The sequence below is a fragment of the Phodopus roborovskii genome, unplaced genomic scaffold, assembly GCF_943737965.1.
Source record: "Phodopus roborovskii unplaced genomic scaffold, PHOROB, whole genome shotgun sequence".
In the NCBI taxonomy this organism is placed as follows: domain Eukaryota; kingdom Metazoa; phylum Chordata; class Mammalia; order Rodentia; family Cricetidae; genus Phodopus; species Phodopus roborovskii.
In genome coordinates, this window is record NW_026125295.1 from 18,730,442 (window position 1) to 18,874,620 (window position 144,179).

At 43.1% G+C, this 144,179-nt stretch overlaps 2 protein-coding genes across 2 annotated transcripts; one reads left to right on the forward strand and one right to left on the reverse strand.

Moving 5' to 3' along the window:
• Positions 1-40,752: 40,752 nt before the first annotated feature.
• On the reverse strand, positions 40,753-116,419 carry Ryk (receptor like tyrosine kinase). The gene is made up of 15 exons (XM_051206149.1): positions 116,221-116,419; positions 89,906-90,027; positions 84,028-84,127; positions 81,574-81,708; positions 79,532-79,585; positions 74,395-74,539; positions 68,035-68,135; positions 63,861-63,986; positions 61,703-61,789; positions 58,556-58,625; positions 53,457-53,589; positions 52,202-52,311; positions 51,886-52,045; positions 42,956-43,092; positions 40,753-41,849 (listed from the first exon to the last, which is right to left on the reverse strand). Exons 1-15 carry the CDS (start codon positions 116,402-116,404, stop codon positions 41,738-41,740), a joined length of 1,776 nt encoding a protein of 591 aa, XP_051062106.1. The 5' UTR covers positions 116,405-116,419; the 3' UTR covers positions 40,753-41,737.
• Positions 116,420-135,427: 19,008 nt separating this feature from the next.
• LOC127234197 (uncharacterized) lies at positions 135,428-137,413 on the forward strand. Its single transcript, XM_051201035.1, has 3 exons — positions 135,428-135,434; positions 136,388-137,299; positions 137,397-137,413. Exons 1-3 carry the CDS (start codon positions 135,428-135,430, stop codon positions 137,411-137,413), a joined length of 936 nt encoding a protein of 311 aa, XP_051056992.1.
• The last annotated feature ends 6,766 nt before the right edge of the window (positions 137,414-144,179 follow it).

Consider the following 144,179-nt stretch of genomic DNA (forward strand, 5'->3'; position numbering starts at 1 on the left):
TGTGTGTGTGTGTGTATGCTTGTAAGTATGTGTGTGTGCTTATAAGTACATGTGTGTGCATATGGAGGTCAGTTGTCTTAGGGTTCCTACTGCTAAGAAGAGACACCATGACCATGGCAACTCTTATAAAGGAAAACATTTCACTGTGGTGGTTTACAGTTCAGAGGTTCAGTTCACTATCATCATGGCAGGGAGCATGATGGTGTGCAGGCAGACATGGTGCTGGAGAAGTAGCTGAGAGTCCTACATCTTGCAGGAACAGGAAGTGGTCTCAGACACTGGGTGTGGCTTGAGCATATAGGAGACCTCAAAGCCCACCTCCACAGAGACACACTTCCTTCAAGAAGACCACGCTTACTCCAGCAAGGCCACGCTGCCTAATAGTGCCGCTCCCTATGAGATGATGGGAACCAATTTCATTCAAGCCTCCACACCAGTGGCCAACCTTGGTTGCCATTCCTCAGGAACCAACCACTTTGTTAAAAATATGGGAAAGATGAGCTGGAGAGATGGCTCAATGGTTAAGAACACTGTCTGCTCACCCAGACGACCCATGTTTGAGTCCTAGCACCCACATGGCAGCTCACAACCATCTGTGACTCCATTTCCAAATGACCCAATGCTCTCTTCTGACCGCCATGGTCATGCACGTGATGCAGACATACATGAAGGCACAACACCTACAGACATAAAGCAATTCATCTTTTTAAATGGAGTTCACCATGAATTTGCATGCTATCTTTTCACAACAACTATGCTAATCACTATGCCATTCCAGTGTTCATATATGTGCACCAAATGTAGTGTATATACAACACACACAAACACACACACATATACAACACATATGTGTGTGTGTGTGTGTGTGTGTGTGTGTGTGTGTATCAATCACACCCTTCTCTAAAGCCACTGAGAAAGGGGGCACTGGTCAGCTAACTGCAGGCTCAAGACCAAGCCTACACAAGACATTACAAAGCCCCTGCACTCTGGCCCTTAGGACATTAGCGACAGAGAAACTTCACACAGCTGACTGCTCCTCTCTCTGCATGTGATGAGGACACAGCCACGTGCGCAATCCTGGCTTCTGCTTCCTGCCCTCCTCTTCCTGGCATTTTGAGGCCAGCTCCTGGAGAAGGCATGCAGTCTCTCCCTGCAGCTGCCTCATGGGCAGGGCTTGGGTGGGGGTGCTGCCTGGAGCACCTGGGGAGCCTAGCAGGCAGGGCCAAAGGCTCCTGAGTCTGCTAATCTCCAGGAACGTCTGCCATTCTTCAAGTGGCTAGATAATAGCAGGACTTCCCCTTAGCTTTCACTGCTGTCCCAACATCAGAGTCCTTAGACTTCGCTTTTGCTTTATAAACACCCAGAGATGGCTTGTTGCTCCACAAGGTCAGGGACTGGTGACCCTGCGGTATGCTTCCAGCTGACCACATTCCTGGGAGGCAGAAGGATCCAGGGCTGGGGAAGTCACGGAGTTTACCTAGCTGCATTTCCCAAGTATCATGTAGGGATTACAGAAAAGATAGAACGAGGAAGCTTCTGCTCTCAAACAGACACTGAAGCCTGAGCAGAGGACAGGAAGATTTTACTTGCAGCTCATGGAAGAAAACTGTCATGCGCGTGAGTGGTCATGTGGAGGGTTCTACAGCATTTGCAGGCTTTCTCACTTCCCAGCCAGTGCATCAATGGTGGCTTAAACGCCTAACAGCCACAAAGAGTCGATGTGACTAAGTTTGCAATGGGAAATTCCTTTCTGTGGTCAGTTGGTCAAGCATGTTCAGATGCTGGAACAAAGAGCAGAGCATTCTCTTTGCAGAGGACAACCATAGGCATCTGCTTCAAAATTCCTCTCTGCCAGACAGGATAATTGCAGGCAGCTGTTTTTACCAGATACCCACCATGTTGCTCAAGAAGGATTTTACTGTAAAATATTTCCTTTTTATTCTTAATTTTATCTTTTACAGGAGATCGTCCTGGGCAGGGTGATTTGCTGGCCCAGGCATTACATGTGTGTGCTATCGCATGCATAGGGTCAGAGGACCACTTGTAGAAGTCAGTTCTCTCTCTCCTTCTATCATGTGGGTCTCAGGAATTGAACTCAGGCCATTGGTGGCGAGCACTTTCCCCTTGAGCCATCTCACAGGCCTATGCGTGTGCCTCTTTTTATGAGCATGTTCTATTGAGGTCAAGTTTTCCATCTACTGATGACATATACAGAAGTTTCCCTCTTACCTCCACATGCCCACTGTGGCATGCATGTGCACACAAAAATAAATGGAAGTTTTTAAGCGAAATTAAAAAAAAAAAATAAGTTCCTCTCAAACAAACAAACAAGCATAGAAACAGCCTTATCTGACAAACAGCTGACCTTTCTACCTCATCTGACCTTTCAACCCTTTCTTCCTTCCTTTCTTTCTTTCTTTGTATTTTTGGAGGGGGGGGGGGCTTCTTTGACATCAGTCATATCTTCTTCATCATCAATGTGCGAGTAACATATTGCAGATTACACCATACAGATAAGATTCACCTAGTCTACTTTAAAGTAAATGTGTAGCATTTCACATGAAACGAGGGACTTACAGCCATGTATTTTGCACACACACACACACACACACACACACACACACGGAGGTGGAGGCACAAAATTCTCTTTTAGAGGTTGGGGAGATGGCTCACTTGTGGCAGAAGCATGAGGGGCTGAGTTCAGTCCCCAGAACCCACATGACAAGGTAGGTGCAGTGACATACATGTGTTAGCAGTCCCAGCACTCAGGAGGCAGGCACAGGAGGGCCACTGGGGCTCAGCAGCTAGCCAGCCTAAACTGAGCGGTGAACCCCAGGACCCTGTGAGGGACCTGTCTCAACAACAAAGCGGATGGACTCTTTTAGACAGGAAAGGAGGAGGGGAACTCTTACGTCATCATACAAAGTCGTGGGTTTCCTTATGATATTCCACACGTACTCAGTGTCCTTCTCTGCTGCCCTCCCGAGTCTCTCTGCCCACACCTTCTACCCCACCCCCAGCAGTTCCCCTTCCCACTTCCGCGTCACAAGCCTCCTGTTAGCCTTCAGGCCCCCTCCCTTAAACCCTCTTCTCCCTCTCACGCTCCTTCTCGTTTCATGGCCTATATCCACACTCACCCGCACATAAATACACACAGCATAACAATTAGAAGCTGGGATCTGCGTCTGAGAGAGGACATGTGGTATTTGTCTTTCTGTCTCCACCTCAGCTCATATAACAGCTTCCAGACCCACCTATGTGCCATGAAATTTTCATAATTTCATTTTTCTTTATGACTTCACAAAATTCCATTGCATATATATACCACATGTCCATTACCCAATCATCTGTTGATGACCATCTAGGTTATTTCCATGTCCTTGCCATTGTGAGTAGAGTAGCAAGCATCTCTGTGGTAGCATATAAAGCCGCCCTTGGGATACATATCCAGAAATGGTATGAAATTATAAGGTTTTTTTTTTATTTATCTATTTTGAGAATTCCACACACACTGTTTCCCACAGTGGCTGCACAAGTTTGCGCTACCACCAGCAGTGAGTGGATAAGGTTTCTCTTTCCACACATCCTTATTTGCCAGCATTTGCTGTTTGTTTTCCTGATGATGGTTGTCCTTACTGTGGTGAGATAGAACCCTAAAGTCATTTGAATTTGCGTTGGAATGATGACTAAGAGACAGGCTGTGCCCACCAGTGCAATAGTGGTGTGGTGGCTATTGGGGTAACCACCCCTCTTCTGATTGGATTCTGAGACCTTCTCCACAGAAGGGGTTCCCCGCGCAGCACTATATATCTGGTCAAAAGCCTGTGAGTGTGGAGCTCATAGGTCCTACAGAGGGACCACTGGTGGTGTTTTGGAAAGTGGTCATGTTGTTAAAGTATCTTCTCAATATTTATGTTTATGCATGCAAATTTGTGACGCTCCCAGCTTTGGTCAGAGAAGCTTATTTTTGCAGTGAGTGCTAGCTAATGCAGAGATGGCTAACTGGTCAAGGTGTTGAGAGTCAGCGACTGTGAGTGCTCAGCCACAGCAGTCTGAGAGAGTCGTAGTCAGTCATATCAACCCCCTCCCCACCCCACCCTCAATCCAAGTCTCAGGAAACTCAAAAAAGGAGGGTGGAAAGAATGTAAGAGCCAGAGAATGGAAAGGAAAGCTATGAAAGGCAGATGTGAGCTTCAATTCAGAGCAGCGTGGCTGTCTGTACAAGTCCTACACAACATCAAGCCACTCAAAATTCCAGCATGAAGGAGGGAGGAGCAGCTATTGGTATTTGATGGTTGCTTAGGGAGGGAAAGTTACTTTTCTTCAGGGATGTATTCCCTGGGAGGCTGCCCATGCCCCATTGATGCATGGCTGTATACATATGGTCAGCTAATTCAACTAAGGGGGCTATTAATAATTACTATTTTTAAAAAAAAAAGACATGAAATTGGGGGGAGACAGGTTGGTTGGTCCTTGGGGAAGTTGAAGGAGAGGGTGCTGAGTAAGATCAAAATATATACATGTATAAAAAATTTCAAAGTAAATTTAAAATGTTATTTTAAAAAGAAAAGACAATGTTGCTAAGGATATTGAAAACCTTTTAAAGTGTGTATTGGGTATTTGTATTCCTAGATGGTGAGCTACTAAGGAACAGAGAGGCAGAAGTGGGAGGGAATGGGGTGACTATGATTAAAGTAGCTATATTACAGCCCCGGAACGGAAACTCATCATTTTCCACAATTAAAAATGCTAATCTTTTTAATGAAACAAGCTCCTCTCAAAGGGATTAATGAACCCAAAAGCTTATGCTTAGCACATGGTTGCTCCAACATTCTCCATTCCCTTGTGCAAACCCACACTCCTAACTGTCTTCAAAGATTTCTTCCATCTTTCTTACAGTAAAGTCTGCACTTGGCGATGACTTCTTTGGGGACTTTTATACCTGAAAAGATTATTTCACTGTTACTGGAAGACATTTTTACAAGGTTAAACAAACAAACAAACAAACAAAAACAAAAAAAGAAAAAACACTCATCTCTATTTTCAAAACGTTGCTCTGGCTTATGACAATTCCAACAAGAAAGGCATCTGCTGTTTTTCTTCTCACAGGCTGTGGCTCAGACTTTGTCTTGTCATTTTGGGAGCATTTAATCGTGAGGTGCTTGGTGTGGTTTCCATAGTCAGTAGTTCACAGAAGAATTACTTTTGTCCCCTCTCTCTGGGAACTCCAGTGACATGCGCATTGGGGAGTTCCTTGTTGCCTTCAGAACTCACTGTGGGTTTTTGCTTGTTTGTTTGTTTTTGTTTTGTTTTGTTTTGTTTTTCAGTTTTTGGAGTGTTTTTCCTTTGTGTTTCCGGGTGGGTTTTTATCACTCTGTCTTCAGTTCCCTTCAGTTCTCTCTGTGATATCAACCCACCATTTCCAATACCAGATAACCCTGCACATCTGTAAAGCCAGTCAGCTCTTACTCTTTAGTGTATTCAGTCACTCTCTATCTCCCCCGAGATGTGGTGAAGCCAAGAAGTGTGAGGGTCTTGGCCTACTGAGTCATTTACGTAGGTTCTGGGTTAGTTCTTATCAGTAACATTCTCTCTTCATCGTGCACCATATCTCTCTGCATCTTCTCATATCTATAATATTTGAGTACATGCTAGCATGTCAGTATTACCTTGTTGGGTACTAGATGTTTTGGTAATCCTATAAGCATGCTTGAACTTCGTTATGAGGCATATTTAAGTCACTTAAAGAATGATTCTTATCAAAACATTATTTCTAGCTGAATGTATGTTTGTGTGTGTTTATATGTGGGTGTGTGGACATGAGTGCAGGTACCCAGAGAGGCCATAAAAAGGCACTGGAGCCCCTGGAGCTAGAGTTATGGGGTGGTGGAGGGTGCTGGGATGCCTAGTGTGAATGCTGGAAGTGAACTTGGGTCCTCTGCAAGAGCCACCTGTCCAACCCTAAGAGTAATTCTTTTAAGACTCACTTTTAAATTTGATTACATTAAATCAGAGGAACATTTAGTCCTCTAATTGTTCTGGTCTGGGCTAATTTTTTCTGGTCGCTGAAGCAGGCACTATGCAATCTAACCGACTACAACAGTTTCCATTCTGGATGACACAGCCAGAACGCTTTCTTCCCTTGAACTACACAGATTTTCCCCCTTTGGTCCTTTTGGGGGTACATTCCCCCTGCTTTGGATGACCTTTTCTCTTGCCCTCTACATACTTGAAGGACCCTCTGTGTGTTTCTAGAGTTTTCTTCTCACAGCTTCTCTTTGCGAATGAGACGCTTCTTCTGCAAAGCCAAGCCTTTTTAACCTCTAGTTCTATCTTCTCACTTTAGGGAGATTCCTTCAGCCCTCCCTAGTTTACCCTTCTGGAGCCAGCTGGGGCATGGTGGGGTGCACCTCAGTTGCTTCTCTTGCATTCGGGGTTGGAGTTCCTTATTGCTTAATGTCTAATGCGTTAAGAGAGGTTGTGTCATATTTGTCAAGAAGTTTTTGGCTGTTTCGGGTGGAAGTAAACCTGGCCCGTTAATCCCTCTTGTTCAGAACTGGGAGTCTCGAATATCCATCTTTTGTCAGATAAGCCTGAAGTCTCTGTTACTCATCCAAGCTGTGATGTATATCCTGAGACCTTATGAGTCAAAGGTTGGGGGGAGGCAACTCGTTCAGTCCCCTGGGAATAGCCTGTTTTCTTGGAACTTGCTGTGAACACCTTGGCAGCTGACAGATAAGAGAAGGTCGCAAAACGTTCTGTGCTTGGAGGAGTGTGTAGCCCAGGCTCATTCCCACCACCACCACCATCTGATGACTGTCTTGTCTTGAACAGACAGCCATTTCTGTTGAGACGCTGTTGAGGCTTGTGGTAGATTATGAGCTGCAATTCCTTCAAGCGCTTACTCAATTGCTGATTTCTCTGTGTTAAGTTCCGGGTATTAATCACAACACATTCTTTCTCCTCATGTTCTCAAAGCTTAACATCGGCTTTCTCACGCCCACCACTCGCTATCTCTCATCTTGAGGGAAAAAGGCAAATTAAAATTTTTGCCATGAGCATTTATTGAACTGGTGTTATCGAAACTTCGTTGCTCAGAGCTTTTGAAAAAAAAAATCTCATTTTATTCCTTCTTAGAGCTTCAAAATACTCTTTCTTGTCTCTCCAATACCTTCCTATTTTAGAATGTCTGGATTTTATTGTATTTCTACTTACATGATAGCTACTTACATGATTTATTTGTTTATTTATTTATTGCTGAGTGTTTAACATTTCCTGCAATGCCAACCTACCCAATAACATCTGTGCCCAGTATCCGAGACTCTGCTCAACTTATCCCTTCCTGATCATGAGGTTCTGACAGTGTATACGCCCTTTCTCTCCCTCTTGTCAAAGCACTGATTCTACCAAACAACTGCCCTCTGACAACACCGGCCCTTCTCCAGATCCAGTACCAACTCCCTCTCTCTTATAACTAAGCCAGCAGCATATATTTGGGGATTTTTATCCCAACAAACTCGCTGACTTTAATCATCTTTTTACAAGTCAGGGGGCTAGTACAATATAGTCTTTTTCCTACTCTAACACAGGAGTCTTTCTGGTTGAGTGGTCACTCCTAGCTTGTGGCTTCTCTGTCACCTCAGCTAGGTCCTCTTGTATTCAGAAAGTTGAAAGGCAATAAGCAGATGAAGAGCTCACGAGGTGACCAGGCACACACCTTTAATCACAGCAGGGACAGAGGCAGGAGGAGCCCCGTGTGCTGGAGGACAGCCTGGTCTATGTAGCAAGTTCCTCGACAGCCAGATATATAACAGAAAGTCCCTGTCTCAAAGCAACAAGAGTTCATGGGGGACCTAGGCACTAGGCCGAGAAGTAACATTGCATTGGCCAGAAGTAGTCACATGGTCTTGAAAGAAGAACAGAAATAAAAAAAAAAAAATGACTTGTCCTAGGTTTTGGCACCAGATGAATGAAAAGAAGGAGGAAGAGGAGAAGGAGAGGAGAGGGGAGGGGAGGGGAGGGGAAGGGAGGGGAAAGGGGAGGGGAAAGGGGAGGGGAGTGGGGGGGAGGGGAGAAGGGAGAGAAGGGGAGAGGGGAGGGGAGTGGGGGGAGGGGAGAGGAGAGGGAACAGGAGGGGAGGGGAGTGGAGGGGAGAGGGGAAGGGAGTAGGGGGAGGGAAGGGGACTGGAGGGGAGTGGAGGGGAGAGGGGAGGGGGGAGAGGGGAGGGGAATGGAGAGGGGAGGGGAGGGAAGTGGAGAGGGGAGGGGAGGGAAGAGGGGAGGTGAGAGGGGGGAGGGAAGTGGAGGGGAGGGGAATGGAGAGGGGAGGGGAGAGGGGAGGGGAGTGGGGGGAGGGGGTATCTGAGGAGTCCAGAGGAAGTATGACCAGACTGAGGTAGGCCACATGAGGAGAGGAGGAGGGAGAGGAAGGAAGAGAGGAGACAGGGGAATGAGGTACAGCATCCAGGAGGCCAAAGGTACAAAGGGGCCAAGAAACCACAATGCCTGGTTATACAGGAGAGAGCCTCTGGGGGAAGGACAGCCCAGCCCCTTGTACAGAGTTCTGGGTAGAGGGCAGAGTATGCCAGACATATCCAGGCAGGGAGTAGGGGATGCTTGGAGAAGCTGGAGGCCAGATTCACTTTGATATGTTAAAACTTAACAGGTTTGAAACTTAACAGGCCCTATCCAGAAACAGGGAACACTGGGAAATGCAGACATCTGACATGGAATTTACTCTGAAAGACAAAGAAAATTGTTTGGTGATTTCACAGCACTGTCTATGTGCCCACCTTCACATCTGCCCACTTCTGTACCTTTCCCCACAATAGACAGCATCTTCAGAGAGGCAGAAGCAACAGCCTAAACTCAGACATAAGGAAAGAGAGTTATTATGAGAGACTGGCTCATGCAGTTACCCAAAGTTGAGATGTCCTGTGATCTTTGACCTGCAAACTGAAGAGCAAGGAATGCTGATATACTTTGAAGTTATAAAACCTGAGAACCTGTAGCCAATTGTATATTTCTTAGTCCGAATCCAAAGACAAGAATCAAGAGAGCTCACATCTGAGGAGAGGACCATTTCCTAGGACTTTTTGTCCTATTCTGGTTCTCAATGCATTGGAAGATGTACACTCCTATTGGCCAGGGTGATTTTCTTTAAATAGTCTCCAGTGCAAATGCTTCTTCTAGAGACATTCTTATAGACACACCAGGAATAATGTGTAACAATTTATCTGGACATCCCTTAGCCTAGTCAAGTTGAAACAGAAAATTAAGCACCCTACCCTCCTCTCTGTGACGATTCAACAACTTCTGAGCACTGACCACTTCAGAGGCTGGGGCAGGTGGTAGCCAAGTGTTGCTTGAGTGTGTCCTTCCAAAACGCCTGGGCTGGAACCTTCAATTCTTAGTTGGCAGTGTTGGGAGTTGATGTCTAGGGGCAAGGAGGTTGGTGTCAGATCCTTCTGGCACTCTTTCCTGTGTCTCGTTCCACACTCTTGCCCTCGGCTCCTCATAACTATGAATACACCTTTTTCTTAGTCCATGGGGGGATGGACAGAACCTAGGCCCATGTACTCAGACTGCACCTGGGACACATCAGGCCTGCTTGCCCATCAGCACCGCATCACGCCATGTACTGGCAGAATGAGGTTCCAGCTGTGTCTCTGCAGAACTGGGTGGAGACACAGCTGGCTTAAGGAATGCATCCAGGTGCAGGCAGAGTTCTAAAGAGACACTGGCTCCCCTCCCCAGACCATTCAGATAATGGATTCCAGGAAATTGGAATCTCTCCAGGAGACTCATCTGGAAGAGGGGGAAAGCCGGAGCATTGGTGCCAGCCAACCAGGGAAGAAACTTCACAGTTTTGGCAACTTGCTGGACCACCTTGCAGAAGAGAACGGGCCCATGACAATGGCTCCTCCATGATGGGAAGGACCATACCTTTCCTGAACTGCCTAGTTACACGTGTCTCTTGCCCTCTGTTTAAGCCTCAACTTCACACTGGGAACCCAAAGATGGACTTGAGGGCAGGATCATTGGGTGTCTTTACCTGTTCCGATTCCTAGTGTGACCACATGTAATAAATCCTGCCTGTCACTATTACTTGGTTAATTGGCTTATTGAGAGCAATAGCCCAGACCACTTTGGTATGGCTGCCAGGGCCAAGGCTCTGACCCCATCAATGCCAGGAACAAAGACAGGAAGCTGCTGGGTAGCCCAGGTGAAAATGTGTTGTCCTGGGGGTGCATTCCCCAAGCCTCCCTGCCTCCTCATCTACATTTACACATATAAGATGACACATTCCTAGACCCTGAGAGTGCTTGACAGCTCCACAGGAAAACCCTTCAGAGGCGGACTCTTCTCTCTGGTTTTCAAAAGTCAGGCCAAGCTGCCACCACAGTCAGTGTTAGATCCACAGGCGCTAAACTTAAGAAAGGGTCCCAACATATCCCTTGATGCCATGCTTGGAGCTTTCTGGAAACTTACTGCTAAGGTTTTAGTACAACACTCCAAGTATTCACAAGAACCACCAACACTGTCGGGTTGTTGATCTAGGGGTACCTGGTACCTCCCATCTGGTTTTAACAGCTGCAGTGGGAGAAGGCATTTTCTTTTCCAATAAAAAAACATCTTTACGTGTGTGAATGTCTTACCTGCATGTATGTAAGTCTGTGTACCGCTTACATGCTTAGGGCCCTCAGAGGCCAGACGAAGTCACTGGATCCCCTGAAACTGGAGTTACAGATAGTTGTGAGCTATGATATGAGTGCTGGGAATCAAACCATGGGTCCTCTGGAAGAGCAGCCAGAGCTGTTAAGCACTGAGCCGTCTCTCCAGCTTTTGTCAGGCAGCTGGCCTTGTGCTTTGGGTTCCCCGAAGGGAAAGAAGGGCTCTCCACAGCATCCCTGCTGCGCTAGCACAGGATAGTGGCCATATCTCTGGAACTGTTTTAGCCTTCTCCTTCTCCTGTATTACACATGTCCTGGCTGACAGGTTAAACATGCAGAGAGGATGAAGATACTTCAGGAGAAGACAAGACCCTGTGTGGAGAGAAGAACCCCCACTAGGGACTCTTCACTGAGTGACGGGGACGGCTCACCCCTGCGGAGTGGGTGAGCACAGGGAGCTGGCTTCACCCCTCTAGCTCCGGAGACCATAGCTCTTTTGTAATTGTCTTCCAGCTGCCCCCCTCCTCAGCCTCATTCTGGTAAAAGAATCAGCTGTTGCTACCCTCTCTGAAGGTATACAGGGTAGACTGGCTAGCTGTAAGCAGGGTGAGAAAAGACTCCTATGAGGAGGTGTAAGCTTAAAAGAAAAAAGACACAGAACCTGTGCACTCTAGCAACATCCCAAGTCCTCCAAGGCCATGCATCTGAATTTTGATGAGCAGGTAAATCAGCTGAGGAGCTAGTTAAAGTTCAGGTTTACAAGTTATGGGGAGGGGGCTGCAGAGGTCACTCAGGGGTTAAGAGCACTGGCTGCTCTTCCAAAGGAACTGGGTTCAATTCCTAGCACCCACATGGCAGATCATAAATGACTGTAACTCCAGTTCCAGAGGACCTGACACCCTCACACAGACATACATGCAGGTAAAACATCAATCTACATAAAACCTTAAAAAAAAAAGTTATGTCCAGATGGCAATGCACCAGGCTGTGGAGAACCCACTGAGCCTAAAGAACAGCTAAGAAGGCAGCTGGGAGCCCTGTAGGGCATGGTCCTCAACCTTCCTATGCCCTGACCCTTTACTACAGTTCCTCATGTTGTGGTAATCCCCAACCATAGAATTATTTTCATTGCTACTTCGTAACTGTAATTTTGCTATTGTTATGAACTGTAATGTAAGTTATCTGCTGTGACCCCCCCCCCAGAGGGGCTGAGACCCACAGGTTGAGAACCACTACTATGGGGCTTCCCTCCAAAGAGATGATGGCACAGGGCCCTTCCTTGAGCTTGGCTGATGCTGCAGGTGGCAAACACCCAGGCAAAGGGGCCACAGGTCCCATGCGAACAGGAGCTCCCTGGGGGAACTTAGTACACCAATACTCCCTACCCTCTTCCATTCCCGTCTCTTCTAGTTTCTGGTGGGACATGTTTTCTGTCCCATGTTTCTACTCTGCTTCCCCTTCCTGATAATTGGCTCATCAGAAACGGTGACAGGTTTACCAGTGTGATGGTTAGAACATAGACTTTGTCAGCCTCTCAGATCCATGTTTCTTGCATATCCTCTTGCAAACCTGGGTGTTTCTTTCCTACTTAGAGTGGTCTTGTGACACTTCTCCATTTCAGGGTGGTAAATTGACTGGGACTTGGAGGGAAAGTCTCCTCTAACCATCTTCTCTCACACTGATGACTACAGTGTCTTGGCTATGTAACTATTGCAATGATAAAACACCATGGCCAATGTCCTAGCTATGTAACTATTGCAATGATAAAAGCACTATGGCCAGTGTCTTAGCTAGGCAATTACTGCAAAGATAAAATATCGTGACCAGAATCAACTTGAGGAGTAAAAGGTATGTTTCATCGTACAGTTTATAGTCCATCACCCAGGGAAGTCAGGCAGGAACCTAAAGGCAGTCACTAAAGCTGAAGCCACGGAGGAGCACTATACTGACTTGCTCCCCAAGGTTTGCTCATCCTGCATTTTTATGCAGCCCGGGACCACCAACCCAACAGTCACGCCGCCCATAATGAATTGAGCCCTCCTAACATCAACCTTAAGAAATTTCTCCATAGGCTTGTCCACAGGCCAATCTTATGAAAGCTTTTTTTCTCAGTCAAGATTTCTTCTTCTCAAGTGACCTTAGCTTATGTCAGGTTGGCACAAAAACTCGCTGGAACAGGCATGCACTTGTCTGGTAATCAAGACTTTAAGTTGTAAGTGACAAAAACAAATTAACAAATGAGATGAGCTCTGTTGCAAAGTGCTTGCCTGACACCAATAAGGCCCCAGGTTGGATCCCAGCACAGAACAGACAGATGTGACTTAGATGCCTTCCTCCCTTTTAAAACAGTACTTCCAAGTTCTTTTTTGTTTTTGTTTTTCTTTCAGTGTGCTGGGGACCAAGCCTTACGATGACTAGGCCAGTAACCTACCACTGAGCTACATCCCACCCTGGCTTACATGTCCTGAGAGAACTTACTTATTGACAAACTAAAATGTCTAGAGATAGACTGGAGCTGTCAGCTAGGTCAGAGTGCCAGGACTGGGGGGAAGGAGCACAGAAAAGAGGCCTGGGTGCTGCTGATGTGGCCAAGGGCACACCGGGAGTCTGCTCACCGTTAGATCACAGAGACCCCGGACATCATAGCGCAGCGAAGGCACACTAGCCAGGGGCATGAAGCTAGACTGCAGTTGCAGTACAGTACTCACTGTATAGTAGTCATTATTATGTCTGGCTTGACTGTTTAATGGTCCCCACATCCACATTGCTTTCTGGTCCGAGGCTGCAATGCATCTCTCCCCAGTCTCCATTCCTTGACAGTTTGACTTTTCGATGACCCCACATGCGACTGTCATTCCAAGGATCCGTAAGTAAAGACACTAGGTCTGTGGCGTGAGGCCGCCAGCTATAAAAGGGAGTGGGACTAGAAAAGAAAGTACAAACTGTGTCTCCTCGGTCCTAATTATCCACACACATCAGACCCAAGCAGTAAGAGTGTGACGAGGGTCATGCTGCCACAGGATCGTCAAATATGAAGGACAACTGAGATGGGACACAGTGCTTGTTGTCATTGTTCTTCATTGCCTTTTTAGGAAAAGCCCCGAGAGCTTTGCTTAGCCAGACTTCTAACCATCATTCTCTCTCCCATCCCTCCATTCCCAAGCTCACTGCGCAGCAGCCATTGTTCTGACTGGTATAATCTGGCTTGACTACATGCGAAAGAGTCAAGCCAAGTTGTGGGGGTAACAATGGGGGTAACAGAGACAGGGAGGCAGAAACTGAGAGTTGTGGGAGCAAGAGACAAAGGCATGGAAGCAGAGGTGCAACGTGTCATACGGAGCCGTTGAAAGCTAACACCCAGAGTCATCGCAAGCTAACACACCCAGAGTCATCGCAAGCTGGTACTCAGCGCAGAGTCATCGCTGAGACAGAGTAGCACGGGAGAAAAGCAGGGAGCCAACGCTTTTCACTGCGCTGGTGCTTGCAAGTCAAAGAGCACTCTGGACAAATTCTAGTTGAACAGGTCTCTGTTGCGACAAGGGAAACCACACCCCATGGGGAACTTAGGGTGCTACCCCTGCCTCCACTGTAGTAACAACAAACTAAATTTCACCTAAGTGTGTTCCTAGTGGTCTTTGGCTCAGTCATCAATAACTGAGATGAAGTTGACTGTGATAGTGGATCTGGGATGATTTGCCTGTTGTGGTTTCGAGACAGGGTTTCTCTGCGTAGCTCTGGCTGTCCTGGAACTTGCTCTGTAGTCCAGGCTGGCCTTTGAACTCAACTCAGAGATCTGCCTGCCTCTGCCTCCTGAGTGCTGGGATTAAAGGCGTGCACCGCCGCCATCCAGCTGAGTTGCCTATTTTTTAAAGGCTTTCAGATTATATTTGAAAAAGTGAAAAATATACTGTTTTATTTTTCACGAGTATAACACAGTAAGCAATAGGAGAAGTTTTAAATTGAAAGGATAGGTAAAGATATAGCAGTCAATGCTAACAAAAAGAAATCAAGTGAACAAGATCAAAGTGTGTTATATATGTGTGTGCATATTTATATGTGCCACCACTCTAGAGCTGGGAGAAAGGAGCCTATGAACGAGGTGGACTAAGTCTCATGTAACAGCCAACTTTACTCAGGGCCCCAGACCCTTTATACTCCCAGAGTCAAGAATGGTACCCTGCTGAGGTCACAGGAGAGACAAAGCTATCCCCACACCCCTTGTCCATCAATGTGGTGGCAAGTGTAGCATGATAAGTAAAAACCCAGAGATAAATATTGGGGTTCAAACTTCAAGCTGAAGATTAGAAAAACAAAAGAACCGCCCACTAGCTCTCACCTCTACCTGAGACTGAAAGGTGATCCTGGCTCCACCAACCCTCAGACTTCGGTCCTCTCCTCAGCGTGGCTGGAGAATCCTGGGACTTCAGTGTCTTCCTACCCTCAGTGTGGCTGGAGAATGAATGCCTGATACTGAGACTGTCTTATATACCTCCCTAGTGCTGGGATTAAAGGCATGAGCTCTGTTACTCTTCACTCTTGTGTAGGGTGGCCTTGAACTAACAGAGATTGGTCTACCTCTTAACCCTGAGTCCTAGGATTAAAGGTGTGTATCACCACTGCCTGATCTCTATAGCTTGAGGCTGACTTTGCTTTCCGAATCCTCAGGCAAGCTTTAATAAATCATTACTAGATCACCACAGGCAAGGGTGAGTGAAAGATGCTCTCTCCCCTTGCCATCTGTGGTGGACAAGAGAGCTGGCTCTGCCCCTCACAGGTGGCAGCACTTGGGAGAGCAGGCCCTGCATCTCGTCTTGGCAACACAGTAGAGCTGGCCCTGCCGAAGGGTCTTGGGTGAACCAGCCTTGGGAACATAAGCACGAGAGATCTGGCGCCGCCCTTTATCTGTCATGTGGTAGGTAGTGAGAGTGAGGGAGAGATGCCCTCCCCATTCCCCCATCCTGCGCCACAGGTTTCAGGTAGGAGAGCTGGCCCTGCAGTCATGAGAACTGGTAAACTGGCCTAACGCCTCACCAGCTGCAACACTCAGCAGACCCTGCACCACACTTAGGCATCGCAGTAGAGCTGGTCCTGCTTGCGGTGGGGGGGGGGGAATGGGTGAGCCTGCCCTGAGGGCATGAGCACGGGAGAGCTGGTCCCACTCTGTCATGCATGGGTTGGGAGAGATGCCTCCCCTTACCCCTCTCCCCTTGCTGTCTGTGGCAGGTGGGAGAGCTGGCCTTGCCCCTCACCTGGACAACAATAGAGCTGGCCCTGTTGATGGGGCCCTGGTGAGTTGGGCCTCAAGAAGGTGAGAGAGCTGGCTCTGCCTCTCACCAGCTGCAGCACTCAGCAGAGTGGCCTCTACACCTCTTCTGGACAGCAGAACACAGGAGAGCTGGCCCTGGTAATGTAGGTGTGGGCCAGCGGGCCCCAAGGACATCAGAGCAGGAGAACCGGCTCCGCCCCTTGCTGCTCATTACAGAGTGTGCTAGCCAGGACAGTGCTGGAGAGCTCACCCCAGTGTTGAGGATGAGGGGGAACTAGCAGGTTGAACAACCCAGCAAACACCGAGTCCTAGACCCAGGGCTATGAGTTGGCCCATCCCAGCATCCACTCCATTTAGGAGAACATGAAGGGGCCAGTTCTGCAGACCCAAAGTTGCAGGATCTCCATGACACAGGACAACAACAGGATATCCCAGAGGAGCTCCAGTGAGGGCCCAGTATCCCCAGTATCGATGGTAAAACAGAAACCAGAGGCCTCCAACCAGACCAGTGACTCATTGCAATGAACACTTGCAAGTAAAGACGTATGGACTAAAGGGTAAAGCATGTGACTCACCAGGACACACTACAGCTTCCTTGATGAGATTTTTCCTTTCTCGCTTATTTTATTTTGTTTCATCCTGGGGGGGTGGGGGGAGGTCATGAGGGTAGAGGGAGGATGGGAAAGGACGGGGAGATGAGTGAGATCGAGATGCATGATGTGAAATCCACAGAGAATCAATAAAAATTTAAATGGGGGAAAAAAGAGAAAGGTAACTGGAAAAAAAATAGATAAATAAATAATAAAAAGGTCACCTGTATGCAAACACAAGGACAAGCCACACATGGCAAGAACATGCTTTTGCATAGAGGCACACAAAGGGTGCTTTAAACATTTATTGAGTAACAGCAGCAAGCAATAATGAATAATCTGAAGTAAACTCACTCCTATCCACTACACCTGGGAGGATCAAGAAAACACATGGCAAGAACAATTTGGTGTTAGGGACAAACAAGATTCTTGTCTTGTTTCCTTGGAGTCTTCTCACAAGCACTCACAATTCTCCTCATGCAATTCCATTCTTGCATGGTGTTCTGACATGTATGTGTGCATATGTGCACATGTGTGTATGTATATGTGCATGTATATGTGTCTGTGTAGATATGTGTGTATGTGTATATGTGTCTCTATGTATATGTACATGTGTGTGCATGTGTGTGTATGTGCGTGTGTGTGTGTGTGTGTGAGAGAGAGAGAGAGAGAGAGAACTCTGGCCTCTGCAAGCATCCTCATTCTCATGCACACATCCATACACTGGTATACATGCATATACATAACTAAAAATAACAAAATAAATATTTTTAAAATGTGTGTGAAATCATGAATGAAAAGTTAGAAATAAATAAAAAGAAAAACCAGGTACACCAATGAAAGAAAAAGTTAACATAGAAAGTTACAAACCATGAAGTAGAACAAAGAAGGATGTCTAATAGGAAGCATAATAAGATGTTAAATAACACACATAATCAAAAGATTATACTCCTCATTAACAAGAAAGCACAGCAATTATGTCTTTACACCCAAACATGTTTCACACTATGTGAAATTAAGATCACAGATATGCATCAAAATCGCACACCTATTAGCATAGAAACATGACTTCAATAAATACCCATCAGCTTCCCTCAAATTTCTCTGGGGGACGACAAGACCGTGAAGTTTACTGTAAGAAGTAATGGTTCAGAAAAAGTTAAAAAGCAAAGGTAAGGAGGGTAAACAAGATTAAGTTGGGACATTTTACTCAAAACAAAATGAATGAGTATTTTTAAAAACCTGGGGTAATCACAGAACTTACCATTATAGCAAGGCTTTTAAAAATAAATCATGACCCCAGCTGCTGTCGCACAACAAATTGTGGGGGTTGTGAAAAATGTGGCAAAGATTAAAGATTTCTGAATGCGCAAGGGCTAAAAATGAATCCAAAACCAAAGATGTGAATCCAAGCTGCTACCAGCCAGGCTCACCCAGGTTGCACACAGCAACTTTCCTGCAGCTTTGTTCTAGCACATAATATGTGCAAGCCACACACGACGGCAAGCTCTAACTGAGACCCCTTGGCTCACGACTGACACTACTGTACTTTCTGCTCTCTCAGAAACACGTCGGTTCGATTATGTAAAAAAGACCCATTTTCCACTGTCAGTCTTTGGTGGGTATCTAACTAGTTTAGTGTATCTCCAGACTGGACTGTATTAGACAAATAGACACATTCATCTCATTAGTATAATTTTGTCTTTAATAAATGTAAAAGTATATGCATGCCAAAAATTGTCTTAAAATAATCTTCCTTATGATTTATTATTGATAAACGCTTGATTTATGTATCTGTTCCTATAAAATGATAGCAAGGCACAAGCAGATGGAAAAAAATAACCTTCTGTTTTCTAAGTTAATTTTAGGTTACAAAAAAGGAAAAACTCCACCAAACTCATGTCTAAAATTATTTTAAAACTATTTGAACTAGTTGAAAACTATGAGGCAAGTGACACCAGCAAGATGTACAACTAGGAGGCTGTGTCCACAGCCACAGTCATGGCCACAGTTACTAACAAGATTGGATGGATCAGAATGTCTCTAAGGAGAACACCAGTGGACAATGAGAGGCTACAGCACACAGGCTGTTAGAAAACTAAAACCACATTCCAATGAAAACAGTAGGGACATTTTCAGAGATGGATGGAGCTAACCATGCCCCTCCCTCTCCGCAGCACAGCACGGATTACCCAGGCAGACACTCCCCACTAAGGTAGGGCCCTCCCCGAGAAGGACAGCAAAAGGACAGACATTACACTCACTGCCAAGGATTCAAGGTCTGGTTAAAAGGACTAACAAGCCAAAGGCAGAGTCTGGGAACCACTGAGCAGAGGTGAGCATCATGCAGTTCTTCAGACAGACAACAGAGACAGCAAGAGATCAGGAAGATCTCTGTGGCCCTAAAACCTTTAAGCTGGGCTCATCAACTCAACATACTGGAAGGGGCGGTTGTCTTTTGTTTAACCCCCAAATACCAGCTAAATAAATAAATATTATAAAATACAAAAGCATATAAAGAAACAGAAGACATGGTCCAACCAAGGCCTATGATAAGAGACATGGTTGGAAAAAGTTGGCACTGTTAGGGTTTGAGAACTGCCCTAGAAAATCTTCAAACAGGGTGAAGAAGCAATATGTCTGTCTAGACTGCATAAACAGTTATCTGTTATTGTTATCAATAAAATCATGTACATTGGAAAGCCCCATAAAACATGACACAAGATTTTGGAATTATAATGGAAAAATCAATATTCTAGTTTTGAAAATTCTATAAAACTTCTAATATTTAGAATTGCTGAAGCCCTCTCTATATAGACTGTACATTTTTAAGCCCTTTATATGTAAAGTAGACTGTAAATTTGTGGAGGACATGGGCTAGCAAGACGGCTTGGTGGGTAAAAAGCCTTTGCCATGTAACCTTGGCAACTTAAGTCCATCTCCAGGACCCAGGAGGGAGAAACTCCTTCAAGTTGTCCTTTGACCATGCATGTGACATAATACTGCATGTGTGTGTGAGACACACACTATAATAAAGATAAAAATAATTTGGTGTATATAAAAAGTGATTTGTTATAATGGACATACACTGTGACACTGAATAGGATGACCCTATATGTCACCATGTTAATTCTCTAAAATGTCCCTGCAATGTTCCTTCAGTATCCACTGAGACTTGGCTCCAGGATTCTCTCCTCCACCCTAGAAGCTCAAATCCTTCCCATAGAATGGATGGGTATTTGTATATAGTTCACACACACTGTCCCATGTTATTTAAGCCGTCTCTAGATTACTTACTATGCCCAACACAAAGTAAACACTATGTAAGTAGATGCTATAATGTCTTTTTATGGGATAATGGCAAGAAGAAAGTCTGTCCATATTCAGTACACGTGCATTTTTGTTTTTGTTTTTCAAGACAGAGTTTCTCTGTGTAACAGCTCTAGCTGTCCTGGAACTAGCTCTGTAGATCAGGCTGGCCTCGAACTCACAGAGATCCGCCTGTCTCTGCTTCCTGAGTGCTGGAATTAAAGGCATGCACCACCACCACCTAGAACACATGGTTTTCCTTTAACATAATACTTTTTTTTGATTATTTGTGAATTTCACATAATGCATCCCAGTCACCCTTACTTCCCAGTCCTCCTAGGTCTGACCCCCACCTTTGTGCACCTCTCAAAAAAAAAAAATAGATAAAGGAAAATCCAATTTGTGTTGTCCACACAGTCACACATCAAACTCCTTAAAGAAAAGCAAGTCCTGGCCTCAGATTCAAGATCTTTCTGCCTCAGTCTCCCAAGAACTGGTATGGCAGGTGCCTTTCATCACACCTAATGCAGATGAGTTTCTGAAGGATGGACTATTTGACCAGTGCTTTGGGGACAGCTGGCTGTTACTGCAGAAGGGAAAGACAGAATAAACTCACCTTATCCCCTCTACAAATACAAACTCTTGGAGAAGCTAAGAACTAAATGTAAAATCTATAAAGATACCCAGAGAAAATTTTAGTGTAATGCATTATAATTTGAAGATAAAACAGTTAATTCTTGGGGGCTGGGCATACAGTTCTTTTGGCAAAGCACTTGTCCAGTATGCACAAAGCCCTGGGTACAATCCATAACATCACAAAACTTGGCATGGTGCTGCCTGCCTCTAGTCTGGAAACTGGGGGGGGGGGAGTTCAAGGTCATTCTCAGCTGTAGAAGTGTTTGAGGCCAGCCTATGCTACCTAAGACACTCTGTCAGTGTTGAATGTGTCCCCTCCTCAATCATGCCCTATTTTTCTGAACAGAACTTTCATTGATTTAGCCAGCCTCCAGTAATCTGCTAATAATAATAATAGTAGTAGTAGTGGTAGTAGTAGTAGTAGAAATCAGACATTACTTTGAATAGCAATGAAAATGATGAACAGCAAAGTCATGAGATTCAACTGAAGCAACATGTGGCAGAAAAGATGGGCAATAAATATATTATAAAAGAAAAATAGGGCTGGAGAGATGGCTCAAAGGTTAAAAGCACTGGCTGCTCTTCGAGAGGTCCTGAGTTTAATTCCCAGCAACCACATGGTGGCTCACAACTATTTACAATGAGATCTGGTGGCCTCTTCTGGTCTGCAGGCATACATGCAGGCAGAATTCTGTATACATAATAAATAAATCTTTATAAAAAGAAATATGTGTTGACCAATAAAATAGGTACCTTTAAAAAAAGAAAAAAAATACTAAATGTAAGCATTTTGGATAAGGAAAGATATAAAATTTATTCAATGAAATACAAACAAATAGAAAAAAGATCCAATAGGAAGCACAAAATAAATAAATAAACAAAAATAACCTAGTTTATTATTTGGTAGAATTTTTTTAAAAAACTGATCAATTTGTCAAGACCCATTAATTAAGACTAGAATGTTAAAAAAATACAATAAAATGATGAAGAAGGATGAAATAACTATTTATGCCATGGATATTAAATTGTAATAAATATTAAAATGATATGACTTTGAAGTTCTTAGAGAAAAATAAAGCTAGCAAGAAGAAATAGAATGCTATATAGTAGTCCTACATTCCCTGAGAAATCAATCAGTAGTCAGAGGGCTTAGAAAATTCTAGATCTAAGTTACTAACTAATCTACAAATAAACAATCCCAATATTATTTGACTTCTTCTAGAGAAATAAAAACAAGTAATTGCTAATATGCCACAAGTTTTTAAATAAATCCATCCTTCTCTTCCCTCTTCCATTCTTTCTTTGTCATTAAAAAGTTCCCACTTTTGAGTAAGTGAAACAACCTTTAGTTGTTTACTCAGAAAATTTAGCCCAGGCTTTATCTTTGGCGTGGGTATAACTTTTTTTCCTCTGGAACAAAGAAAATATTCTGAAACAAGATTATAGCAATGGCTGCACCAGTCTGCAAGTATATCCAAACCACTGAGTCATATATTGTCTAGAAAAAATGACAAAGCTATGTTTAGAGAATTTCAAAAGGCCTAAAAAGAAAATTCATGTTTGATATCTACAAGGGCTTTTTATATGTGTGTGTCGTGCTTGCATGTACTATGTGAACCATATGTGTGCCTGACGCCAGGGAGGCCAAAAGTGGGCATTAATTCCCTGGGACTGGAGTGATGATGGCTGTGAGCCACCACATGGCTAGTGAGTCAAACCTGCGTCCTCTGCAAGAGTTGCAAGTGTTCCTAATCTAACCAAATGCTAAGCCATCTCTCCAACCTTGTGAAAAGTTCTGGTTATGACTTCTGGTCAGACATAAAGATCTTGGAGGTTCCTCTCATCTTCACACAAACTGAGCAACCTGATAATCAACCACTCTTCTTAGATCCACTGTAGAACTGAAGTGGTAGAACAAATGTAATACCTTAAATTAATCTGTAAGCCCACCTTCCCAAGGACCAGATAACTCCCTGGAATGCTGGGAGTTGTAGTTCTTGGAAAATAACAACAAAGTCATAAGAGAAAGTATGGGTTTTCCTTAAATAGCTCTGTGACATATGTTTAAGGGCCACTCAGCTGGAAAATTCCGGGGGATGGTCCTGACCAAAATCCATCTAGGTCAGCATTTAATATCTAAACAAAGCCTTCTACAAATGGTGGAATTGTTTTTTGTTTTGTTTTGGTTTTTTCCCCCTCTAGCAAATTATAGGATTAACATTTGGAGGCCTCAGCGAGATAATTTCACCACAAATTCTGAAGTTAGGTTCTTCACTCCAGCTCTGGGGTACCTCCCCCTGTTCAGTGACTGGCTATGCTCAGAAAAATTTATGGAGGCCTCCTTTTTGCTAAGTCACAGAAGCCTTCCTAATAATAATAATAATAGTAGTAGTAGTAGTAGTAATTTTCTAGCGTTAATTTCTAATTTATTTATTTTTATTTTATGGACATGGTGTTTTACAATGTGTGTTGGGTCCTCTGGAACTGGAGTTACAGACAGCTGTGGGTGCTTGGAATTGAACTCTAGTCCTCTGGAAGAGCAGTTGGTGCTCTTAACCACTGAGCAATCTCTCCAGTTCCCCTGCCCCACCCCACCCCACTCAACCCCACCCCTATTGCCTTAACCTCGCTTCCTATATCCTTTTCCTGCTCAGGTTCTGGATTCTTTTTTTGGGTGCCCTATGTGATGAATAAGGAGGACCTGGTGAGGTTTGTGTTCCCTATGTTCAGGGCATGGGGAGATATCTCACAGCCTACTGGTTATTTCTGGCTGATTGGGGAGTTCAGCCTGAGTCACCAGATTCGTTTTCCTGGCCTTTGCATTCTGAGGAACCCCTGGTGAGACCAGGAGACAAAATATGAAATACACTCAGAGAGACCTGGCACTTTGGTGGTCAAAAGAGCTAGGAACTATAGGGACATTCCACAAGACTGAGGATGTGGATAGGTCCAGCATGGATTTGGGGACTGGAGAAATCTGGAGAGGCCCAGCATTTGATGAGTTCCTAGTGTTTACAGTTTACAAAAAGGACTTCTGCAGCAGAGGACTCCAGTTTTTAAATGTCCCGTGAGTTTCATTGTAGGCTCTATTTTTCCCATTGTCACTCTGGCTCTATGTCATATCTTGTGCTATGACTTGGGATGGGCAGTGTGGGGCTGTAGTTGTGGGACTCAGGGCAAATGAATGGATGAACAAGAGCACCCGGAGGCTTCTTAAGATGCCTGCAGCTGCTGTCACAGTGAGACTGGACACACTCTGAAATAAAACTTCACATCTAAGAGCACCAGGTGTGGTGGAACTTTTGGAGTGTGGGATTCAATGGCAGTGTGTGTCAGGTGCAGAGTGTGGTGCTTGGGGCCAATGGAAGGCATTCAAAGATCCAGAGCCTCCATTAAGTCAGTGACCATTCCCACTATAGCACCACAGGAATTGGATTCTGCAGTACACCCTCCCCTCTCCTTGAAATTACAGCTGGAGAAGATAAGGAACATTTTGTGTTTTAAATGTATGAATGCATGGTAGCCACTACCTGTTTGTTTCTGACTGATTTTGAATGTGTGGATTTACTTGTTCTCAATTTCTTGGTTATAAGCTCAGCTGTTACTGTTGAAGCCTGCTACCTCTGGATGTTCTGGCCTCTGGATCAAATGTAACATGCAGTCAAATACCATTTGTGTATGATTAAAAATCTGCAATATCTGTAACAAAAAGTTAACTTAAAAACTCATAACATGGGGTTGATAATTAAAAGTCTGTGCATGGGTAACCTCACAGGAACCATGTGGCATGGTTCTGTTCTGGGAGATAAACAACATGTAGCTTGTTGCCATCTTGGGAAGCCATGTGGCTGGTTGCCATCTTGGCTAAGGTTGGAGAAGACAGATGTTATGTGGCTTCACCACCATCTTGACTAAGAGCAACAACATAGTATGGATTGACCCAGGGGACAACAGATCACCAAAGATGTTTTTAAATTGGGGTAAGATTTTTGTATAATTCTTGTCTTATCTTTAAAAACAAGGTTTATAAAAGGCAGGATTTTAAACAATGCTTGTTTAATGAGGTATTAAAACTGCACCTCCATGCATTCACATACAAGAATGTATCTTGCTGACAGCCATACTTTGTAATATAAGAGTAATGTACTTTGGTATTGACTTTAGAGATGTTGGATTGTTTGTACTGTTGGAGCTTGGGTTCACCTTCCACAGATTATGTTGTATCCTGTCACTCTTGAAATAAAAAGAAGTTGAGGGAGAGAGGGAGGGAGGGATAGGGAACTGGGATCGATATGTAAAATGAGAAAAAAATTAAAAAATAAAGTTATTGCAAGGACACAGTTAAAAAATGTTTAAGTTTCTTGTAAAAAAAATTTCAGAGTTTTACAACTTTTTTTAAAAAACTGGATATTTTAAAGGAATAGCTTTATAAAATATTTAAATTTATAAGACTATGGGACATTTTAAAGTTTAAGATATTGTACTATAATGTCTTTATTAATATGTGATTTTGACAAATAGGTAACAGGACTAAGAGTTGGTAGAAATGATAGTGGTAGATGGTTAATGGTGATAATACACCATTATCTTATTTGAGACAACAGCTGGATGATAAGGTTGATGATGTCAATGCTAGGAGATAATGAGGAAAATAGCCCTAAGAAATAGTCTAGCTCCCTGGGGCCTACATATGGGACTCTCCAGGCTCAACATGAAGATGCTTAGAAGAATACTGGCCTGTGGGGATGTCCAATCAGTTTCATAATCTCCAACTGTTTTCCTGTCAGGCCCTGCAGTGGTTAGGTTGTTGTTGGTGGTGGTAGCAAATGGTGGTGATGAGGGAAAGAATGTGGCTGTAGCCGTCAAAGCCACAAAAACTGAGCCAAAGAAACTCAGAGACTTCCACCACCTTTCTAGAGCCAGGGAACTAAGCCTAGGATTCCAAACAGATGGACAGGGTGTGCACTGTATAGTGAATGATGTTGCTAAGGTCTCAGAAAAGCACGGAAAATAGAATTCCATGCACAGTACATTTAAGATTGCTGTGAAATCCACCAACAACAGTGGATTTGTAAAACAGTTTCCATCACTGACCTTCCCTCCTTCTGTGGATACCTCCAACTCATGGTATCGAGAGCCATCTCATTCAGGCTGTGTTGGTTTGGCTCCAGTTAGCATCTGTTTCTTAAAGGTGCTTCTCCCTGCACAGTCCATTTCTCTTCAGTCTACAGTTTCCCACAGCCAAGACGATGTAAATAAGATCTGGTGAGGTAGGAAGGCACTGTATGCTGGCTCCTTAGGCACTTGCCTCAGGAATAAGCAAGCATATCAGGAATCTCTTAGTTGTCCCAGTCACAGACTTCAACAGCCCCCAGTACCTTAGAGAAAGCCAGTCTGCAATTGTGAGACCCGTGAGGAGTGTCCACAGAAGTAAAGAAACCCTCTCTGAAGCCCAATTCCCTTCTGGGCAATCTTGCTATCGGACCATATGGTTCCTGTGGTGGTTTAAAAGAAAATGGTTCCCAAAAGTAGTGACATTATTAGGAGGTGTGGTTTGTTGGAGTAGATAGATATGGCTTTGTTGGAGGAAGCACAAAGTAGGCTCTGAGCTTCACTCAGTATGCTCAAGCTTCACTCAGTGTGATGCACAGTCCACTTCCTGTTGCCTTCTGATCAAGATGTAGCCAGCACCATGTCTGCCTGCATGCTTCCATGCTCCTAGCCATGATGATAATGGAATATACGGAACTTTAAGTTGCCACCCCTAATTGAACATCTTCCTTTGTAAGAGTTGTTATAGTCATTGCATCTCTTCACAGCAATAGAAACCCTAACTAAGGCAATTCCTATGAACCAAGCTCAACCCTCCTGGACCCCATGGAGTCAGGCTATCTTAACCACAAGATGCAGAGGAAAGCAACAGTACGGCTTTCATTCCAGGGCTGAGGGGTAGTATGTGTGACAGCCTTCTCTTCACTGACCTCACAGACCTTGCCTCATGAGGCTACTCTGCAAAGGCTGAGGTTCCTGAGAGGAACACTGCTCCATACTTCAAGGTCAGGCCACACTGTCTCAAGAAGCCTCACTGACCCGCCCATCTGAGTACCTTCTACCTCTCAGGCTGAGGCATAGCCTGTCCTGTTTTTTGAACTGTAACAATAAGCCAGCCAGCAATATGTGCATGGTGCTGTATTCAAGGTCCTTCCATTACTCAGCTTCCTGCCCTGGACTGCTCATACACCAGGGATCTTCCCAGAGGACTGTTTATTTGTCTAAAGATTTGGGATGGAGGCTACGTCTATGAATATTACATTTTGTATGTTCAGCACAGATTTACTCCACAGTAAGAAAAAGTAAGCTTGACATCCCCATCCTCAGAGTTCATCCCACTAGGTTCTCCAGCTACTCACAGGGAAAAGTTTTGGAGTACTGTCTGCCATACCATCACACTGAATCCAATAAATAACCCAGATGATTAGTGGCACCATTCTTCCAATAAGGACACTTTGCGTGGTCACAGGCTTTGATCACAATTTCAGAGCCCTAGGGAGAGGAAGAGAAGTCATGATCCCATGGCCTTTCCTCTCAGGCCTTAAGCTGGTCTCCAGAAAAGCAGGTTGTCATCACCACAGCCATGGCCGAGTCCTGTGGCCAGCATGGGAGCTGGCTAGCTCACAAGCCTGATATCATCAGGCTATGGTTGGGCCATAGCTAGGAAGCACTGAGCCCTCTACTTCCACAGTGTCCCTACCTATCCCGAATAAAGATCATTAGTGACAATAACTCTTTCCACACTGTTATGGAAAGTGGGGATCAAGCACCTTTAGAATATTTGGCTATTTTTCTAAGCTTGTGGACCCAAAAGAACAGCGTGCTCTCTGCAAGCCAGACCTCTGGGTCTCTTCCACCCACAATGCCGCCCAGACGTTCTGACGCTGGTATGGGTCAGTTCACTCATTTTTCAACCTCAGAGCACTGTGTTCTTCTCAGTGATGTTTATTACTTGTGATCAATTTACCCCTTACAGTGAACAAGTGTCAGTGCAGAGTATACGCAGTAAATACTCTTATTCCCACTCTCAGATGCACTCTCCGGCAGGCTCCCTGGCTTTCCAATCATTCCTGAATAATAATCATTATTCGCTTCTCCAATCACTTCTAGTTTTAAGAATCTTATAATGGTGACAACCAAGCCAGTGCAATCACCAGAACTCCAAAATCTGTGACCAGTGACATCTCCCTCTGTGCCCCGCCCCAACCCACTAACAGCTTCTCTCTTCTGAGTTGTCGTGTTTCCGGAAGTGTTTGGGGAAAGAGCCCTCTGAGCCTCAGTTTCCTAATCAGCAGAACAGCACAAGCTCCATTGCATACCGTTTTATCTCACTAGCTTCTCTTCCAGATAAACGTTAGATCTTGCTTGCCAAGCCCATGTTGTAACTGCACAGCCTGCGTTAGCAAACTTGGGAAGAAGAGATGTGTTTATGATCTTGGATCTCTGCATCAGAAACACAGTCAACACCATGCAATCAGAGCTGTTTTCAGTTTGCTGTCTCCATATGTGTGTCTCACATTTGTTGACTTGTTTATTCCGTATTTGTATCAGTTGTTTTAAAAGCTATTTACTCAATTCTTCTAAAAATGGTTACTCTGTTTATTACTAGCTTTGGAAAGTAAGACACTTAAGTCCTCTTTACTAGGTCTCTTGATTATTAGTATTTTAAACTTATTCAAATAAATGATTGGCTGTCTTTCATTTTCTGGGTTCATTACAAAATCACCTACAGATCACCTCCCCCACCCCACATCATTACTTCTTGTCCATGTCTCACTGTCGGGATGAATGTGCAGACTAGTTTTATGTCAACTTGATACAAGTTAGAGTCCTTTGGGAAGAGGAAACTGAGCAAATGGCCCCACCAAACTGGCCTATGAGCAAGCCTGTGGGGTGTTCTCCTGACAGATGATTGATGTGGAAGGGACCAGCTCATTAGAGGTGGTGACATTCCTGGGAAAGTTGTCCTGGGTGCTCAGGAAGTCAGTAAGCAGCACTCCCCCATAGCTTCCGTTTCAGCTCCTGCCTCCAGGTTTCTGCTTGAGTTCCTGCTCTGACTCCCCCATCCCCACCCCCACCCCCCACCCCCACCCCCGAGATGGTGTGTGCCTGGAGAGTTGTAAGAAAAAAATAAAGCTTTTTGTGGCCCAGTTGCTTTTGGTCATGTTTTACGACAGCAATAGAAAGCCTAGGACAGTGAGCAATAATGTAACAAGAGCGGCAAAGTGGGACGCTGCATCCATGCCATAACTTGCTGCTATAATCATGTATGTAAAACGCCCCTCCCATCTCTATGTGTGGTGTGTCTAAGTGTGTAAGTGAGCGTGCATGTGGAGGCAGAGGAGCCCGGATGTTCTCTATCACTCTCCATTTGTTCTCTTAAGACAGGGACTCTCACTGAACTGGAGTTCAGCTAGTGGCCAGAGAGCCCCAGCGATCTTCCCATCTCTGCCCTCCTTAGCACTGGGGTTGTAGGCAGGTGCGCGGCCATGCCCAGCTATTACATGGGTACTGGGATCTGAACTCAGGTCTCCGTGCTTATAGAACAAGTGCTCTTACCCACTGAGCCACCTCTCCAACGACCGCATGTGGTGTTGTATTAGTTAAGTGCTTTCTGATTTTAGTTCTTTAAGAATTCTTTTTGTGAATAGGTGAATTATCCAATGCTGTCTTTAGAGTTTACTGAGGCAACATTATTTTTTCCATTAGTCGAAAACACAGTATTAATTAATAAATGTTTTGTGTTTACCCAACATTAACTTTTCTCAATTGATTATATTCATGTTCCCCAAGAGTCAGATTTTGGTTGCACTGATCTTACCTATCATGTTCCTATTTCTACTTTTTACTGGTTTCTATCCAAATTGTATTATTCTTCTGTTACTTTCATCATGCTAAGCTACTTACTTTTTTCTATAGTTTCCAAATTGATAAATTTAGGTTATTAGTTTAAAGATTTTCCAGCATATGCAATCAACACTATACATTTCCCTCTAAGCACACTACCTTAACTGTATCTCAACAATTGGTAATGTTATTTCGTACATGTTTGATATGTGTGGATGTATGTATTAAACTTTCCAACTAATCTAATTCTGTATCTGAACTAAGAACTTTATTAGAATTGTTACTGGTGGGATAGAAAAATGGCTCCATGAGTAGAAGCGATTGCCACAAAAGCCTGATGGCTGAGTTTGATCCCTGACACCCCAATGATAGGAGAGAACCAACTACTGAGAGTTGTCCTCTGACCTCATACATGTATCATGGAACATACATGCCTTTACACACTTGTGCATTGTGTGTGTGTTGTGTGTGTGTGTCTCATGCTCTCATAAGCAAAACTTGAAGAAAAATAATTATTGGTTATCAAGCTTGGCTACACTTAGAATTATATAAGGAACATAAAAAAATGCTGATGCCTAAATTCTAATTTAATTGTTCTAGGTTGTAGCCAGGATATCTTGGGTGAGTTTCTTCTAATTCTCTCAAACTTTAAAATGAAGTAACAGCTCACTCCAAGTCCAATCACTTCAACACAGTTCAGTTGTAGACAAGGAGGAGTGATGAGCAAAGGGGTTAAGACCATGCTGGGGAAACCCACAGCAACAGCTGACCTGAGCAAGTGGGAGCTCACAGAACCCAGTCTGACAGCTGGGAAACCAGCATAAGACTGAACCAGGACCCCTGAATGTGAGTGTCAGTTGGGGGCCTGGGCAGTATACAGGGTCTCTGGCAGTGGAACCAGTATCTATCCCTAGTGCATGAATGGGCTTTGGGAGCCCATTCCCTATGGATGGATAATCTCTTAGTCTAGATGTATGGGGGAGGGCCTAGGTCCTGCCCCAAATGATGTGACAGACTTTGATGATCCCTCATGGGAGGCTTCACTCTCCCTGAGGAGTGGATGGGGGTTGATGGGGAGAATGGGAGGGCAGGAGGGAGAGAAAACTGGGATTGGTATGTAAAATGAGATTGTTTTTAATTTAAATAAAAATTAATTTAAAAAGTAAGCTAAAATGGAGTAAAAGCTGATAACCACTGGACTATGGTCACTGACGACCGAGATCTCCAGACAAAGAGAGGCAGCAGGAGAAGCCTGGAACTGCTAAACGGCAAGCTCCTCCAGGACTAAGGCGAGGCTAGGGCCACAGACAGAGAAAACACAGAGCCTGAGAAGGCGAGAGGGAGCAAGGCACAGACTGCAGACGACACTGGCCTCTCTCAGGCTGGGATGCTTCCCCACCCTAGAGGGAAAGGCAGAGGTGAAAGCAGGTGCTGATGGGTCCATACATCTGGCAGGTGGTGAACAAACATGCACCTTCTGGTCTCCAACACTGTCCATACAGAGGTGAGGTTCAAAGTGAAGACGGGAGCCAAGCATGCTGGCTCACTTGGGAGGTTTTGAGGTCAGCCTGGGTAACACTGAAAGTTTAGGACAGCTTGAGCTACAGAATGAGACCTTGTCTCAAAAAAAGGAAAGGAGGGAGGGAGGAAAGAGAGGGGAAGCAGAAGGAGAAAGGAGTGGTTGTAACTATGGAAAGACATAAAATATGACAGAATAGTAAAAGGAGGAATGACTTACTTCAGCTCAGTTTCTGAAATTTCAGCCCACACTGGGCCGAAGGTGTTGCTGTAAAGATTTCACTAGATCCAAGATATATGATAAACGGGTGTTTATTGGGGAATACACAGAAAAGTAGAAAGAATCGAGGGAGTGTTCCTCTGCCCTTCCTACTCTTCCTACCGGATTGGCTGACACATGAGCATTAAAACAGAAGCCTCGCCACCGCCACCGTTACAGGTTCACAGATAAGAAGCCTACACTGGGCTCCTTCCTTCATCTCTTCGATGTGAGCCTGAGGCACAGGAAAACAGACCATCAGGGAGCATACTGCAGAGAAAAAGCAGCTCCTCTCATGGGGGGAGGTGGGGCGCACGTTCAGGACGTGATATAGTCCCGAGGACATGCCCAGTGACATTCCTCTTCCAGTCAGACACCACTTCCTCAAGTTTCTGAACCTTCCCAAGTAGCACCGCCAGCCAGGAACCAAACGTTCAATATATGAACCCTTTGTGGGAGACAGCCCACATGTTAACCACAGCAAGGATGCTGTTGGGAAGGCTGCTCACTGCCACGTGAAGTTTGAGGTCTTCATTCAAAAGGGAAACTCATAGCCTAGGTCCTTCATTCCCAGGACTATTCCAAGTGGTTTATCTCTTCCCTTGAACTAACATTTGCCCCGTTTTGTGCTTTCTTTGTTTTGGTGAGACAAGAAACTTCCATGTAGCTCAGGCTGGCCTCCATTAATTCTAATGGAATTCAGGAGTATAGCAATGTGTAACTATGCCTGGCTTTTGAAGCAAGATGCAGACTCCAAGCACCTGACCTAAAATGACCTCAAGAACCTGACCTGGCAGGACCAGGAAGGACTCTGACTGGTAGAATTGATTAAACACATGAAAACAGCCTTCATGGATCTAAATTACCAGTGGGGCATGACTGATGGAGGGTGGCTCGTGCCTTAGTTTCTTCAGCTGCTGTCATAAAACACTCTAGACAAAAGCAACTTATGGCTCAAATTTGATGACATGAGCTTGATCACTTGGTCCCATACAGTAGAAAGGGGAGAACCAGTTCCCATATTATCTTCTGACTGCCACACGGCTTAACATGGATGCACACACCACCACATATAAAATAAACTGTGAAAAACATAAAGCATCTTGAAGGAGAAAGGGTTCATTCTAGCCCATGGTGAAAAGTCTGGACTGGAAGCAGAGAAGGATAAATGTGCGTTGCTGCTACACCTTTATTCCTTTTACATACAACTCAGGATCCCACCCAAGGAATGATGTCATCCACATTGGGAACATCTTTCTGCCCTAACTAACATAATCAAGATAACCTCCCACAGGCATACCCAGAGGCTTTCTCCCAGGCAATGTTAATAATTAACAGTAGCTGTCACAGTTTGCATACCTCTAAGCAGCAGAAGCCACCCATGATCCTGTAAGAGAGACACAGCCACTACAGCACATACTCTACATTGATTCCATCCCTTTAGGCACAAAAAGAATTTTGGGTGACCTGGGTGAGTGAGAATAATAAAGGGTTCCCACTATCATTCTCTACTTCAGGGCTTAGAGTTTGTTTATGTACACAGCCAGTAGTACATTGTAAAGCCACAGCGTCTACAAGTTTCAGACCTAGACATGTTCACTGACAGTTGTATACATAGAAGAGCCAGGTCATCAGAAGCTAGATCACTACCTGGTAAAGGGGTGAAAGGTAACACTTCATCTTCATCCTGGGTTCTGAGTGGGCAAGAAAAAGTGGGCCCCCATCCCCGAGGAATGAACGATCCCAGGCTGGTAACTGCATGTGGCTGAACTACAGCAACCACATGGTCATGGCCTAGATAAGCTATCAGTTGACCAGTTAGTATTAGAAGCAACCAGTGAACTAAATCACTAGGAGTCATCACAACAAATGAGGTATGTGCTTGATGCAGAGCCTATGGATTTTGACAAACAAGGAATAGGGTCAGAGAAACCATACCTGGAAAGGAGCCACCATAGACAGTAAAAGCATATACAGCTTACGAGAGCTTTAAAAATGGTAATAATATGGTTTTGTTTTGTGTTTTGTTTTTAAGAAAACAGAGAACCAGGAGTAGTGGTGTCCAATTTGTTCTCAAAAACCAAACATTCAAATCATCACACAGGTAAAAAGGAAATTTTAAGAAATGCCAAGCATATTGGTGCACGTCTCTAATCTCAGCATTAGGGAGGCAGAGACAGGTGGACCTCTGAGTTCAAGGCCAGCCTGGTCTACAGAGTGAGTTTCAGAACAGTCAGGCCTACACAAAAACAAAAACAATATGGCATCTAAGTGCCATATTGGAAATGGATAAATACAGAGCTAAAGCAGACAGTGGGTTACAGTCCCTCTGAGTGCAGAATTAACATGAGGGGCAATATTTTAAAATATCCCTAAAACAGGGTTGCTGGAATAGGGAGAGGCCATAAAAGCCTTCAAAACTACTTTTTCTTCTTATTGTTGACTTTATTAACCCAGCCATAAATCCAGAGCCTATAGTCAGCATTTGATAGTTTCTCCCAAATGCATACTGTAGCATACACAAGGCTGCAGAAATCTACATTTCAGCAGAACTTCGAAAAGCAGTTTCAAAGCAGATTTCTAGTAACCTGGCCTGGTAAGGAAGTGTATTTGTAACTTTGTAGCAAGATACTGTGCCCTGATATGACTACAAAAAACTGTTTCAAGGAACCCAATTTCCCAGGGAGAGAGGAGTCAGGCTACATGTTGCAAAGTAATCCTGAAGGCCCAGTGCCTCCCCCAGACAATGGTGTCAACTCTGCTGAGCAGCATTCTAGCTGATGTTCCTGTGAGAGAACCGATAAAGCAGGACATGGCTGACATAGGTCACAGACCATTTCCTCAGTGGCTCACAGTCACAGGTTGCAGCCCAACTCCAGCAGGCGCCCTGTGGTCTCAGGCCTGGATGCAGAGGTCAGGGTCATGGTGCTTAAGTTTCTACTTCTACTAGGAAAGCAACTTCAGGACTAGCTGGATAAGGAAGGCTGAGTAATTATGGGCCAGTGTGTGAGCAATACCACAGAGACAGGCTGTGCGGAAAGTCCTCTACCTGTAAGGTTTCCATAAAAAACAAAACCCTAGGCATGGCTCCCTCTGTAGGTCAACATTGAGGTTAAGTCCATCTCTCCATTTTGGGGGGAGGAAGGGTTGCTAGCCCTGTCTCTAGATACCTTCCTCTAAGCCTTTTGAATATATTCAGTATTTTTTTTCCTTACCAATAAAAACCTTTAGAATAATGAATTCCATAAATGTATTTTCTCAGTGAGAAAGTAGGATTACTTTTACTTAGTAAAATTACTGATTCCAAGAAGTAATGTTTAATAAATGCTAATCTAAAGGAAGTTGCAGGGAGGAGGTAAACTTACAACACACACACACACACACACACACACTTTGTTCATATGATTCTATGTATCACTGAACACTACTTCCTGTAACTTTTTTTTTTTTTTTTAGAGCCTAAGGGATCATCAAAACAAATAATCAAAAACCTCTTGTAACTAACCAACGTGACACCTGGGGGAAAGGGAGGAGAAGCTGCCTGGGGCAATGGAGTCTGGGGAAGACTCCCAAATGACTGGGAAGAACTGCAGAGCAGTAAGGTGGCATCCCTGGTGACCCTGTGGAGGACATAGAAGAGACTGAGTTCAGTGTTGGTGTTGAGGGATGCCAGATGGTCCCCCAGAGGTGCTAAGCAGACAAGGCCACTGAAATAGGAATCACAGGAATCCAAAACTCTTGGAGACGGGAAGGCAGACGCCTGAGAACAACAGCTAAGTGTGGGCTGAAGGCATTTCAAGCAGGATGATGTGCTGACAAATAAGTGAGGAAGAGTGTCAATGACTCTGGCACCTATGGAGTCTGGGGCCTTGGGAGGGAGCCCCGGCCACGGGGAGTGACACTGAGTGGAGTGGAGGAGACTCACTGAGAGGTGGCAACTCAACATTCTTCAACATTCTACTCACAGGAAGGCAGAGAAGGGTGATGGAAGGTGAGGAAGTCATTGGTAAAAACCATACACATCACAAGGTCTGAGGGGCTCAGGAAGAGCACAGGAGGCAAATATGAAGCTCTTCTGATCAAGAAGATATCTTGGCAAGAGAGGAGCTGCTGACTAGAGCTCAGTCCAAGTGAAGCTGGGCAGAGAGCAGAGGAAGATGATGACCCAGCTGGGATGCCAACTGCACAGTACCCATGTGGTCAGGAGAGTCTCTAGCATGGCTGGCTGCTCAAAACACACCCAAGGTTACATCAGGCTCAGTCTCTCACGTAATCTAAATGTGAAATGTCCTCCATAGACTCATGTGCTCATGTGGCACTTATGTTCTAAGTTAGAAAGAACCATTGGGGTAGAAGCATGGACAACTTGATGGCAGCCAGACTGAAAGCGGAGACTTGGAGAGGCTAAAGATCCAGAAGAAGCTCGAGGGGTGGGTTTTATAGAACAAAAGCTTCATCTAGACTATAGTAGGTGTGGAACAACATTACACAGATGAGATTACATGTAAAGGCAAGAGGTGTGTGTGTGTGTGTGTGTGTGTGTGTGTGTGTGTGTGTGTGTGTAAGAGGGAGAGCAAGAAACTGATTCAGTGTGACAAGCAGAAAAGAAACCACATGTGAAGTAGAGGGTCAGGGACCAGAAGATGGTGCAATTTGGGCCAATGTCCTCACAAAGGTCCCTTTGTTAAAGCTTGGTCCCCATTCAAGGCGTTATGAGGGGGTAGAGCCTTTAAGACGTGGGGCCTATTTAGAGGCCTTCCATCCAAAAGGGGGTAATGCCTTTAAAATGAATCCTGGGACCCTGGCATTTCCTTTCTCTCTGGTTTCCAGCTGCCATCAAACAACCACTTAGTCCACCATATGCAACCTGTCATGCCATACTGCCTTGCCACAAGCTCAAAAAGCAAGAGGGTTGGTGCCATGCGAACCAAAACCTCTACAGGCTGAACATGAGCTCTCCTATTCCCTCCTACAGCCTGGGTATTGTAGGAGCAAGCTAACAGAGAGTAGAAGGTTCTGTATACAAGGATGCCACTGCTGACCATGGCCATGCTGTGACTCTTCCATCCCAATCCCTCTACCTCCCAAACTAGGGCTGGAGGGATCTTATCTTCCAGAACTAACATACTTTGGGCTCAAATCCCGAGTCTACTGTAGCCACAAACTGCCAACTCTCATTCGTCTACTCTCTGCCTTAGTCCCACATTTGCTCTGCAAACTCTTAGACTCATGGTATTCAGATCTCCAGGATCTCAGTCCAGATACTTTACCCAACTTAAGAGCATGATCAGGTAACCGCCTTTAGCCATCAGCCTCAACTCTGGAGGGCTGGTAGCCTTACAGCTGTTCCAGAAATATCCAGTTCTTGACTAACTCCTCTGTCAGCCCTTCTCTTCTTTGGTAGACTATTTCCAAACCCATCCTCGCCCAGCCAGCTGCCTAGTTAAGACTCTTCCTACATGATGTCCTTGCAGCAGGTTCTCAAGTCTTTCCCGACAGATCAGAAGTGATGTGGGTAGCTTTTCTATCACTTGTAAGATGACTTTTCACTTCTGCTTGTACCCTCTTCTGGGAGTTGCAGTGATGACATTGCAGCCTAGCAATGGCCACACAGTTACATTAAAACGGCCTGTGATATGGAAGGACAGGAGGGAAGATGCCCGAGATGGGTCCTTGGGCACCTTCCTCCCTTTGGGCGACAATGTAAGAAGCACACATTTACTTTACTGTTTGTTACAGCAGATTCCACTATAACCAGAACTCTGAAGAAAAATGTGATGATCAACCAGGGCAGTACCAACATGAGTTACCTTAGCTCTGGCTCCCTTTCTAATTTCCTTCTGTAATGACTTCAAGCTCCTACAAGGACTGCACTCCCAATCAATAATACTTACTGCCTCTCACATCATTACCAATGTTGAGACCAGCAAGCAGGGTCTCCTAAGATGTTCTGTCACCCTTGCAAATCATTTCCTCTCATCTCAATGGCATACTGTTTTGGCCAGACTCCCTGGATTACACAGCACTGCTTAGGCAGCTGAGCTCAACTTTCATTTCCTGGGTTGTAAAATGGAAAAAAGAAGCCCACTCCACAGGACTATAGGTGATAAGTACCATACCTGATGTACAGTGGCAACAGCTGCCTGCCACTAACACTATTAAAACAGTGACTTTAACACTATCTGATGTGGGCCTTTTATTGAGTTTCTATTGCCTCCAGACCAAAGTCTAAACTTCTTGATGTTAGACCCTCATGACACACCTGCCCACTTACCTCCAAACCGTCCCTCCTGGCAACCTTATTGTTAACCATGCTGTCCATGGGCCCAGAAAACCAAATATACGAATCTGTACTCATTTGATAGATGTTTATTAAAATGACTACTAATGGAGTGGAGGTCAGCATCCTGTCAAATTAATTTCCTTTCCTGGAAAAGCATGCCCACCTCCTATAATACACCAATGCAAGAGACAGCCTGTTATACATCTTACGTCTACAAGCAATAGTGAGTTCCATTTCCTTCATTTGTAAATTAAGGGAGCTAGGTTATCAGCTTCCCATCTCTAAAACACAGCTCTATGCTGAGGCAGTGATGGGAAAATCCAGTATTTATAGCCACTTCCAGATCTTATATTGTTTTAATGCACCTAAGGGCCACATCCTGTGGAAAGAGAGCAGTTTCAAGAGGGCAATGCAGAGCATGAGCCAGAGGGTGAGGCCAACAACAAAGGGTGCCTAAAGCGTGCAGAGACCTGAAGGGTCAGAGAAGATAGGGTGGGGAGCTTCCCACCAAGTCCAGCAGGCCAGGCTCCTGTCTCGTCCGTTTCCTGCCTTCCCAGAAGAGCTGGGGAGGATCCTATGGGAGCACTTACCACAAAATAAGAATCTGTTTAGGTAACCAGAATGAATGTCAGGTCAAATACACCACCCTCTCCTTCAGCTAAGGCATCTGTGGGTCTTGAGGGAAAAAAGAGAAGTAAAGGCCAGAGGGACATTGCCTAGAGATTCCAACACAAAACTCAAAATACATATACCCTGCACTGCACTTCCTGGCCTGGTCAGGCCAAGGCCATTCTGGCTCCAGATGAGATGGAGCTAAAGGATCTTTACTTATAATAGTAACTCTGGTATTCCGTGAAGCCAGAAACTGTGACGAATGCCTCCTCGAGCCTGACAATCTCTGAAGATAAATCCTAAAGTGTTCTTTAGACACATATACTTCTGTGACTACTTAGTGCTAGTTTAAGTTGACAGGCCTCTAGGGGCTGGGGAGATGGCTTAGTCAGCAAAGCACCTGTCACAGAAGCACAAGAATCTGAGTTCAATCCCCAACACACATACACACACACACACACACACACACACACACACACACACACACACACACATTAAATTAAATGTCTAGCTGGCACACCTATAATCTCACTGCCCAAGACAGGGCTCAAGAGTTCTAGGCTACACAGTGAGATTTGGTCTCCAAAAGTAAATGTTAACAAACTTCTTGTACATATAAATATAAAGACATAAGACATAGTCCAAGATTTATGTGTCAACAGGTAAAGGCTTAAGCTCTTTGACTGTAAATTGTTGTATAGGCATATAGCCAATTTCTGGATTATCTCCAGAGGCCAAAGGTCCTAGTTATATCACAGAGCCAGAACAAAGACACCTTGAGGTAGATTGTACAATACCAAGTACAGCGAACATACTTACCTTTGCATGCCCTAATACAGATTGGCACAAGAAGAGGAAGGCCAGAAGTCAAGTAGCAGGAGCCATGATGGACTGGTAGGGCTTCCTGAACCAAGAAGTAAAAGTTAAAAGCTTAGGCTGTGATTCTTACCAGTCTTTCTCCTCAAGCAGTGCTGGTCCTGGCTAACTTGAATCCAAGTGAGCAGAGCATGCCTTAGATTCACCCTGCCTCCCTTCACATCTGACAGCTCCTGAGATGCAAAACTCCATGCCTGGAGAAAGCCAGGTAGGAGCCCATCTCCACACAGTGGCTGACCCATCGAAAGCCTCTTCCGTCCTGGTGAGGGTGTGATTAAACAAAAACTCAATTTCCCCAAGTGTTTGCCAACTGATGTTGTTGCATATCCTTACATGGGAATAGTTTTCAGCAGAATAAAGTATCTGCTGGCCATGCTGTAGCATGAAGAACTCTGAAAACCAAGTGCTAAGTAAAAGATGTCAGACACAAAAGACCACTTACTATATGACTCCACGGAATGTTCAGTTCAGGACAGAGGTAAGGAGATTAGTAACTGCCCAGAGCTAAGAACAGGAAAGGAATGTGAGGGACTGTAAATGGGTATTGGGTTTCTTTAAAGGGCAGTAAGTATGAACTGGAGAACTAGGCACAGTAGTACCCCACCCCCTTTCCTCAGCAACTGTGAAGTTGAAGCAGGAGGAATGCACAGCCAGCCTGGGCCAGTCTGAGAACCTCCTAGGCTACACTGTGAGGTCCTATCTCAAACAAACAAACAAGCAATAACTAAAATAAACTGAATTAGACTGTGGTTGATGCCCATTCAATAATGAACATATCAAAACCCTACTTTGAATGGTGAGATATCAATATATCTCAGTATATCTACTTTTTAAAAACCCAACAAAATACAACTTCTGGGCTGAAGAGATAGTTCAGTGGTTAGAGCACTCACTGCTCCAGCAGAGAAGCCCGGTTCCATTCCCAGCACACACACGGTGACACACGACCATCTGTAACTCAGGTTCCAGGGCTTCTGACACCCTCCTCTGGCCTCTACAGGTACCAGGCACACACATGGTACACATATGTACATGTAGGCAAACACACACATAAAATAAAGATAACCCCAGAAACGTTTTTCCTAGAGTACTTAAAGGCCGTGTGTACCCATGGGCTACAGTTCCAGCAAGATGTTGGCAGAAACATCCTACAAGAATGTTAGTAGCTCCACACAGAATAACCCAGGTAACTGGTGTTCTCACTTTCCTATTACAGCACATGGCGCTGGGAAGACAGCTCAGGTGGTAAAGTGCTTGCCTTGCAATCACAGAGTCCTGAGTTGTCATATCTTCTTCATGACAATTACCTGTCCGTGCTCACACACATGCATGCCACAACACACAGTGGAGTCAGAGGACAACTTGCAAGAGTCAGTTTTCCCCTTCCACCACAAGGGTCCTAGGAACTGAACTCCAGGCATCAGGTTTGATGGAAAGCACTGCCTGCGGGCCACTGAGGAGCTTGTGCTGTGGGAGCTATCTTTTCAGATATTCTGCTTATTCATGAGGCATTTTTAATAAAAACAGACCCATGTTCTCTCTTGTAGCCCTGAGAGGATGGACACAGAAGCAGGTGCTACAGGCCCAGTCAGTTCACAAGGCCACTTGACTCTCAACTGAGTCTGTGCACAGCTACATACTTACATTTACAGGTTCTGGAGAGATGTCTCCAGATTCACAAATTCACATGCCACAGAGGCCAGAGTCAGCTGCCCTTCTGCTAGGGTATTGGAACCTGAGGCACACTCTCAGGGGATAAAACATGACCATCCAGTGCTTACATGTTCTTTCCAGACACAACCACCAATCACACATTATGAACAGTGTTTGAATATCATCATATAAAATGAATCCTTTAATTTTTTCAAGTGTTTTAAAAAACAAATTTATACTTAAGCCAGCCTTGAAGATAAGCATTAAAAATTAACCATTTTAAACTAAAAACAGAACAACCCAAACCCACAACAACTCCAGCTCTGCACAGCACAACCCCAAGTGCACACAGAGGGAACCATGGGCATAGAGAGATTCACTTTCTGGAACTGTGCCATCTCCTTGCCCAGAGAGCAAAAAATAAATAAGGTCACCACCGCTTCCTACGAATCTGCCCCCAGCCTTCTTCTAGGTCATAGGAAAGCTGAGATGGGATGAACTCAGCCACTGCCTCCCAAACAAGAAAGCAGAGCCATGTTCACTAAACAAGCAATGTTCCATGCAGGGGCACTATGGTTTTTGTTGTTGCTGCTGTTTTTAAATTTCTTTTTCTCTTCACCTTTTCTTCAATTTTCCTTCTGCTAACATACCGTCTTTCCTTGTATAAGGCAAGTCCGACACCTTGTTATGCTGTTTTTCCAGAGAAAAGTACCGTATCTTGAAGACAAAGCATTCCCAAAGGCAGTGACAGAACATTAAAATAGCTTTAAAGGTGAGTCACCTAGATTATCTCAATGAAGTGAAACATAAAAATAAAAGCAGTTGGCACTAAGACAGCTATTCCAAATATCTGTGTCTAAACAATTTTTAAAACTGTTTATTTTATTTTTATTTTTTTTTTTAAGAATGCACCCCCCTAGTCCAAAGTAACTATATTTTAAAAAATTTTTGGCCAAAAAAATTTACAAAACCCCTTTTTGGTTCGACCTAATAAAAGTGGTATCTAGAAAATACTCCACATTAAGTCTGTCTTTTGAAGTTCAGGTTTGAAAGCATTCCTAAGGCACGGTGTTCTGGGAGACAAATGTGCTTCTGCAGGCACTGTGCTGCATGCAAACATCTGCAATAGGCACTTGCTTCAGAGCTGTGGGGCTGGGAGAGAAGTCAGACGTAGGCTCCCAGGGCGGCATGGAACTCTGTGAGGCACTGGACCAGCTGCTGAAACTTAGGCCTCTCCTCTGGGTCCAAGGCCCAGCAACAGGCCATCACAGCAAACCTGCAGAGTGACACAGAAATGTGACTAGCAACGGCCTTTCAGTCAATTCTGTGTCAGTTACATTTTCTGTTTGAATGCGGTTGTGGAGAAGATAGCCTAATTAACAAGCTTATTCTGACTATGTGTTAGCAGTTTTAGAACTGAAAAGAAGCTGAGTTATTTGGATCACACACATGGATTTCGGTTCTTCATGAGAATGCAAAATACCGAGCAAGTGCAGAGCTTCCTGTAAATATACAGAACACAGTCAAAATAGCAGCCTGTGTCGTCCTGGATGTTGGGAACTCAGAGGAAATGTTATCTGGGATATACAGCAAAGCCACTGCCTAAAACTGACAGAGAAACCTTCTGGAGTCTCTGTAGACAGCATTCATTTCTGTACCCACTTCCCTAACCAGACCCTGTGCACGCCACAGCCGTGATGGAGGCAGGAAGCTGGAAGTATCTGTTACTTGCTAGCCCACAGCATTACTGGTGCCTGGCAAGGCAAGATCATAAAGAGAAAGGTATCTGTCTCTGCCTCTGATCTCATGTGGTATGTGTATATGTCTGTGTGGTTGTATGCATGTGTATGGAATGCACGTGTGTTGAGGCCAAGTCAACAGTGAGTACTGTCTCTACTGTTTTCTTTCCTCAGACAGGTTATCTTACTGAACCCGGAGTTCATAGATGCAGCTGGGATGGCTAGCCAATGAGCTTCAAGGATCTGTTTGTCTCCACCCACCCTGTGGTACAGTCAGAGACAGACATGACCACATATGAATTTTCAGTGGGTGCTAGGCATCCAAATTTAGACCCATGAGGCCTTTCTAAGTACTGTATCTTACTAAACATTTTTGTTTAAACAAAACTGACAGAATATCCTATCAGTTTCCTCACTATTAGTTTAGCTTCTCAGGCCAACTTTTAGTATGTATGATTACACAGCACTGATATAGGAAGCCAAGTACAGTAAACAGCACCTGTGGTTTTCATCAAGGTCTCATCATATCTAAAGACTCATCATTCTCAAAGGGGAAGGAAGGCTCTGTGTGAATGTAGGAACTTGTTCCTATAATAATACAGTAAATGCATCAAAGCTCATGTCCGAGATCCAAAACACTCACAGTTCATCAGGGCAGTTGATTGGCTGGGCTATTCGGTAACCATCTTTCAGGTAAGCAGCCATCTCAAAGGGGTCGATGTCCACGTAGGGCGTCTGGCCCAGAGTCATGAGCTCCCACAGTGTCACTCCAAAGGCCCACTAGGAAAGGAACAGCAGCATAATGAAGGGGCATTTCAAAACTGGATGCTGGTGACTATAGTAAACTACAGGCCAAAAACAGCAGCTGAACAAACTCTTTAAGAGAATACTGTGCATAAAAAGAAACCTATCATACTGGTTAATTTCTCTACCTGGGATAAGAAAGAACACTGTAATGAATTCATTCTTTAATGTGAACATTAGTGTTACTTGTTCTGAGTAATTAGGTCTGTCGGAAGAAACCTTCCGACATTTTTTTTTTTTGTTTTTTTTTTAACCACTGGCTACCCCTAAATTAATTAATTCATTACACTGGGAAATGGAAAACAACCTAAATGGACAGAGCAGCCTCAATAAGTGAAATATGTAGACTATATAAAATATAAGAAGTTGTGAGTTTCTGATTTGCTTATTTTCAGAGCTAGGGAGGGAACTTGGGTATTGTTCACACAAAGCAGTTGTTCGGCCACTGGGTGCATCATGAACTCCATATTTACAACTTTTGGTTAGCAGATACCCTGAAAAAGTACAATCTTCCTGCTGAGTAAAAGATCAGACTTAAAAATCAGCAGGTAAATGGCCAGTAAGAACAGACCCTAAGCAGAGGCACTCGGGGGCTGACCAGGCCTTCCCTTCTCAGCTCAGTCCTGGCTGCACAGTAGTTCCTAGAGGATGTGCTGAGGTTCTAAGTGCACTCAAAGCTACTGCTATGCTGCTGGGATGGGCTTGGGTGGGGACAATCTCCAGCCTGCTGTCACCTGCAAACCCTGAGCTCACAACAACTGAAGCCAGGGAGAGAGGATAATGCCTGAGTGCCAAGAGCTCAAGAATTCCCACAGTATTTTGCAATGAAGCTCCAATCACATTCAGTTTTCACAACAAAACTCTCCAGAGGCTCACACTGGTAGCTTAGGTTTATAAGGGGAGGAAACAGGTAAAGTTCGTGGCTTGCCCAGCCACACAGTTCTCAATGAGTTAAAGAACAGAACTGGAGGTTGGGGCACACAAGGCAAATACAAAGTCTCTGTAAAATCCAAACACAGTGCACTGAGCTTTAGGTTACTGCTTTTCAGTATGAACACAATCTGGAAACAGTGGGTAACATACATGCTTGTTTGTTTTTTCAGTCTTTGACAGGCTGGACATCCCTAATCCAAAATACTCCAAAACCCAAGTTACAGACCTGACAAGGAAGAAATTTCTGTACCATGAAACAACTGTTGCATGCACAAAATCATTGAAAATATTATAATAAATAGAACTATACTTGCACTTGAGTCCCATAATACACACACACACACACACACACACACACACACACACACACACACTCACACACACAAGCATTCAAGTCTAGAAAAAAAATCTAGGCATTTGGATGAAGGATACTCAACTTTATTAGTAAACAACAGCCATATTTCTTAACAGAGTCTATAAAAATAACTATGGAATGACATTAAAAACTAATCTAAAGATTTATCCCCTTCCTTCCTAGTTCTAACTTCTACGGTCACCAGCAGTCCTTGGTATTTCATGAAGTCACATTCCTAGTTACGGGGAATAAGATTCCCAATACACCCTTTGGAGAATGGGTGTGCAGAGACGATACAATTCAATACCCTATACAATGCTTCACAAACTCTTAATATCAAAGCCAAACTCTTCAGCTTTTCAGAATCTGCTGTACCCCCATGCAGTTAGCACCACAGCCACCTGCCCGAGGCTGCTCTGGTAGAAGAACATGTAAATAACAGGTGCAGATGAATGTTATTCTCTATTTTGAGGGTGGGTCTCCCCACCACCACCACCACCACCACTACTGAATGATCAAACTTCTGTGTGACTGATTGCTCTGCAAACTTAAAATGCCAGGCTGGCTCTTAGGAAGAAATGGAAGCAACCTACTAGATGAAAGATATGAATTAGGAGGCCCAGTAGCAGAACATGGTGGACTTGCTGTGTGTGAGCCTCTAACACACATGTTGAACTCTTGACCCCAGTGTGATGGAATTAGCAGGTGGGCTTTGGGAGGAGTTCACATCATGAGGGTGGAGATCTCAGGAATGAGACTGGTGCCTTAGAAAGATCTCAGCAAATCCTACTCTTCCATGTTCCATGTGAAGGCACAGCAGGAAGGGCACTTGGGGTCCATATCTCAAACTCAACTTCCCAGGTTTCAGAGCTATGAGAAATGCAGCCTGTGTCTTAAGCTACTTAGTCTCTGTTATATCAGCCTTAATCTACTCAGACACCACTTAACCTCAAAAACCAGCAGCTGTGGCTGCAACTATGACTAGTCCTTAGATACCTGCAAACCTACACACAAGTTGCTCTTCACATCACATTCTCCACAAACAGATACACATGGCTTCATCAGAACATTAGGGTCTTCTAAGGGAGCATGAAGCAGAGAGTAAGAATAAGTCTCCAAAGCAATCAGGAGAAGAGATGCTCAGAGACTCATGGGACCCTGAAAGGCAGCAGCTACAATGCCATGCAAGGGACTCACTCTGTAGACCAGGCTGGCTTCAACCACACAGAGATCTGCCTGTCTCTGACTCCCAGGTGCTGCGATTAGGTGTCTGCCACCACCACCACCTGGCACAAGAACGGTTCTTAAAGTAATTCATGTTTCTCATTCTTAGGAAATATCAAGACAACTAGAGTATCTTAACATCGATAATATTAAATCTTAAATCTCTATTTTCTAAACAGAAGTCTGAACTCATCCTTTCATTTCTATATTGTTCTTTATGATTCTGTGTTAATTCCCTTAATGTGACTTTGATACCTAAATAATAGGTTCAAGATTGCTGATGTGTAAAATCTGCAACCATGAGGGAAACAAATAACTATTGGGAATTCTAAGCACTACTCTAAGCTTAGTAATGGAAAATAGAGAACAGTACTCTATACTTTTAAAAATAATAAGCATCTTCCAGTAACTCTAGCTTTCACTTAGATACCAACAGAGTTCCAAAGACTGCTCTCAGAGAAAATGTCAACTCCCTAGCACATCTGCTCAGTACATAGCAATGGCCTATAGAACACCAGGCAAACAGGAATAAGATGAAGAAACACACTGCAGATGCAAGCTCTGCATAACTATAGATTTTGCTCCTAGGAAAATGTTCACTAATGTCTGCAAAGAAACAGCAAGGCACATGGGGCACATCTGATTTGTCCTGTGGCCTAAAAGCTGTTCAAATGCCTTAAAAAGGATCCTGACTGCTATAAATCATGCTGATAAGATTAGCATGGAAGTCATTTCCTTGATTTGTTTTTCCCAAGAAAATGCTTTTTAAACACAATGTAAGACCATAAACACAAGAAAACTAACATGAAACAGTCAACCGTGTTTTCCTGATTGCATTCACCCCTCAATCGGAGGCAAAGTCTTGACAGCTCAACTATGTTTGCTACTATAATTATCTAAATAATTCAAAGGAGGCATCAATCAAAAAAAATTTTTTTTCAAATAAAGGAAAAGAAAGTCAATAGAATTCTGTGGTTGGGCCTACATTTGACAAAAATATAGAACAAGAACAATACCCAGACAGCCTTCAGAGGGCCTATGTGAGGTCACATAAGAATAATGAGACATTCATAACGAGCTGGTTGTGTGTGTTTCCTAAACTGATAGTTAAAAGCTGACGTTAACACCATTAGAATCTTAATGTACCAAAATATTGGAAGTTTCTGATTAGAATTACAAAAACAAAACCCAAAGTTACAATGCATTACTTTTATGACAAAAGAAAACAAAAACAAAAAATGATGTGTTTCTAAGCAAATCATGAAGAACTACAGAACTGTTAAGGTTCTTTCAAGAAAAGGGTCCTTACTCCTACAAGTGTGCATTTTACACAGCTACAAGTGTACATTTTATACACCTACAAGTGTGCATTTTACACGTGCAGACTCCAATGGGGGTAAGGTTAATTTACTCAGTACATGATGGCAAAAACTGTTCAGCACACCCTAAAAAAAGATAGTAAGTACAACTTTGACACCCTACCTCCTAAACTGGACATGTATGGAACATGCCTTTAATACCAGCACTTAAGAGGCAGAGGCAGGTGGATCCCTAAGTTCAAGGTCAGCCTGGTCTATATAGCAATTCCAGGACACCCAGGGCTACACAAAGAAATGGAAGGAGGGAAGGAAGGAAGACAGATCAACCAACTGACCTCCACCCATAAGGGCAAACAAAATCAGTCTGTGTTCATGGAGATGTTAGCATTTTCAGCCCCAACAGTGGAATGTAACATTTAATAATCCTTAAAACAATATTCAATGCCCCAAACTGAAAGGCAGCAGTTTTACACTAATAGGCAACCATAGTCACAGGAAAAGACATAACTATTCAGTCCCAATTATTCAAGGCAAAAGACACTTATAGGAGGTATCCATGCATGAGATGAATCTGTAAGAATTTGAAAGAAAAATATGAATATTTTTAAGCACTAGCCACATTAAGGCTGGGCGATGGATGGTGGCTTACACCTTTAATCCCAGCACTCAGGAAGCAGAGACAGGTGGAACTCTGTGAATTCAAGGCCAGCATGGTCTACAGAGCAAGTTCCAGGACAACCACAACACATAGAGGAACCCTGTCTCTGGGAGAAACCAAGGGGCATTCTTATAATGACATACTAAGCCCAACTCAAAATAATTTTGAATAAGACAAAAATATAATACTTAAATCATGATGGCACATGCGTGTAATCCTAGCACTTAGGAGGCTAAAGCAAGATTTCATGTTCAAAACCAGCCTGGGATATAAGAGTAAAAACCTTGTTGAAATTTACTGATATTGTGAGTTTAGAGAATTGTTAAGATGTCCATTACTGAACTCACAGCAATTAAAACAAAATAAAGCTAGGCCATTTCACGGGTCATATGGAAGCCTACTACAATAGAAGTTTCTTATATATATGAAAGACACCTAAATGGAGTCCCCAAATAATAGAGGAGAGGATGCCCCAACTAGATCAATCACCATCAAGTGAAACCTCCAGCGACAGGAATGGGTTACATCTCGTTTGAACTGCTGCCAAAAGGGGCCCCATGGGAACCCTCAAACAACTCATGTCATTGCCAAAGTTACTGGTTGTTCTTCACAAGGTGATGCCAAAGATAAGCCTACAGTAATTCACTGAACATGGAGAAGTTGCATCGGTGTCTAACTAGAGTTAGAGTCTTCACGGCACATCACCAGAGGAGAAAGGTAACCATCAACCCATTTACAAACCCTGAAATCTACAACGGTGACCTGCCTCATGATAGCAGGTGACACAAACGTTGTGGGAGTAACCAACCACTATGTGACTGGATGTAAGACCATGAGACAGAACCCATGTCTGACACTGGTTGGGAGGCCAAGAACCTGAGATCAGATAGACCACAGTCCTATAAGAAAACCAAATGCTATACTGTTATGCTAAAGGAGTTTAACAACAAAATGACTCCTAATGACATTGAGCCTATACCTATATATCACAGTGTCTTGCCCAGTCATCATCAGAGAAGCTTTCTCCTGCAGTTAATGGGATGTCTCCATTAACCCCTCCCCTCAGAGCTCAAGAAACTAAGCAAAAAAAAAAAAAAAGAAAGAAAGAAAGGAGGCAGAAAGATTATGAGAGTCAGAAGGGATGGAAAACACCCAGGAAAAAGTACTTTCAGACACAATAGGACTGACGTACATATGAACTCACAAAGAATGTGGCAGCATGCATAGGGCCTGCACAGGTCCAAGACAGACGGTGCTTATGGACTGAGAGGGAAAAGTAGACACAGTCCCTAACCCAGAAGCCATTTCCAATTGTTAACTGCTTACCAAAGGAAAGATTAGATCTCTCCAATGGATCTCATTGAATATGTAAACAGTTAGGGGCAGATCCTATACTCAGCAATAGAAGGACAACACAAAACAAACTCAGTGATATTTTTAGTCTCATATTGCTTTGTTTGGGCTTTTCCTTTCTTTCTTTCTTTTTTTTTTTAATCTTTCTGGTCTTTTGTTTGTATGTTATGATTTCTGACTTTGTATTTTTATGGGTTTTGTTTTGAGTGTGTATGTGTGTGTGCACGTACGTGTGCGCACACACATGTGCATGTGTGTTTCTTATGCTTTTACATTGTTTTTGTTTTATTTGTTAAAATTCTGGTCTGTTTACATTTATTTGTTTTCTAACGAGAGAAAGAAGGCATGAAGTTGGGTGGATGAGAGGGATAAAACCTAGCTGAATATATTGTATATGAAAAAATTTATTTTCAATTAAAAAGTAAAAATAAAAAAAACTTGAAATAATATAAAATAAAGCTGCCAAAAAATAGAAATGAAGTTTTGGTATAATGGCATTCTGATTAAGGTAACTTATTAGACAAATATGAATGCTTATGGGTTTTATAAAATACCATGACTATAAAGATAATTGTAAGTATGAGTTTGAGATTTTTTTTTTTTTTTTTTTTTTTTTTTTTTAAGCACAATGTTCCAGTGACCCACAGCAGTGAATTTGGTAATTCAGCATTCAGGCATTATATTCTAGCTAACATAATGCATGCCTAAACGGTGTCTGAAGAGGCACTATCTGTACTGTTTATATATGTCTCTCTCACTCAGTTTGCCTATACCATTTAGACATGCATGGCATTAACTTGAATCCCATCCATTCAGTTTACTTTTGTCCTAAGAGTCCTAGAAAGTGTGTGATCATAAGTGTGACTTAAAAATTCCACTGCTGGGGCTGTAGAGACAGCTCAGTAGTTAAAAGCTGCTCTTCTAGAAGACCCAGGTTCAATTCCCAGCTCCCACACAGCAGTTCACATCCGTCTCTGACTCCAGTTCCAGAGGATCCACACATATATGCAGGCAAAATACCCATACACGTGTGAGCAACATGAGACAGGTTCCTTCTGTGTCAGCCCCACAGCTCCTCCCTAGGTCAGGTACCACCCATTCTTATAACCATGTACACTTACTCTGTACATTTCAAATGACAGGGTTGGGCTTTTTATTTTTTCAAGAATAGCTAATTTTAAATAAGAAAAAAAGGATTTTGATAATAATACACACACACATAAATATATAAAACCTTAATGAACAGGAAAAGTTTTAAGAACTCAGGAAATTGTTCATTCACATCAAGTGAACAAATTTTATCATAATAGTACATAAAAGGAGAAATATACCAAACAGCACTCAGTTTATGAAAGAGGAAAATATCAATTAGATCATAATTAATGAGAGGTTTTTCTCTCCTTCTCAATTCATTCTGTTTTCAAGGGTTACAAATTAGAGTTGTTTTCCCATAAGGAAATCTTAGATAATTTCAATTACCGAGTACGGTGAACTGAATGGCAGCCCCAAAGATCCATTTCCTAACCCCTAAAACCTATAAATATTACCTTCCATGGAGAACAGTGTGACTAAGGACTTTGACAGGAGAAGCTTATTCTGCACTGTGTAGGGATCAATGTGTCACTCCAGCCTTGTGAGAGAGGAGCAGAGTTCTGAAAAGCATCCAAAAGAGCCTGCATATGAATGTGGGCCAGAGATGGACTGTCACCAACCACCTCATGACTGTGGGAAGAGCATGGCCCTGCCAACACCTTCATTTCAAACACCTGGCCTCTAGAACTGACATGACAGTAAGAGAATAAACCCACTGTTTTAAATCACTGAGGTTGCATGAATTTGTTATAGAAACCAGCAAAAACTAATACACTGAGTGTATGATGAAGCGTGTACACTAATCAATGTAAATAATGAAAACTAGTGTCAGTAATACACTATTAAAAGAAAAATGTGTAAAGGAGTCAAACTGAAATAAACAGACAACTCTGAATAATAAATAAAATATACCAGGATACAAACACAGAAAGCCCAGCTCTTCAGTGTTGAAACATAAGATCAAATCCCAATTATTTTACAAGCAATGCAGTATTATTGAGTGACAGACTTAGGGACCTTAGCAGCAAAACTTTTTACCACATCTCCAAATACCCAGCTACAATATGTAATAGACAAGAGATAGAAAAACACATTAGTTTTTTTTTTTTTTTTTTTTCCCAAGACAAGGGTTTTTCGGGTAGCCCTGGCTGCCCTGGAATTCGCTGGCCTCACAGTGATCTACCTGCCTCTCAAGTGCTGGAATTAAAGGCATGCACCACCACACCTGGCTTAGTTTTTCATTCTTTCTTGAGATAAGTCACTATGTACCTACCCTAGGTGGGTCTGGAACTTATGATTCCCCCTCTTGCTCTGCCTTCCAAGAGCTGGGAATTATAGACATGTGTCACCATGACTGGCCCAATTATCATCTAAACTAGAATAAAAAGACAAGCAATGGGATGGAAAACTATTTCAACAGATGAGTACATGTGACTTCTGGAACAACGTCACTGAATAGGAGGGCCCAACTGTGTGCTCTGGATGAGGAGACAGAACAACAAAAACAGTGTCAGGACTACAGACGAGAGAGGCTGTTCAACTGGGAAGAGACCATTTGCAGAAAGCAGTACACTCTGTGCTTCGGTAGCCACTTGGTCATCTGAGACTTGTACAAGGGAGACAGTGAGCTGCTGTCAGCTCCCTAAACCTCAGCACACTGCTCGTAACACTGGGACACCAGTGCCCGCCAAGGTGTCAGCTTGTGTGAACAGGGAGAACACAGCAGCAGCCCAGGATCTGAGGGTCAAGAGGGAGCTAACTACACATGCTGTCTGGATGAAAGTGTCAAGGAATAGTAAGGAGATTTCCTCAACACCTGGGCTTCCGGTACTTACCACATCACCAGCACTAGAGAACTCATTGTTAACCAGGCTTTCCAGAGCCATCCATCGCACTGGTCTGTTCTCATTGTCCCCTAGACAGTGGTAGTCCATGGGAAACAAGTCTCTGGAAAGGGCATTGTCTGTGATTTTCACTTGAAGAGTGTCGTCAATGCTAAGAAGTAAAAACATGAACATGACAGGCATCAGGGTGTCAAGAACACCCACTGTTCCCCATAAACAGTCTGAGTCCCACAACGACTCCCAACAGAACCCCCAAATCCAGGAAGCACTACCCATCTAGTGATGGCAGCAAGCCCTTGACACCTACACACAGTTCCTAGCAGCCAGGTCTTTATGGATCACTTCCCTTCTTGCCAGGTAGCTCATTCCACAGGCAATCTGAATAGCCATGTGTACCAAATCTTGCTGGGAAATTGCCTGTCATAACAGAAAAAAAAAAAAAAAAAAAAAAAAAAAATGACAGTTTGCTGACAGTACAAAGCTAGTTTTGGATCTACCTACATCCATGGTCCAACCCTAAAACACTTCCTTGAACCTATTTATTGAGTTTTTTTCTTTTTTTTTTTTTAAACCTATTTCTCAACCAAGATGTGATCTGGGAGCAATGTAAATTGCTCGCCTATTATAAGGCCTCTGTTCTGTAATGGGTGCCATCTAACTTTATCTGTGACTTATCTCATCTTTTGCATTCTCTCTAAAATAAGCATTACAGAACAGCAGCTCAGTGATTCCTGCTCCATTTCAACAGTGTATGCAGCAAAGACTTGCTCTTTTCTTTTGCAGAGTAGGTTTGATCAGAATACCCCCTGGAGGTCATTGCACTAAACAAGTCTGTAGCTCTCTCTGCTGACATGCTCCTCTAGGTGCATACCAGCACTGCAGGTTAGGGAAGGAAGCTCCTCCCCATGGTGATGCTCATGAGCCAGAGCCTCCAACTACATGGTTCACACCACAGCTTTTTCCTTTTAGCTTAAACAACGTATCATATATATTAAGCCAAATACTTCATGCAGATCTGAGTCCATTTTTCTTATTAACTACAATAAGTGTGCTATTATAAATCTCAAAACCAACTTAACAAAACCACAAAACACAGCAGAGAGCAAAACACTATCATAACATGTCTGGAATCTTAGAGTAGTGACAAGAAAGAAACTCTTAAATGATGGCATCTTACAGCCAACCACAATAAAAATATCCCAATTATTCCCACATTCCAGGCCTCTAATCATCACCACTGTTGTGGTCAGACAGACCTGTAACGGCTTCCTTTCCTAGAAGGGAATCCTGGACACACATCTCCAGAAGCTATCCTACAAAGGACTGAGATGCTGTCACTATGCATGGGAGGTGACTATGAACACACAGTGAACCGAGCAAAACAGCCAAGTTTGCTCCAGGAGGAACCATAAGCCAACCTTATTTTCCTCTAAATCAACAGTTTATAAATATTGCCTGGTTCACTCTGACTTTCTTTGCAGGCCTTTAAAACGCGTATACAGTTACTCATTCCTACTTCAAAAGACATCAGAAACCAGTGGTATTTGGAGACATTTTCTCACCTGAGGATTATTGGCTTCTACTAATTTGCACTGCCGCAGAAACAATTTAAGATTCCCCCAGTTCATGTACGGTAATATCACCATGGGCTTTTCCCCTTCTTCTATGCACACATGAGTAATAGGAAGAAGGTTTCTATAAAATAATAAAAGATTGGGAAAAACACAAATGAAATCTAAAACTTTATGGGTTTATATTAAATTAAAAGTAATAAAGATAATCTAAAGCAAAACAAAAATCCCCAAAATACATTTTAAAAGATAATCATTAAAACTTTTATTTACAAATGTTCTACTTTTTGAACCATATATACAATACAGTCTCTGTATATATGAGCTTACTTTGTAACATAAAAATTACTAACACAGAACGGATCCCTTTGTACTTGATTTGCTGCATGCTATCACAGACAGCTGGGTTATGAGTACATCATGATGCTACCCCACTAATTTCACCATCACACTTACAATAAAAAGGCCCAATCTAGACTGTGGATAAAAATGTGGTCATCAAAAAGATCTTTAACTGTCACAGAAGAGCACTTGTGGTCACACAAAATTTGGAATCCAACTTTTGAAAGAAAAATCCAGTATCTAGGTAACTGTGTGTGTGTGTGTGTGTGTGTGTGTGTGTGTGTGTGTGTATACATGTGTGCCATCCCGCCATACCTCCTTGGCCTTAGCTTTCTATATGTAATATGCGGATTTCACCAACCGCAAACAGTTTTAGATGCAAAATAAACCAAGCATGTGATGAACAATCTTATTCACACACATAACCCATTCTCCTGTGGATATATGGAAATAACTAATTTTCCTCAAGGTTGTAACTATGTAAGTAATCACCTCCTTTTTACTAAGCCAAAAGTAATCACAGACTCATTTTACATATCCAGTGTGTCACATCCTGTGCCATTACAATATTTAATATATATATTTGAGACATACGTAACAATAACCTAAAAGCACTCTTATTTCCTGGTAAACTGTTTCTAAGGAATAAAAGTTAATATCAAACATAAAAAGCTGCATTAACAAGAAGTTTAATGGGATACCAATAGTGAAAAGTTACAAACAACATGAATGCCCAAGAATAGTGAAATAACACTTGAAACACAAACCATATATTCACAGGACAATCACAAAGACAGAGAAAACTGCAGAAATACACTAAGAGGAGTTGTCTATGACTTGTAAGACTACAGTTAATTTCTGCTTTGCCTTTCTTTATGTCCTAAAAATGTCCCCATTGAGAAGTGTGACTGGCATGGGTCTCTAAGAGCCACTGGACTGGCAGCCATGCCAGGGAGAAAGGTTAGGGGATCTAAGGTCAAAGGTCAAGTACACAGAGAAGAAACTGCAGGCGTCATGAGATTCCACACCCTGTCTGTGCTTTCCCCTGAGCTGCTGGGCGTTTCCTTCCAGGAAAAAGGGGAACACAGGAAGGACTGCAGAAGCCCACTCCCTTCCAGCAACCTCCATGAACACAACAACCAACAACTCAACTGAGGATCCAAGGGAAACCCTGACTTCAGGACAGGCCGGTGAGTGGGCCCCTTCTTTCACCCTAAAAGATTATCTTTGCTCCCTCTCTCATGACTAAAATCGTTTAGCAGAATTAAATGACATTTTGTCCAAACACAGCAAGTAAGCAAATGAAATCAAAACTTTCATTCTATAACCCCAGGATTAAAAATCCTTTGGGACCTGTGGTTAAGAACACTGGCTGCTCTTACAGAGGGACTAAGTTTGATTCCTGGCACCCATACAGTGGCTCACAACGGTCTTTAACTCCTGTCTCAGGAGATCTGATGCCCTCTTCTGTTCCCCTCAGGTACTGCATACATGTGGTGCACAGACATACATGTATGCAAAACACCCATATACATAAAGCTAAAAGGGAAAAACAACAACTCTGGAAGCAGTAATACACGTTATGAAAATATTTTCAAGAACAAATGACTGCCCTTCACCGTGTTCATTTCACAGAGCAAAGGGGGACAAAGAGAAAGGTCTGAGATATCTCAGAATGGATGGATGGGTGTAAAGGAGGTGTGATGAGCAGGTAGGGGCAAGGTGGGGATGTGGGGCTGGGAAAAACTGCCTCCATGCTGACCACATTTGCAACTTAAAGATGTGTATCATTCAACATTAACGAGTGCCATCCAGCATCCTGGGCCAATGAGGATTGAAAACCACAAGTCACCTGAAATGGCTTAGGGATTCTCTGACATGAAATAATGAAAGCAGGTTATTTTTAATTTATGCAAGTAATTACTTACAATAAAAATTTATGCTTACAAGTTCCAGTGGAAAGTTAGAAACAAAAAGTAGAATTTCTAGATGCTTTAAGATGCCTCAGTGCCTGTCTACCCTTCATCACAGTGTTAAAACAGAAGGCAAACCTTCTGACTTACAGATCACAACCAGTTCAAGGGTGAAATCTGCAAACAGGTGACAGCTTTTGTCAAGAGCAGAGTGTGCACAATAAATTCTACAGCACTGATCTAAAGATTACTGTTTCATTTTTATTCTGTGTCTAGCTGAGTCCTGAGTGCACAATGGGCAGTTAATGAACTAAATCAAAGAGAACAAACACACAGCCATGAACATTTGTTTAAAAAGAAAGTGTGATGGGAAATGTTACAGGGAATGCTGTACACTAACAATTTTATTCCTACAACTAGGAGTCCTGATGTCACTTCCGACACAAGGTGACAACGAACTCTGACCAAGCTATAACTTGCCTTTGCAATCCTCCCCTCATCCAGTGTCAATTGTTCCAAGTCAGAATTACTCAGCTCCATTCTGTGGGGTTGCTTAACCAAGGCATGCTTGGGCTACAGTGGATCTAAAACTTCTTGGAACAAACCTGGCTTTGTCTACATTTATCACTACCACATGCTTCTGTGCTGATGGATGCAGGTCTCATTGGGTGAGAGAAACAGCTAGGAGTGTAAGTCCTCAGCTAGAGTGGTAGGCTAGTGGGAAACACTATGGGTGCTCCCCTCTAGAGTCAGAACAGAACATCAAGCAGTATCTCACAGCACTGTCAAAAGGAGCACTCCAAAAGCCCCGAGGAAATAAAACACACGTTGGGTTTCTTTTTTTAATTTTGTTTAATATACTTTTTTTTTTTTTTTTGCAAATACAGCCTCAAGAGGGGATCATACATCCATTCCTCTACAAGTGAGGACTTTGGCTCTTGGGACTAAATCTGGCCAATGAAAGCCAACATTCTTGAGTCACATGACTCAGCTCTTCCAAAACACTCACTGCTCCTAATATTGCATTCAACTTTTCCCCAAAAACCTGTGTCTATTCCTTATGAAAGTTTTTAAAATGTGTATTTATTTTTATATTAGTCAATATCTACATTCTATAATAAACCTAATGTGCCACCTGAAACTAAAACACTTTTAACTTCCTACCCTAAACAAAGTATTTTCTTCTTTTCCATCTGCTACTGAGAGTTACTGGATTTTAATGTTGCCTTATCTCCGATGACCAGAAACTAAGAATTATGTTCTTTTTAATCCAAGTCCAGTGGTCTTCTACTCTTGGCTTGTTTTCTTTTCTACTAACACAATGCCAAAAATCTGCCTCATTTTCATTGCCAGTCTTATTTTTATGTGACTATCATCTTGTTAGGCCCTCAAAGCCAAGTAAAAATGAAATGCAAAGAAGGAAGGTCTATGTATTCATACATCAGTGTTCAAGCAACTGCCTAAGTCCATGAAATGGGACCCTCTGCATACACCACTTGACATTTCCAGAAGTCCATAGACCCTCCAAATATATAGAGTCATAGTTCACTTCTTGGACATGTGAAATTCTCATTAGTTACACAGTACTTGTGTGTGTTGCATATACATGTGTGGGGGATGTGTGTATATGTATGCACATGCTTGAATATGTGCATAGAGGTCAGAGGTCAACACCATATGCCTTCCTTGATTGCTCTCCATTCTAGGCTGATCAATGAACCCCAGATTCTACTACCCTGGGTCTTAGATGTGCACCACCTCTCAGATCTCTACACAGTGGTTTAAAAAACTTTGCCAGCTAAGTTTGGTGACACACGCCTTTAGTTCCAGCTATTGGGAGGCGGAGGCAGAGGCAGGTGGGTTTTCCTGAGTTTTACACCAACTTGGTCTACAAAGCGAGTCCCAGGATAACCAAGACTCTACAGAAATCCTGTCTCAAAAAAACAAAACAAACAAACAAACAAAAAAATCAACTTTGCTATGATTCTGTCCCTGGTGATTCTTGATCTAGAATTCTTTCTACAAGTACCTTTTCTGAAATCATACTACCATCATAGGAGCATATGTAAGAGATCAGCTAAATAAAATGTGGTACAGCCATTCAATTTTTAAAATGGGGGGGGAGGGCAGGAATTTATAGTTACCACCATGAAGACCTAGAAACAGTTTTTGTTGTTGTTGTTGTTGTTGTTACAATAAGGAATGCATTGATTTTACTAAAGATAACACTATCCTTTTTAAATGTATACTGTTTTACTAAAGATAACACTATCCTTTTTAAATGTATACTGGAAACACGCTAATGTGTTGAGATATCTAACTTACTATAAAATATCTCTACAGACAAATACATACATGCTATTTCTAGATATACAGACATACAGAAATGCACACAGACACGGGCACACAAATTGGTGGGCAAGCATGCACACAAACATACACACACACTTGTGTGCACACTCACAGCAAACAAGGCAGGCCATCAACCTCACTGCATCCAAGAATGGTTTACTATTTTTTGTCAATAGTGTTCTATACATGTGGTTTTCATCACAGTTATTTTTAATGTATCCATCATTTTATTATTTTTAAGGGGAGACGGGTGCATAAATATGTACCAACTATTTCAGAAAGCTTAGTTTTGTTCATTTATTTCCTATGTGGCTTATACATTCTTCTGTGTCTTCTTTGTACTGTACTGTTTTCCGTGAGCATGCATTTACCTTCATATTCAGAAACAACAAAACTAGCCATTTCAAAAGTCTTCACTTCAGAACCAGCCGTAACATTCTTACAGAGTAAGCAAGGCTGCTGAGATACGGCCTTTGCTCTCACCTGTGATGGAGGCCTCGAAGCTTACAGCTCTCCGTAAGCATCATTGTCACTTGAACTTCAGAAGCTTGATCTATATAAACAAGAGACACAGCCTTGAATAACACCATATTCATGACATTAACATTTACTAGTAAACATCTTTTACTTTAAGGTAAATTTTCATTGTAAGTTACATGTAAATCTAAAGCGATACAGCCTGAAGTTCCACGGCAGTGGACAGAACTGTGCTGAACAGATGACAGATGTTTGGTAGAGGTCCACAAGCCAAGGAGAAAAGGAAGCAGCAGATTAGAAAAATACAAGAGACACACATAGGGCTTGTCCCCTCTTCATAAACACACCATACAATCTATCCAGAAATACAGAAGCACAACAGAGCCCAACCAAATTATAAAAGGACTTTTGGTCCTACTCCAAGTGAAGATACCCAGAGTGAACTAGGAGAGGCCATTCCCCATGAGACTGATAGAAATACTCAGTATGCAGACAGACCCAACAGCAGGCTCTTGGGAAGGCAGGTGGGAAAAGCGACATTAACAAATGTGAGGATACATTTGCACCTGCATTAGCACTAAATGCTGAGCCATCGAGAGCTATATGGCTCTTGGGGTACTCTACAGATAGGTCTGCATGCACTGTCGGTAGAAGTCATTACATTAAATACACATTAAACTTCAGAAGTCAAGTGCAAATGTCTGTGTGATCATTAAAAACAAAATTACTTAAAAAAAAAAAAAAATACCCAGGAGCATGTTTCTCTCTGACATGGGCAAAGGACATAAACACATAAACTCTTAATGCTGGTTCCTTTGAGATGGGATAACCTGTATTTTGCACCATTTTGTACTTCAAACTTTCTGAACTTACAAAGCCTCATTATATAGCCTAAGGTGGCCTCCAACACTTAATCCTCCTGCATCAGTCTCCTAGGTGCTATGACCATAGGCATGTTGTTGTACTGTACCTGAATCCATTTTATTACTAGCTCTAAATTCATGGGTTTTGGTCCAGGTGATATGTCTGACTTCAGTCTTTGGAAAGTGGCACTGGATACCATTAACTCTCTGTATAAAATTATTGAACTTAAAAAAAAAAAATCCATTTTCCCCATTAAAAAATATGTATTCTCTAAAACAAAACCCCAGATTTATTCTTTGTCTAGCATGCAATAAGATGAAATAAAGCATGCAACCCTACGAGGGAAGCCTGTTGGCAGTCCCTAACATTAACTGAAAATCACCAATCTCGAGGGTCAACTGTGGAGCGCCTCAGCCATGTGGCAGTATGCAAACAAGTGCCCGTTTCGCTTCCCCTCAGCCCAACACCGCCATGCCTGGATGCTGAGGACCCAGGGTGCCTTCCCTATTTCCCTCCAATTAGGGAGAACACAGCAGTGACAGGGAGGCGGGGCAGGGTCCACAGCTCTCACACAGAAGAGAACGCTTATCGCAGAGTTGCAGGATCCGTACTGTGTTTGTTTTCTTATCATTATTATTTCCTTTCTGACCCTAAATCAAACCAATTCTGTGTGGAAACCTCTTTTGTTAACTCAGGATTCATTATGGTCCACAGAGTATTTATAAATCCAAAAAATATCAGCATTAAAATAAAATATTTCCTTTTAAAAAAAAAATAAAACAAAAGGCAGTTTCTTTTACTAAACTTGTGGCTCAAATATCGTATTTATAAAGAGTAAAATACAGAAAGAGTCGTGTAAACAATCCTTTAAAACTAGTCAGAAAGCCCACTACAATCTAACAAAATATCCAATGTTTTGGGAGCTAAGGGGAGTTGGTAAGCAAAACCAAACAAAACAGCAATTTAAACCATTTGTTTAAGAAAGGTAAAGAGAGTGGAGCATTTTAAGTATTTGCAGCAGTCTTAACTGGGCAATTTTACTAAATTATGGACAATATATTCTAGACATTTTAGTAAAACCCAAATTTTTAAAAATAACATACATAAGCCCTCCATCCTTCTCATGTATGCCTTTAAGTAAATTTAAAAACTGCTATTATCATTCAACTTTATGAATCACAGAAAAAAAATATCATCTTCTACTCAAAAGTAATTTCCCCTCAATCTCTACAAAGTGCGTAATTTCTTTTTCAGAAATTAGTACTCACTGGGTTGGAGAGAAGGCTTGCCTGGTCTGTGAAGGCCTTGCCTTCCAGCATGGGGAACAAGTTTGATGATGTTTAGAAGCCAGTGTGGTGGCAGTGCTTATAACCCAGGATGTTGAGGCAGATCCACGTGGGTCCCTGGAGCTCATTAACCAGTCTGCCTAGCCTACCTGGAAAGCCCTGAGTCCCAGAGAGAGAGACCTGTCCCAAAACAAGGTACACTGGGCTAGAGAGATGACTCGGTTGTTAAAAGTATTGTCTGCTTTTCCAGAGGACCCAGGTTCAATTCTCAGCATCCTTTTGAGTGGTGGCTCACACCATCTGTTCTGGTGGATCTAACAAACTCCTTGGGGACCAGGGCACCCATGTGGTACAAATACACACATGCAGACAAAACACTCACATATATATTTAAAAAAAAAAAAAAGAAGAAGAAGAAGGCAAAGGAGGAAAAGGAGGAGGAAGAGAAGAAAAGAAAACCAAGGTATATAGTACTTTACTAAAGAAACCAAAGGCTGACCCTGGTCTCTGTATACGTACACTTTCTCACCCACAGGGGTGGGCTTGTATCAGGCAAGCATTTCCTAGAGTATTATACAGCATATAAAAGAACAAGACAGGGAGGGAATTTATCTAAGGTACTGGGGATTTAAGACATTTAATTTTTTCTTTTTATAAATGTCTATGTTGAAAAGTAAACTAATGACAATGTTTTCTTAGGTGGGATAAAGGATTGTATGAGAGTTTTAACAGGGAAAACCCCAAAATTAGATACAGCAACAGCCAACTTAAGAACACTCAATTTAACTACAGTTGGAATCACATCTAGTAAATGTTTAATAAGTTAGAAAACTATTTTCTATACCTGGTGAGAAAAACTTGATCCTCAAAAATGAGCCTATAAGTCACACTAATATAAACTAATCCAAAAGGTCTGGCATACACTGAGAAGAAGACAAAGTTTTGCTAGCTTGAGTCATCTCTACGAAAACTATTATGGAAACAGCATGCAAGAAAATCCTACCTTTAACTGTTTTTACGAATGTTTGCTTTTCTTTATTTGGATCTTTTTCATCTACTAAAATCCCATGGAAAATACGCCCAAAAGTACCTAAAACGAAAAATAACAGTTAATGGGGCCATATGATCATCTTCACAATATCACACAGCTTTCTGTCAATGTGACCTAAACAAGACAGGTATATGGCCATTATTCTAGATTCAGAATAAACGGGACCAATGCAGGTAAAAGTCATTTGTGACTACAAAGCACTTGCTTTGAGAAATCCCATATCTAAACATATACGGATGTTTTTCTTAATGACCCTAAATAAACTAGTAACACAGGAGTGCTGAAACAGTTACAGTGTCAGTCCAGGGAGCTGAGTCTCTGCGAGTCACCTCAGAGCAATGGCAAAGGGAGAAAATCGGCTTCTCCTTTCGGCTGATGCAGACTTTAGTGAAGAAAGGGCCAAGGAATGCAAACCCTGGCTTCAGAGGTTCCATGCCTTGTACCCCTAAGTCTCAAACAGGTGACTGGACTCTCAGGTCAAGTGTGTCCCTAAGAAGTTCTTACAGCAAAGAGAAATCATGACATTTCTGTGGGGAGAAGCAGTGGTTAAAACAGATATATGAAAGTCTGCATGACTTATTAGTAAAATATTTTAGCTTTAATCTTTTTTTTTTTTTTTTTTTTTTCCTTTTTGGTTTTGTGAGATAGGGTTCCTTTGTGTAGCCCTGGCTGTCCTGGATTTAAAAGGTTTTCTAATGAGATGATCTTCAAAAACAATTAATGGCATGCTATTCTTTCACACAAGACCATTTTTTATTTTTATCCTTCCACAATTTAAAAGAAATGCCTAAAATGGTTTAGCTTTGCTATGGACACTACACACACTATGTGCTGAAGTTACTGGCGCCTGTGCCTGTGTGGAAGGTTCCACTGAGGCACAGAGACAGAGGGAGCAATATGGATGCTGGAGGCAGGGAGGGTTTGGAGAGCCTTTGCTTGGGGCTGTCCTCATGCCTTTGCACCTCTGGTACAGACCTCCTGCTGTCCCTTCTGCCCCATACCTAGTCCCACTTTACTTATTCCAAACACAAACTTCAAAGGCAAATCTAACTGGGCGAACCCCACACTAAAAGCACATGTGTACACAATCACCTTACCACAGGTCACGGTATATAACAGTTCATTCCTCATACCCTGTCTGGATACCTTTTTAATTCTGTCTAATCTGACAGATGAAAAGTGGCCTGTAAACTATTGTTTGATTTGTACTTATCAGAGTTCCAGTGAACCTGACCACTTTACAAAACATTAGCCAGCCAGGTTTTCTTTTCTGAAATCAAAAGTTCTTTTAAAAAAAAAAAAAAACAACCTCTTCAGACTGCAGACTGATCTGAAAACTGATCTAATTGTTCTTAGAAAACAGACGGCTGAAGGAGCAGCATTCATACACTGAAAAACAGACCAGGTAGAAAATAAACAAAAAAAAAAAAAAAACTGCTTCCATTTGCTTTCAAGGCATTTCAAGTTCCTTGCTTAGCTGAGATTAGCTTTCAGGAGTCCCAGCAAAAGGAATGGATTCATAGAATCAAAAACGTTCCATAGTGGACTGCAGTGGAGGAAACAAGCATCTCCTATTAACAACGTGAAAAGTTCAGCACAGTGTTTCCTGCCTTCCTTTTCACCATCTCCTTAATCGAGACCCTAAAACCCAGACCAGGAAACAAGGACCTGTAAGAAGAGGTGGAGACAGTAGTGGGCATGTCAAGTACAGTTCTGTTAATTCTGTTGTGTAAGTCACTTCATCTCACCTCTCAACTAGTTGAAGAGTGATCAAGACCACACTATGTCGCTAATTCTCTACACAAACTCTACGATGCTGTGTGGTTTCTCTAAGGTCACACGGGCACCAGATCCTGGGGCTGGAATCTGAGTCTAACCTTAAAGCCCATACATCCACTTGATCACCCACAACCCGTGAGGGAAAAAAAATGAATCTGAATAATGGAAATCCACTGTTGGGTACTGCTCACTTTAAATAAGAATAAGTAGAAAATACACTTATAGATAATGTTTTATCACACTTCAAAATCGCACACTGAATGAAATCTAAAGAAAAGGAAAATGAAATCATTTTTTTAAACAAAACTGAAAGTGTAGAGAAAATAAGTACCTTCTTGAAGCACGTCTTTCAGTGTTACCCTTTCCCTGGATATGGCTATATCCTTCACCTTGGCTTTGGCCTCCAAAAGAGTGACACTCCGCAAGTCGTTCTTCTCTATCCTCAAGGTAGGATAACCTGAGGAGCCAACAGAGCCAGACCAAGCAATATAAATACCCTACTACAGCACTGGCGTCCACTAGCCATTTACAACCTCAGGACTTAAGGCGCAGCAATGAATAATAAAACAATATAAAAGCAAACAACTGTATACACAAACCAGGGAAGCTACTTATGAAAGACACCTAAGATGTTAAGGGAACAGAGAGAGATGAGTGGTTAAGAGACCCAGGTTCAATTCCCACATGGCTGCTCATGACTTTTTAACTCCAGGTCTGGGGAGATCAGATGCCCTCATACAGACATATATGCAAGCAAAACATCAATGCACATAAGACAAAAATAAATTTAAAAATATTAAGGGAAAACATTGCCATCCACCACAATACTGCCCCCAAATATCAAAAAGTTAAAACAAGAAATGCTAAAAATACAATTACTGTCATTTTTGAATGCCTTCCAAATGATATTCAATGTAATCATGTAAAAGGGATCTTTTCAAATGAACAGACATCTGAAAGAGTATCATCTCTAATAAAATATATTATTGATTTGATCACTCTTGTTTCTTCTCCCACAGCCTAGCCTGTTTATGCCATTCTGAGGTCCAAATTTAAGTTCCCTCAATTTCCATCCATTCTCAATACAATGAAAATAAAAACAGAATTTACAGCCATAAATTAAAGTTTTCACAACAAGAAAAAAAAAATAGGATAAAAAGAAAAACCAGTGTCGGCAAATAGAAACGGAAATGGCATTTCTAATGACTTATTACCTTTGCTCAATAATGGAAAGAAAGCAAGCGGGGATGGGGGCGGGGTTAGAGAAAGGGAAGGGAGGAAATGACACAATTACATCTTAATTTTTAAATAGATCATAACAATGAGCACCAGTGGCTGCCAGCAGACTACATGAAGGCTCTATTACATTTCATAAGGGATGTAGTCTGGCAATGCCTGAACTCAGTGATAAGTCATTTTTTTGTATCTTTAATTCCACCTGAAGTTCTCTGAGTAACTTGAATTTGTGGTCTCTTCTACTCTGTTACCTTGGAAAATTCTTGGCCAATATATCTTAAGTTTTTGTGTTTGTTTGTTTGTTTGTTGTGCCCCTTTTCTATTCTTTTTGAGACAAGGTCTCACTAGGCAGTCCATGCTGATCTGCCTCCGCTTCCCCAGCACTGGGGTTACAGGTATATACACTACACTCCATTCCTTTTTTGTGCTGTGGAACTCACTATGTAAAGCTGGCTGGCCTCAGATTCACAGAGGTCCACCTGCCACTGCCTCCTAAGTGGTAGGATTTAAAGTGTGCACCAGCATGTCTGGCCTTTCTTCTTTAGTCATAAAGCAAATGAATTTACGTTGAACTTTTTAAACAGTGTTTTGTGGTGGCTGGAGAGAAAGCTCAGTGTTTCAGACCACTTGCTACTCTTACAGAATAAGAGGTTAAATTCCTAGCACCCACATGGCAGCTCACAACTGTATGTAACTCTGCTCCTAGGGGATCCAATGCCCTCTTTTGACTTCTGCAGGAACTTCATGTACATGGTCACATGCATACATGCAAGCAAAACAGTCACACACATAAAAATAAAGATTAAAAACTTTTAAGTGTTTTGTTTTCAGCATCTATTAATAAATGAATTATCTGGTTCTTCATAGTAATATCCACAATTAAAAACAAAAAATAAGTAAATTTCATATTAATGACAATTTTTAACAGGCAAATATACTTTCAATGCCTTTCTTGAAAGAAAAAAAATTAGTATTTATTTTATAAGGTCACATCCACAGATAAGAACCGGTCCTGCCAGGTGTTGGTGGCACATGCCTTTAGTCCCAGCACTCAGGAGGCAGAGGCAGGCGGATCTCTGTGAGTTTGAAGCCAGCCTGGTCTACAGAGCTAGTTCCAGGACAGGCTCCAAAGCAATACAGAGAAACCCTGTCTCAAAATACCAAAAAAGAACAGGTCCTAATAAGCAAATCTTGCCATGTAAACATTAAAAGCTTAAAAGCAATGGTGTGCCTTTTGAGCAGGTATGACTTTCATATCTTCCATGGCATTCTCATGAAGGGCTCATTATATTTCTTTCTTTCTTGAGAGTGACAGTCGGTGCTGTGATGTTTCTCTTGAGTTTCTTGGCATTCCTTCTTTCTTGTCATTGTCTCGGGGAAGAGAATAGATGAATTATGCAGAACTAGCCGCTCTGCTCCTTGGTGTATCATTTGTCTTCGTTCTTTGTCCCTTTATTACATGAAAGCTGACAGTCCTACAGCCTTGAATAAATTCAAGCTAATTGTTTTGAGTTGGAACATCATTATCCACAGGTACAAAATAATCTGCTTGTTGTACTTTTTGTACAGCTAAGTTTTATCAGTAAGGAGGATTTGAGCTAGTTATTGGTAAAGTTTCCATTTCCCTTTGTTCTTGTGCTTTTTATCAATGATCTTTCTAATTTTATCATTCCTTTCACTGTCATTAGCTGGAAGCCTTTTGATTTTTTGTTTGTTTGTTTGTTTTGTTTTGTTTTTGTTTTTGGTTTTTTTTCTCCTTTTTCCGAGCCTGTCCTGGACTAGCTCTGTAGACCAGGCTGGCCTCAAACTCACAAATATCTGCGCCTGCCTCTGCCTCCTGAGTGCTGGGGTTAAAGGCTGCACCACCACTGCCCAGCTTGAAGAAGACAGTCTTGATCTAACTTTATTAAAAAGAAAATACCAGCCCAAGGGAAACAGATAACTGCCTACAAAATCCTAACTAATCTGTGTCCTTTCCATGTCAAGACCTTATCTGTGACTCTCTGGGCCTTTCTTTTTCTCATGTTTTGTCCTCATGTTAACTGATTTCCTATTATATCAAAATTACATTCCAACAAAGACTATATTATTATGTGCATATTTCACATGACACTGGATATAGTAAATTTGTCAATTAAGTGTTTTTTCAAAAAGAATTACTTTAGCTAGGTTGTGGTGGTACATGCCTTTTTTAATCCAAGCACTTGGGAGGCAGAGACCTCTGAGTTTGAGGACAGCCTGGTCTACACAATGAGTTCCAGGATAGCCAGGGCTACAATGAGAAACCTTATCTCAACCCCCCTCCCCCGCAAAAAAGAATTACCTTCCCCAAAATACCTAACACTGAAGTGCATGAAAATAAAAACAGGCTGAGAATGGCGGCCCATAAGGCCAGTCTAAGCTATATGCTAGTGCTCCAGGCTAGCCTGAGCGAAAATCAGTTAGGGGAAAACATTAACCAAAATTCTGTAAGAAGGAAATTAAGGCTAGAGAGATGGCTCGGTAGCTAAGAACACTCAGTGCTCTTCCCAGCACCCAAATCAGGCAGTTTCCACTGGCATTCATGTGCATGTGCTTTTGTCTAGCGTGCGCGCACACACACACACACACACACACACACACACACACACACACACACACCACTACCATCAACACCAACAACAGCAACATTAAAAAGAAGGAAATTAGAAGATAGGGATGTCACTCGGTTGAAAAGCATTTGTAGCATGTGTGAGGGTCCTTGGGTTTGATTCCCAGCATGGTAGGGGAAAAAATTTTTAAATTCCATGCACATAACATACCAATGGTAACTAGTTTGTATTAAGATTAGAAGACAGTGTGAAGGGCTGGTAGACAGCTCTGTGACACAGAATGTGGCTGGCATGCTGGAGACCCTGGATTCAATCTCCAACATAAGGTAAATAAATCCAATCCTTATGTGCACTGTGAAAATATTAGCTTATTCCATATAACTACCTGAAAACCTTCAATTTGTGTTTGTACAGAATTGATTAGATATATAGTTATATAATTAACTATGGAAACCTCCCCAAAGCAAAACTAGCTGTAACAATTAGTTTTTACTTTAAATACCTCAATTTTAAAATGCTTTATACAATGTTCTAGGAAACAAAAATTGAAGAACAAACCAACTTTTGCACAAGTCAGATGCTTGTACATTAATTGCACAAATACAGTAACCATACAGGGCCACTGACATGAGACCATACAAGCTTTGCAAAGCTGTAGAATTAAAAATTAACTCTTACTGGTGATAGGAGTTGCATTGTTGGGTGTGTCAGCTCTCAGATACTGAGTCGTCTGGGTGGATGGTTGAGATAGCCCTTGGGAACTGCTGCTGGCGCTGATGCTACAAAAAATTTTAAGAGAGACTTTTGACAAGTGAACCTCAGTGAGAAATTTCTTTTGCGTACATATAAAACGCATGTAACTTTATAACCTGCCTAATACTCTGACAGAGATCACCATAAATGCACATATCCCAATCAGCATTCCATACTGAACTGCTACGCTACTTTACAATGTGAGGCTCGATTTAGTCTTTCATTTTCACTTCCAGAAAGACCAAGCGGGTCATCATAGCAAAACTGTTCGGAAATGTAGGTGGAAGTCCTCAGGGAACAATTATGAACCTCACACAGGGTATGCCAGGGAACTTCAGCTCATCTCTCTAGAAAAGAGCCCGTGCCGTTCAGTTGAACTTGGCTTTCAGAAAAGGGGAGAAACAAGCACCTTTAAGTAATAGCCCAATCAGATGGACTTCAGACAGAGTATCACAATCTAAACCAGTGTGTCGTGGGAAGCAGCACATTATCTGGCTCACCATTTAATCACACACCTCTTCACCTCCCCTTACCCCACTTTCTTGGAATTCACAATTCTCAGAAAACTCTAGCACACAAAACATTACATTACACCATATTCCTAAGAGACCCTGAAGTCGGTGGGTGCAAATCTTGCTAATCAGATGTTTGCAATTACTATAAATCAATGGTTTCCAAACTCATTCTTCCATCTTTTCAGTGGGCAGCAGCCGTGTCCCAGGTCACCCTTGGGTACATCCTCATCTCACTGCCCTATTTCTTTTAATTTTGTAACCTCGGAGAAATAAAGCAGAGAGATTCAGCACAGCGCCTACATATGAACCAACTTTAGACTGACTGCTCTTTGCACCTTTTCACTGCATTTCTTATTTATTTGTTTGTTTGTTTGTTTATTGTTTTTTGAGGCACGGTTTCTCTGTGTTGCTTTGGAGCCTGTCCTGGAACTAGCTCTGTAGACCAGGCTGGACTTGAACTTCACAGAGATCCACCTGCCGCTGCCTCCCCCAGTGCTGGGATTAAAGGCATGCGCCACCACCACCTGGCTTCACTGTACTTCTAAAGCCTAGTGATTACAAGGAAACTGGTGATCAATTGCCATGTAATCTGGAGCACTTACACATGAATTTGTACTTTATTAATTTCAAGAGTCCAAACATGTGAAAAACATAAACACATAAAACATCCACATAATGAGTACTGTAATCTCTATGCAGCCTTTTATCGATAATAATGCAATTTAGAACTACCCACTATTGTGGCTAAAGTACTGAGATAGGGGTGTTCTCTGATGAACATTTGGAGAGCATCTGTATACACAAGCCATTTTGTTCAGCAAATCCTCCATCTAAGAATGCCTGTGTGTCTAATGGGATGCCCTCAGCTTGCCTTCCCTAGAGATGCTCACATTTCAGATTACTATGTTTCTATGAGCTGCAGTCAGCTTTGTTTCCAAGCAACTGTGCTGAAGGGACTTTCAACTCAGAGAATATAACAAAGATTTGTCAGGACATCGTGTGGTCAGAGTTCTGGAAGTTATTAAGTAGCGATTTATGTGAGTTTACATATGTAGTTGGTCATAAGCAAATGGAGAACATAACCCTTTAAATCATAATTGCCAGCACCACCAGCTGCATGGCTTAGGCAAACTATTCAATCCTTCTGGAGCCTCAAACTCTTTGGGGATAGAAGGGACACTAAGCTACTCCAACAAGACTGCTAAAAGGGAAGATGTGTAAGTACAGCACTGAGGGTGCTGCTTGGCCCTTAGACACACGCTTACAAATGATTACTATCTTCGCATGAGGAACGTTATGCATCACATCCCCAACCTTAGGATAATAAGGACCTACAGGCTACATTTGCTTAGTACTTCTCAAGGATCTCACTAAAAGTCAAGTTTGCAAGAAGTTCAGCATTCAGTGCAGAGGGGGAAGGGGTTGCACCTCAAAGAGGAAGCAGATGAGGAAATCCTCTATAGAAGTGGGTGGAGAAAACCTACCTCACAGGATTCCTGTGAAGCTCAAATTGATGTTGTATGTGAAAGGTCAACAAATACGCACTGCAAGCAAGGGTACCTATGGCTGAATGAACTTCAACAACTGAACAGTAGGTGGCACTCTTGAGTTACCTAAAAATGTTTAAGACTGTGAGCGGTCAAGCAGCCTTAGGGCTATCTATCTCAGATTTTAGCAGCCTTAGGGCTATCTATCTCAGGTTTTCATTTCCTTAACAGATATTGGGGAGGGGGGGAGGGTTGCCCAAGAAAGAAATGAGCAAAGCAATAGTAGAGAAAGAAACATTCTTTGGAACCCAAAACTTACTATTATGAGGAAAGCAAGGAGACCTGCCCCTGAGGCCCTGTAAAACCCACACCTTCATAGCAATATCATAAGAGGTAGAAAACAGATTAGAATATGCATTTACTAACATTTAATAATTTAAGACTAGTCTAAATAAATTTGATTTCATAAGCAAGTATAAGTTTAGGATAAGCTAAGAATTTAGACAAAGATCTTCAAAATACTAAATTCTTACCCTATTTTGAGTGAGTCATCTATTCATTCAATAAATATTTATCAACTATCTATCAGGTGACATTTGCTGCTCTGGCTGCTGAGGACACAGCAGTGAACAGTGTAGCTTCCCACCCTGTATTACAGTTGGGACTTCTTGCTGAATGTCTCATCAGGGCAGACTACAAACTCTACGGGGACAGCTAAGTGCCCTCTCCAGTACCTACAGCAGTGCCTTGTGCAGTAAGCCCAAATGGGCCCCTATGAGAGCCCAAATCACAGTGAATTAACTGCTTAGTGAAGGAGAAGCCACACTCATGGTGTGGGAAGACAGTCACAAGTAGAATGCTTGCTTCTGACATGAGCTGCTGATACACGATGAAAAAGGAATTATTTTGTGTAATGAATTGCCTTTTCTGCTTCTATTCGTCATTCAGAAGAGCTGCTAAATGTCCTGGATAGTTTTTTTGTCGAGCTAGAGTTGTTTCGGAAGAGGGAAGTCAACTGAGAAAAGGCTCCCATCAGACTGGCCTGCAGCAAGCCTGATTAATGAATGACCCATGTGGGAAGGCCCAGCTCACTGTGGGTGGTGCCATCCCTGACCTGATGGGCCCAGGGTGTCTAAGAAAGCAGACTGAGCAAGCCAGTAAGCAATGCTCCTTACTCAATGGTGTCTACATCAGTTCCTGCCCTGACTCCACTCTGACTGAGTGTGACCTGAGAGTTAATAATTGGAATAAACTCTTTCCTCCCCAAATTCTTCTGGTCGTCGTGTCCGATCACAGCAATCCATACTCTAAGCTGAGTGTGGTGGATACAGAGAAACTCAAAGAAAAATAAAACAAAAGAAACTCTAGGGCTCTATATATTACTATACATGCCATTCTGTTACAATATTAAGTGTAAAAACAAACACAGGGAAAACAGAAACACCTTGCTGTGATGGTGAGAGCAGTGGGATGCTGAAAAGAATGGAAAGTAGAAAACAAAATGAAAACACTGCCCAATAACATGTCCAAGCATCTCACATGCAAAGACTGTTTCCCGATCTCCAACAGCGAGGCCACAGAGGAGAGCGGCAGACCATCTCTCTGGGGGGGAGAGACACCCTAACCCTTCAGGACACACTCAACTGTGTAACAGACTACAGATCAGTTTGCTGTGTTGGGAAAGGGAGAGCATGGACTCCACATGTTCCTGTCGAGAGCACACCTCAGGGTAGCTATACTCTCTGTCTCCAAAGAAACTCCATAAGTAACAGGATGCTGGCTTCTGGCTGGCTTCTGGGTGCTCAGAATGAACGGCTTCTCTACCACCGCAAGAGTTTATGACAGCACAGGCTCCATCAAGCCTCCCGGGGAACAGAGCCCGGCATGCAGCAAGCATTTTCTATAACTACAATACAGAAATGATCAGAATGTAGACTTCTTGCTTTGCACTAGTCATAACGGTATACAACCCCAGAGGTCACTGTCTTTAAGACTGTCTCTGGGCGGACTACACAATCAGCAAGAGGACTCCGTGTGTCTTCCGTGCTGTCAGAGCACTGCACAGGAATCTGGTCGCCACCATTAGCTAACCTGGTGTGTAGTGACTTCTATCAGGAAGGGGAATCCCTGAAGAAACCATGGTTAGCAACTGCACCTTTTTGAGAATGGGGTCTCCACAGAGGCTCTTGCTGCATGCAGGGCGGAGACCCGCCACCCCTAGCATCATTTCCTTAAACGCCACAATCTCTGCTTTGTAGGTGAGGTGGCTGTAAGGCTAGTGACAGAGCTGGACACAGGATCCAAGTGGCCTGGCCCCAAAGGCTAGCTCTTAACTACCAGGCTGTACCCTGAAAAAAAAGGTAATATCTAGAAACCTAGAGAGTTTGAAGTTCCTACTTGGGTGTGGTGACCACTTACTTAGCAGGAAGACACATACGTTTCATGGAATCTAAGTTACAGCACAAACTTAGGCCTATGTGAATTCATGGCCTTAACATATACACACCAGTGGTCAAGAAAACATAACTCTATGGGCACTGGGACAGACCTGTGAATTGGGTGTATCAGTATGTGCCTGTCAGGAAGTGGAAGCTGGAGGATCAAGAGTTCAAGACTAAGACCAACCTTGGTTCCATGAGACATTGCCTCAAAAAACCAAATCACATAAAACATAGGGTATGATGTATGGCTAGCCTTCTCTTCAGTGACTCGTGTCATTTGTATCATCTCTCAAAATTGTATACAAAATGTCTGTTACCGCTTTTACCCCCTCAACTGCTTCCAAATGCCAATTCTTCCTCTGTTAAATCAATCATCTCCATTATCACAGTGTACACCAAACATTCTGAAACACAGCATTCACTATCCTTGCTAACTAGCTGTCAACCTGATCCACCCTAGAGTCTCAACTGAGGAACTGCCCAATCAGGTGGGCCTGTGGCTATGGAGATGAGGAAATTGATGGCTGATGTAAGAGAGTCCAGCTTTCTGTGAGCCCACCTGCCTGGGGTGTATAAGGAAGTTAACTGGACAGGAGTGAGAAAGCAGGAAGTTAACATCCATCCTCCACAGTTTTCTCCCCAGGTTCCTGCCTTGATTTCCCTTAGTGACAGACTGTGACCTGGAAGTGCGAAATGAAATAAAGCCTCTCCTTCTCTAAGTTGGTTCTGATCACATTGTTTTACCATGGCAACAGAAAAGCCAAGTAAAGCGCTTGCACAGTGTCCCCTCAAATTCCCATCACTTCCCTCTTCTTTCTCTACTCAAGGAAGAGAAAGAGAACAATGGAGGGAGACTTGCCCCCTGATCTTTCCAGATCTTGTTTATAAAGGGATGTATGTTTACCTCACAGGTCTACCTGTGTTATGACTGAGAGTTTAGCGAGAGGAGATACTGCCCTCTGCCTGATAAAAGCTTACATTTTTATTGTGTGAAAAATGGTGATAGATCTGGAGTATGAATTATGGGTTCGGATTGTCAGGAAGTCCCCATGGTCCCAGTCTGAACAAAAGCTCTGAAGGGCAAGGTGCAGGGCACACAGTGAGGTAAGGAATCACCAGACAAGGCACAACTAAGGATTCAACAAAGGAGGCAAAAAGGGTTCGAAGTTCAAAGTCAAATACAATGCTGAGAATGTCTTTAGTTGGTATGTAGGAGTCACTAAGGATTGTGGGTTGTGAGCACACATTACCATTCCATCTTTACCTCTCACTGCATTCTAGCTATAGAGTCATCTCTGACTCACCCAGGTTAGGTAGGCACCTTTGGTATTCCCACACTATATTATACATATCACAATCATCAATTCTATACTGTAATTATGAGTTAACATCAAAGAACCTTGATACCATGAAGTGTATCATTAATCTTTGTAATCCCAACACTTAGTGTGATTATCTACCCAGGGTATCTCTACTTTGGTGTACACGGGATCATCCAGGAAACTTTAAAGAACAGCACATACTCAAGTGGGGAGTGGGAAGGGAATGCAGCTGAGAGAAGGAATAAAGGGAGGGACTGGGAGGAACTAGCAGGAAGGAAAGGAGCAGTTTCAAAAAAGGCAACTGTAGTCTGAAGGTGCGTCAGGATAATGCAAACGGAAAACATATTTGACCTCTACTTCTCCCCAAGTTGTAACTCCACAAATTTAAAAGACAAAAACATAAAGACATCATCCTCCCTCCTCCCCTTCACCAATATGCAAAGATTGGGGGGGGGATTGCACTCATGCACATGCAAGCAACTGATTTTTACTTTTTCTTTTCCCAAAACATGTACAATACCTGTCATCCAGTTCAATCCTTTTCATACTATGAAGGTGCAAAACGGCTAATATTATTGCTACAAGAAATATTACTGCACAACAAACCCCTACACTGATATAAAACACACGCGTGGAAGTCGTTGGAGCTGCATGTACAGGGTCATCTGAAACAAAAATGAAAAGCACATTAGGCTTTTTAAACAAAGCTGATGGCGTCCTCTGTCCTAACACACTGAGTACCCCTTGTTCCCCACAAAGAGGCCTGCATTTCATCACACTCATCCTTTGATAAAATCAGATACCCACACTGTGGTGCATACACAAATCTTGGTGTTTTTGTTATACTTTTAAGAAAAGACTTTAAATACAATTTCTGGTTAATGAGAACTACAGTTCCTCAAAAGTGGTTTATACAAAATACCCCAGTTCATAAGATACACAGCTGAGCTGTCCCACAGAATGTCCTCCAGTAAAGCAACGTTCTACAGCATATTTACAGAAACAGAGAAATGGAATACAACTAGAGTAACTTCGCCATATTCTATCTTATATCATGTTGATGAATTTACAGCTTTGAGGCTACATATTGTGAATAGTCACCTGCTGGCCAGACAGCACAGTTCTTTTGATCAATAAATATTATTTTGCTTCTTTTTTTTAAAGGTTCTATTAATTAAGTATGATTATACCCAGCTAATGTTATTTTAAGAGAAGAAACACCTCAAAAATAGGAAAAGTAATTCAATGCACAAAAGAGTACACCATACACACAATACACTCTCTCCCTTCCTTCCTCCCTCCTCTCCTTCAAGGCTGATCAGAGAACAGAAGGCAAACTGAAAGAGCTCATAAGGACAAAAGTACACATATTATGGGCAAAATACACCAAAATCCTATTTGTAAAGTGCCCACGGGGTTTGGAGTTTATCCCAAGTGAGATGGGCAATCCCTACAAGGTAGCAGGCAAAGCAGAGATGCTTGCAGTGCCCTAATGACTGCATGCTAGATGAACCAGCTGCAGAGGAAGCGAGCAGAAGCTGGAATGAATCAGAGGTTACTGTTAGTACGGCCATCCAAGGCAGAGGCTAGTAAAGGCAGAGAGTTAGGAGATGTGAAGCAGAGTCACAAACCTTACAAGGTTCAAAGGAAAAGGAAGCAAAGCTCTGGCTTAAGGAATCACTTGATGCTATCTACAAAGACAGAAATGAAGTAGGTTGGAGAAGGGTGAGAATTGGACTTTTTTTTTTCTTGTGTACAAGTTTGGAATTATGATGTAGAGACAAGCACTGGGTAGTGGAAGCAGGAAGTAACGTAACGAACTTGCTGCACAAGCCTGACCATCTAACTTGGAACCCACATAAAAGGCCAGATGTGGGGGTGTGCACTTATAATTCAGCACTCTTACCCCAAGGTTGGAGGTGGGGATACAAGAATCGCCCAGAAGTTTATGGGCCAGCAAGCCTAGAGTACATAGTATATTCCAGAAACAAGAGAGACCCTGACTTAAGCAAGATAGAGAACCAACTGCCCTAAATTTTTCCCTGTCTTCTACAAGTGTGCTGTGTGCATGCACATGTACACACTAACAGACGCACACACTAACACACATGCTTAAGAAGAAAGATATAGAAATATAGAATAGGTCGGAACAAAAAAATTAAAAGTTATAGTTTTTAAAAAGGATGGGGGCTTATGTGGAAGGGTGAATGGGGGAGGGGTGGATATGATACATTGTATACAAATGTGAAATTCCTAAAGTATAACTAAAATGTCATATTTTTTTAAAAACAGTAAAAGGAGAAAAAAGGTTGCTTTCAAAATTTCAAGGCAGTGGTGCACACCTTTAATCCCAGTACTTGGGAGGCAGAGGTGTAAGGACTCAGGCATTATGCTGGCCTGCCCCTGTCACCTGGCAGAATGTACCCATGAAGTACCCTGGTCAGCCCAGGGTTCCATGGTTGCAAAAGATAGACCCCTGCCCACTTATGCATGTCTCCCTCCTCCCTTCCTCCTCCTCCCTCCTCCTTCCCTATGTCTTTCCTGCTATTCCCAAGACAGACAGGACTTTTCCTGTCTCCCTCTTCTCTTCTGTCCTCTGTCTCTGTCTCTTTACCTCTTTTCTCTTAGTAATAAAACTTCTCACTAAGCTCTATCTGCTCGGTCAACCTCGCCTGCCATGGAATCCACCCAGGTTCCCCTCAAGCTTTATCATAACAAGAGGCAGACAGACCTCTGTTGAGTTGGAGGCCAGTCTGATCCAGGACAGCCAGGGCTATTACACAGAGAAACCCTGTCTCGAAAAAACAAAACAAACAAACAAACAAAAAAATATTCAAATTCCAAGCTGGACATGTGCACAAGCTTGCAATCCTAGCACTGGAGAAAGGTTGGGCAGGATTCTGGACCTGAGGCTAGCCTGTGCTACGTAGCAAGACTTTGATCAAAAACCAACAACCAAACAATTAAACTTTCACGAAAAAAAAATTCAAAAGATTAATCTGAGAGATTACATGGGATTGCCAGCTGCGGTCTAAGTGAGGACAAGACTCTCAGTTTCTGCACGCCACGGGAGAGTTGTAAAGTCTTAGGTGGGGTAGAAAAGTCCTAAGGCCTTCCTGGACAGCGTGAGCAGAGCGGTGGCCACACCAGAGCGATGGGCTGGGCAGGCTGTCCGTGCGCTCTGTCCAGGCGCTCAGCTTTCAGCTCCAGGAGCTGCTCTGAAGTTCAGCTCCCCACTCTGAAGTTCAGCTGTCAGAACCCTGCAGGTCTCAGGCACTTTCCTTAGACAGCTGCTGACTATCTTCAGAGGTTACGTGCTCCCCACCCAGGGTTCCCAGATCTCTAGGCCTACTATGCTGGACTGCCCTCACTGTCGCCGCCTGGTGCCTGTTCCATCCCCTGGGGCACCCTCAGCTGGGGGCTGCTTGCTCAACTCAGTCACAGCACTCTGTACACTGTAAATTCAATAAATGTTGAATAGAGGGCGTAAAAGCTGGAAGGGAAAGCACGAGGAAGAGAAGGAGGCCAAGAACATTCTATACTGGTTTTAGTGAGAAATATTCTGGGTTTTTTTTTTTTTTTTTTTTTTTTGGATTTTTTTTGTTTTTGTTTCTTGAGACAGAGTTTCTATGTGTAACAATCCTAACTTGCCTTGTAGACCAGACTGACCTCAAACTCACTGAGATCCACCCCCTGCCTGTCTCCCCAGTGCTGGGATTAAAAGCATGTACCACCACTGCATGGCCTTTTTTTTTTTTTTTTTAATAATGGAATTTCTTAAGTAAATTTGGGAAACTGTGACATTTGAATTTTTCTTCCTTCTCAGAATTAAATTAAATAGTCTAGCAAATACAAAATCTCACATTATTTTGCCTTAAAAGAAGGTCTACTTTGGGTCAGAAACTTCGTGCTCTGAGGTGCTAAAGACACCCATGAAGTATTCTTACAAAAGAGGTGATCCTACGTCTAATCAAGTTCAAAATTTAACTACCAGTTATGAGATTTAAAAGCAGCTTAAATACCACAAGAAGGATATATACTTTGACAATTTCTATTAGGACAAAAAAAAAAAAAAAAAGACACAAGACACAATTTGATCAATTAATAAAGGGGTAAATTATTATAATTTAATAATGATAAATTATTAACCAAACACTGTGTATAGGTTTCATTTAGTTCCTGAGGAAGGAAACTATAGAAAGATGGTTTGGGCACAATTAGGTAAATTTGAAGACAACAGAAGTTACTAAGAAATTTCTTCTATTTTACTATATGTGATAAATCAAAATGAATGTGTGCTGGGTAACTTGGGGGTTTTTAAGTGACTTACAGTGAAATACTCAGAAGTAAAATATGTGACATTTGGGGTGTGCTTTAAAACACTTTAACTCCCCCTAGCCCATCAAACTCGAAGTAGAAATGTATGGAATAACACTGGTACATATAATCATTACTTAAGACATGAATGTCCACCAGCTCATACTCTGAACTTCTGTATACTTGCAACTCTCCCTGGAAATGCTGTCTATTTCTATAAAGATACTAATGCTGCTTGAGGAAGAGAAAACTCAATAATGTGTTCATAAGAGGAAAAAAAAAGAAGACTGTAAATAGTGCCTAAATATCAATACCAAGAGTAAAGAAATAAATAAATTTAACTGATCTAGTAAAATTTCTTCCCTGTGTGCTTAAATAATATAAACTTGGACTGGGAGTATAGGTCAGTAGAGTGCTTGCCTAGCACGTATGAAACCCTGAGTTTAATTCCCAGCACTCCAGAGGCAGAGAAATGAGAACCAGAAACTCAAGGTCACCCTCAATAACATACAGAGCTCCAGGCCAGCCTGAACTAGTGAGTGTTGGTCTGTCTGTCCCATCCCTCCCACTGTGTGTATTATGTCTCTGTTGCTGTGTCTCTTTCTCTTGATGTGTTATATGCTGGTGTGTTATATGTGTGTGCATATGTATAGAGACCAGAACTTGACATCCAGTATCCTTCTCCATCATTTCCTTCCTTACTTTCTGAGACAGGATCTTTCACCAAACCTGGAACTCACCGACTGGCTAGGCTGGCTGTCCAGCAGGCCCTGCAGATGTGCCTGACTCTGCTTCCTTCTACCTCCCACCTGCCTGTGCCACACAGCTGAAGTTACAGGCATATACCTTTTACATTGGTGCTAGGAATCTGAACAAGTCTTCATGCTTACATAGCGCTGTACCAACTAGGCCATCTCAAAATAAAATATAAAATAAATAACATAAATGTGCATTCTCACCCAGATGAAATTAGCTAAGGGTTGGGCCCAGGGTATGAGTCAGATTCTCTAACACTCTGCTAAGGAAGGTCTCACACATATTTTTTTAATATTTGTTCCTTTATTGGGCCTACCTGAAGAAAAGCACAATATAAATTCTTGCTCCTTAAAGATGTGTATTAGTTTGTTGGTGCTATGAAAGAGGGAAGGCTGAATTCTCACAATCTTCAATACCAGACCAGCTCCACTCGCTCTATGTATGTATCACTCTACAGAACACAGCAGAGCAGACAGCAAACTAACGCCAAACTGGAGCAGGCCCCCACCGTCATGCAAACACAGCCACATGACTAGGCACTGCTTCACTCCCATGATGGAGAAAAGTAACACAGTGACACTTACAAATAGTTCTGCTAGTGTTTTTGTCCAAGGCTGAAGTTTTAACTTCTTCAAGTTCTGGATTAAAAGGGAAACAAAAAGTACTTCAGAAATTGTTTTCCATAAGAGTCCTTATATACTAGCACATCTTCTGAACATTGAACTAAGTCACAAGGTATTTGCTGTAAGATAATGAAAACTACTGTGCCATTCTAATAATCATCGGTGCAATCACCAGTAAAGGAATGAATGGGTTTCTATGGTCAAGAGTGTAGTGAAACCCACAAACTTACCCTGTCTTCATGGAAACTCTCGCCACAACCAGCTCAATGGAAAGGCTCTAGGATTCTAGAGGATGAAAAACCCTGACCCTTAATTCTACCAATAAGATAAGGAAACTTCTAGGGAGTTAATAGCTCTGAGCATACCACACAGCACAGATATGCTTGCTAGTGCAGCTGTTTACGTGCCACGGGCCAGAAACCAAACACAATAGGATCACTTATTAAAGTCATCAAGAAAAACCTGATTGAAGAGGGCAAACTATGATCACCAAATTAAGATGCTAAAATGGAACAGTTTTCAGAAGTCAAGCATGGTAGTGCACAAGTTAATGTTAGCTACCGAAGAGGCTGATACAGGAGGATCACAAGTTCAAGGCATGATTACATAACGAGTTCAAGGCAAGACCCTGTCTCAAACAAAATTAATGAAATAGAGTTTGGGATATGGTCAGTGGTAAAGCCCTCTCCCAGCACACCCTGGGTCCAATCCTAGTGTCCATCCATCCATCCATCCATCCATCCAACCATCCATCTATCCATCATCCACCTACCCACCATCCACCCATCCACCCATTCATCCATCCTTACTGACTAGTTATACAAGTCTAGATGGAACACTTCAAGGCCCAGTATCCTCCCGCCAATCACATAAGGATAAGGTTGCAGTAGAGCCTCTAAAACCCCATTAGGCTTTAAGCTTAACATCAAAGCAGGTTAAAACTGCACTAAAGCTAAGGGTGCTAATTTTTTTAATCTTAAAAATGTCTCTTTTCAATGCAATATAGCTTTTTTGTTGGTATGTATCTTGACATCTGCCACTGTAATTCACTTGCTGACCCTGAGTTTTGAATAAAACCCAGCTCTAATTTCAACTGGGAAGTTTGTAAATAGGCAGTTTTACAAAGAAACCAAGAACACAGGTTGGCCTCTCGGCTGCAGCACTTTGTTTGAGCCTGGCCAGGTTACCTGGAGCTGATGTAAGGACACACGGGTTTACTGCATGCAATGTGTACAGACCATGGAAAAGCATCCATTGAGTTTATGTGTTCTTTTGTTTCTACCTTAAACAATAAATAGTTTTACCTATTTGCAAATGTAGAAACTCTACCTCTGTGCTACATGGAGATTAGATAACCTTTTAGAAGTCTTAAAATTTCAAAACTCAGCCTTGGTGTGTTAGAACTCACTCTATCTGTGGTGATTTCCTGAGCAACAGACGATATAATTCAAATCCCAAACAGCTAATAATTTTTAAGTACCCACATGTGACACCCTAATTCTAGGCTAGATTTAATTACCATCTAAACCCTCTCTGGAACAGCAGGCATATTTTACAGATGAGAACTTGGGCCTCACAGAGGTGCAATATCCCCCATCCAGAGAAGAGCAGCGATATGGTTCCAACCCAGGCCCACGTGAACTTTCTTACACTCCCCTCCCCACCCCTCCAATCAAAGTTCCTGCAGAAGCCAAGTTCACTGAGCAAATGCTTAGCTCAGAGCTGCTCCATGGCCCCTGTGGGGTTTATCTTGCTTCTTTACCTTTCAGCCGCACAGGCCCCACTTCATGCTCCTAATGGAAACATCCAAGCATGTCCACAGAGCTGAGAACCGTGTGGCCATGTGAGATCCTGGCTCCACACTACTGGATTACCCTCGAATTTCACCTACTAGTGTGCTTCCCTGCTCTCTCAACTATAATAAAGGCAGGGTCACAGTTCAGTCTGTAAGCAAACAACACCACCTTTTATAGACCTCTTATTCTGTTCAGTAGATTCCTTACTTTTGTAGCACATTTTCCTTCGTTTAAAATTTAAAACTGTAAAGTTTTTTGAAGAATTCACTGTCAGGTTGAGCTGCATTACTATCATGACTTCAGAGTCGACTTTGCCAGTACAGGAAAGCTCGACCCGAAACACTGTTAAAAAAAAAACAAGAGAAAATATTTTAGTGTCCTAAAAATCAGGATCAATGTCCCAACAGTACCAATCAACATTTCCATTTATTTCTGCTATCAAATAAAGCAAACAAACATATTTAAATGAGTGGACCAGAGAGCTCTAAAAGCTCTGGACATTTCTACCTCCTCCACTGTGCATAAGGAAGAGTGCTGAAGAGGAAAGCAACACAGAGACGATTACTGTCAAGCTTAGCTTGTGATTTTGAACTTGTTAGTTTGCCTTATACATTCTGTTTTCCAATACACTGAAGCTACAGAATTATAAGGCAAACCCTGCTGACCTTACCAGTCTCACTAGCAACAGCAACAAAATTACAGGATAAATAAAAGACTAGGCAGTACCAAATGCAATTATACATTGCTCCCAGCATTTGAAGGATGTAAATGTCAGGAAGGTAATATATGCACTGCTGTCTGCAGGGCAGACATGAAATACCCAAAATAAAAACTTATCATCACCATATTCTTAGAGCAGGGGCGTCCTTTCCTGTTGTCTGGCTAACAAAATGGGGGAAAATCAAAGCCACACAGAACTGGGTGGAGAGAGTTCCTGCTGGACTTAGAGCTATGACACACAGATGTGCAAATACATACATTAGCACACCACCAATGACAAACATAGCTACAGTAAGAGCATGTTTAGAAGTACTCTCTGTGGAAAATATGTATGTGTATTTAGTAATCACATTTAAACATTGTCTTATACAAGAGTACTTACTCATAAGTACCCCTAGGAAATAAAGACATTGTTACTGGGATAAATTATAATAAGCCTTTAAATGAATCTGACAATTAATTATCAGCTATGAATTAACAACACTGCCCTTCTAAATAGGACTGGCTTTAAAAAAGTATTTCTGGTGATGTTAATGATGAAAAAGTAGATTTTAGTAACTTTTATTTTTTAGTTTAAGATTCCTTTCCTATAAACCGAGAAGATATTATTGCCCCATTTATATGAGTAGGTCAGAGATTTGGGCCTTTCTGAATATCCTTGCTGACCAACAAAAATTAACCAGCCTTCTAATACTGTCTTAAATCTTCTAGATGAATATGTGCCACTAAGAATGAGTGAATAAGTGAATAAAACTTTAAAATCATCATCACCACCATTCACCTTAAATCTCCATGTCCTAGAGCCTTTCTGTATTGCTTATTTTTATCAGCTTGACTCAAACTAGAGTCACCTGAGATGGAACACCAACCAAGGAACTGCCTCCGTCAGACTGACCAGGCACATCTGGGGGGGGGGGGAGCATTTTCTTAATTAATGATTGACAGGGGAAGGCCCAGCCCACTAGAGGAAGTACCAGCCATGGGCAATTGTATAAGAAAGCAAACCGAGTAAGTCATGGGGAGCAAGCCAGTGAACAACATTGCTCATGATCTCTACTGCAGTTCTGGCCCCCAGGTTCCTGCTTTGAGTTCCTGCCTTGACTTTCCTTGAGAATGGACTCTAGAAAGGTGAAATAAACCTTTTCCTCCCCAAGAGGTATTTATGACAGCAGCAGAAAACTACCTAGGACATCTTTCAAAGGGTCTGCTTATAAGCTGTGAGGGTGATGGAAATAAAACACTCAGTGCATTTATTCAGACACAAACTAAGCACCTATTGCGTACCAACTGCTGTGCAAGGAATCACAAGATCCTATAATAAGTTTATTAACAGTTACGTGCAGGTTGGTATGGGCAGGAAGCACAGAGGGGTTAACAGCTGGAGGCAGGACAAGAAAAGGGTGGTGTAGACTTTGCATCTAACAGAATTGACAGATGGGAATTCCCAAGCAGAAATAAGGGAAAGATGGTTCCAAACCAGGCCAGCATGTACAAAAGCCTGAGTGTGAAAATTATATATAAGCAGGAACTGTTTAATGCTGGTGCGTGTGCAAAGCATTGAACTGAACACAGACTGGACTCTTGGGGTGCTTGCCAATGGTCAATGGCAGGTGGTAATGGACACAGGCAAAAGCTGAGAAGTCTGAGATGAGCCAGCTTATTGGAGCAGGAGGTTTTGATGCCCTCTGGTCAGATGCCGCCCAAGCCAATGGTTGCAGGTGAGACTTAAACCAAAGGCAGTTAGAGTGGAGGCAGGGACTCAGATGGAGAAGCCAGCAATGCAGAAAAGGAGCCAAGGATGAGCTAAGCAAAGACAGTTCTAAAAAGACAGAAGAAGTCATTGAAGTATTTTTCAAAGTCAGGCACTCAGTAAACTGTCCTTGTAAGGATGTGAGGGAGATGGCTGAAAGCAGTATGCTAAGTCTGTCTTCGCTGGCTCACCTGATAAAGTGCGTGGGACTTCCCCTTGAGCAGAAATATTGACCTGGGGCATGCCCATAGCCACAAAATTGTCTACTTGGAATCCCAGCTTATATTCAACCTGTAAAATAGAGATAAAAAACATTGGGCCTGTGACGACAGAAAAGAACTTCATTGACGAGCTCATTAATTAAGTACCATGAGCTATTCACAGGTGCAAATAATCCCACTACCAAAAAAATTCCAAAGACCAGGTCTCAGCATTCTGCAGGCAGAGGAAGGTGGATCTCATTGAGTTTGAGGACAGCTTGTCTATAGAGTGAGTTCCAGGTCAACCATGGCTACACAGTGAGACCCTTTCTCAAGGAAAAAAAAAAAAAAAAAGTAAATAAATAAAAATAGTAAAGCTAAAGTTGCACTAGGACTTTTCAATCAGATAAAAATTCAACCTGAAGGCTATTTGGTATCTAGAACAGGACCACCCTTTCCCTTCCCCTAAAAGCTACCAGTCTTCCTGACAACAATGATATAGCCAGTGGTTCACCGTTACCTTATTTAGCTCACCACAACACCATGACTCCACCAAGCGGTGCTAGAGAGCTATCCCTAAGGTACCCTTGGGCCTTCCAACAATAAAACATCAGGAGAATGATTGCATAGTTATGCCAAATTGATCACTGAATAGGACCATGAAGCCAGGGAGTGTGCCTGAAGGAAATTAGCATGGATCTAGAACCATGAGGCCATGTGACTTACACAAATAAGCAACTTCTCCAAGCTTGTTTTTAGAACACGAGGAGCAAAGGCGCTGACAAGATAACACCCCTGTGACACTGGCTCAGGGCCCTTTGCTAGCTGTAGACCCAGAGGCCTCGGCAGCCTCTCCCATTGCCAAGCTACACTTCTCAGAAATGACCAGCATCCTCCTGCCAACCCCAGGGATTCTCACACAAACCTCAGGGTTCTCGACAGCCTCTCATACTCTCAACCTCCTCAGGGCAATCTTCCTTATGTTCTCCCGCAAACATGGCTCTCCCTTCCGACACCCTCCTCCTCTTCCTGACCTGGGTCTACATGTGGGGTCAGTATCCACTTCTGGCTCTAAGGTCCTCTCTAGATCCCTGTGTGAAATCACCCCCTCCACTGTGAAGCTCACTTCCACTCACAGTGGCAAGCCTCGTGCCATCAACACGCTAACACACAGGACTCTACAGAGGGTTTGAGCTCTGGCCCACTTTGTCTCTTGCCATCGTCTTGTTGACTCTGAAATGCGGTGTTCATTCTGACATACCACTCAAGTTCTCCATGTCCAAAACAGATACAAAAATACTGTCGGCTCCATCCAGGGTCCCAGCACCAGCTCTGACCACCCACTCTGGTCCGTACAACAGCAGTTCTTTGTGCTCACTCTAAGTCAGACAACATTTATGAAGCATGTTTATGCGCTAAGGGTTGCACTTACAGAGGGGGAAGGAAGTGGTCAATTAAACTACTTCCTTCCTTCCCAGCACAGCCAGGACCACTTGGTGTCATGTTCCCACAGCCTGTGCCCCAGCAGGGACATCACTGACACAGTCATTTTGACACCTTCAACTGGTTCATTCCTTGTTCCCCACACTGGGATGGCAGCGCCCTGTAGTTCCACTGCCCTTGGCTCGGCTTGCTGGGGGAATGATACCCAGGAGAACAGTGTTCACAACTGATGAGGATCCCTCCCCATCCTGTGCTCAACGGCTGCTCTTTCCAACCTCACTGACAGTCCTTCTGGGTGCACCGCATGCCACCTTCCCTGCTTCTTCGCATTCAGCTAGCACGGAGGAATCTTTTTTTTTTTTGTCCTTTCCAGCATCAGGCGGATCTGTCAGAACACCCACCCTCTGCACTCTGGTCCCAAGGAGAGCTCCAGTCTCCTTGTCAAGGATAAACCCTTCTCCCCATACACAAGGCTCCAACCCCTTTCACCACGGATGAGATCTCAACTTGTCTATCACTCTCCTTTACCTACTAGGCATGTCCACCTTCTAACCCCACAGCCTCAAATTTAAGAGTCAGAGTTGAGCTTCCCTTTTCACCAAACTCACAAAGTTTCTGTAGAATGCCATACTAGAAGCTGGCCTCTGCTCAGGCCACTATCTGTAGCAGTCTGCTCTCAGATACTGACAGGCACAGAAATACTCTGTGATTTCCTAGCTGGGGCCAGGATCTCTCACCTGGGAAGTGAATTACTTGGTACCACATCCTGCTCACCTCTCCCTTTCCATCCCCATCCTCAGATATAAAAAGGAGACCCCCACCTTATCACATGGGCTCTGACACCTCTCTCCAGAGACCCTGCCACGCTGTCAGCCTCTGACGCTAGGGCCTGAGCTCTCCTTGAGGCCCCTGTCATACTGCTGTCTCTCTGTCTGTCCATGACATCAATAGCTTTCCTAGAAACTCCTTACTCCCTAGCAATCTCCTGCACTGTCCCTCTTGAGCACCCCTCCCCAAACCTTTCGGTTTTCTTTACTAGAAGTCTCGGTTATTATAAGCACAGGAATAGCTAGCTGCCCATGGGCCAAAACCCCTAGGAAAGCAAAGATTGGAAACAGCCAAGCAGTCAAAGGACTCTAATGGCAGAGCTGAGGACAAGGGACAAGAGTGGTAGCGGGTTATCGCAGTGCAGCCACGGGGAGAGGGAAGGAGGGAAGAGAAATGATGTTTTAAGTGGAGGCAAGCAAAGTGAGGGACAGGGCAGGGCAGAAGCGGAGGTGACAAAGAGGCTGGGGAGATGACTAAGAAGATCTGCAGTGGCTGAGAGGAACATAGTAAGAGGCATGGAGCCTGCCCTCTGCCTACGTCTTCTCTGGGCAGGCTGCATGAACATGGGAAGCATCACAAGACAGCTCTCTCGCCTCCCACTGGGGTCCTCAGGGTACCTAATTTTTAAACATAGTTTATGGAGTCAGAGAAGGCTGCCAACTATTGAAATCTAATTTTCTCTACTTTGGCATGCACTGATTTGTACGGAACACCACTTGTCAATCATCTTTGGGGAAACAGAGCTATTTAGAAACTGCATCACAGACTACCAAACAAAAAACTCTGAACAGCAGTTGTTTATCAGAAAATAAATGAGCCAAAATACTTCAGAAAAGTTACTAGAGAAAATATAAATATTTGAATAAGCTAAAAAAATAAACATGTTTGGTATTTTTCCCTTACTTGGAACACATGGCTATGTGAACAGGCTGCTGATGAGGAAAGTGTCTCCTTCTGGAACACACAGCTGAAGTGGACATGCTCGCCTACAGTCCAACGGCCTTTTGATTTCTCTGAAATTGCCAGAACTGCCTTTCTCACAGCTACTTCACTCCACTGGGACACAGCAGGCTGGCCCCCGGAGGGGAGGCTGCTGCTGGAGCTCTGACAAGCTCCCTGCAGACTCTCCTGGACTGAGACCAGAGAGAGTGGGTGGTGGGAGTCTTCTGCCACGTCTTAGTATGTGTCTGCCTTTTGGCTATCCAGCATATCTACTGACACTTAACAGACACAGTGGCACGTTTTTTTCTTGAACACTGGGGAACTTTCTGGAACATACAAGAAACTAATTATCTGTTAAGACCGCCCAGTAGTCTACTTTTGTGAGAGAATCAATACCAGAGCTCTACTCCCATTTTAAAATACAACTGACACATTCTCAACCACTCACTACGGCACATGTGACAGAGATGTTAAGAAAAAGACACACACAGCTCCAGCCTCTGAGGAACTAAAATCTTTGGCAAGACCAGTCAAGTAAACACTAGAAAATACTACCAGCAAAAGCTCTGATGTGCAAAAACTGATGTTAAAATATCTGTGCCACTGACATGATACACCAGGGAGCCTGGAGATGCTCGGAAGCAAATGTTTTGTCTTCTGGCAAGATCTTAAAAAGCCCAAACTGAGTTTCTGATAGAGTGTGAGAAATTGAGAGGGCCAGCCTTCCTTCTGAAAGTTTATGACTGCATCTCAGAGCCAGATGACCAAGAGACCCCATCACCATACCACTCTTGCGGGTGACTGCCATTTCAGGTCACCCCTAGCACCTGCTTCTTCTGCCTCCAGACTCATCTGAGCAAGTCCCTCACTAAGCTGGGTCACAGTTTCCTCTTGCAGGAAATGATCAATAAACCCAAGCACAGTTATACAAGAAAATGACAGCTATTTGAAGGGGGTCAACACAAAAAAATCAACATGAAGGAACAGGGGACTTTTACCAGGACACCATGCTCAGCATGCTGCACTGCACAAAAGCATGAAGCATTTAAGTGTGCTTTTACACACTACATACACATATACTACATACATATATACACACTACGAACATATACACTACCTTTTCTTTTGTTCCAAGACAGGGTTTCTCTGTGTAATGGCCCTGGCTGTTCTGGAACTCACTCTGTAACCAGGCTGGCCTCGAACTCACAAAGATCCGCCTGCCTCTGCCTCCCAAGTGCTGGAATTAAAAGCATGCACCACCAGTGCCCAGGTTACACTACCTTTCTTTAGAAGATAAGAGTCAGGCAATGCCTGATGAGGACAAAAATCTAGAAGAGCTTGCTCAGCATGCTACCATGGTGGTGGAAAACCTTCCTTTTCGTTGTATATTCCTCCTACATATCTTTGGAATTTGTACCATATTCATATACTGCCTACTCATATGATTAACTTTTTAAATCAACAAACTGCAATTAGTCAACGATGCTAAAAATAACCAGGTACCAAGACCTAAGAACTAGAATTAGGAACTGCAGTGTCATTAAGAAGAAGCCCAAAGGTGTAGTTTAAAAGCACGCTCCAGCCAGATGTGATGGTGCATCTCTATAATTTCAAAGCCAGCCTGGTCTACATATCCAGATCCTGGACAGCATGAGCTATAGGGTGAGAACCTGTCTCAAAAAAAAAAAAAAAAGAAAGAAAGAAAAAAGAAATCTACAAGATTAGAGTTACACCAGGCCCCTCTAGTATTTACTCTGTAAACATGCATATTCATAGAAGACACCCCACCCCCCAAGCTAACTTCCACCATTACAGGGTCCGCAATACCACTAACTTCAGCAGCTGAAACACAGGAATAGGGCAACAAAACTTCAGATTAACACAAACTAATGCAATATCAACTAGTGAGACATTAGTCAGGAAGATGCTGAGGATAACTGATGAACTGTGAGTGCTGTGAGTTAGAACATTAAACTTCCTGATTCTGATAACTGTACTGTGACAATATAAAAAACACCAGTGTCCTGCAGACTAAGGTATTTAGGAGTGAGGAATTCAATGCTTTCAATACACTTTCAAACATTTCAAGGGCAAATGCGGGCAGGGAAGGAGGAGCAGATGGTACAGCTTCACTTGACAAATCTAGGAAACGAGGATGTAAGATTTCCTGGGCTGGAGGAACCTAGGCAGTCACAGGTGGAAATAAACCAGACAAGAAGTTGCTAAGTCCCTGAATTCAGTCTCTAAGGTTACTGGGGCTCAGCATGGTACATGGTACAAGCTTGCTTTCACTGTGAATGCAAAAAACTACAAGTCATCAAGAGTTTCTGGAAGACACAGTTCAACAATGCTTCTCCCACACACCCACACCCATAACGGCAGGGTCATCATCAGACCCATCTGTCCTCTTCCTGAGCTGGATAGGCCTGAAAGGATCCAGTCCTATGTGATGATGATCACCCAGTTAGTAGCCACCTAAACCTGAAGTTTTATCGGACAGGCTCAAGATTGTATCTGTAAGATACTGAGCTGAAAAGACCCAGTGTTCCACGGTGTGCCACCACTGACCCTTCCCTGGAGAGGAAGGCCCATCCTTAGGGATACTTGCCTGTGGAGACTGGGTGACCCTGTCATGCTGTCTGCCAGCAGCTCTTACCTTGGACTTTGCATGCCAAGTGAAGTGCAGGAAGTTCGTCTCACTGGGCACTAGCAGGTTAAAGGACAGAGCATAGTGACTAATAAGGTCATTTCTCACATAGTAAAGTTCTGCGTCAAGACCTAGAAGAAAAATGGGAAAGCAGTTAACCATTTGAACGGTTCAGAGCATCACAAATACTAGTACAGTGTGGGAGAAAAGCCTGATGCAAGGGTGTGCTACAGGCAGCTGACATGCAAGTTGTCTCATGAAGCCAGACAGGGCAGCATCATAGCCCACAAACAGAGAAACCAGCACCAGGAAAGTAGTTGTCCTCCTGAGACAGCCATGCCAGACCACCTGCAGCCACTCTGTTTTCTGAATACGGTGCCTCTCGGAGGAGCACTAAAAAGGAAACACTCCCCTCCCCCTTCTTCAACACTGGCCCAGACTTAGGAAGATTCAAAAAGGGGCTAGACTGCCTGCACTGGAGTCACGGAAGCTTGTGAGCCACCACCACTGTGCTCTTAACCACTAGGCCATCTCTCCAGCCAGTGAAGAAAACTTTTAGCCACTATCTTCAGTGGAAAATCAACCTCCTGTGAAAAAATACAAAAGTGTTAAAGAAAAGGAAGGAGGGAGGGAAAAGAAAGAGAAAGAGGGGAAGGAAGGAAGGAAGGAAGGAAGGAAGGAAGGAAGGAAGGAAGGAAGGAAGGACAAAGCTGGTACTACCAAGCCAGTGAACTTGAGCCCCGGGTGCTGTTGACAAAAGGGAGAAGGAAGTATTAGCAAGTGTTAGAGACAGGCAAAGAACCAAAGAACTGAAAGAATAATGGCAGAGTCATACCCTTTAAACTGACTCACTGCTATTCAGTCCAGATGTCCTTAGTACTCGGGTAGAACAAACTGAAATTTAAATTGCACGAGCATGCACTGCAGGTCTGAAGCCCAAAGATGGCGTGAAAGAGGTCAGACTGGATACCCCAGACCTCCTAATCACACAGAGAAAGAGCATCAGCCCTGCTACCAATAGTTCACCTGTCGACGTTGCTTCATCTCCACCTTGGATCTGATAATACCTTTAACTATTGTAAGCATCCTGCATGGGAACACTGGAAGTCTGTGCAGAAGACTCTCCCTGGTGACAGGATGGAAATGCTAAGGAACACAAGATGGGGGATAGTGATGTTGGAAAAAGATAGAAGAAGGCAGATTGAATGGAAAAGAAAGATGAACTCACAGAAAACACCAGTAATCATAGTAATACGTGGCTCAAATTCACTTAAGGGGCTGGAGAGATGGTTTGGCAGTTAAGAGTATTGATTGCTCTTTCAAAGAACCTGGGTTTGATTCCCAGCATCCACACAGCAGTTCACAACACTTCATTACTTCAGTCCCAGGGATCTAGTGCCCTCTTCTGGCCTCTGTGGGCACTGCACACATGTGGTGCACAGACACACAAGAAGACAAAACACCCATCTATACACACTAAAAATAAAATGTTTACAAAAATTCACCTAAGACTGAGAAATGCTAGTCTAGGTCGATTTATAAAAACAAAACTAAAACAAAGTTCAGAAATATATGTCAAGAAAGAGAAAAAAAACAAACAAACGAGGCAGAAGTAACAATACACAATTAATACTCAGGGTGAAACAAAACCTACTCATTAGTTAGTAAAACTTACAACTGGGATTCTCGATGCACAAATGCTATAAAAGATACTGTACTGTAACAAACAGAGCTTTATATATAGAAAGCAAGAGCCAAGAGAGAAGACAATCTATGGCCACAGACTAACAGCCCTTCAGAACCCATAACTTGAAACCATGACTTGAACAATTATGACACATGACAAGGAGTTTAACCATAAACTAAGACCATACACACTTAAAAAGATTTTTAACAACAAAAACATAATGCAGCCTGCCTTCTTTAATCAAATAACAACAACAACAACAACAAAATTATACAGATGGAGCAAAAATGACTCTTTAAAGATAATTATAGCTACTAAAAGATAGATTTTAAAAATACTAAGCACTATTACCAATATCAGAAACAGGAATATCATTACAATATTTCAAATTGTACAGATGTTAAAAATGTAAAAAGACTATCATGTTCAAAATATAAAAAGAACATTATGACAATAAATTCAACAACTCAAATCAAATAGAAAATCCTGGGTAACATCAGTTACAAAAGGACAATAAAAAATAAAAACCCCAAATGATCAAGAACCTACCCAAGAGGACAGCTCCAGTCACCAGTGAATGCAAACAATACAGAAGATAAATAAACAGCATCTTAAATAGCCATCAGGAAATAAGAGAGGAGAGTTTCTTCTTACAAGGTCAGCACAAAGCCAAGAACTAATTAAAATGTTACAGAACAGAAAACTACAGACCAATATTTTTCAAAGAGCCTCAAACATTCTCCACAAAATATTAGCAAATTTGATATAACAATATGTGGAAGGGGAAGCATATCAAAACCAAGTAACTTTTAAAAGTCAGAATTCACCACATTAGTAGAAAAGGAAAAGATAATAAAGGTGTATGTGGAAATTCACACCAGCAATTCAGCATATGGGAAGTAGAAGCAGTAGGGTCAAGAGTTCAAGGTCATCCTAGCAAGTTTGAGGCCAACCTGAGCAACATGAAATCCTGTTTCAAAACAAAACACAGGGCATCTCAGATTGAAAGCCTATACTGATAACAACAGTCAACAAATAATGAACAAATATTTTCTCATTCTGGTAAAGAGAGTCTATAAAGCCATACAACTAGCATGCTCAATGGTGAATTCTTAAAATTCTTAAAGTATTAACAAGGTAAGGGTGTCCTACTCCTATGCAATGTCATACTAGGGGTCCCTGCCAACGACAAGACATTATAGACATTACAAGGATAAAACACCATGAAAAGCAAGTAGTAGAGAATCTGTGCTAGTGGGAAAAGATCTGCTGGCCCTTTAAGTACTAGTTAGCCTTCTTCCAAGGCATTCTATGTTTTAGATAGGGCTGTGCAAAGAAACCACAAGGAACAGGCCTAAAGAAGCCCAGGCCTCTTCTCAAGACCTAAGTAAATTTTACTCTCAACCACACTATAAGTAGAAGGGAGATTGGTACATTTCAATGTAAGATATACACAGAGCCATGGAAATGTGAAGAGGTGCTAAAATACATCATTAATCTTCAGAAAACAAAGGCTAGACATACAATGAAAACCATTAGCACCCAAGAGAAAAACTGTAATTGATTCTGGCAAGGCTAGTTGGCAAGCATGAAAAACTGCTCAACTGCTTTGAAAACCTAACAGTTGCTGATAAATTAAACACACACCTACTCCATGACCATCATTCAAACTGAGGTAATTATGCAAAGGAAATGAAAAAACTGTATCCACAAAACACTTGTGCACAGATGATGTAGGCCTTTTATTCCTAATAAGCAGAAGTGGAAACAATGCAAATGTTTGAACTTGGTATCATTTTGTTAACATCCAACAATGGAATACTACTCTACAACAAAAAACAGACTTTGTAACAAGGATGGGTTTCTCAGAGTGAAAGAAACTTGACACGAGGACATCAACTGTTTGAGTCTAGTTAGATAAAACATCTAGAACACACAGCACTAACTCATTGTGATAAAACCCTGAACCATGGTCATCTACAGAGGAGGATAAGAAAGACGAGGGACTTGCTATCATAATGGCAATCAATGTTCAATATCTTGACTTGAGTCTAGGTCACAAAACTGTACATAAATAACATTTTATTTTTAACTTGGGAGGAGGTGGGGGAGGTCTGTGTACATGTGAGTGTGGTGGTGCTTACAGAATCAAAAAGAGGGTGTTGGGTCCCCTGGCGCTAAAGTTACAGGTAGCTGTTGGCTTCCTCATGTGGGTGCTCTGCAAGAATTGTAAGTGCGCTTAACAACTAAGCCACCTCTCCAGTCCCAAGGCAGGCGCGAGCAAATGTCGTGTTCATTCTTTGGTGTTAGAGGTTGGCTCAGGGCCTTCCACAGGCTAGGCAAGTACTCTGTCACTGAGCTACATCCTCTGCACGTCTTAAAAATCAATCTGCTGAACATATAAAGCACATGCATCCCATTCCATATTAGTTTATCAAAATTTTCTGAGGAGTGAAAGACTACACTCAAAAATGTTTACCTCTTTTTAATCTCAAAAGGAAAATGTGAATTACAAAATAGGACCGCACCAACCAATACCTTTAGGAAAAAGATTAGTTATAAGTAATCAAACGCTTTCCCAGGGAAATAAGGAAGTCTGCTCCTAACAACACAACAAAGGGCAGGCACAGGAAGAGAACCAGCGATTTCAGTGGTGATGGCCCTGAAACCAACTCAGCTCCGGCCAAGCCAGTGCCCCTTCAGCTCCATTTCACAAATATTAAAGGTGAACACATACGTGTACAAGGGCTCTCTTCCAAAGGAGCACAGGCTGGCCTGTGCGTGGTTCCTGGCAGAGCAAGCTGCACCTCCCCTGTACCACTCTTAGGGCAGCTCCACAGCGCAAGCACAAGGCCTGCGCCTCCCACCCCCTCGCACTCCAACAGCTTCGCTCTGCTCTCAGGCTGCCCCAGCCGCAGTAAGTGGTTTGACTGGGCGACCCACCTTAGCTCATAAGGTACCAATTATGCTTTTGTTAGTGTTCTCTGGTCTGAAATAGCAGAGGTCTTGAGTGGTCTGCCTTGAGCCCTCTTTTCACCACAAGCCCGTTATTTTTGGTGAATAAGCACTCTTGAAAGTTTTCTTAGCAGTGGACTTGATATTATGACAGAACTGCTTGTGGTCTTTAAATATAACACTGAATGTTGGGCAGGGTGTGGCAGCAATTTGTGACTATGAACTTATAAGTAATATAAATTCCTAGCAAGACAGCCGTGATTAATAACCCACAGTCACATCTGTAAGAAAACAATGACTCTAAACATTTTTCTTTGTAAAAGACCATCTGAGGTGGTACCCCAGGGATTACGGCCTTTCAATCCAATCCGTCCTTGTTCATCCACGCAGTATACTAGACACCTGTTATGGACTGAGTCTGGTCTGTTGCCACAAACTCATGTTTTAAATGCTAGGTCCCAGTTTGTGCTTCTATTTTGAAAGCTGTGGATGGAGACTTCTGGGAGCACGCCCTGCCTATCAGAAGTGGGTCCCTAAGTGCAGGCTTCTGGAGGTACTGGCCTCTAGCTCCCAGTCCGCATTCTCTGCTTCCTGCCTGCTGCTTGTGAACAAATCACCGCCTGCACCCCTGCTGCTATGCTTTCCCTGTCAAGACAGACTGACCCCTCTGCCATGCAAAGCCCATGTCTCAACTTACTGCTGTCATGGCTTTGGTTCCAGCAGCACAAAGTAACCCTGATGGGGGGGGGAGGGAGGGAGGGAGGGAGGGAGTAAACAAAAACAAAAACAAAAACAAAAAACAAAACCTGAAAAAGACTGGCACCATGAGCAGAACTTCTACAAATACTGTGTAACGAACTGAGTTTTGTCCAGAATTTAACCGTAAAGGAAAACAGGCAGGATACAAACTGTATTCAGCACATTTTCAAAAATGCCTGGTACCTAAAACTGTTCAATAACTGCCCAAGAAATTAAAGTTAAAAAAAAAAAAAATATATATATATATATATATATATATGTGTGTGTGTGTGTGTGTGTGTATGTATGTATGTATACATATATATCAATGATATATGAGTATAAACATTATATATGTTCCACTTTTTTAAGTGAATATCAGAATATACTAAGTAGTTGATTATACATAGTGGATTACAAGTAATTTTTACGTACCCTTTATTCTTTTCTTTCTCCTTAAGTTTACTTTGAAGGCTGGGAATAGTGGTGCATGCCTTTAACCCTAGCATTTAGGAGGCAGAGGCAGGTGCCTACATAGTGAGTTCCATGCCAGTACAGCCAGGACAATACACTGAGTCCTCACCTAAAAAAGTTTACGCTTTCTATGAACTGTGCCTAGAAAAAAAAAAAAAAAAAAAAAAAAAAAAAAAAGGTTTTCAAAAGCATTTAAAGAAATACGCATATAGTGTTTAGCAAGTCACTAAAACCAAAATCCAATAACTTTATGTGGCGGTTCGGTTGAGAATGGCCCTATGCTCATGTATTTGAATGCCTGGTCCACAGTTGGGGGAACTGTAAGGATTGGGAGGCGTGGCCTTTTGGTGTGGGTCAGATGTAAGCTCTCAGCTGTTGCTCCAACACTATGCCTGCCTGCCATGATGATCATGGACTCACCCTCTGAACCAGCAAGCAAGCCTCCAATTAAATGCTTTCTTTTCTAAGTTGCCTTGGTCATGGTGTCTCCTCATAGCAATAGAAAAATGACACTTTCTTTTAAAATCTATTAAGGTTTATAAGAGTGAAGAAAATTGCTATCATGTTTCCCCTTCCCAATTTTCTCAATTTAAAAAATTACTGTGAAGACATCATCTTTGGTGAATTAAAATTAACACTAATAATGACAAATCACTAATAACTAAAAACCCTTCCTCCACCTTCCCTTAAAATATCCCGATACATCAAAAAGCAAAGTCTGGTAAAGTATCAAAACAAATAAAGGCAAAATTAAGAAGCGTGTCCACCACAGCACGGACGGATACTGCCATGAAGGGAAGCTTCAGCCTGGCCGTGCTCACATGCATGGAAAACCTAAGAATGCTGCAACACAACCAGAATTTTCCAGGGAATAAGAGGTCATCAGGAAAGTACATTTCCAAACAAATTCTAACCCTATGTGACGAAAGTATATTCTCAGGGTCTCGGGAAACAGCTGATTGCATATTCTTACCCCAGTAACTCACTCTAAATCATACTGAGAGATCATAAAATCTCATTTTTAACAGGGAATGGAGTTACAGACAGTTGTGAGTTGCCATATGGGTGCTAAGAATTGAACCTGAGTCCTCTGGAAGAGTAGCCAGTAACCTCTGAGCCATCTCTCCAGCCCCAATAAATATCAATCTTCATTACTCTAAATCAAAATGCAAAACATTTCTGGGACTGGAGAGAAGGCTCAGTGGTTGAGAGCACTGGCTGCTCTTGCAGAGGACCCAGGTTTGATTCCCAGCACCATATGGCAACATACAACTGTCTATAACTACTGTCAAAGGGGATCCGATGCCCTCTTCTGATCTCTATAGGCACTGCACCCACATGGAACATGCATACGTGCAAACAATCATACACAAACAAAATAAACAAATATTTTAAAGTAAAGTATTTCTAAACATATAAATATGGAGAACCCAATGGGGTGTGAAATTAGTATACAGAGAACAGAAGACACACACATCTATAATTAAGGCAGACATCAAGATGGCATACTATTGAAATCATCTTCTCTCAAATCACCCACAAGACATTTATAAGAAGTTGTCAGCAGCCTGGCTGTTGACTCACTAGTAATTCCAGCAGGAGTTCAAGGCACCTCAGGTACTTACTGAGTTTTTAGTTAGTCTGGACTACATATTACATTGTTGGCAAACAAAAACAAAACGTTAGGCTGACAAGATGGCCTAGTGAGTAAAACTACTTGCTAAACAAGCCTAGTCAGCTACACTCGGTGCCCAGATTCCACAGTGCAAGACGAAACCCCTGAGAGCTGTTCTCTGACCTCCACACTGGTGCCACATCCCTCCCCACAGCTATAAAATAGCAATTCTTTATTAATTTTAAAAGTTAGCTATAAGGAAATGCACAATCAGCTTCTTAAAACAGAAAATGCACAGGCCACAATTTGGTCAGCAGTGGGTGAGCAGAAGGCAGAGACAGAAAACACATGTAGTTATGAAATACATCTGCCTGCGTTCTTCACCTTTATAAGTGCTCACCCACTTAAAGGAAAACAAGAATACAGAAAACAGAATAGAAAAATTATCAACCAAAATTTTGTAATGAATGTTTCTTCTTTATGAGCATATATTTTCCATATGGTCGATAAAGATTGTGTTTCACATTGACATCCAGGAAATAAAATTAGGAAAATAAAAACTATTTTAAATAATTTTATCTTGATTTTTTGACAAATATTAAAATTATAGAGACTATCATACTTCATATTTCTGCATTTAATCTCCTTTTCCTGTCTTTTCCCATCATATACTCAAAGGAAAAAAATGGCAAATGAAGATAATACAATCTACCCCTTTCCAACTGCTACCAATTATCAATGCTTCAACTGTAACCACAGTAATTAAATGCAGACTGAGCTCAGGGATAGAGGCTGGCAGATATAACTATGGAGAACAGTGGGGCATGCATCAAGCAGTCCAAACGGACACAGAGGAGTGGTGTTGAGGCAGAGAGGAAAATAACACATTCCATAATGCATCCGTGAGCCAGTTCCATAGCCAGCCCTACGTACAGGAATGCTGAAAGACCAGGAACCAGGAAAAGTAGTGGAGGAGGGGCTCAGTGCTGGGTCAGAGCAGGAAAGAGGATGAGTCTAAAGGTCAGTCAGTCACTCCAACATGTGCCTTTAGAAAACAGACCTACAAACACGGACCATCATGATCCAAAGAAGACAGCTGAAGGAAAATCAAAATAGGTTCTGATATTGGGGGGGGGGGGTGTCAAGAAGGAAAGTAAATAAAGAAAATTGGTTTAGACAATAAAGTCTTTGGGGATCACTTTGTAGACTTCTTTTGACTCCAATACTAATGGGCATAAGGTCATTCAAAGTAAAAAGCATACAACAAAGAAGAGGATTCCATGTCACCATCCTGGGGCAAAATATAATAGAAGGAAAGATAGAATGCACGATAAGAGCTGGTTACTCAGAAAACGATTCCAAAAGAAAATTAAAAACCCAATTCCACTGATAGCCACATCCCAAAGGATAAATACTTAGGAAGTAATGTAACCAAAGAAATGAAAGACTAAGTTAAAAAATACAAAACACTGAAACAACTAAATAAACAGAAGAACACCCCATGTTTACAGTTTGGAAGACAACAGGTTAGTCAGATGGCAATATAACCAAAATGTATATATTCAGTGCAATCTCTGTCAAAATTCCACCTGTCTTTTATACAGAAAGAGAAGAGTAGATCCTCAAATGAACATGGAATTGCAAAGCTGTTCCAAATAGTCTAAACAATCTTTTAAAGGCACCTATATAGAAGGTTCATTTTCATAGTTTCAAAACTCTCTACAAAGCTACTTAGATCAAAACAGTACAGTAGTGGCACATATACCTGGGCGGTAACCAACAATCTCTAAGACTTGTTCAACAAGAGGTAAATCATTCCTGGGACTGGAACCCTAGTCAACTACTCAGGGCTAGCGAGGTCATATATCTTGGAGAAAAACCTACAACCGCCACTTTACTAAACCAGCATAATCCCTAACCATATTCTAAATATTTGTCCTATAGCCACAGATAAGTCCTCATCCTCATTTAAAACAGAAAGAGACTGTTACAGAAAACCACAACCAATCAAAATGCAGAGTTGTGAAGCCCAGTCTCAACAGACATCCTGAAACTAAGGCTCAGAGATGGCTGTGGAAGAGAAGGAAAGACTGTGAGGACCAGAGGAAGAGTTTACTGTGAGAATATTAGAAGCTACACCCATAGTCTCACCAACATGACTGCTTAACCATGAGCTGAACAAGGACAACATGAGACACCTACAGTGGACGAGAGAACGCTCATTACGAAGCCCCATCTCTACAAGGATAGATAGATAGATAGATAGATAGATAGATAGATAGATAGATAGATAATTTTTGAAAGAGCCTATAAACAACTATGGAATACTGAGAGCGAAAGAAACAGTCTTCCCCAGGGACAACCGTAGTACTATACATACTTAGCAAGTTGTATTTATATATTTAGGAACACACACACACACACACACACACACACACACACGTAAAAAAGAGACCATGAGGAAGGAGGGACACATAGGAAGGCTGAAGGGGAGGGAAGGGAAGGCAGAAATGATGTACTAACAATCTCAAAAAGTTTTAAAAATAGTAGTAATAATAGTATGGTTATAGCATAAAGGCAGCCATTTAAACCAACAGAACAGAATTAAGCCCAGAAACAGTTATAAAATTCTGAAGACTCAAGTTTTGATATGTGTACAAGATTTTTTGCCAGAGAAAGACTACTTTCCTTCAGCAAATACTGGTGGGTTAACTGGATATTCAGTCAGAAGACTATGGGATCACTACCACATATAAAGATTAATTCAAAATAGATCAATGACCTACACCTAAAATTTTAAACCAAAAAATCTTAGGAAAAAAAAAAAACACAGAGCCAGCTCTTCATAACCTTGGATTTGGTAACAGATTCTTATTAAGACACAACACTAAAGCACAAGCAATAGATGACAAAAGTAGATACACCAAAGGTCATAAAGTTTTTAAAGTTCTATGCAAAAACAAACAAACAAAAAACACCCCACTATTACAAAGAAGACAAGACAACACATAGAATGGAAGATGGTACCCGCAAATCACACCTGGTAAGGGTCTAAAATTCTAGATATATAAACAAGCCTCACAATTCAACAAAAAGACTATTATTGTGATTATAATCTCAAAACATTTAAAAGATAATGACACTATGGTTCTAGCATAAGGGCAGTCATTTAAACCAACAGAGCAGAACACCATGGACAAGGGACCTGTTTCTCCAGAGAAGACACACAAATGACCCTATGAAAAGATGCTCCACATTGTTCAATACCAGGGAAACAGAAGACAAAACAAAAACGAGGTACTTCGTTCTACCTAGAATAACCACAACCAAAAAAAGCAGAAAACAGCAAGAGTTGGCAATGATGTAGTACAAACAGGACCGCTGTAGTCGTGTAGGAATGTAAAACAGTCAGCCACTGAAAATATTCTAGCAGTGCCTCAAAAAGTTAAACAGTGTTACCAGATGATTCATGATTCTATTCTAAGTACATATCTAACTTAAACATGTATCCAATTGGGTGCTTGCATGTTCTCAACACCATTATTCATAACAGCCAAAATGTGTAAACAACTCAAAAGTCCACGAGCAGATGAAGAATAAATGGTGGTATAAAAACAGAATGGAAAGTTATATGTGAACCTCTACTACATAACACTACATGAAACTAGCCAGATAAAACACCACATTGTGTGTGAATCCTGAATATACAACAGGGTCAATGGAAATGCTCAGCCGGTAAAGGTACCTGCCACCAATGATGACCTGAGTTCAATCCCCAGAAACTACACAGTGGAGAGAAACAATTCCTGCACACACACGCACACTCAAGATAGACAGACAGACAGATGATAGATGATTAGATAAATAGATAGACAGATAATAGATGACTAGATAGATGGATAGATTTTTTTTTTTTAAGAGTAGCATTATTTAGACTCAGGATATTCACAGGCTGAAACTCTACTATATAAAAAGTGAGGGCCAAAAGAGGAGGGAACAAAACAGGGAAAGCAGAATAGGCAGAGTAAAAAGGACTCTGTGGAGCAGACAGGGCAAATGTCACCAGCCATGAACTCACTTAGGTCACATTTTGTCATCAGAATGTACAGAAAATAGCCACTCTGACTTTGGATAAACACTTCAACTGCTCAACTACATTAACCAGACTTAAGTTTCTTGCTGCCAACTCCAGCAAAGTAGGGATATTGCTTTCTCTGAAGAAAGGATAACATTTGTTCATAATTTGATTTTTTAAACAACCCATATTTGATGCTGAAAAAGTTAAGCTATTCCTGCAAATCTCTTATGACCCTATCAAGAAAAATATACTTTTCACTATACAATGTTAAATTCCAATTTTAATTCCAGGGTGCCCTTCCCAACTTAGTACAAAGTCTAATAATCCACCAATTAAATATCTTCCAATGATTCTGACAGGTAACTACAGTTTCCCCATGTTGTTCGCACATCCATGAAGAATCTCCCTTTATAAAGAGTGCTACCTTCATAGCACTTGACAGATGCATTTCTAAGAGCAGCTCGCATGGCAGGCAACCGCCTCTACCTAATATGCTTGCAGCATTCAACGTCAGATGCATGAATAGCTGGTTGTTGATAAAAATCAACTACATCAAAGATGGACTTTAAGGAAAAGTTATTTTAAAAAAAAAAAATGCCAGGAATCAGTTAAAATAAGAAAACAGAAGTAACATTGTGGAGACGGGACTAAAGCAGCATTCATGGTGCAGACTTCCTTTCCTGGCTCTGAGACTAAGGAGTTGAGTGGCACTCAATCCCGAGCCATCTTCTAGACATCAACGTTGTCAACTATAAGACAAAAGAGGTAGACCAGATGACGTTAATCCCCTCCTTCACTAAAAAGTTCTATAATTGCATGACATCACCAGCAGTTTCCAGATGTCAGCCAAAATGTAAGTATTCTAAGATGTCATCCCTAATTCCCACATATCAGTCAAAACTTTAAAAAAAAAAAAATCATGACAACAAGACACTCTTTAAGGTCTAATTGGAGAAAAGTAATCAATGTATTTTAAACCACTGAATACATTTATTGATGGAAAATAAAAATAAAGAGCTCTTACTTCAAATGTTTCTAAGTTATATAAACTAATAAACTGAAAATAAGTTTGCTGCACAGTGGTGGAACCCAACTTAATCCTAGCACTCTGGAGGCAGAGGCAAGTAGATTTCTGCAAGTTCAAGGCCAGCCTAAACTAGAGCTAGTTCCAGGACAGCCAAAGCTACACGAAGAAATCTGTTGAAAAACAAAGCAAGGGGCTGGAGAGATGGCTCAGAGGTTAAGAGCACTGGCTGCTCTTCCAGAGGTCCTGAGTTCAAATCCCAGCTTACAACCATCTATAGTGGGATCTGATACCCTCTTCTGGCATAAAGGCATACATGCAGATAGAGCACGCATATATATAAAATAAATAAATAAATCTAAAATAAGAAAAATAAAAAAGGAAAATAAGTTTGCTCATCAAAATCTAGTAAATATAGTTATACCCAAAGTATACTCGATAAATTTATTGAGAATATTTAACTATATACAGCAGAAATTCCCAGGGCTTGGGAGATGGCTCCATGGTTAAACACATTGGCTGCTCTTCCAGAGATTGAGTTAAGTTCCCAGCATACACGTGGTGGCTCACAGCAGAGAACTGCCAACATTTGACAGCAGGAAATAAGTTTCTTTTTTCACAATTAAAAAAGTACATAGTCTTCAAGCCTTGTGGCTATTCAAGCACAAATCATGGGAACTGAGAATTTTAATGTAATGCTCCGCCACACTCAGTATTTGCTTACTTATTTCTCTTTCAACCTTAAATATCTTGGCAGAATTGAGTTAACAGTGTATAATTGCAATCAGAGGACACAAGGCAAGGCTTTAAAAAAAAAAAAAAAAAAGACATCCAGGATCAATAAAAGATCTATGCCCTCCCTTTGCACCCCTTTTATTTATTTCTGGCTACCTCCTTCAGACTAAGGCTTGCCTCCACAAAATCCAGGTAATTCTGTGATAACTGAGCACAGACACTCAAAGCCATCCATCACAAAAGCTGTGTTCTGGTTTGTCTCTGCTAGTGGTCCAGAAGAAGTTATATGGACTTGGAGGAAGAGTAAGGTCATTTGATTTCAAATAGATACATTGTCACCTTCCCCAATGAGCAAATACTGTAGTAGCAAATGGCTAAGAGTTTAAATTATAAAAAAAAAAAAAAAAAAAAAAAAAAACTTCACTCCCAATGAAAATATAGGTTGAAAAAAGGATAAGAGAATTTCCCTACAAAATGTGATCAAGTGTGATTTGTACAACAGCAAGAGTGTGAAAGGTACTTCCTAAATCCATTTCAAGGACAGCAACAGAGAGTAAGTCACATGCTCCAGCACTAGAACACAAAACACAACCTCCCTGTCCTGGAGCCACAATCCCCAGCATCTGGTAAGAAAGACACGCTCTGGACGATAGTTTGATATTGTTCTATTATGGAATAATCCTTCTGTACACTGTGTAAATTATGCTGTGATTGGTTTAATAAAGAAGCTGACTGGCCAATAGCTGGACAAGATAAGGTTGGGTGGGAAAACCAGACTAATGACACTGAGAAGAAGGAGTCAAATGAGCCACCAGAGAGACACAGGGAGGAAACAGGAGATGCAAGGTGAAAGAGAGGTAATGCCACATAACAGAATATAGATTAATAGAAATGGGTTAAGTTGTAAGAGCTACTTAGTAATAAGCCTGAGCTACCAGCCAAGCATTTATAATTAATAATAAGTCTCTGTCCGTTATTTGGAAACGGGTGGGAAAGAAAAGTCTGCCTACATTGTTCCCTGACCTAAAAGGAAGTTATTTGAGCAGTTCACACTGTACCACTGACACAGTCAGAGATGGAAACACCATCCTAGTGCCTCCTGACAGCACTGCCCAGCTTCTTTCACAGCCACTCCTAACAGGAGCCCATCTCAGGCTGGAGTGGCTCAGACTCACCCATTCATCTAGGCTGTTATCACAAAACATGGGTTCTCCCTGCCAGAAACAGGCAGCAGAGTGCTATCTCAAAAGTTCAATTCCAAAGCTTTATGAACTTTTTAAAGGCAAATCATACAGCTCTCTCTGTCAAAGGTTAGTTCCACAAGATCAGGCTCCTCGTCTGTTTTATTCACCAGACATATACCCCAGGCCCCTAAAATAAAACCATGATACTCTTGCAAGTGAATATTGCTACTGAAGGCAACCAACCCAATATCTAAACGGTCCAGTAACCTGAGGCTTGGTCTGTTAAAGTAGTGCCAAGTAGCAGCCACTCCAGTGGGTTGTGTTTAAGTAGCCTATTGTCTCAGGCCACGTATAGTATTTCCTCTTGCTGTTGAAAATGAGGGAAGGGGGTCAGGGGTTGCAGTTATCTGTTCTTCTGGGATGATCAACAGGTTCCTTCTCTGTCTCCTGCAGCTCATTCCAAGTCCTTTCTCATAGCCAAACAAATGTGCCAGTCTACCCTCCTTGGTAGAGCCCAATCAGAAACGAGGCAGCCTGAAATGTTTGGATGTTTGTTTTAAATACACAGACAGAAAATCTGCACCAGTGACTAAAATAAATTGTTCTGAGGCGCATGGGCATATTCAAATGCATTATAGCACCTGTGCTAAGAGCAGCCCATCTTACATACTCAGAAAGGGATACTTAGAACACTGGTTGCATGCTGCTCCAGTTTGCTTTTGTTGCTGTTGATAAAACATCAAAACAACCTGGGGAAGAAGAGTTTTTATTTCAGCTTATAACCTCCAGGTCACCAGCAATCAATGAGGGGAGTCCAGGCAGGGACTGAAGCAGAACCCATGGAGAAACAGAAACTCGCATAAACACTGGCTCACTCACTAGATCCTGCTCAGATAGCTTTGTTGTCTGTTTTTCCAAGACAGGGTTTCTCTATGTTGCCCTGGCCATCCTGGAACTCACTCTGTAGACCAGACTGGCCTCAAACTCAAGAGATTCACCTGAATCTGCCTTTTGAATGCGGGGATAGAAGACATGTTCCACCACCACCTGGCTCAGATAGCTTTCTTATATAGCCCAGACCCACATGCCCAGAGATGACACTGCCCAAAGGGGCTAGGCCCTCCCACATCTGTCATTAATCAAGAAAATGGCCACAAACACGCCCAGAGGCCTATCTGAGCAATTCTTCAGTTGAGGTTCTCTCTCCAGGTGGGTCAAGCTGACCATCAAGGTTAGCCACCACACAGAGTGGAAGGGATGGAATTAACACTCCAACATGTGGATTCCCAATCCAATACTCTCCTACATTTGCTACTACTAACTGCTTACAAGTGTGCGCGCAAAAACAGATCCAAACCTTACACAGTTTCTTTTATCAGACTACTTCTTTCCTCTAATAAATCATTAAGGAATTAATCTTAGAGGAGATAAAAATCAATAATTAGAGTAACAGGAGCTAGACTGATCTTCTCATCTGAAATAACCAGATGAGACTCACCTGATTCACTAGTTTAAATCACTCATCACCAGGCAACAATGATCCCTGAACAAAGACTACAAGTAGGTGAGTTCTGCGGTTACAGTGCAGAAGGAAGATGGCTCGGCAGGTGACTCCTCACCACAGTCTGATGACTAGAGTCTGACAACCAAAACCTACATAGTGGAAAGAGGGAACTGGCTCCCCAAAGTTGTCCACATCTTGCTTGTACAAATAAAGTCTGCCTGAGGGTCAGAGAATGGAGCTTGCCACTAGATAACCATCGAGGTCTAGAGGTCTGTACAGACACACGGGAAGTGAGATAGCTGGGCAGAAACAGGATATAAGCAGGGAGAAACAGGAAATCGCTCTGGTCTGCTGAGATGCTAAGGAGGTAAGGTGCACATGGCTTGTTCCTTCTCTCTGATCTCTCAGCGTTTCCCTCTGTATCTGACTCTGGATTTTTATTATCTAGACCAATTAAGAACTCCATTTATATTGGTTCCCAACATGGGCATGTGTTGGGATGGATGGATGGATGGATGGATGGATGGATGGATGGAGAGACAAATGGAGGGAGGAAGGGAGGGAGGGAGAGGCAGATGGACACATGGTCGGACAGACAGGTTAAAGAGGAAGCTGAGGCAACAAAGGTAAAGTAGGCTTGTAGCACATACCTGTAACCCCAGTACTTAAATGGGTAAGGCAAGAGGGTTGCCTGGTTGAGAAGCCAGCCTAAGCTACCGAATGAGATCTTGTCTCAAAAAGGTCAAAAGATAAAAATATATTTAAAAGAACAAAATCCAGAAAGATAAGATTCTAGAGATATGGTTCACAGAACAAATTACTAGGAAGGAGAACTAAAGAAAGAAATCCAAGATCTGGAGGGTTGAGCTCCAGTGTTCATGAGTCATGATGGGGCATGCATATAAGGAAGCCATCCACAGGCAAAGAAAGGGTAAAAGTGAACAGTGCCCAGCACTCAGAATTTGGATCTATTCCCACCAGCCAGACTGGAGGGCCCCATGCTTCATTGGGGATAAGTACCAAGTGTCTTGACTCACTGGTAGGGAATAATGAGCCTGATTACTTCGTACTGTTTTTGTCCCATCCAACGAGCCCTTTAAGCAACACCCAGAAGACTCAAACTGTTTCCAAGTAATTTAACTGCATCCCAGAACAAAATCCAAGCATATTTAAAGACTACATTAATGTTCAGCAGCCAGGCATGCTGGCACATACTTACAGGCAAGAGGACAGCATGTTCAAGGTCGGCCTAGGCTACAGAACAAGTGTTTGTCTAAAAACAAATACAAGCAAAAACATAAAAGAAGGAAAAGAAAGGCAGGTAGGCAGGCTGAAGATATGCTTGGTTGGTAACATGCTTGCTACACAAGAGTGAGAACCTGAGTTTAGACCCCAGCTGATAATCTGAAGTATATCACCAACAGGAAAGCAGCCTGTTAACTGATGACTCCCACTAACTGAAAGACAACTCTGAGTCTTACAAGCCGTGCATCTCACAGTCAATGAAGCAGAGCACTCAAGTCAAAAGGCTGACTTTTCTGAGCTCCATTTCAGATCAGCTACAGGGGCTGAGGACCTGGCTCAGCTGATATAGCACCTACCTGGCATGATGAAGCCCTGGCTTGATCTCCAGCATCACATGAACCAGGTGTGGTGGACACCTGGAATACCAGGGCTTGGGAGGGGGCGTCAAGAGGATCAGAAGTTCAGATCACTACACCAGTCTGTACATCTAGGAATCTGCATGTTGTTGCAGCTCCCCAGATGATTTCAGTAGGAGCCAAATAGACTGCTGACCTTCCCAGCAACAGGGTAGAAAGTATGCACTCTAGAGCTGCGTAACTGCACAAATCTGAGACCTCGGGCAAATTGTGTAATTTTCTAAAATCTCGGTTGTATTGCTTAAAAAGTAACCAATGGGGGCTGGAGGGATGGCTCAGAGGTTAAGAGCACTAGCTGCTATTCCAGAGGTCCTGAGTTCAATTCCCAGCAACCACATGGTAGCTCACAACTGTCTATAATGAGATCTGGTACCACCTTCTGACGGGTGGACCTATTTAAATAAATAGATAAATAAATGGTGGCTGATGCTACCTGATATTGCTGAAGAACATATGTGAAGTACCTGGCATGTGTAAAACATGTTTATTCTCTCTAGATTAAAAGTATCTCCCCAAGTTAAGAGCTGTGTGCATTATATTCCAGCATAAAATGTATGCAAGGCCGTCAGTGGCAGCACATGCCTTTAATCCCAGCACTCAGGAGGCAGATGCAGGTGGATCTCTGTGAGTTTGATGCCAGCCTGACCTACAAAGTGAGTTCCTGGACAACCAGGGTTGTTACACAGAGAAACTTTGTCTCAAAAAACAAACAAACAAAAAGTTATGTAAGAATGACAGTCACTTAGCATTGTCATTGCTAGGAACAGCAAAATAAACTATTCGGTAAGCGGTTTACTATATAACCCTGCCCTACACATACATTTGTTTTGGAAAAGAACATCTTAGGAAGTCCTACACAAGGGAACATTGTTTGGTAACCTCCAGATTAGAGCACACTTACATCAACAAGGATAACACACAAAACAGTGCACTTGCACTGTCATTTCAGAGTAACTTAATGGTTTGGTCTCAAGTGCAGGATAGTTTTATCTCTCAGGCTGGCAAGATGTGTAAGGACAGTGACATAACACAAGCAAAAAAAAAAAAACAAAAAACAAAAAAAAAAAAAAAAAACAAAGTGTTGCTGAGCAATTTCTCAATTCGGAGCGCTCGAGGAAAGAAATGGACACCTTCCATTTACTCTTGAAGTGAACCTTAAAACCCAAGCAGCATTTTAGGCAGCACCTTCAGAATTCACTCATTAACTCAGGATGTGACTCACAGGGGACAAGTTTAGCCTTAATAGGACAGAATTCTTCTCCATATGTGTGGGGGGGGGGGGGAGAAATTCAAACCCACAATTGCACAATGTCTTGGCCCCACTCTCCCAATGAAGAACACATGGGCTCGAATTAAGTTGTGCCAATACCACCAACCCCAATGTAACGCCTAGGGTTAAGGGTTCACTTCAGGATGCTAACCCACTCCTGCCAAAGCCGTCCTGTGGCAGGTTATGCCAGTGCTACCAGCTCAGAGGACACCACCCCTTCCCAACCAAGTATTTGACCTGAGATTTCGAAGGAAGGACAGGAGCTTGGCTGGGAAGAATACTTGGCTCATCACATTTTTCTTTCCCTCAACTGCCTTTCCCATAAAGACAGGGTCTTCTGGCTCAGACACCAAATCTAAAGCATGAACTCTGGAGAATATCTTTTCTTTAGGCCTGATGTTTCCTTCCATTAGACCTCCCAATTCTTCAAAAATTCTTCATAAATCCACGCCACCTCTTAAACTGTCCCCCCAACCCACACACCATGACAGGTATCTTGACTATGGCCAAGGGGCCACATTTATCTTTTCTATAACCCAGTACTGACTATGCTCTTCTTTCCCAAATTCTGCTTTACTTGTGGGGTGTTTCATTTTGTTGGCTGGGTTTTGTTGAGGGGGGAGGGGGTTGTCAAGAATCTCACATATACAAGGCTGAAAGTCCTGATCCTCCTGCCTCCATCTTGGAGTATTGCCCATAGCTTTCCATTCCCTAAGAAACTGGCCAAATCCCTAATCCACCACCCAACGACCTCCCAGCTGTCTTTTCTGCCTCTTCTTTGCTCATTGTTTTCATCCCAGCCACTTGGGTTCTGTATTTCACACCCATTTGCCTCCACACTCCATGCCACACTCCCTGCCTGGCCTTCAGTGCTTCTCTATTCTGCTCTGGGTCCCCTTCCCCAAACTCTCCAAGGCTCTCTTCCTTCTCTCAAAAGTAAATATTCCTGTGGATACCAGACACAAAGCAAAAGATACCCAGCCTACAATCCACAACCACAGAGAAGCTAGAACCCTCCTTCAGAAACAGATGGAAGCAGATGCAGAAATCCACAACTAACCAATGAGCCAAGCTCCTGGAGTAGAATCGAAGTGAGGGAGGAATGAGAATATGAACAAAGGAGTCAAGACCATGATGGGGAAACACACAGAATCGGCTGACCCGAGCTAGTGAGAGATCACTGACTCAGGTCTGACAAATGGGGAACCTGCATAAGACTGAGCTAGACTCCCTTAATACAGGTGACAATGGTGTGGCTGGGACAATGTATGAGGCAACTGGCAGTCGGTCCAAGATCTAACTCTAATGCACAAACTGATTTAGTAGAGCCCATTCTATATGGAGACATACCTTGCTCAACCTAGACACAGGGTGGATAGGTGGATAGGTGTGAGGGGTGGATAGGTGCCTTGGTCCTGCCTCAAGGAGATGATGGGACAGACTTAGTAGACTTCCTAAGGGAGGCCTTACCCGCTCTGAGGAGCAGATGGGACGTGGGAAAGTAAGTGGTAGGAGAATTAAAAAATGTTGTACTTTTTTTAAAAAAGTAATTATTCCTACAAAAACTTTCATCAACCACAGTGAAAAGTAACCCTGCCCATCAATCAGTCAAAAGTGATCACTCCTTCAATAACATATCAGCCCATCAATCAGTCAAAAGTGATCACTCCTTCAATAACATATCAATCTGAAATGGAACTCTTTATCATGAGCTATAGTCCTACATGGAAAAATCCCCCAACAAAATCCTCAGCTCCTCAAGGAGAGGACCTAATCATTTTATTTATCTCTACAATACATTATACTCAACTTGACTTCAGTTTTCTTTCCCTAGACTGCTGTGAAGAGTGTGTCTAAAACTAGTGAGAATTGGCTTTCAATGAGATGTGAACAAGCATGAGTCAAGCTATTTAGTTTGAAAGGAGAGGCCAGCTAGCCAGAGGAAATGCTTCCCTGGTCCATTCTCTCAGAAGCTGTCTTCACCCCTATGGACCACAACTCCCTATCACAGCCATCACAATCACCGTGGCTTCCCACCCACTGGCTTATTATTCCAAACCTCTGGCACTGCTCCAGCAGTTATGGAGCACAGGGCTGTGGTAGCAAACCTGGGAGGACACTGACAGTAACCAGGACCACAAACCAGCTAGCACTGCTTAAGTTCTGGCTTAACTGCAGCTGCTGCAGGGCTCACAGAGATTCAGGTTCAGATACAACCGAGCCAAGGCCTGGCCTTCTGGATGTCCACAGCACTCTGAATATAGTCAAGCTTCTCAGAGTTAAAATGTGGACACAGGTAGCCAGTACTGTAGTCCGCTAAGAACAGTATTAAGAGCCATGAGGCAGGGTGCAGTGACATGGGGAAACCACACAGAGACTAAACACTCCAAAGATTTGGGAAGTCTTCAGATGAGGTGGACTTCCACCAGGACTGCACATAGCAGGCATAGATCAAGAACCCACTCCAAGCCCATTTCCTCTCTGCTAAGGTAAAAACCCTTGTATTCCCCCCCACCCCCACCCCAGGATTCATGCTATGATTCTAACCCCCAGGGAAGACAGATTAGCAAACAGGGCCTTTGGGAGGGGATTAGGTCATAAAGTCATGAGTGGGATTAGTGTCCTTCTAATAAAGACCACAGAGCTCACTTCACACTCCCACTGTATGAGAACGCAGTAGAATATCTATGAAGCAGAAAGAAAGTCCTCACCAGAAACCTAGCCACCAGCACTTTGATGTTGGCTTTTCCAGTATCCAGCAAAATACATTTCTGTTGCTTCTAAGCACTTCAGTTTGTGGGGCCTTGTTTCAGTAGCCTGCTTGTGTACAGGGTGAAGAGGGCACTGCACACCAAAAGGACGAAGTATGTAACAGACAAACTACTACCACAGATCAGCAGCACTCTGTCCACCAATACTGACCACCACTGTCCTTACACAACTGCCACGTCATCTTCAGTAAGGGCCACACTTAGCTGCCACTACACAGCTGAGAATGGCGAAACCCTCTAGACAATAATAAAGCCAGGATAGGAAGGGGAAAACATCATCTTAGCAAACTTTTGCAGGTAGAGGAGAGAGTACTACCCCCATGGCCCCTAAGAGGCTCAGCCCTAGAGGAACCCAGGAGGTACAAAAGACTACAGGGAAGTTCAGGCCTCACAAGGAAAGAGCCACTGTGTAAATCCTCAAAGCTCTGGTCCCCATGTTCAGTAGGAGACCCAAGGTCTAAGGAAATTGAGCCAAAGGGGCGGGGAAATTATAACCAGAAGTCCAAGTCTTCATCCTGAAGGCTGGTAACTTCCACTCCTCCCCCAACCAGGTAACCCAAATGCTGACAGCTGATTTATCACCCAGCATTCCAGAGACAGGGAGTTTCTAGAGTCATCTTCACTGACACTGAGCAGAACCCTAATTAGATACAAATTTTGGTGTTTCAGACTGGCTTCCAGTGCAGCCCACCTGCTCTCCAGTGGACATCAGGAATCACTGACACCCTCTCCTGTCAATCCCAGCATCTCACTCTTCACTGCACAAAGCCAACGACCATATCCATCTGTGACCATAAACAGAAGAACTTAAACAAAAAGGCCAAAAAAAAAAAAAAAAAAAAAAAAAAAAGTAACACACACCTCAGAGACACAATGAAATATAGAGAACGAGGGTTCTAAAACCTACAAACTTCTTTAAAAAGAAAGGTAGGAGAACAAAATTGGTAGGGAGAACTCTGTCCACTGGCTTCAATACAAAGAAATAAAAGGTAAAATAAGAAAACTTGAAGTTCAATTTGTAAAATAGACACAGCCATCTAAGGAAAAAAAAAAAAAAAACAGGGAAAAAATAAGGTGAAGGACATTATTTAAAAAGTGAACAGACCCTCCCATAATCTGAAGGCTCTGCATCCTGATTAACAAGTCAATCCATATGCCTGTTTATAAAACGTCAGAATGCCGGAGGAAAACACTCTGAAATTCTAAAAACCGTGAGGGGGAATTAAAAATGGCTTTGGCTCTTTTATCTGAAATTCTTACAGGAGAAAATACCATCAGAATTGTATACAAAAATCACATTCATCCTAAAACTCTAAAGTTGGCCGGACCATCTACAAAGTGTGAGGGTAAAATGAAAATTCTCAGACGTGTAAGCCCTCAGTTTCTTTTCCCCATGCACCCCACTCTTAGAACTCTACTGAGGACACACACACACACACACACACACACACACACACACACACACACACAGACACACACACTCAGCAAAGGAAAGCAAATCAAGACAACAGGAAAAAAGGGCCCAAGAGAGAGCAGAAGAGGCACAACGTGCTACTGTCTAGCCTAAAGCAAGAGTATGGATGACACTAAATCAAGACATCGCTAAGAGTCCAATGGAACTAACAGATGTCTTGGTATGGTACCTGAAGTGCGGGGGCGGGGTCACAAGCTCTCAGTATGTACCTGAGGGAATATATGCAGAGACACAAGGCAGACTAATCAGAAAAGCTTAAAATCCAACTATGTGCTCTGGGGAAAACAAAAACGGGGTGGGGGTGGGGTGACCAGTTTCTATTTAACTCAGAAAAGAGCAATGTGTTTGTACACAATATCAATACTGACTGTTGTTTTAAAAATGTACTGGGGGTGGGGGGTTGCTGGAGAGATGGCCCAGTGGTTAAAAGCACTGGCTGCTCTTCCAGAGAACCCAGGTTCAATTCCCAGCACCCGCGTAGCAGCTCACAACTGTATGTAACACCTGTTCCAGGGGATCCAACCCTCTCATATAGGCCAAACTCCAAGGCACATGAAAGAATTTAAAGTGCTTTTTTTTTTTTTCTTTTTTTCTTTCTTTTTAACGGCACTGGAGAGTGCAGGGCACTGGAATGATTCCAGAAGACAAATGCTCATTCCTCGCTGGTTTGGAAATTCAAAAGAAAAAGAAAAAATAAACAGGAGAACAGTTGAGAGAACTATGACCACTTGGGGAGAGGGGCCCAGAGGACAAAAAGGCCAAAGGCTGGTTGCTGATAATTTCTGGTTTAAGTCCCTTTTTGCTATTGGATTGTTTTTTGCTGTGTGATTATAGTGACTGGATTAAAACCACTTCTATCAAGCATAACTAGTTCAACATACAAAGTTGTCGCTACTGACTTCTAAGTTTTTACTTGGCATTCTGGACCCACTGTCTTAGAAATGTTGTGAAATGAAGATTAGCTTGTCTAAGCTTTTGGAAGGCATTCAACCTTTTACGCATTCAGAAATATGATAGGAAAGCACTATTTCAAGTAGTCTTGCACACCATAATAGCTACGTTCAGGAGGCCCTGCATACATCCCATGACTTACTTTTTGCCACCCAGACAAAGACAAAAAATCCTTCAAGGCACCACATCTGAGGGTGACATTAAGGGACAGAAAGGGCCCCTAGCTCTGGTAGATGAAGATCTAGAAGTCACACTGTAACAGATCAAGTCAGTTTGGATGACAGAAAACACCTAAGGGTAGATGAGAGAGACTTAGGAGGCAAGTTCCTCACTTCCACTCCACACACTGCTCATTTGTGGACATATCTGCCAAATGCTCATCAATCAGGAGTAACAGCAGCTACAAATCCTAAGAAAGTCAGTTCCTGCTACAAAGGAATCATTTCAAGTACTAATGAGCAGTAAGTGGTCTCTTTTCCAACATGCCATAATCAAATGTCTAAATGCACAATATCTTCATGCCTTAAATTTAATCTGCAGCCAGCAAACAGTTTTGTGTGGGTATAAACTATATATATATAAAATATATGAAATAAGCCATGTTATATTACCTTCAGCAAGCTATTTAAAGCCTCATTTTTTTCAGCTCCCATGACACTTAACCCACTGGGTAAAAGAAATTGAAAAGAAGTAGCATGTATAGGTCCATATTGCTAACCTTCAAGATGGCTCAGCAGGTAAAGGTGCTGGGTGCCAAGTTGGATCACCTGAGCTCAAGCCCTAGGACCCATATTGTGGAAAGGGACAGTCTATTCCCTCAAGTTGTCCTCTGACCTCCACACAACACACCGTGACACACACACACACACACACACACACACACACACACACACACACACACAGAGTAGCAAAATTCTAATGTGCAGTGGTAAATACATACAAGAACTCCGTCCATGTCTGCTGCTAAGTGTCTCTGTCCCCCTACTTTCATCCTGGCTGAGACAGGAGGAGAGGAAGTACATGTCAACAAAGTCACAATTATATAAATTCTTTTAACAACAACAACAAAAGACAACACTTTACAAAAGCATGCCTATGAGCTGCTAAGCCTTGTCCCATGCTACAGGAGTAACTTGAACACAGTTTCAATTCTGCTAAAGTCAGTTAATTCAACTAGACTGTAAGGAGGATTAAGACAGTGTTACAAAAACACAATTCCTCTTTGGTTAAAGAGTATGAACCCACACATATAGCAATGTCTAAGCAATCTGCTAAATGCAATTTCATTCCCATCTGAGATCGCCCAATAGACCTTAAGGCGGGTGGATCTCCATAAGCTTGAGGCCAACCTGGTCCACAGTGGGTTCCAGAACAGCCTGGGCTACATAAAATCCCTATCTCAAAACAAAAAAGAAAATAAACTCCTCTAACACACACACACACACACACACACACACACACACACACAGGAGAGAGACAGAGACAGAGACATGCGTGCCCACTAAAATAAAAGTGACAGATAATGGATGTTTGGGGGACGAACTTTTCAGTTCCAGCACTCCACTCAGAAACACCACACCCTGAGACCAAGTGAAGGGACTGTCCTAATGCATAAAAGAAGGTGAAAGTTGGGTAGCCTCAACGACCAGCGACTTTCTTTTGATGGCTGGCCAGGCCTTCCTTGAAGGGCTGACTTTCCAAACCCACAAAGTTCCAAGCGGAAGGGGAAGAATCATTTTCCAAACGGACTCCCCAAAACAACGGAGCGAAACAGGTAAACGCAACCTCCGATGAACCCAAAGCCAACCTCTCCGCTCGCTTCAGGGTGTGCAGAGTGGGCGAGTGGCCTGGAACTGCAGCACCAGGTCCAACTCCACGACCCCAAGACAAACCCCAACGCTGCATGCAGGTCCGGTCGGCCCGAAGGTGTGCAGGATGCCACACACCCGGGGCGCCCGGCTCACCTTGCCCCAACTCGCTAAGCAGAGCGTGCGCGCGCAGCAGCGTGGCCTACGGGCCACCCCCAGCAAGCTAAGGGACGGCCACCCGGGTCCGAAGCGCCGAGTCCGAGGCTCCGGAGCTCCGCGGCCTAGAGTGACACGCGCAGGGAGGCTGCGGGAAGAGCGAGAGAGCGAGCGCGCGCGGGCGGCTCAGCGGCAACCCCGCGGCGGGCTCACGAGGCCCCGGGAGCGGCGCCACTCACCGAGCAGCCGGCGCACCTCGTCCTCGCTCAGGTAGAGGCTCACGCTGGGCCCCGCGGGAGCGGCGGCCAGGGCCGGGGACCGCGGGGCGGCGGCGGGCAGCAGCGCCAGCAGCAGCAGCAGCAGCGGCGGCGGCGGGGCCCTCAGGCCGCCGGTCCCCGGGACGTCGCCCCGGCCCGCGCGCATGGCCGCCGCCGAGCAGGAGCGTCCGCCGCCCGCCGCGCCGCCGCGCACCCCGGCCCCGAGCGCCTCACAGCCCCGAGCCGGGGGCGGCCGGCCAGCTCATAGCGCCGCCGCTTCAGACCCGCCGCCCGGGAACGGGAGGGCGGGGGGGAGGGAGCTGCGGACGGAGGCGCGCGCGTGCGCGTGCCCGGCGGCGCGAGGGCGCGCACGCACGCTCCGCCCGGCAGAGAGCGCTCGGGTCCGCAGCGCGCGTGCACGCTGGGGGGGGGGGCGGCGTCGCAGACGTGAAATCCGGGTAGGAGCCGCGAGTCCCCGTTGATAGAAATAACATGGGTTGTTTACATGTGGGAAATGCGCAAAGGATGAAGGAAGTGAGATAAAGAGGGACAAGTTAATAAAAATAATAAAGTGGCCTGATCAGGCGAAGGGCTCTGGGCGCACCTCTGTTAAAGCAGCCATTCCCGGGCCCACGTTATTGAGACCTGGGATTGATTGGTCTGCTATCAGCCTACCGTCCCTCACTCTTCCCCAAGATGTGCCCCATGTCTTAGATTCGTTTTCTAAAGAGAAACATGCTGTTTTCTTTAGGGAAGATGCGGGTAAGTACAAGTCTTCCTTATACCATAATCAAAGGTCAGCCTCTACAGTCGCGAGACTGTATACCACTGGAATTTATATGCCACTCACTTTCCAGAAGGACCTTGGCAAACTTTAGTAAGCTTGTTTTTATTTTTGTGTTTTTGTATTGTTTTGTTTTGGCTTAGTTTTTTGTTTGTTTGTTTGTTTGTTTGTTTTGAGACAGGGTCTCACTATGTAACCCTCGCCGGCCTGGAACTTGCTATGTATACCAGGCTGGCCTCGAACTCACAGAGATCTGCCTGCCTCTGCTTCTCAAGTGCTTGGATTAAAGGCCAGTGCCACCACTCCCAGCAAGCTTTTTTCTTTTTTCTTTTCTTTTTTTTTTTTTTTTTTTTTTTTGTGAGGAATTTGTATTTCTAATAGTTCTACTTCACTGTAAGTCAACATGCATCTGGTGCTTTTAACCTGTGGCCCATGGCAGCCCCTCCCCCCCCCCCCCCCCCGCCAAAATATGCATTGTGTGTGACGATGTGTGCAGTGAATTGCTGTGTGCATGAATGCTTACACACACAAAAGTGGCTTTTACATTTCATCCACTTGCTCTAGGAAGCCCTTGTCTCCCTAAACAGGTAAAAAAAAAAAAAAAAAAAAAAAAAAAAAAAACCTCTGCTAAAGAATTTTGGGGAGCCCCCTCCCACGACAATCAAGCTCACTCCAAGAGCCATCACTCAGGCTAGCTCCCAAGCTTCCCTCCTCACTTCCTCCAGACCAGGGTCACCCCATCCTTGTGGCCTGTGCACTGACTTCATGCCTCCCTCCTTGCCTGTGGAGAGCAGCTGCTCTCTGCCCTGCCCAGCTTCAAGCTCACAGTTGCCCCATCGACACTCAGGCCCTGAGAGATGCTATTTTTATCCCCTGACAGGGTAGGGAGATACTGAGGAGGAAAGGAAGTGTTGGACCATGATCCCCCCCCCCCCCCCCCCCCAGTGAGAGCGATGGATTCCATTTGGAGACAAGCTGGCCTCAATTTGTCAAGCTTCAATTCCCCAGCACAGAATACAATGCCCATAGCCCTGAAGGAAGAGACCAGGAAGTGGGTATGAACTGAATGAAAAGCATGCCATCAGTGCATGGTGAAAAACACAAAAGTCAGCTGTGGCCACTACCTAGTAGGGAGGCAGGGCTCTACCAGGGAGGACCTGAGGCTGGGAACACGCTGTGTGAACAGGGCTCTCTACTCTAGAAAACAAAAGGGAGGTGGCAGGGGAGGAGTGTCTTTAAGGCCATGATATGGTGTCTACATTTCTGCAACAAGCTAGTAATCCCCAAGGAAGGAAGCTGAAACTTCTAGAGGGCCTTTCAGACTTCCAGATCTTTGGCCAGTGACATCTTGAGACAGCATGATATAATGCATCCCAGAGCTGTCAGTAGAGCCGGCTCTGGTGTTTACTAATGGTGTGGCCTTGGGAAAATGCTAAGCCTTGGTTTCTTCATTCATAAAACAGAAGCACTAAGGCCTAACTTTTACAAGGACCTAATTGGGGAAGCTATAAATAAAACACCTGGGCAGACACTGGGTAAGTGCCATACTTGTTATTACTGTTGATAGAATGGATCCTTCCCTCTAGTGACCACTCATGTGAGCTTCATCACCAAATACCACCAAACAGTTCAAATGAGGAGTCTTCCAAAAGTTCCTTTGATAATCCCAAGCGTGACCTGTGCCCAACATTCCTTTTTGCTGGGCCTCGTGTGAGGCTCTGGAGACACAGGAATGGCAAAGAGCTTCCTTGAGTATTTACAATAAGCAATTACTAATTGCAAGTTTTCATCAGGGCTGTGAAGGAAAACTTTAAAAGGGCCCCTGGGTAGGATTCCCAAACCAGCTGCATCACCAGGGAATTATAGAAATGCAAATGCCTGGGCCCCACCCCAGACTAAGAGGAGGAACAACTAGAATTGGGGGACCAATCTGTGTTTTTTTGGGAACCCTAAAGGTGACTCTGATATTGATCACCCAGTTAAGAAAGGCTCAGCTCCCACCTCTCCTTTGATCTGTTGCAGGTGCCTATCCACACCCACACCCACACTCCCATACCTTTTATCACCCCCCTAGGCACCTGCCTGCCACTCTCCCCCTTCCAGTGTGTTCCTAACACACCAGCCAGAGTCATCGCGTAAAACATCAGCCTGATGCATCATTCACTGGCTTTCCGACTGCTGATGTCTCCCTAGCTCATCTAAAATAAAAGGCTAAGTTCTTGAGAGACGTGAAGACAGTTCTCAAGCCATGCCCTTCTCCCTTCCCTTCTGACGTTGCCTCCTACTCTCCTTCAGTTACCATGGCTTTCTGACTCTTCCAGCCTTAGACACAATCCTTCCTCAGGCTTGGAATGTTCTTCCCTTTGACATCAGTACCTTTTCATTTCTCATCTCCTTCATATCTAATTAGTTCACACTAATTTCTGAATAAGAATAAAATGGCAACACTGTTACTGAACCACCAGAATCCAACAGCAGACTCTTCCTGGCTCCACCCAGTTATCTCCACACTATGTAGCCCTCTAAGTCTCTTCTCTCCCTTGCCAAGGTGTGGGTGGCAATTTCTGACATTTCCCAGTATACCTCAGCATCTAGATGCTGGGAAGCTCCGACCTCAGCCTGAGGCTTCTTTGCCCCCAGGGAAAATGAAAGCCACAGCCATGACCACACTCTACACATCCACCCCCAACCTCCTTGGTTGTGCCTGTCACCACGCTTGACCTTATTCTTCTCCAGAAGACAGAATTAAGAAGAGTCAGAAAATTCCATAGTGCTTGGTATTCACTACTCTAAAGGCAGGCCAGCTTTAGGCTTGAGATGCCTCAGGATGGGAGCTTGGAAACCCTGCCGGCTGGTCAGGGGTTGGGAGAAGGAGTTGACAGGTTTTCCTTGCATGACTCTAGCATAGTCTCAGTGTCCCTGCTGGCCGATACCCAAAAAAATAGATATCCAGGCAGCCCGAAGCCCACAGACCAGGGATGAGCCCACCCCTACCCCTGACTGGCTTACATCTTTACTAGCATCATCAGCTGGATCACCTGAGAATGCCACGCTGCCACTTTCAGTTGTGCTATAAACAGCGAAGAAGTACATGGAATAAAATGTGAATTTTCCCCTTCACACATAGCTGATAAGCCGGGTTTCAGCACCAAGGTGAGAAGTATTGGATCCCCAGTTATTATTGGTTATTCTCCACCGATACAATAAGTCAAACCCAGCTGAATTCATGAGACCAGGTTTTAATAAACAAGAGCAAAGCAAAACAGAGCACTCCTGGGTGACTGTCAGAAATGAGAGGAATATAATTCACACTGCAGGTCTGGCGACCAGGTCTTAAATACCCTGTAGGCATGGTCTTGGCAGGTTTTCTGAGGGGTGGGGTCTCGAATGGGAGGAGTGGGAGCTGAGGAGAAGCTTCCACCTGGACAACCCGTTCACTGTCCTCCCTACCACCTAGCTTGGTGCTTGTCCCTGTCCCACAGCCCTTTCCCTAGGCATTTCCATAGCCGTATGTATTAGATCCACAACTGTGTTTTTACAATTTCCCATTTCATACATAAAATTACGATTTATGTGATTGCCGTGATTTTTGTTTGTTTTTGTTTTTGTTTTATGTATTTTGCTTTGTTTGAAACAAGGTTGCTACCGAAAACTGGACATATAGTTGAGGATGTCCTTGAACTTCTGATCCTCCTTCCTTCACTTCTTGAGTGCTGGTATTATACATCTGTTCTACCATGTCTGGTTTATGTATGTGCTGGAATGAGCCCTGGACCTCATACATGCCCCCACAAGCACGCTACAGACCAGGCTCCACTTTTAACCCCATAGTTTGCTGCTTTGACTCATCAAAATAACTTGAGATTTTGAGGGGTCTTGTGTGACAAAGCACCCAGAGAAACCCCCCGGGTACTCCTGATTCGGATGTAGCCTGAGAGATTACTTGCTCTGGTACTACACTTCACTCTGGCCCTCTTAGATGTTTCAGAGGGTGGATTCCATGAAATGAAATCACTGAGCCAAAAGGAGTTACAGTTTGTTTGTTTGTTTGTTTGTTTGTTTGTTTGATTGATTGATTTCCGAGACAGGGTTTCTCTGTGAAACAGTCCTGGCTGTCCTGGACCTCAGTCTGTAGACCAGGCTGGCCTCAAACTCACAGAGATCTGCCTGCCTCTGCCTCCCTAGTGCTGGGATTAAAGGCGTGTGCCACCACCATCTGTCCGGAGTTACATTTTAGTTTTGATAGAGTCTGTTCAGTTGTCCTACAAAAGACTTTACCAATGTACATTTCTACACAGAGAGCTTAAAAGGTAATTGTGATGGTTAGTTGTAAGCTTGATACAACCTAGAGTCACCTAGAAAGAAGGAACCTTGTTGTGGAATATTACTTTAATTGTGTAAAATTGTTACATTTTTTTTGTTGTTTCAGAATATTACTTTAACTATGTAAATGTGTATTGCATTTGTTTATGCTGCATTTGTTTAACTGTGTAAAGATGTGCCTAAGGCACCTGGTTAGTATAATAAAAAGCTAAACAGCCAATAGGTAGGCAGTAGAGGGACAGGCAGAGCGAGTGGGTAGAGAGAATAAGAAGGAGGAGGAATCTAGGCTTGAGAGAGAACAAGGGAGGAAGAGGGAAATGCCCAGAGGCAGACAGACAGATAGACAGACAGAGGAAGCAGGAAAGTAGGACATGCAGAATGAAAGAAAGGTAAATAGCCCTGAGGCAAACATAGATGAAGAGGAACCAGTTAAATTGAGTTATAAAAGCTAATGGGGACATGCATAAGATAAGGCTGAACATTCATAACTAATAATGAGTCTCCATATCATGATTTGTGACGGGAGGTCTGAGAAAGCCTGCTGTGGAACCTCACTTTAAGAATTGCCTCCATCAGATTGGCCTTTGGTCATGTGTATAGAGCATTATCTTGCTTGGTGGTTGATATAGCAGGGCCTCACCCATTGTGGGTGGTGCCATTCCTGAACAAGTCCTGGGTTGTATAAGAAAGCAAGCTGAGCAAACCAGTAAGCAGCATTCTGCCCTGGTATCTGTTTCAGTTCCTGCCTTTAGGTTCCCCATTTGAGTTCCTGCCTTGGCTTAAGCCAAATAAACCCTTCCCTCCCCAAAAATGTTTTTGGTCATTGTTTTATCACAGCAACTGGGAAAAAAAGTAGTTTATTATTGTTTGATATATATTGCCTTCAGTCATTAGTGAACTTGAATATTCCGTACATATCTATCCTTTACATAGCCAATATATAGAGAGAGTAGAATTTATGCATTCTAAAGAGTCCATTGTGGGGAGAAAGGCTGTGAACTGGCTTAGTGGGTAGAAATAGCTGCCAAGCATGTCTGATGACCAGGATTCAATCCCTGGAATTGACCACCCCTGGGGCTGATGTATCTGTAAAGGATTACTGACTCCACACATGCACCATGGGTGTACATGCCAACATGCACACACACTAAAATACTGAGTATAATAAAGTATTAGTAACTTTTGCATGGTTTTTGGTTGGTTATCTTCTAACTCATTTGCGTTTCTTTTTCTGTACCCCTTGTCCTTTAACTTTGCTTACTATTTTGCCTAAAATTTGGTGTTTTATTTTTTGATAACTGACAATCTTTTCTGTTATGGTGTCTGTACCTAGTGTCTTAAAAGGGTCCTTCCAATTAACAATTTTTACATTTTTAATGCTTTTTGTGCTTTCCTCTTTAAGAAATTCGGTTTCTTCATCCATCTGGAACGTATGTTTATGTGCAGCATATGACACAATTTTATTTTTTCCATATGGGGAAGCATTTGTTGAAAACATGGTATATTGTATATCGAATATGTCTATTCTACTCAGTAGCTCTCTGGAAATTTAAGCAAAACAAGAACTTGCATGTGCTTCCACCTCCTCCTCTCTATCCCTCCACATAGAGCTCTCTAGAACTCCACCATGGTACCAAACATGATAGCCATGCACATGTTACAGCTGAATGCTTGACACATGGCTGGTAGGAACTGAAATAGGGTACTAGTGAAAATATACACCAGGTTCTGAAGAACGTACAAGTGTCATTTATCTGTATTACACTGGTCACATGTCAAAGTTGTACTATTTTAAATAGTCTGTGCTAAATTATGTTGTTAAAATTTATTTCACAGCCTGGCAGTAGTGATGCATGCCTTTAATCCCAGGACTCAGGAGGTACAGGCAGGCAGATGTCTGTGAGTTTGAGGCCAGCCTGGTCTACAGAGTGAGTGCCTGGCTACTCCAAAGCTACACAGAGAAACCCTGTCTCAGAAAAACAACAACAATAATAAAAAAAATTACTTCACTTGTTTTTTTTTTACCCTCTTGAAAGCCACATAGTTATCTCACCTGTATTTCTACTGGGAAGTGATGGTCTGGCTTGACCTTCCAGATTGTTCAGGATTTCATTTTAATGGATAACATTTTTCATGGCACTTTAAAAAGTTCACTAACTGCATGAGTTACACAATAGCAGAAACTAAAGCAGATGGGTGATTATAACAGCCACAGTATTACAGGGGATCTTGGTCTCTTATAAGCATTAAAAATAAAAACCACAAAACCAGAGTTATTAAAGTCAGCCCAAAGTGTAAAAGAAATGCTACAAAAAAATGATACAACTTTCATCAAAGTAAAACATTACATTGGCATCTAAAATGAACATGGAGTCTACTCAGTTGGCCAAGTGCTTACTACACAAGTATGAGGACCAGAGTTTGAGTCTCCAGAATCAAAATAAAAAGATATATAGAGTGTACACACTTCTAGTTCCAGAGTCGGGGAGACTAGAGACAGGAGAATCTCTGGGACTGGCTGGGAGCCACCCCAGCCAAATCACCCAGCTCAGGTTCAGTAAGAGACTGTCTCAGATAAGCAAGCCGTTGAGCAGTTAGAGAAGACGCCAACTATCAACGTTTATCCTCAACGTGTGTGCACACACACATTCACACAAATACAGGCATTTTTATTGAAAATTTTTATTTTATTTTTAGATTGATGTGTATGAGTATTTTTCTCACATATATGTCTGGGGACCACATGGGTATCTGGTGTCTGACATCAGAAGAGGCCATCAGACCTCCTGGAACTGGAGGTATGGACAGTTGTAAGCTACCATGTGGATGCTTGGAATCGAACCTGGATCCTCTGCAAAAACAATAAGTGCTCTTAACCACTGAGCATCTCACCATCACCTTCCTCCCCCCCCCCCCATCTTTGAGAGAGAGAAAAAACATGAGAATTCTTCCTAGTCAGTGCTTACTAAAAGGAACAGGGAGTTGGAAACCATATTAAAACTGCGGTGAGGAATCATATCTCCCCAGTACAGCAAAAGTCAAAAGTTTCTATTACATGGATATTGGGAAACTGACACCTTAATACATTGCTGGTATAATTCCTATAATTCCTCTGGAGGGCATGGTGGCTGAAAAAGCTTATACCTACTGACCCAGTAATTCAGCATTGAGCTGACCTTATGCATCTATGTGTTTGTGTAGGAATTTTTATTATAGATAAATTTAGCAATACTGTCTGTCAGAAGATTGAAAGCCTGGAGGTCTGTCAGTAGGAGGTATCCATATTTATGATCCATCATAACTATCTTAGAAAAGATGGAAGTGGGTGAACATCTGGACCCTAGGTTGGGGATATGGTTGGAGCCAAAGGGAAGAGACATTCAAGGTACAAGTTGTCCCCTGAATCCATTCTCCTTTTTTGTCAACACAGTTTGGGCTATTCCAATCCCCCAGCCTCCCTTACGATTTACCTACATTCTCACTAATAGGATGTGAGGGGGGAAAAATGGTATCTGCAACTTGTCATCTCCTTTTGATGCTGGTGTGGTGGCCTCAAGAGAGATCAAGGCCTGGACAGAGGTGGACCGGGACGATGGGGGTGGCCTGTAACTTCCTACTCATCGACCTATGCTGGGCAGACTTATGTGAGAGGGACATTTCTATCTTACTAGTGTCACTGGGAACTCTGCTTGCTGCAAGGGCTGTTTCTTACAGTACTCGGTGTTTAACCTGTTTATCAGAAGGCAGGCCTTTGCTTAGGGAGAGAGCTAGCCGGGGCACTTGGATAAAGCCACCTGCAGGTCTGCATTTGATTTGAACTCATTCCCAGTCCCAAGCCACTCTTCACAGAGTGTGACGTAGACCACTGACTTGACACTTGATTTGGAGTCCTTCCGGGAGCTTTGTGATGATTTTTAAAAACTCTTTGGAATATAGGTTTGGAAAAGGGGCAAGTGAGAGAAATGGCCTTTTCGATTGCGATAGTGTGCACAGTTGGGGATGGAAACCCTTGGCATTGTTGTTTTGGAGCTGAGTGCAATCCTGGTGGGAAAGACCGGGAGATGGTTCTAAAGACACGCAGCTAGGCTACTGTCACCAGTTTTCCCCACAATGCTCACACACACACACACACACACACACACACACACACACACACACACACACACACGTTTGCTGTAACCTGCTGCAGCAGAAAGAGAAGGGAAGCCCTCGTGGAAGGCAAGCACCAACTCCCAAAAGTTGTCCTCTGACACTGAGCCAACTGTCCAGTCCCTGAGTCAGAATTTTTTTAATCCTCAGAGCCTTGGTTTCTTTTCACGGAGAATGGTATTTTAAAAAAATCAAGATTTGCAAGCTAGGTATACTTACTGCTAAGGTGGTGTAATTGCTAAAAGGCCCTTGCAGATGACAGACTGAAGAAGCAATGTATTTATGGACGTGTACATCTGTATGTGTCCATATGCATATGCATACACGGTTCTGTAAAGTATGTTAGTTCCCATCAGTACTTCTGATTCCAGGCACACACAATCCTTCCCCTTCCTCTGTGTTTTTCCTCTATGACAATCAGAAACCTGGCTCCCATCATCTTCAGTGAATCTTACTTCTCACTTCTCCCATAGGTAAGCACCCACCTGCCGCACCTACTGAGCATTCAGTCCCAGACACAACAGCCTTCGCCCTAGTAATGCCCTCTAGAGGCTCTGCTTCTGTGAAGCAGACAGGGAGGAGAGGCCAGTTACAAAGCTGGGCCCCTGACACCCTGTGCCCCACCCAATCCTAATCCACTTTATAATCTGTCCTATGACATTGTTCATGGTACCTCACTTGCTTACATATTTGCCACTAATTCTTGGTTTCTAATTTCTTAATCACTGTCTACCACTCTAGCACTGCCAGCGTTTGCTAGCTGGCTTTGTTTGCTTTGGTTTTTAGACCCAGGTTCTCATTATGTAGCTAAGATTGGCCTTGGATTGAGGATCCTCTTGCTTCAGCTTCCTAAATGCTTAGATTATGGGCAAACAGCACATGCTGGTCCTTTGCTTTCATTTGTTGTTATGTCTGCTCTCTTTCAGGGTGTTGGTTTCCTCCATGCTCTCCTAACCACTGATTATCTGTCACCCTGGTCTAGGTATTGTGAAATGGTAAAGAAGTTCACTGTATGTATGGTTTGCCTGCGTGTATATGTATTGCGGTAAATAAGGATCAGGATAAACAAATAGGCCGAATAGATGTTTATTCAGGGAGAAATAACTTACAACCTAGACAGATGAACACCAGGAAATTCAACCCGACCCTCTCCTGTCCGAGTCACGCCAGAAAGAGAGCGCGCCTTCCTCGCCCCCTCCGACCTCCTCCCTCAGGTCACCTCCGCCCATCGCTCCACCCCCCAATGGGCGTGGTCAGTGCTACAGAAGGACAACCTCACTACAATTCCCCTTTTAGTCTAAAGAAAAGATTTAGGCTTAATACAAAACTATATACAAAACAGTGAATAACAAGTGTGCTCTAAGAAAAGGAAAATCGAGAACAAAATGACCTACATATCTAGTCCTAGGGTGAGGGCATAATGGAGTTTACAATAGAGTTGTCCTAAGCTGGAAAACGTAAGTCTAGTACCTAATATATCTAACTAGGAAGAGAGAATAATAGTTGTGATAGTTTAATCTTCAACCTCATCAAGACCTGAGAAGGAAATTAACAATACTAGAGTAGACAGGAAATGCGGATGGACAACTTCCAAAAGGTGCAGCAAGGACAGAAACAGCAAGCCACCTGAACAGTCACCCTAGGTCTCACAGCGACATTGGTACACCCAGATTTGGCTAAGGCCAAGAGAACTTGACAGACCACAACAACAGCAGGGAAATAGAATGGCTGTCTTACCCTGACTTGGCAAGGTCAAGCAGTCTTCTATATTTGTCTCCTGCAAGCACATAGGACTGCATGTCCAAATCAGTGGTCAAGGTGGGGGCAATTCTATGCCCAACAGGCCATTAGCTGAGGCGAGATTGAACTCCAGCAGGAGCAACAACAGTGTCCAACATATTTTTGGGAAAATGCATGGTGCTGTCAGGAGCAACAGTGTCTCATGTCAATGGAGTACTAATATTAAAACATTTAAATGCCATGTTCTGCATGTCTATGAAGTGATTGAAGATTAAGCATCTATATCTGACTAATCTCATGGGTACAGGAAATGTGAGTGAAGATAATCTGTAATACTCGGGAACTTAGCTAAAAAGACTGATTAAAACTTTCCTGAGTAAAGCAGGAACAAATACTTAAACAATATAACTATTTACATATACCTACATGTAAATCCCTAAAATAGAGGTAGAGTATAAGTGTCAAGACAAGAGGTAGAACTATAAAGGGCAGCAAGATAAATATCCCAAATTGTATCAATATACAAAATGTCTTGAATACAGGAAAAGTATACATACATAGAATATGGTAAAAAATAATGTGCATAAAATATTATAAGTGGAAACATTTAACACAATATAACAAAATATAAACTTAATTTTACATATATGTGAGCATCCTTGTCATGCCTGGAAATGGAATTACAGAGATTTGTGAGCCACCATGTGGCTGGCTGGTGGCTGGGTTCTGGGAATCGAACCCAGGTCCTCTGGAAGAGGGGTGGGTGCTCTTAACCACTGTGCCATCTCTCTAGCCACTGGCATCTTGCGAACTTTTTTGGAGGTACAGGTTCTAGAGACAGTAGTGTGCTCTGGGGAGCACATAGAGACCCTCTGTGGGTTCATCTCCTACCCATGCTTTCTCTATCCTTGGGTTACTTGCTGCAGGGACATCCTTCTGCCTCGATGGTCCCAGCTTGAAAGTTGCTCCCTTGGGGACAGCTCTACTGCTAATAGCCTGCTCAGCACAGGAGGAACAGAATGAAGATTCCTCCAACCAGACGCTCTAAATTAAACATGCTGGTGTTTGCCCAGCGGCACCCTCTCCTTCCTTGAGTCCCTTGACCCTGAACTTGGAGCTGTTCCAAAATCACTCCCACCTCCAAAGCAGGACCTTCTCTGGGTGTGTTTTACGATGTGGTTTTCTCTGATCCCGTTTTGCTGCTAATTTGATACCATCTGCTTTCTTTTACATGATTTCTCATTTTTTTTTTTGTGATCCATTCATAAGAAATAAAATGTTTCTGCATGACAAAATAACTATAAACAAAGGCGAAAAACAGAAGACAGACTGAGGGAAATCTTTAAGGTCTCACCACAGTCAAAGAACTGTGTTATGTGAGGAGCTTTAGCCAGTTTTTGGTGTATACACATACACACACCATTATACCCATAATTCAACAACAATAAAAATAAGAAGCAGACAAAAAATGTGACTAATTTGGAAATGTGTTAAAATGCTTAATTCTAAATGTCTTTTAAAATATATTTATTTTTATTTTGTGTGTATGGGTATTTTGCCCACCTGTATGCCTGTGTGCCACTTGGATGCAGTCCCTACAGGGGACAGAGGACAGAAGAAGGTGTCAGATGCCCTGAAATTGGAGATACAGATGGTTTGTGAGCCACTGTGTGGATTCTGGGAATCAAACCCTGGCCCTCTGGAACAGCAGTCAGTATTTTTAAATGCTGAGCAGTCTCTCCATTCTCCTTAACCATAGTCAAGAGAAAAATTAACCTTCCTAACCAACAATCTGTACTTTAAGCTATTAGAATCTATTCTAATGATGTAAATGGTGTGATGGTAAAAAATGGTCCTCATAGGTCCATAGGGAGTGACACTATTAGGAGGTGTAGCCTTGTTGGAATAAATGTGGCTTTGTTGGAGGCAGTGCATCACTAGAGTGGTGGGCCTTGAGGGTCCAGAAATTCAAGCCAGATCTTTTCCTGCTGCCTGAGGATCAAAGTCTAGAACCCTTAGCTTCTCCAGCACCATATCTGTCTGCATGCTGCCATGCTTCCTACCATGACAATAATAGACTAAACCTCTGAGCTGTAAGCCAGTCCCTAATTAAATGTTTCCCTTTATAAGAGTTGCTGTGGCCATGAGGTCTCTTCATAGTAATAGAAACCTAGCTAAGACAGATGGTCCAGTTTGACAGCATGGTATTGGTCACAGCATAGGGAAACAGATACTTTCATACATGATTGATGGAGTAATAATCACTAGAGTATCCTGTACAGATAATTTGACAATTATCTATCCATCTCACGGGTGCATAATCTTTGCAACTCAGCTATCCCACCTCTAGTACTTCAGTCTGAAGACACGTGTGCACCTGCGGTGCACAATCGAGGCTGCTGTCCTACTTTGCTTTCTGTTGCTGCGATAAACACCAAGAGCAAAAGCAACTTGGGAAAGAATGGGTTTATTCCTTCTCATGCTACCACAACACAGTTCGTCAGTGAGGGGTCTCTGGGTAGGAACTCAAACAGGAACCTGAAGGCAGAAGCTAGAAGAGAGGCCCTGAAACATCTCTCTCGGGCTTGCTCGGCTTGTTTTCTTAGACATCCCAGGACCACCTGTCCAGGGGCAGCACTGCCTATAGGGAGTGGACCATCCTGCTTCAACTGTTAGTCAAGAAAATGCCCCCGCAGAGTTGCTCACTGGCCAATCCGATGGAATGCAGTTCCTCAGCTGAGTTTCGCCGTTCCCAGATGACTTGAGTTTGTGTCAAGTTGAAAAATGCCAAGCAGCACAGTCAGTCACCCTATTGCACTGCTTTTGTGCGGTTACAGAAGTCACTGGGAAGCTCTGTTCCATCAGCCATGCAGTGTGTAACAAGCCACGGCAAGCACACCTGGGTTTATGGCTGTAAAGAAAACCCAGAGACCTCCTTAATATATGGATTCTATATGAGAGCCAGAGAAAGTTCAGGGTGACACAGAGCAAGAAGAGGGACAGATATACAGTTGGAAGGCTTGACTTTGCGGCGAACAGCGGACAGGAACTGAGAATGGCTGCCTGGGGGAAACAGGCAGGGACCTGTTAAAAGAGAGAAATTTCCCTGCAGACCAAGGTCTTTTCTAGGTCTTCAGATCCAGGGGAGCCTTCCCCCTTCATTAACAGTTTGAGTTATGATTCTCAGGACCCAAAATGGCACAGTTCTGATCAGACACTTTCTTGTTTTCTGCCTCTATGGTAAGTCTACTCTCTGCCTCCCTGGTCCCTTCTCTTGCCTGTGTTGTCCCCAACTTCAGGTAGGGATTTGGGACTGTGGAGGGGATAATAAGCAGGCACCTCCCTGCTTCCATCTGGTCTGTTAAGTTCTCTTTCATTTATGAATTTGTTTGTTTCTGCAGTGTCAGGAATGAAACCCAGAGTCCCATTCCTTTTAGGCATTCCCTTTAATTCTTAATCTTTAGTGAATACAGTGATGCTAGAAATAGAACGAATGCACATGTATGAAAAAAAGACAGACAAGAGACACAGACACTAAGACAGAGTGGGATTTTAGGGAATTAGCTCACATGATGGTGGGACAGGCAAGGCTGAAACCTGTAGCAGCCAAAGGCATCGAAAATAAACAGAAGAATTAATGTTCAAGCCTTGAGGCTGAAACCTGTGGACTAGAAACTCAGCCCAGGTTTCTCTGTTGTCTGGAAGCCAGTCTTTGCTGTTGGGGGCTACGACTAACCAGATGGGGCCTGCCCACCAGGTGGAAGGTAATCTCAGTCTGTGGAGTTGAATGCTAATTATAGCTAAAATATATTTTCATGGCATTATTTCCACTGCTGTTTACCAAACACCTACGCACCATAGCTTGATCAAGTAGGCATGCCTCAAGCACCACAGCCAGCCTTCCTTTGCCGGCTGAGTTTATGCTGTTCACTGCTGCTGCCATCAAACAGGTTCTCAACACACTCAGCCCTGCGCTCAGCTGTGACACTTCCCAGACACCTGCGCCACAGCAGAGATCACAGGAGTGGCCTTCTCACTCATGTCAGAATCATTCCATGGCTCCCTCTAAACATTAACGGAAGGATTTCCCACAGGAACCGGGCCCCATTGAAGTATATTCCTTTTTGCTGGCTTCTTTATTGAATGAATTCATATTGACATAACGGCGGCCATCTTGAGCTGTAGCAGAGAGGATCAGACCCAGAATAACCTGGCTGAGTTTTCCTGCATAGTTTCCCAGCAAACTGTAAATAGACAACCATTAGAGTGGCATGTGGAGTTTTACAGCTGGGCCGTGGTGCTAGGAATGTGCCTGTCGCTTTGATACTAGCTTAAGACAAACCAGGTACATTCCACTTTTATGAGGTCACTGTTGTCTTGCACCTCTCTCTCTAACCCAAACTGTGAGGATCCACTTGGTCTTGTTGCAGCTGCAGGACCTTACTTCTGTCAGCAAGTCACCTGACAAACTACGTTCTGTACAATCCTGAGTCTGTCTGCCTTTGTTTTGTTTTTTTTTGATCTCACAGCACCTTGTGAGACTGGGTTGTCTCAAAAACAATATAATGATAATAAAGATATGGTAGCCACCCTATGAACCTTCCCAGTCTTTTTGTGATATAATTATGATGTATTTTTGGAAAGCACCTTTTTTTTTTTTTTTTAATGATACTGTCAGAGACCTCATTAGCCAAAGGAAGAAGAAACATCTTGCCTCATTCAAGAGGGTCTTTGGAAAGAGGATGTGGTCAACAGAGTGCTTATCTGGTACACATGAAACTCTGGGTTTGATCCTTAACAAAGCATAAACCAGATCTATGAGATATGCCTGCAATCCCAGTATTGCAGAGGGAGAAGCAGGAAGATTGTAAATTCAAGGCTATATTTGACTCCATAGTGATCTTGAGATTACCCAAAACTATATAAAACCCTATATAAAAAATAAGTAAAGCCAGCCATTGCTGGTACACACCTTTAATACCTGTGCTTGGGAGGCAAGGCAAGTGGAGCTCTGTGAGTTCAAGGCCAGCCCGTTTTACAAAGTGAGTTCCAGGATAGCCAAGAAACCCTGTCAGCCGGAGGCCAGAGGGTGCGGGGGATGCTGAAGAAGATGAATTGGATGGGCTGAGAGTAGGAGTAAGATTGGGTGGGATGGGAATAAATCTTCCAGGCAAGAAGGTATAGACCCAGCTGAGTGTGGCTTTGGAGAGGAGGGTCTCAGATACTATGAGGAGCTTGTCTTTGGACACTGAGCAGTTGCCCTGGGTGCTTCAAGGGTCCCAGTCTCTGAGCTCAAACTGTTCAATGCTGTAGCAGCTTCATAAGAGGTTAGTATTTGTTCCAGGGAACTCTTTGTCCCTGAGTTGGGAAAGCAGAGCCTACCAGCGCTTGCTTTGGGAAAACCAGAGGCACATTAGCATGGAAGACCCTGTGAAGTCTGCCAAACTGCATTTACTACAATCATGCCATGCTTATTTTGCCGTGGGACACTTCTCTCATGGCACACCTGTTGGCACTGTCGGTTCTGCAGACCCAGTCTGGGACTCTGATGCAGTAGAAGTAGCACCAGACATGGAACTTTGTCCAAGCCACTGTGGCCTCCTGTACTTCCTTGGAGTACTCTCTTTCCTTTAGTAGGGCCCAGTAGTTTTGTTCCCATAGTTTTGTTCAGAGCTGTCACTGAATAGGAGTTTTTCTCGGAGCAATTTAAAAACTGGAGCTGAGCATTTTCCCAAGAATAAAGTGAGAGCACTGGCTGTGCAGAGAGGTCCTCCATGATCTGACAGCTGACCAGACCCCCACACCTAGATTCTCCCAGATCTATGACCCCAGGCACATTAACAGCCCTCGTTAGTAGAGCTGATTGATAATGCCATCTCCACAGTGGGTCCTAGGAGAAGGTGGCATGAGATTGTGCTTGCAAATCTTAATCTATTGTCATCATCAGCGTAGCAAGGCTATCATAGTAAAGATGTCCCTAAGAAAAGAACTGAAGGCACATTGAATTGAAATAGCCTGTCTTTGAAACCCTGCCTTGTTTACATCAGACTCGCCCCTCCCCACGCTGCTCTGGCCCTCCAGTAAACTTGTTTCAGTCCCATCCTCCTTACACTCCCCAGAAGCACAGAGACCCTGTCCCACCTCAGGTCTCCATCTCTGCTCTTAGCAGAGCTGAACAGGACACCGCCGCTGTGATGGCTGCTCTTGGTCATCAACCTGACTCTATCTGGAATGAACTATAATCTAGATATAGAGGGCGCACCTGTGAGAGATTTTCTGCTTGGTTTAAAGTAAGTGAATCCACTTCTAGTCCAGACCTTTGAGGTAGGAGGACAGGCGCCTTTGATCTGGGTTGTGAGGCTGGAAGACACACACTTTTGGTACAAATCTGAGGTGGAAAGACACACCTTTAATGTGGGCCATACTTTCTGCTGGGAATCTCTATGAGGGCATAGAAGAAGGAAACTTTTGATGTTTGCCTACTTGCCCTCACCTTGCTAGTCCATTCATTCCTCCACTGGTGTTGGGGCCTACTTCTTCAGGTATCTGAGCCTGTAAAAATGGCTTCACTTCATCTTGGCTTAAGGACAGAGAGTTCAAAACTATTCTTACTCTTCCAAGGTTTAAGGCATAAGACCTAAAGGTCTAAGGCTTGGCTACTGTAGAATGGTTGATTTTAAGCATGGGTGTCTTGTCTAAATAATAAGAGACTTAATCCTCAAGGCAAAATAATGAGAAATTTAGTCTAAGGCATGGTTACCAAATGTTTGGAGAATCAAAGAAGAAGGTCTATTTTTCTTTCTTGATAAAGAAGTCATTTGCCATGTCCCCCTTTTTTGTTTGGGGGTATTTAAGAATATTGAAGAATAAACTTGGGACATCCAGTATTTACTAGACTGACCTCCCAACTCTATCCTGTGTCTCTGTCCTTTTAGTGTCTTTACCTTCCATTTCTCAATCCACACTCGCCCTCTCAGGTATGAACCGGGCAACTGGGCTGAAGCCCCACCAAGACGAGTTATGTTATGACAGATTGGTGCCCCAACGTGGGGCCACTACAGATGGCTACAATATTCAGGATTTCAGCATAGACAGCTGAGACACCTAACCCTGTGGGACTAAACAACTACTAGATTATTGGACTTTATGTTCACAGCCAGCCATTGTTGAACTAGCTGAACTGCAGCCTATAAATCATTCCAATAAATCCTGGATGGATGGATGGATGAATGAATGAGGTCAGTTCATGTGTTCTGTGACTCTAGAGAACTCTGGATAATACAGCCCCTTCTTCCTTCTGTAAGATCATACAACACAATGTTTATGTAATAAGTGTCATTAAAGATGGGAGGTTATGGGCATAATGTCCAGGTGCTTTAGAGTAGTTTAAAACAGTCTGAGTCTTTGAAGATCATATTAGACATTTGTGCTATTTACGTGAGATTCCCCACTCCCAGCCCAGCCTAATTTTCTTCCAGCCTCCCCCTGAGATAATGAGGTGGTACATTCCCCTCCAAGGCTTTTCTTTATATACTTCTCTTTCTAGATGTCCTCCAGTACCTACACTCCTTATGTGTTTGCTCTGCAGAGAACTTTGGCTCTCTTTGTTTTAGATCCACAACTGTTCACCTTCTGTGTCCACCCAGGTGTTTCACCAAACAAAGAGCCTTGTGCTGAAGAAGAATTCCTGCCTTAGGGGAAGATGCAGCTGTGGTCTGTTATGACTTTAAATATTAGCTTTCCTCTGCTCTACTGCAATTTTAATTACTGTGGAAGCATGCTTAGGAGAGATGTGACACCACTAGACAAGCATGTTGGATGGAGCATTGCAGTGGAGATTTAGAAGACTCTCTGAATTGAAAATGGTAGCACCAGAGGTTGGGGGCCAGACAGCATGGCTTTCCCAGTATACTAGATGGGTGAGAAATGGGAGTGAATAGGGACAAAGTGGAGGAGGAAACAGAGGTCTGGCTATATAATGGGACCCACAGCCTTGATGACAGATTGAATAATGTTGAGGGTGTAGGGGACAAACACTGATAGGCAGAGAAGCTAAGGATGAATCCTAAGTGTTGAACAGGGGGTATCTGGAATGGTACCAGGCTACTGGGGAGAGAGTAATGGCTATATTAATACCAGTCTCTTTCCCTCTGCAACTCTTACTGCCACTACTAATGGAATCATTCATTGAACATGGACAGTATGTCAGACACTTAATGAGAACTGATGTGAGCCCTAAGTCCATGCTGTGTTGATTTAATAGAATAGTACACAACCTGAAATTTTGTTGTTGTTGGTTTGTTTGTTTCAAGACAGGGTTTCTCCATGTAGCCTTAGCTGTCCTGAAACTCACTTTGTAGACTAGGCTGACAGCAAACTCGCAGAGGTCCACCTGCCTCTGCCTCTGCCTCTGCCTCTGGGGTGCTGAGATTAAAGGCATGAACTGCCACTGCGTGGCCTTTTAAATTTTTTTATTTTTATTTTTTATTGAAAATAGATTTTTTTATATCATACATCCTGACAGTTTCTCCTCCTAGTTCCTCCCTACCTCCCCTCCCATCCAGATCTGTCCCCTTTTTGTCTCATTAGAAAACAAACAAGCTTCTAAAGGATAATAATATAACATTAAAAAAATTCAATAAGATAAAACAAAACAAATACATCAGAATAAGATCAAACAAACAAACAAACAAACAGAAGAAAAAGAGCCCAAGAAAAGGCACAAGAAACAGATACAGACACAGAGACCCACACATTCCCACACTCATGAATTCCATAAAAACACAAAACGAGAAGTCATACTACATAAAGGACCTATATAGTTTTTTTTAAAAGGAAAAGATAAGAACTGATAAAATTAAAAGAAAGAAGGAGCCTTGACATGACATAATAAGAAGAGGAACCACCAAACACGCCAGTGAATTTGGTTTCTCTTGGCCATCTACTGCTGGGCATGTGGCCTACCCTTAAGGGTAATTTGTTACCCCAGTGAGACTCCCTTGGAGAAAGCTAAATTTTCATTTGCAAGTGATTATCAACTGGAGATACCCTCTGGGTTAGGGATGGAGATGTGTGTCTTGTTCTCTCAGCTCTAGGACCGGATCTGGGGCAGACCTGTTCAGACCCCCCCGGATCTGGTGCAGACCTGTTCAGACCCCCCGGATCTGGTGCAGACCTGTTCAGACCCCCGGATCTGGTGCAGACCTGTTCAGACCCCCGGATCTGGTGCAGACCTGTTCAGACCCCCCGGATCTGGTGCAGACCTGTTCAGACCCCCCGGATCTGGTGCAGACCTGTTCAGACCCCCCGGATCTGGTGCAGACCTGTTCAGACCCCCCGGATCTGGTGCAGACCTGTTCAGAACCCCCGGATCTGGTGCAGACCTGTTCAGACCCCCCGGATCTGGTGCAGACCTGTTCAGACCCCCGGATCTGGTGCAGACCTGTTCAGACCCCCCGGATCTGGTGCAGACCTGTACAGACCCCCCCCCGGATCTGGTGCAGACCTGTTCAGACCCCCCGGATCTGGTGCAGACCTGTACAGACCCCCCCCCGGATCTGGTGCAGACCTGTTCAGACCCCCCGGATCTGGTGCAGACCTGTTCAGACCCCCGGATCTGGTGCAGACCTGTTCAGACCCCCGGATCTGGTGCAGACCTGTTCAGACCCCCCGGATCTGGTGCAGACCTGTTCAGACCCCCCGGATCTGGTGCAGACCTGTTCAGACCCCCCGGATCTGGTGCAGACCTGTTCAGACCCCCGGATCTGGTGCAGACCTGTACAGACCCCCCCCGGATCTGGTGCAGACCTGTTCAGAACCCCCCGGATCTGGTGCAGACCTGTTCAGACCCCCCGGATCTGGTGCAGACCTGTACAGAACCCCCGGATCTGGGGCAGACCTGTACAGACCCCCCGGGATCTGGTGCAGACCTGTTCAGACCCCCGGATCTGGTGCAGACCTGTTCAGACCCCCGGATCTGGTGCAGACCTGTTCAGACCCCCCCCCGGATCTGGTGCAGACCTGTTCAGACCCGGTGCCTGCTGCCTCGTCTCTTTGAGTTGATAAGTGCCTTGGTTTGGTCTGTTGCCTTTAGAAGGCCTTGTTTTCTTGGTGTCCTCCATCCTCTCTGGCTCTTGCACTCTTTAGGTCTCCTCTTCCTTAGGGATCCCCGAGCCCTGAGGGGAGGGATTTGATGGAGGCATCCCATTAGGAATGTGTTTTCCAAGGTCTTTCAATCTTTGCATATTGTCAGCCTGTGGGACTCTGTATATGTTCCCATCTGCTGCAAGAGGAAGCTTCTCTGAGGACGGCTGAGCAAAGCACTCATCTATGAGTATAGCAGAATGTCATCGGGAGGCATTTTGTTGCTATGCTCCTTTAGTAGAACAGTAGCAATTTTTTTTTTTAGGCTAGGTCCCCGGGCTAGCTAGTCTCAGGTTCTTGGCCACCCAAGCAGCATTGATTATGGGCTCCATCGCATGGAGTAGGCCTTCCGTCAAATCAGATATTGGTTGGTTACTTTCACAAACCTCATGCCACCATTGTTCCAGCATGCTTTGCAGGCAGGGCACCATTGTAGATCAGAGGGTTCATAGCTGGGCTTCCGTCTGCATTTCTCCCTTGGTGCATGCAGAATGCTTTCTGGCACCAGAAACTTCTGGTCCATAAGGGTGAAGGATCTCGTTAGGCACCAGCTCAACTTCTCTGTGTTCAATAAGTTGTGTAGGTGTTTTCTTCAGCAAAGGCGCTTGTTGTCAGTTTGTGGAGAGTAATCTGTGGCTTTGGCAACAGCCTGGGTTGTTTGGGATTTCTCATGGGATCCCTTTGGTCAATAACTCAATTAGATGTTTGCCAGGTGGTGGCGCACTCCTTTAATCCCAGAACTCTGGAGGCGGAGGCAGGTGATCTCTGTGAGTTCAAGGCCAGCCTGGTCTACAGAGTGAGTTCCAGGAAGCCAAGGCTACACAGAGAACCACCCCCTCTCAAAAAATACCCAAAACCAAAACCCTCAATTCGATGAACCCATGCCTGCTATTGGAAGCCCCATTTGGTGGCAAGATATGTACAGTTGGACCTTTTTTCTCTCCCATTATTTGGTGACTTCACTTACATCACCTTCATATATGTAGGTATGTTAGGAAGCTTCTCCTGTATTAGGTTTCCATACCACCCCTCACATGGCCCCTCACATGGCCTTAATTTTAGTTGTCTCTTCCTGTATCCCCTCCTTGGTTTCCTTGTCCCTTCCCTTCCCTGCTTGATCCTTCTATTCCAGTCCTCCCTACCCCAATTCTTCTATCTATAACTATATATTTTATTTTGGACTTGGAAATTCATAATGACCAGAAACATACTTGCTTATAGTTCTGGGGGGGGTGGGAAGTCCAAGAGCAAGAGGCATTTAGAAGGAGTTTATTATATTCTATGAAAGACAAAACAGAGGGTAAGAGATACAGACAGACAGACAAGAGGAGTCCAAACACCCTTTCATATGGAGTGAACTCATTCCTGTGATAATGGAATTAATTCATCCATGAGGTGTCCTTAAGACCTAAATACTTCCCATTAGGCTCCACTTCCTAATATTGGCACATGGGGATTAAATTTCCCAGCACATAATATATGCCATAGCAGCACACACCATTTAATTCTACAAGGAATATATTGTCATTCCGTTTTCCAGACATCAATACAGTAACTTTTCTGTTTTCAGAGAAAGCAAAAGCATATCATTACAATTTTAAGTACTGAAATCATGATTCCAGTTTTGGACACGCTGAACTTGAATAACCTGTGGAATATCCTAGTGGAAATCCATCAGTAGCAGATGGAAAGGCAGATCTGAATTCATAAGAGAAAACTGGCAAGAGATACAGTCATCTATGCAGAAGTGGCGGGCAGGCTGCGGGGATCAGTGTGAGACCCCTTAGAAAAGCTTTGTGCCGAGCAGAAGAAAAAGAGGGCTGAGATGAACACTGAGGGTATCACTATTCCAAAGAAACTATAGAAAAGGAGTGACTAGAGGCGTGGGAAAAGTGGATGGGGAGTTGTGGGGTCTGGCACAAGGTGGGGCCAATTGTGTGACATGCTTCCGGGAGGAAACAAGGCCGGCAGGTGGGTACACACCAGTCAAAAGGCGTTGAGGAAGACGGAGGCAGGTAAAGGTCACAGCAGAAAGCGGGGCTAGGAAGGAGAGAAGGTGAAGGCACAAGACAAGTTCAAGACATACTAACAGTAAGGAGAGGAGGGAGAGTGAGGGAGGCAGAGTAATATCTCAGGAAGGATTTGTTGTTGGTTTTTGTTTCTCTGTGTAGCCCTGGTTGTTTCTGGAACTCACTCTGTAGACCAAGCTGGCCTCAAACTTGGAGATCTGCCTGCCTCTGCCTCCAGAGTGCTGGGATTAAAGGCATGTGATACCACTGCCTGGCCCAATAAGGATTTAGAAGACTTCCTTTAAAAGGAAAACAAAACAAAAAACAACAACAAAAAAAAACTAGAACTGGAGATAATGGATCCATAGTAGAGCACTTGCCCAATGTGTGGCAGTCCCTAGGTTCTGTCCTCTGTCCCCCTATCACCACACACACACAGAGAGAAAGAGAGAGAGAGAGAGAGAGAGAATGGAAGTTTCAAAGCTAAAGGAATGTGCTAAAGAGGTCAAAGACACAAAGCACGAGGGGACATGGGGTAATTTTCCCAAAGATGCAAATAGCCTGGGCCTAAAAGCCACCCCTATGGTCTCAGGTGGGAAAGACAGCCCAGACAGTTCAGAAAGAGCCTCTTACAGATGGGCCTTCTGAGTAGGAAGGTCTGGATGGCTATACTTTGTATATATATATGTACAAAGATGTAGATACTTTGATGCAGTCGGAATGAAGAGAACAAAGAAAGTTGCATTTGCTTGCTTCTGTTTTCTCTGGAATATGACAGTCATTTCTAGGTAAAACTCAAAGAAGTAGGGAAGTTTTGGAGACTTGCTGACAAGATCAAATGTGTGGAGCAGCTAGTGAAAGTCCATGGATGCTTGCATGTACCAAAGGACTGTAGGTTCTGTTCACACTTGAAAATGAAGCTGGGGGCTGGAGAGATGGCTCAGAGGTTAAGAGCACTGGTTACTCTTCCAAAGGTCCTGAGTTCAATTCCCAGCAACCACATGGTGGCTCACAGCTATCTGTAATTGGGTCTGGTGCCCTCTTGAAGCAGACATGTAAGCAGAGCATTGTAAACACAATAAATAAATCTTTAAAAAGAAAAGAAAAAAAGAAAAAAAGAAAGAAAATGAAGCTGGAACTGGTAAGGGTAGCCTCTGAGGTGACACCAGCCTGTGTGGTAAGCAGTCTGGAGGCAAAGCAGATGGCCTGTGGGATTGGGGCTGTTGTATGCATAACCTGAGCAGTGGAGAGAAATAGAACAAGACTGCAGAACATATTGATGCATCAGCCCATCCAGTCTGGGTAGTTTCCAAATTAGATCTGAGGGACCAAAAAGGTTGAGTTCCTTTGGCAAAAAAACCACAAATAAACAAACCATCACGGGCATGGTGGCAAGCATGTACAAGCCTAGCACTGAGAGGCGGATCCAGGAGCATCCCTGAAGCTCAATGGCACACATGCAAAGGTTTCAGGAAAAAATGTAGAAATTGGTTCTCTCCTTCCTCCAGGTGGAGTCCAGGGATCAAACCCAGTGTCAGTTGAGGGCGAGTGTCCTTACCCACTGAGTCTAAGCTCCAGGTTTAGTGAGAGAGCCTTTCTGAAAATAGAGGGTGGAGAGCAATAGAAAAAAAAAAAAAAAAAAACACCTGATATTGTCATCTGGCCTCCACATGTGCACACATATAACACACACACTTTTTAAAAATAAAATGGTGGCAAATTAAGCACAGCTTTTTATCTCAGCAATCTCCACAAACCTTTATGAAACAGCAGAAGATGGATTTTTCTTACGCACACAGACCTGGATGAAAAGGGGAAATGGGAAGGGATTTTAAAAGCTGAAGGCAGATGAGTGATCATGACTGACTTAAAGTCACGAATTAGAGGCTGCAGGTATCTCTGAAGATGCAAGAACTCCGGATGAGAGGACAGAGAAACAATACCCAGTCTCCTTGATCTGAGGGTGGCCTTCTGCATAGGATAAAACAGGTCCATGAACCGAAGGACAACAGGAACCAAGAACAGCTGAGATGGATGGTTAAGTGGAAGTGATACATGGAACAAGAAGACCCCTGCCTGCACCTCCAGCTCTCACATTCTCAGGAAACTGGAAGGGAACTTTAACACAGGAAATCTGATCTAAGAGAAAATACCTAGAGATGTGGTGTTCTCCTACTCCACTGCTTTAGGTATAGGTCAGTGGTCAAGGGTCATCAGATTTTTAGCATCACACCCCTAACTAAACACGAAAGGGAAACTGAGGACCACCAGATGACTGAGGCAGTTCTTCAACATAAAAGGCAGAGACCAGGTGGTGGACACCTTTAATCCCAGCACTCAGGAGGCAGAGGCTGGTGAGTCTCTGTGAGTTCAAAGCCAGCCTGGTCGACAGAGAAAGTTCCAGGACAGCTACTGTCTACTGTCTCAAAAAAAAAAAAAAAAAAAAAAAAAAAAAAAAGAAAAGAAAAGAAAAGAAAAAAAGGAAAAAAAAAAAAAGAAGCAGAAAAGAAAAAAAAAAAAGAAAAAAGAAAAAAAGGCAAGATAGAAAGTACATACAGTTACTAATTCCTGAAGAAATGAGAGCTAACACAAAGCCAGTTAATCAACAAATTTGTAATGAGCAAAAGGCATTGCAGAAGAGACTAAAAAGGCAATATTAAAGTTGGGACATAGAGGAATTTCCTGGAAAGCAACATGAAAACAAAGGGAGCAGGGAAGAAGAGAGCAGAGGTGAACTAGGGTGTGTGGAAAAGGTGTCTTTTGACTAGCAAGGGCTCCAGAAAAGGAAATAAGGGAGATGTTTATTAAAGAGAGTATTTAAGATAAGTTTCCCAAGTCAAAGGACAATTTTATAGATTGAATTGCTTTGCCAGATCCTCAGGAAAATATGTAAATGTTGGATTTTATCAATATGCCAAATAAAATTCTAAAACTTCCGGTAGAGATCTGTAAAGGGTGGAAACACTGTCAGTTTTCAGTCCTTTATTAAGAAGAGACTTACAGGACTGGGCAATGGTGGTGCATGCCTTTAGTCCCAGCACTCAGGGGACAGAGGCTAGCCTGGTCTACAGAGTGAGTTCCAGAACAGCCAGAGCTACATAGAGAAACCCTGTCTCCAAAAACAAAACAAACAAAACACAGGGAGAGATTTGGAATCCATGAGTGCTTACCAAAATAGTCTAAAAGATGTGGAATGGCCAGGCTTATTCAGGTCACATGGCATGTGGATTTCAGAAAATAAGAAGAGAGGCAAAGAAAAGCCTTGCGAAGCCAATGAGGGATGTACTACCCGGACAACGGCTATGCTGCAGGCCATGAGTGTTAGAGACAGAGGTATGGAAACTGATGTCTCCACAAAGAGAACATTGGTTTCACAGTGAAACTGTGCCTTGAAAACTTTAAGAGAAAGTAATTTCTGACTTGGGATTCTATACCAGCCAAACTATCCACTGCTGTGAACATAGAATATTTTCAATCAAGATCTCAAAGTACATCGTAAGACAACATTTTTAAAGTATTATTTCCCATAAACCATTTCTTAGGAAAATTTTTAAAGGATTTGTTTCATCATAATAAAGGCATACCCTTGTATTGTGTGAAAAATTGATAAAAAAAAAAAAAAAAGCTTCCTATGAACACTGCTACATGCTTGTGTATAAGTTAACATCAGTCCACATAATAGATTCCGTGAATTGGCTTTCAAACACCCTAAGGAAATACTCACACCCCAAAAGTGGTGGCAATATTCCTTTTTTTAGCTATCAAAATTTATTTTTTGTACAAGTAAAAATCTCACAAGTTCAGTTTTTGAGGTATAGCATCTCATTGATCCTGTACTTCAAACATACAAACACACATTCTTTGTGGATCCGTGCTACCTAATCCAGCTGTGATGTAAGCTACTCTGTTGTCAAAATGCATTGCATTACCTTAGAATGATTTTTTTGTTTGTTTTGTATTGCTTTTTGAGACAGGGTTTTTCCAACTCACAGAGATCTGCCGCTGCCTCTCAAGTGCAAAGGTCATTTAATGTCCTAGTCTACAGAGTGAATTCCAGGACAGCTGGGAATACACAGAGAAACCCTGTCTTAAAAAACAAACAAACAAAAAAGTTACATGTTTCACACAGTGTTTATGTTGTTAACAATAATGTAAATTCTAAATATTAGTGGAGGGAGGAGAAACTAACAGTATGTGGCAGAGTTTAAAAAAAAAAAAAAATACAAAACGAACAACAACAAAACTCCTTATCCTCCATACTGGAAAATTTGCAAATAATGCCTAAACTGAAAACTCCAAGGGTAGTTAGATAGCCCTATTCTTTGGCAATATAGTGGCAAATATCAACAGTCAGATGGGGGAATAAATGGGAAGGGGAAGGTATGAGGAAAGGCAGAGGGATTCTGTTTGTCCTGCTTGTTTTGTTGTTTGTTGTTGTTTGTTTGACTGCATAACATCTATGAAAATAAAAATTCAGGCCGAGCTTTAATCCCAGCACTCGGGAGGCAGAGGCAAGCAGATCTCTGTGAGTTTGAGGCCAGCCTGGTCTACAGAGCTAGTTCTAGGACAGGTTCCAAAACAATACAGAGAAAGTCTGTCTTGAAAAACAAACAACAAAGAAAAAAGAATAGAAAAAATTCAGCAAAAACCAGGATGGTGCATACCTTTAATCTCAGCACTCAGAAGGCAGAAGCAGAGGCAAATGGATCTCTGTGAGTACAAGGCCAACCTGGTCTACAGAGTGAGTTCCAGGACAGCCAGGGCTACACAGAGAAACCCTGTCTCAAAAAATA

Coding starts and splice junctions, on each gene's coding strand:
- Ryk (XM_051206149.1), bottom strand. CDS start 116,404: ATGCGCGCGGGCCGGGGCGACGTCCCGGGGACCGGCGGCCTGAGGGCC. Junction 81,709..84,027: donor AGTCCCACGCACTTTATCAG/GTGAGCCAGCGA, acceptor TTTTTTTAACAG/TGTTTCGGGTCGAGCTTTCC. Junction 41,850..42,955: donor ATCAACTGCCCTGATGAACT/GTGAGTGTTTTG, acceptor GTCACTCTGCAG/GTTTGCTGTGATGGCCTGTT.